General features: G+C 39.5%; 4 protein-coding genes across 10 annotated transcripts in view; 1 reads left to right on the top strand and 3 right to left on the bottom strand.

Annotated features, from left to right (window-relative positions):
* Window positions 1–30,111: 30,111 nt before the first annotated feature.
* Window positions 30,112–42,813, bottom strand: LOC115209710 (protein usf-like). 6 transcript variants are annotated; one of them, XM_029778202.2, is made up of 3 exons: window positions 42,658–42,813; window positions 32,342–32,663; window positions 30,112–30,880 (listed from the first exon to the last, which is right to left on the bottom strand). In XM_029778202.2, the coding sequence occupies exons 2-3, from the start codon at window positions 32,657–32,659 to the stop codon at window positions 30,515–30,517; spliced, it is 684 nt and encodes a 227-aa protein (XP_029634062.1). In that variant the 5' UTR covers window positions 32,660–32,663; window positions 42,658–42,813; the 3' UTR covers window positions 30,112–30,514. The 6 variants fall into 6 exon arrangements, with proteins under 6 accessions (XP_029634062.1, XP_029634061.1, XP_029634063.1 ...); XM_029778201.2 differs by lacking the exon at window positions 42,658–42,813 and adding an exon at window positions 42,320–42,478; XM_029778203.2 differs by lacking the exon at window positions 42,658–42,813 and adding an exon at window positions 39,823–40,037.
* A 17,522-nt stretch (window positions 42,814–60,335) lies between these two features.
* Window positions 60,336–76,979, bottom strand: LOC115209297 (phosducin-like protein 3). Of its 2 annotated transcripts, none has more exons than XM_036500882.1 (6): window positions 75,133–75,270; window positions 68,537–68,669; window positions 66,654–66,744; window positions 65,096–65,239; window positions 63,837–64,045; window positions 60,336–60,762 (listed from the first exon to the last, which is right to left on the bottom strand). In XM_036500882.1, exons 1-6 carry the CDS (start codon window positions 75,142–75,144, stop codon window positions 60,617–60,619), a joined length of 735 nt encoding a protein of 244 aa, XP_036356775.1. In that variant the 5' UTR covers window positions 75,145–75,270; the 3' UTR covers window positions 60,336–60,616. The 2 variants fall into 2 exon arrangements, with proteins under 2 accessions (XP_036356775.1, XP_029633494.1); XM_029777634.2 differs by lacking the exon at window positions 75,133–75,270 and adding an exon at window positions 76,823–76,979 and having other exon boundaries at window positions 60,617–60,762.
* LOC115209296 (nucleoporin NUP42-like) lies at window positions 75,168–105,116 on the top strand. The gene is made up of 8 exons (XM_036500881.1): window positions 75,168–75,268; window positions 82,758–82,950; window positions 90,261–90,355; window positions 91,257–91,333; window positions 94,136–94,222; window positions 96,896–96,945; window positions 102,528–102,553; window positions 103,713–105,116. Exons 1-8 carry the CDS (start codon window positions 75,241–75,243, stop codon window positions 104,435–104,437), a joined length of 1,281 nt encoding a protein of 426 aa, XP_036356774.1. The 5' UTR covers window positions 75,168–75,240; the 3' UTR covers window positions 104,438–105,116.
* Window positions 105,117–106,784: 1,668 nt separating this feature from the next.
* LOC115209311 (glutamate receptor 2) overlaps window positions 106,785–120,000 on the bottom strand; it is a 61,139-nt gene continuing 47,923 nt past the window's right edge. Inside the window, exons 3-6 of the mRNA XM_029777652.2 lie at window positions 119,018–119,047; window positions 113,019–113,216; window positions 109,884–110,238; window positions 106,785–107,622 (exon numbers count right to left, since the gene is read on the bottom strand). Coding sequence (XP_029633512.1) covers window positions 106,874–107,622; window positions 109,884–110,238; window positions 113,019–113,216; window positions 119,018–119,047 — 1,332 coding nt within the window. The 3' untranslated portion in view covers window positions 106,785–106,873. The remainder of the gene's footprint in view (window positions 107,623–109,883; window positions 110,239–113,018; window positions 113,217–119,017; window positions 119,048–120,000) is intronic.

The raw sequence follows: 120,000 nt of genomic DNA, 5'->3' as shown, positions 1-120,000 counted from the left end.
CTGATAGAATAAGCGCAAAGCTTAAAACTACCATTGGGGTACATTTACTCGACTGAAACTTTTAAGACGGTGCCCCAGCAGGGCCGCAGTAGAATGACTGAAACACGTAAACATGAACATGCAGGCGCATGCCTGGCTGTGGGATAATAAGCTTGCTTCCTAACGACATGGTCTCGGGTTCAACACCTCGGGCAAGTGTTTTCTAATATATCTTCAAGCCAGCCAAAACCACCTTTGCGAGTGGATTTGCTAGGTGGCAACTGAAGGAAGCTCATCATGTAGATATAAATATATATACATATGCATATATACATATATACATATATATATATATGTATGTATATGTATATATGTATATATATGTGCATATATGTATATGTATATATGTATATATATGCATATATGTATATATATATATATATGTATGCACGGTGGTATGAGATATTTAGAAATTTAATATGTCTGATATATATATGTATATATACATATACATATATACATATATATATATATATATGTATATATATATATATGTGTGTGGTGTGTGTGTGTGTGTGTGTGTGTGTGTGTGTGTGTATGTATGTATATACAGTAATCCATCGACTATCGCGGGTGTTACGTTCCAAAGCCCCCAAACACGCACAAGATAGGTGAAAATCTGCGAAGTAGAAACAGTACTGTATATTTTTTTAGTATTTTTATAATTGGTATATACTTATTTTATTATAAATACAAAACAACACAACGCAGGAATCGACGTAAGCTGAAATAATAAACCGCAGTATGTGAACCGCGATTGGTGAACCGCAATTGGTGAACCGCAATATGGCGAGGAATTACCTTGGGTAGGTGTTTTTTATTGTAGACTCAGGCTGGTCAAAACCTTGTGCGTGGTTTTGGTAGACGGAAATTGAAAGAAGCCGATCGAATATATATATATAATATATATATATATATATATATATATATATATATATAATATATATATATATATATATATATATATATATATAATATATATTATTTAGTATAGAATTTTTAGCACAATATTACTAATAAAGTCATTTTAATGTGTAGAAATTTTTAGTGCAACGTTAATAATAATATATTTAGATTTATATAATATCTTTCAGTATTAATTGAATTACTTTATGGATGTTCTATCTCTTAATTCTATATATATTTAACTAGCAGTATCGCCCGGCGTTGCTCGGGTTTGTAAGGGAAATAACTATATAAGCATTTTTAGAGAGTTATAGCCAAAAAATACCAAAAAAATGCATTTTTTTTTTTTAAATCGTTGACTCATCGTAGACATTTTTAGAGAGTTACTTCCCTTATATAATAGCGAAATAAATGCATTAAAATGGGAAAAAATGATGGTAAATTTTTTTTTTAAATCGTAGACTCATCGTAGAACCGCGCTAATACCCAGAAGGGCTCGATATGAATCACGACTATAAGATACCCGCTTTTGGTTAAACTGCACCGCAAAATGTGGGAGTAGTTAGGAATCTAAATCGTAGGAGACAGACACACAACTTGACTTTTATATATAAAGATATATCGTGAAATTTGATTTAGTATTACTAAATTGAGTTTGTTTTCCCATGTTGCCTTGGAATTTTATATTCCCTACTTTTAATAATTATATATGTGTGTGTGTGTGTATGTATGTATGTATTTATTTATGTGTGTGTGTGAGTGTGAGTGTGTTTGTGTTTGCCCCCCTCCCCATCACTGACTGACAACCGGTGTTGGTGTGTTTACGTCCCCGTAACTTAACGGTTCGGCCAAAGTAACCGATATAGTAAGTACCAGGCTTTAAAAAAAAGAGAGAGAGAAATAAGTGCTGAATTCGATTCGTTCAATTAAAATTTCTTCAAAGCGGTGCCCCAGTATGGCAGCAGTCTAATGATTGAATCATGTAAGAAATAAAAGGACATATACACACACATATATAATTAAGATTCAGTTGAATTAGGTAATTAAATTGGGGCAGAAACGCATACATACATTTAGAGAGTGATTCCGAAGTGTCTCTATCTTACAAGAAACTCTGGTTTATTTTTTCCTTTTTTATATAATAATTTGGGTTTAATGTATTAAATATATTAAATGTCTCTTTGCTATTTTGCAGTAAATATCAGTTGGTGTGTATGTGTGTATGTGTGTGTGTGTGTATGTGTACATAAGTATATTGTAATTTGCTTGAAGCAACATTTATCTCATATATGTGTGCGATGTGCGTACGTAAAAATAAAGTAAGGCAGTGATAGATAGATAGATAGATAGATAGATAGATAGATAGATAGATAGATAGATAGAGAGAGAGAAAGATAGATAAATAGATAGATAGATAGATAGATAGATAGAGAGAGAGAGAGAGAGAGAGAGAGAGAAAGATAGATAGATAGATAGATAGATAGATAGATAGATAGATAGATAGATAGATAGATAGATAGATAGATAGATAGATAGATAGATAGATAGATAGATAGATAGATAGATAGATAGATAGATAGATAGATAGATAGAGAGAGAGAGAGAGAGAGAGAGAAAGATAGATAGATAGATAGATAGATAGATAGATAGATAGATATTCCATCAGAAGGTCCATTTCTTTCTGTATTCGTTCTAAATATATTTCTCTTTCATCTTTTGAATGTGTTAAACCAAACGTTTCTTACTTCCTCGTGTAGTCTTGCTGATGCGCTGAGCTTCCAAAAGATGAGAATATTACAACTAAAACTTATTACTGTAGCAGATCGATAATTATTTCTTTCTGGTGTGTTTCGTTCAGTTTTTAGCATTAACCTAATGCCTCAATAATATTCCTGCCAAGCTCTTTCTTCCATTTACGTTGTACGGTTTGTGTTTATATATATATAGTGTGTGTGTGTGTGTGTGTGTGTGTGTGTGTGTGTGTGTGTGTGTGCGTGTGTGTGTGTGTGTATGTATGTATATATGTATGTATGTATATATATGTGTATGTATGTATATATGTATGTATGTATATAATGATGGCCGTCCACTTATGACCGAGGAAGACCATTGCTGACCTTCAGGAACATTGTGCGCTCTAAGACTAACATATTTTGCATTTGCGGCTCCGTTGGTGGCTAATAAGCCCTGCTCTTTACAATCATACTCGACTGCAAACATTGCAAACCAAGCTTTACCCATTCCCTACGCCAGCAGTGCGCTTTCGAACTGCCCGCTGAAATTCTTCATGAAGAATTCTTGCTCTTTCAAAGGTGTCGACCCCTTCCTTAACCTGCTTCCTCCACCTGTGGCGATGACAGGCATTGCTCTCCCACTCAGTCTCCTGCATTTCATAGGCTTTTAATGAGTACTAGCAGTATCGCCCGGCGTTGCTCAGGTTTGTAAGGGAAATAACTATAAAGCATTTTTAGAGAGTTATAGCCAAAAAATAGCAAAATAATGGAAAAAAATATGGTAAATTTTTTTTGATAGTTAAAAAGGGGGAGTTGCGTCCCTACACAGTTTGTGGTTTGTGTCCTGATTTCGACCCCATGTCGAATTTATCGATGTTTTTTTTCAGAACTGGGGGAACTTTTCAAAATTTTCGTGCGTTAGTTTTGAATTATGACATTAGGCTATGTGTGTGTCAAGTTTCATCAGAATCGGTTGAAAGCCGTGGTCAGGGTGAGGGTAAAGCAAACAGACACACAGAAAAACGCCAGACAAACTGCCGTTTATATAGAGAGAGATTTGCCACAGTCCTTAAATCGCAGCCTTGGTTGCTGCCGTGGTTTCTTTTCCACTAGCATGTTCCCCATATAGAATCTGTTTAGGGATTCTGATATCCTTCGTTCTGATAAGGTATCAGTCCAACGTAACCGATGCTTGAGCACTATTGCCCCAATACTCGAGATATCAGCTTTCCTAAAGACCAGTGTGTCTGGAGGTTTTAAGGTCCAGACAACGCTCAGAATGAGTCTCAGACATCTCTGATGGAAGCGTTTAAAGACCTTTACATGACGATTGTAAAGGGTCCACGTCTCACGTGAGTAAAGGAGCGATGTCAGTACACATGCACGGTACACAGCAATTTTTGTTTGCCTTGTGATGCCATGCTGGGACCAGTCACGAGACTCAAGAAACCGGAAGGAATCAGTTGCTCTCTGCAGCCTGAGAAATATTTCATTATCAAGGGAACAAGAACGGCTGAGTATGCTACCCAGGTAGACAAACTTGTCTACCACTTTCAATATTGTTCCTTTCACCAAGATAGCTGATTCCACATATAGATTCCCTAGTGCAGGATGGAACGTTACAACAGTTTGTCCAGGATAATGCTGAGTCCGAATGCCAAGCAAGAAGCAGAAATACGATTCATAAGTATTTACATGTCATCTACTGTATGAGTGACTAAGTCACAGTCATCTGCATAAAGGAGGTCACAAATAAGAGACTGGAAAACTTTTGAATTGACAGCAAATCGGCGCAGATTAAAGAGGTGGCCAGAAGATCGATATCTGACATATATTTCCAGAGAGCTAACCTTAGCAAAGACATGAGTAAAAACAACAGCAAAGTACAAAGAAAATGAAAGTTGGGGCAAGGATGTCACCCTACTTGACATCATTGTCTACAGGAATGGGTCTTGCCATGCCACCACCAACAATGACCCAAGCCTCCATCCCATCATGAAATGATTTAATTATAGATACAATGTGATCCGGACATCCAAGTTTGCCAACAATTTTCCATAGCAAGGCCCTATTCACAGTATGAAGGGCCTTGGTTAAATCAATGAATACCTGGACAAGATCCATATTCTACTCATAACATTTCTCCTGTATCTGTCTTGCTGTGAAAATCATATTCATTGTCCCTCTACCAGATCGGAAGACACATTGAGATTCAGATAGGACATATATATATATATGTATGTATGTATGTATGTATGTATGTATGTATGTGTATGTATGTATGCATGCATGCATGTATGTATGTATGTATGTATGTATGTATGTATGTATGTATGTATGTATGTATGTATATATATGTGTGTGTGTGTGTGTGTGTGTGTGTATGTGTGTGTGTATGTAAAAAACACAAACTGGGACAAGAACGCAAAACATTTAGAAGACGATACAAGAAACACGGACGGGGCATTTGAAGCCTTCAATCTTCAGTCAAGAACCGGATCATCCTCGCAATTTCGGCTGATTAATCTGGAGATTGCTCCTACCTGGCCAGCCCCAAAGGAAAATCTAAGCCAAGCGCATTAGATTCCTTGGAAGAAAGCTTCGAATCTATACAAAACAAGGACGGGAACGAATAAGAATACAAAAATACGTAAAAATAATAATGATAACACGAATAAGAATATATACATACATACATACATACATACATACATACATACATACATACATACATACATACATGCATACATACATACATACATACATACATACATACATACATACATACATACATACATACATACATATATATATATATATATAGGAATAAAAATTTATATATAAAGAACGTGAAATACACGAAGGGACGAACACGGAAAACAGACAAGTCATTCGAAGCCTTCAATCTTCAGTCAGAAACCGAATCATACATGGCAAATTTCGGCTGATAATTTTATATTTGCTCCAACTCGGCCAGCCCCAAGGAAAAAACTAAGCTGTGGGCATTAGATTTCTTGGTAGAAGGAAAGAATGAAAGAATGTAATGCAACAGAGACGATATAAATACAAGAATATATAATATAAATATCCTTGCAATTATTACGTTAAACTGTCGTATGTCCAAATTAGGCCAAATGCACCTTTTTTTTTTCAATATTCATGTTTGCTTGCAGTAGCCGTTCTTTTGATCAAACTATCGTATCTCCAGCTGCTTCAGATGCCAAAATATCAAAAACTCTCAAAGTGTAGTACAAACAGTTTTGCTATGGAATGGTAAAACTATTTTTACGTTTTCTGAAAAAGCAACGTTTTGGACACTTTTGCATAGCAAAAACGATATATATATATATATATATATATATATATGCACATACATACATACATACATACATGCATACATACATACATATATACATACATACATACATACATACATACATACATACATACATACATACATACATACATACATACATACATACATACAGGTTGATATCAGTAAATTCTGATTCCAACGAGATGCGAAAGACATGTTGATACGGCTTTGCTTATACTTTGAGGTCAATATCTTGAATATATGAATTTAAGACTAACCATTAGTAATCTACTGAGACTTTTATTCAGATATGTTCGTCGTTATCTCTCAGCTGAGAATTTTACGACGAGCAATGTATGCGTGTGTATGTGTATGTGTGCATGTAATAAATATTTAACCCTTTATTTAGTATTACCATCCTGTCAACGGGGTGGTGGGGCTCAGGCCATACAGTTCCATGGTATGATGTACGTAAGCTGTGTTGTAGACATTGGAATAGGGAAAACTATTACTCTGCATATCGATAAAAAATTATGAACAGTCTTAATCGATTTATCGATTTTCAAAGCTTATTGAGCTCTCACCGGCAGTGTTTACACACACAGACATATATAAAGATATATATATATATGTAAGTGTGTAAGCATATATGTGTGTGTGTGTGTGTGTGTGTGCGTGTGTATGTATGTATGTATGTATGTATGTATGTATATATGTGTGTGTGTGTATGTGTGTGTGTGTGTGTGTGTGTGCGTGTGCATACAGGGTTGGCCAAAAGTCACCTCACAGTAAATCACAGTAAACCATTTAATTCCAGGATTAAATCAAAAACTTGTTTGATATGAGACGTAGGAGTGGCTGTGAGGTAAGTTGCTTGTTTACCAACCACATGGTTCCGGGTTCAGTCCCACTGCGTAGCACCTTGTGCAAGTGTCTTCTACTATAGCCTGGGGCCGACCAAAGCCTTGTGAGTGGATTTGGTAGACGGAAACTGAAAGAAGCCCGCCGTATATATATATATATATATATATATATATATATATATATATATATATATATATATATATATATATATACATATGTGTGTGTATGTGTGTATGTTTGTTTGTCTGTGTTTGTCACCCCAACATCACTTGACAAGCGATGCTGGTGTGTTTGCGTCCCCGTAACTTAGCGGTTGCGCAAAATAGACTGTTGTCCATTGTTTCAAATACGTCTTAGCACTGTCGTAGAAGAGAGGGAAGGGACGATCATGACGATCATGATGGCGATGATGATGACGACGACGACGACGACGATGATGATGATGATGATGATGATGATGATGATGATGATGATGATGATGATGACGATGACGATGACGATGACGACGATGACGATGTTGATGATGCTGATGATGACGGTGATGACGATGTTGATGATGAACATGTGGAGAACGATGATGATGGTGGTGCTGATGATGATGATGATGATGATGATGATGATGATGATGATGATGATGATGATGATGATGATGATAATGACGATAATTTCGATGATGAAGCTGATGACGATAATATTAAAGATGATTGTAATGGCGATGACAATGTCGTTCTAATGAGTATCAGGGGTTAATTAAGACAATAAAACTACCTGAGCATTCGCTTTCCAAAACATTATCTCATTTATATTTCCTCATAAATTGTGATATCCTCACCTGACCCTGCTTTTGCAAGATGTTCCCTCTACTCTCCCTTATTCTTCCTCTTCGTGAATTAATCGTCATATTAAGCCCTTCCTGTTGCTATGACTCCACCACCACCACCACCATCTCCACCTCCTCCTGCTTCTCCTTCTCATCTTCATCATCATCATCATCATTATCGTTGACGTCACCGTTGGCGTCACCATCGTTATCGTCATCATCAACTTCCATCAACATCATCATCATCATCATCATCATCGATATATTCTTCCTCGTTATTATCCTCACCATCACCACTACTATCGTCATTATCACCATCATCAGCATCATCACCATTAGTAATATCCTAAAGATCGAAAATATGTTGATGATGATGATACTAATGTTAATTATAATCCCCATTACATTAGTTCTCTCTCTTTCTTTCTCTGTGTGTGTGTGTGTGTGTGTGGTGTGTGTGTGTGTGTGTTTGTGTGTGTGTGTGTGTGTGCGTGTGTGTAGCCGTCTCTTTCTACGTCACTCTCTTCCCCAAGTGCCTTCTATTTCACCGTTTTACCGTAGCTCATGTCTCTATTATAATATCCTGAATCAATCACACTTGAATTTACTGTACTTCCGGTCATGTGAGCAACCGGGCATCCGGCTTTCCATTCTAGAGTCATTCGTTGATTCCAACTGTCTGATTAACTAATTTCCAAAACCCAAATTTCATCAACGAGTAAATTATTGTTGAATAAATACAGTTCCTGTCATTGGCTTTCAAGCATAAGATTTAAAATCTTTGTCGTTGCTGTTGTTATTCGAGTCGGAATGACCTCTGGAGGCAAAATATACGATGTGTCCGAGATGCAAAAATGGCGGTGAAATTGCCCAATTATTTGCTCGACGACTAGAACACTACCTTATCAAACAGTTGTTGATGCATCTCAGGATTCGATCCCCTTGAACAAATTGCCGCCCTTCTTTTAGAAGGGAGGGGGTATGCCGTTTTCTTCAATTTGGTGGCTATCACGAAAGCGGTTGTGACACCCTTGAAACAGTCGTAGAGAGAGCGTAGGAGTGGCTGAGTGGTAAGTAGCTTGCTTACGAACCACATGGTACCGGGTTCAGTCCCACTGCGTGGCACCTTGGGCAAGTGTCTTCTGCTATAGCTGCGGGCCGACCAAAGCTTTGTGAGTGGATTTGGTAGACGGAAACTGAAAGAAGCCCGTCGACTATATGTGTATATATGTGTGTGTGTGTTTGTGTCTGTGTTTGTCCCCCCAGCATCGCTTGACAACCGATGCTGGTGTGCTTACATCCCCGTAACTTAGCGGTTCGGCAAAAGGGTCCGAAAGAATAAGTACTAGGCTTCCAAAGAATAAGTCCTGGGGTCGATTTGCTCGACTAAAGGCGGTGCTCCAGCATGGCCACAGTCAAATGACTGAAACAAGTAAAAGAATAAAAGAGTAAAAGAGAACTCTTTGTCTCCTACCAATCTCTCATCCACTTTAAGCATGATTTGAACCTGATGCGGAGGAGAAGAGAGGGAGGGCGGCTCAGCTCTCAAGTAAATTTTAGATAAGACGCATAAAAGTCACAAAATTATGACGTATGAGAAGACTAGTCATTAAATTTTACCCGGATGCTGAAGTCGAGTGCAGCAAGAGTCCCAGAGTACAAGTTACTCGGGGGCTTGAGTGGTCTTTTTTATTCATTGCTTCTCTTGGGGAATTGTTAAGTGTCTCGTCTAAATCGTTAGAATTTAATTTAATTCAAAGGTGAGAGTTCGTAGAATATCATATAAGTTCAATTGCTATGAGAAGGCGGCGAACTGGCAGAAACGTTAGCACGCCAGGCGAAACGCTTAGCAGTATTTCGTCCGCCGTTACGTTCTGAGTTCAAATTCTGCCGAGGTCGACTTTGTCTTTCATCCTTTTGGGGTCGATAATTTAAGTACCAGTAACGCACTGGGGTCGATGTAATCGACTTAATCCCTTTGTCTGTCCCTGTTTGTCCACTCTATGTTTAGCCTCTTGTGGGTAGTAAAGAAATAGGTATTTCGTCTGTCGTTACGTTCTGAGTTCAAATTCTGCCGAGGTCGACTTTGTCTTTCATCCTTTTGGGGTCGATAATTTAAGTACCAGTAACGCACTGGGGTCGATGTAATCGACTTAATCCCTTTGTCTGTCCCTGTTTGTCCACTCTATGTTTAGCCCCTTGAGGGTAGTAAAGAAATAGGTATTTCGTCTGTCGTTACGTTCTGAGTTCAAATTCTGCCGAGGTCGACTTTGCCTTTCATCCTTTCGGGGTCGATAAATAAAGTACTAGTTTCGCACTGGGGTCGATGTAATCGACTTAATCCTTTTGTCTGTCCTTGTTTGTCCTCTCTATGTTTAGCCTCTTGTGGGCAATAAAGAAATATATGAGAAGTGAAACGTCTGACATTTCGTACTACAACAGAGAGTAGAGCAAACTGAAGGTGTTGAATGGTTAGAGACATAAACGTTAGACTTTTCACTCATCAGAGCAATTGAACTTATTCATAATTCATGCGAATTTTCTTTCGCTTGAATCGCTTGTCAGTATAGAGAAGAGAAAAATATTGAGAAGGTCTGAAAGATAGTTGAGTTTAATGGCAAAATGACTATCATAAATCCCCATGCACACACACACACACACACATACATATATGAAATCTTCATAGAATCGAGGGGAAGAAACGAAATATGTACTATTGTATCACTAAGAAGACTCAGCGGGTGGAAAACTCCAGACAGAGAAGTGTCTAAGGATCTGTATTTCTACCAGCGAGAATGATAGGGATGTAGCTAACTCGGCGGACTTCGTTCGAATAAAAATGGGGTTTTCGCCGCTGTTTGCGTCTTTCACCGATGTACGTCGTCGATAGATGTGCTTGCTCATCCCTCTCCCACCTCTCTCTCTCTCCTCTCTTCTCTCTCTCTCTCTCTCTCTCTGCTGTGTGTGTGTGTGTGTGTGTGTGTTCATACATGTGTCTATGTCTGAAGGTTTCAATGGCTAATTCGACCATGGAAGTACACTGTTTGATCCACAGTTGGTCAGAGTGGATAGGTAGGTATAGAAGATGTCCGATAATTTCATTGAGAGCTATTACATCATATCAAATATATCACCAGTGATTTCGTCGCAAGGTCTAGTATTAATGTGGTGTGAGTCATTACATCGTCAACAAATTCGTCGCTATACTTTACTTTATCACTGAACGACATACAAAGCTTTTATTTGCACAGAAAATATATCATATTTCATTAGCAACGAAATAAACATTCAAAGATAACAAAAAAAAAATTATTAATTCAAAATTTACTCAAATATATACATGAAGAAAAAAAAAGTAACGTTACTTTTAAATATAAAATTTCGAAGAAAAATATAATCAGTAAAACGAATTATGCTATTTTGAATTGTAGGAAGTACAACAAAAGAAAAACATAAAATTATTCTATAAAAAAAGAATTACGAGCGATGTCAAATAATCCAGTATCTTTTTCCCCATTTTCATATCACCGATGATACGTTGAATTCTCGTTAATCTATCTTTATATCTCTTTTTATGATGTGGAATATCAGCACTGGTGATATAGTGTTCGATTATAACTTTCTTTCTTGATTATTCATTCTTCGAGGTTTATAAAAAATTTCCCCGATCGTATGATGGAATTTTTTTTCTAGCTTTGGAATTATTCTTCGTTGTTAATAAAATACGACATATTTACTATGTGAATAAAATATTTAAATAAAACTTAGTAATAATGCATTTTATTCAGTGGTTTAAAAGTATCACGGCGTATATATCGATGACGTGTACACACTGAACCGGCGACTACAACCAGAACAGATAAACCGGCAATACTATGTCGAGATTTCCACCAGTTGTCGATGAATCGACAGCAAGTACACATGTACATACATACAAATACGTATATATATATATATATATATATATATATATATATATATATATATATATATATAATATATATATATATATATATATATATATATATAGAGAGAGAGAGAGAGAGAGAGAGAGAGAGAGAGGGAGAGGAATAAGAAAATGGAAGGATCAATAGGTGGTTCATCAACTTTTGGACATTATATTATGTCAACTTATTTATTTATTTACTAAAATGAGAATTGAAAGAATATACATGCATGTATAACATATTATGCTTTACATAAAAAATATATTAATATATAAAGATACCAGTAATTATTGAAATATAACATACAAGAATATAAATTGGGAAAATAACTTACAGCTGTTTCAGCCGAGAGGTAAAAATACATCGTTCTACCTTTATTCTTCCAGTAGACTAAAGTAATAAATAGATGAAATTGTATTTATATATATATGTGTGTGTGTGTGTGTGTGTGTGTGTGTGTGTGTGTGTGTGTGTATACTCACACACAGTCATGGCCAGAATGGATGACTCACTACATGTTTTAACTTTCTAAGAGATCGAATATTTACGACGAAGATACTTTTTAATCAGTAAGAAATTGGCATTTTCCAAAATTACGATTTAATATTGTAAGAAATGAACATAAAACTTACAGAATCAGTATTTCGTGTGTAGTCCTTTGTTGCGAATCACGGCTTCAATTCTGTTGGACATTGATAAGCATAACTTTTTTGCACAAATCAGGTGTTGTCTCCATAGTCCAGACTTCTTTGATGGCATTTTGGAAATGCTAAAAGCGATGGATTGTGACAATTGATTAAGATTCTTTGTACTCCAGGATCATCGTTTCTTTCATTTTAGTGGGGCTCGATGAAATACTGTTGATGACTAATTTTATCATACTCTTCTACCCAAATATATATTCTTGAGGGATTTAAATCATATACATGAATATGTGTGAGAGAGAGAGTGTGTGTATGTGCATTTATATATACATGACTGTGTGCGTTTGTTTGTGAGTGTGTGTATGTGTGTGTGTGTGTGTGTGGTGTGTGTGTGTGTGTGTGTGTGTGTGTGTGTGTGTGTGTGTGTGTATTGATTTCAAATTTTGGCTCAAGGCCAATAAGCGCGAGGAAAAGAGCTAGTCATTACATCATTCCCAGTACTCAACTGGTACTTACTTTATCGACCCCGAAAGTATGGAAGGCAAAGTCGACCTTGGCAGAATTGGAGCTCGGAACGTAAAGCCGGACGAAATGCCGCAAAGCATGTTATCCTTCGTTTCTACTCTAGGCACAAGGCCCGAAATTTTGGGGGAGGGTGCCAATCGATTAGATCGACCTCAGTATGCAGCTGGTACTTAATTTATCGACCCCGAAAGGATGGAAGACAAAGTCGACCTTGATGGAATTGGAACTCGGCACGTAAAGCCGGACGAAATACCGCTAAGTATTCCGCCCTTCGTGCTAACGATTCTGCCAATTCGCCGCTTTAAGATACAGCGTGATATTGAGATATGATCTTCGACCCTTCAAATCGTAAATCCGATACCCTATCGACCTGGTTAAATACTGTCTTGAAGTCTGCACCCTCGTAAGATTCAAAATCAATATATTTGCAACTGTTGTTGTTGATATTTGTATGAATATGATATTCTCATTCAAAACCTGAGAAAAAGATGAAAATCTCTCTAAGATATATCTAACTTTATCCAGTTATCTAGTTCCCAATGGAAATGGAAAATAAGGAAATTGCATTTTTAAACACACTGGTGAACAAGAGATAGAAGAAGATTTGAATGAATAACTTTATCAAAAACGCAACGCTGATCTCTGTTTAGCTTTTAGCTCTAAACCAAGCGAAGCGTAACAAACATAATATTCAATTCTTCGGCAGAGCACAAAAAATTTGGAAACGAATAGATCAAGAGAAAATACGGAATCATGAAGCTGAAGCTGAAGATTAAGCATTTGGAAGAATTGTATTCTGGTGTATCTGAATACGTTAATGAACGGACTGAAAATAGCTTTGGAAACAACAGCCAAAGCAGCAACCGTAACAAACACAACCAAAACAAAAAAAATACAACAGCAATAACGAGAAAATAAAGAAGAAAAAAAACAAAAATTAACTTATAAATAAGATACGAAAGTATTTTGAATACTCATTTCTCACATAGACATACGGTCTCAACAGAATGTGAAGGTGAGACGACGATACAGTTGGTTAAGATCGATCCGCTCGCTACTCGACTCCGATCGTCACGAGGTTATAAATTTGTTAGGAAAGTATATAATCGATTCTTCTCGCTTGAGTTACCATTGTATTATTATTATTATTATTGTTATTATTATTGTTTTTGTTTTTACGTAAACATAAATCAATTTCTTATTCATAAATGTTTATTTCGTGTTTAGCGAAAGAGTGGATGAGAGTGGCAAGAATGTTGAGTTTGAATAAGTTTACCCGATGTAGTAAGGAAAGAAACGGGGAGAAGGCACTTATGAAGCCTAGGAAATGGCAGAGACATTCGGGCTTTTCGTGTGGGATTTCTCCAAAATTATATTTAGGTGGACTGGCCCACGGTTGAGAAATTTTTATATGTTGAATTTTTGTTAGCTTGCTTACCAACCACATGGTTCCGAGTTGAGTCCCAGTGGAACCTTGGGCAAGTATCTTCTACTATAGCCTCGAAACGACCAAAGCCTTGTGAATGGATTTGGTAAATGGAAACTGAAAGAAGCCCGTCGTATATATATATATATATATATATATATGTGTGTGTGTGTGTGTGTGTGTTTCTGTGTCTGTGTTTGTCCCCCCAACATCGCTTGACAACCGATGCTGGTGTGTTTATGTCCCCGTAACTTAGCAGTTCGGTAAAAGATCCCGATGGAATAAGTATTAGGCTTACAGAGAATGAGTCCTTGGGTCGATTCGCTCCACTGAAGGCGGTGCTCCAGCATTGTCACAGTCAAATGACTGAATAATAATAATAATAATAATAATAATAATAATAATAATAATAATAATAATAATAATAATAATAATTGCCCTGATGCAGTACCAGACAGTGGCTCTCATGGCTTCTGATCTTAACTGATTGGAAGTCTTATCAAATACATTGTTTTGTCTTGGTATAAAAGATGGGCTACAGCAAATATTCTGCTCAATACCACAGATTTGCTTGTCAGTTGTTTGACCTTAACCAGTTGAGCATGTCCCTTAGTGGCTGACGATATGTGCATCTCTGATCACGAGCAGAAGTAGTAGGGGAGCATCATAGCCATGTGTTGAGAGGGATTCTTTGGGGTTTGAATAATTCACCTCTGGAAACATGGGTGGTTCTTTCAACATCCTTAAACAACCCTTATTCAGGGACCTTTTGTTCGGGATGGGCTACTCAACCTGAAGAAAATTCTAACTGGGCCCCATCTGCAAGGTCATGTGCTGTTTATCTTGATATGAGATCACCATGTCGCGCACATATGGTTGTGATGCATGTGCCTGGTGTACCCTTATCAGACGGGTAGTCATGATGGGTATATTGGGCCTCGTATATTTTACCCCAGTGTCACTTTGATGGCATGCACTGCTCTCTCACTCAATAATAATATAATAATAATAATAATAATAATAATAATAATAATAATAATAATAATAATAATAATAATAATAATAATAATGATAATAATAATAATAGTAGTATTAATAATAATAATAATGCAATATTTATATGTGCGTGTGTGTATGTGTGTGTGTGTGTATCAACAATGGATTCCATTATAATGACATTACTTTCGTGAAATGATTGTAAGATGTATTAATTAACAATTTTTTAAACTGTTATGTTTCATATGTCTACATATATTTTTAATGCAATACTATTTCAGACATATATATCTTCGTGAGGATTTTTTTTTATATCAAATTTCATTCTATTATTTCAAAATACAGTATATATATAATCGCTCGTATTAATGTCTAAATACTTTATAGTATTAATATTTTTGACATTTTATACAAAGAGAACTCATTATGAATTCAGTGTATAATATTCAAACAGAATGTATTTAAATAATGATATGCATATATATATATAATATATATATATATATATAGTCGAAATTTATAGAAAAACAAAAGACGAAGACAGGTATATAAACAACATGCAGGTGTATTAGTTTGATTCCCGGGTAGGTGAGAAAGTCTTTTACGTTTCGAGCCTACGCTCTTCAACGGAAAGGATCACGGGGAAATAAACAGAGAGAGAATAAAAAAAACTTTGGGATTTAACGGACATACATTGGCAAGAAATCTTGAAATAAACTGAATAATGAAATATATACATAGATGTGTGTGTGTGTGTGCGTGTGCGTACGTACGTATATATATATATATATATATGTGTGTGTGTGTGTGTGTGTGTGTGTGTGTGTGTGTGTGTACTGATCATCTATAAGTTTTACTAATCGAGTAGAATGTACTTCACTGAGGAGGAGTAAAAACCCGAAACAAGTGTGTCGCTTACACGAATTGACTCTACAAATAAAACCTACGTATATCTGCAACGTCTTTGCCATTCAAAAGCATTAATTCGTCGGTTCAACCGGAACAGAGATATTTTCATATCATTGATTCATCTCAAAAGCTTTATCAGTTTCATTCTCCATCTCTGTTACAAAACACAGTTCGTTTGACTTGGTTGAATCAATTGTCGTCTCTTCTTTGTAAATTCGACTTCCTACTGATCGCCTGGTGGCGAGTTCGATCCTTCTGTTTCAGACAGTATTCCAGATCTCCAGTCTGGCGATATTTCTAAATATCGATAGTTCGATATTTTAATCGATAGTTCAAAATAATGTCTTTGTTATATTTATTTTAAAAAAACGCTTTGTTTTTGTCAGTGATCCTACATTGCAAACTGAAACAAATATGGAAGCATTGCGTCGGTTACGACGACGAGGGTTCCGGTTGATCCGAATCAACGGAACAGCCTGCTCGTGAAATTAACGTGTAAGTGGCTGAGCACTCCACAGACACGTGTACCCTTAACGTAGTTCTCGGGGATATTCAGCGTGACACAGAGAGTGACAAGGCCAGCCCTTTGAAATACAGGTACAACAGAAACAGGAAGTAAGAGTGAGAGAAAGTTGTGGTGAAAGAGTACAGCAGGGATCACCACCATCCCCTGCCGGAGCCTCGTGGAGCTTTTTTAGGTGTTGTCGCTCAATAAACATTCACAACGCCCGGTCTGGGAATCGAAACCGCGGCCCTACGACCGCGAGTCCGCTGCATTAACCACTGGGCCATTGCGTCTCCTGAAACAAATATATCGAAATATCGATGGTGGATATCCAGCATTAGACGAGGATGATTCAGTTGTTTGATCTGCTAAATTATCTGCTCCTGAGTTGAGATTTAAGTAACTGAACATTCCACACGCACAAGTACTCTTAATGTAACTTACAGGCAGAATCAGCGTGACGAAGCGTATGACAGAGTTGTACTTTTTGAATTACAGATACAATCCACATGATGGCCTTCTCTATAGATTCCGTATGCCCAATTCTAAAATAAATTGACATGAGATTTATCTTTTTTTTATTTTATAATACTTATTTCAGTCATTAGACTGCGGCCATGCTGGGGCACCGCCTTGAAGAATTTTTGTCCAACGTAACGACACCAGCACTTATTTTTATTCTTTTTTAAGCCTGGTACTTACTTAATCAGACTCTTTTGGAAACACACCAGCACCGGTTGCCAAACGGAGATAGAGAACAAACAAACACACACACACACACACTGAAAACAGATGGTGTACAAAACAAATAGATGTATTAGTATAACGCTCAGGAATATAAAAAGCCTTTTACGTTTCGAGCCTACGCTCTTCTACAGAAAGGGACACAGAAAAAAAAAACAAGGAGAGAAACAAGGGGAGAAAAAAAAAATGTGTGTAGTGGCTAACGATCTATCATGGCAGCGAACTTCTTTTAGATTCCACCTACCAGTTCCACTCTCAAGGCTTTGGTCGGACTGAGGCTATAGTAAAAGACACTTGGATAAGGTACCACGCAGTGGAACTGAACTCTAAACCATGTGGTTGCGAAGCAAGCTTGTGACCTCAAAGTCACGCCTGCGCCTGTTATTTATTCGTGATGTCACGCATCGGAATCGAAACTAAGACGTCGTGGCTGCGAAGCGTACTTCTTGACCATTCAGCCATTCTTCGCTTACATATTGAGGTATTTGCCAGGCGTAACCTATCGAAAGATACTTTAGTCACTTACGTTTTTGTTGTTGCTGTTTTTTAATCGGTTTTAAAAGTATCGTTTCATTAAGTACTAACATCATCTCTCTATATATAAACGGCAGTTTGTCTGTCTGCGTGTCTGTGTGTCTGTTAGGTTGTACCCTCACCCTGACCACGGCTTTCAACCGAGTCTGATGAAACTTGACACACACATAGCCCAATGTCATAATTCAAAACTAACGCAGCGAAAATTTTGAAAAGTTCCCCCAGTTCTGAAAAGAATCGATAAATTCGACATGGGGTCGAGAATCAGAAACACAAACCACAGACTGTCTAGGGGACGCAACTCGACCTTTTTAACTCAAAAAAATTTACCATCATTTTTTTTCCATTTTTTTGCTGTTTTTTGGCTATAACTCTCTAAAAATGCTTTATAGTTATTTCCCTTACAAACTCGAGCAACGCCGGGCGATACTGCTAGTTCGCCATACAATTACAACCTGGTCAATAATACTCGAGCGTTGAACTGCAAAAAGCTTTTGATATTTAATTGATCTGTCTGTCTGTTTCTCTCTCCCTCTCCCCCCTCTCTCTCTCTTTCTATCTCTCTCTCGATATATATATGGAGAGAGTGGAGTGGAGCAACGAAAAAAAGTGTCTCCCCCAAAGGCACATCGCACCACCATTAATTGAACTCTTGACCTTACGACCATGAGCCGAATATCCTAATCCCTAAGCCTCGAGCCTTCGCAGCTCAATGCATACAGATGCACAAAAACCACTGGCGCTCCGTCGGTTACGACGAAGAGTCTCCCGGTTGATCCAATCAACGGAACAGCCTGCACAGGAAATTAACGTGCAAGTGGCCCAGCACTCCACAGACACGCTTACTCTGAACGTAGCTCTCAGGGAGATTCAGCGTGACACAGGATGTAACAAAACTGGCCCTTTCAATTACTGGTACAAATCAATTTTGCCAGATGAGTGGACAGGAACAACGTGAAATATAATGTCTTGCTCAAGTTCTCAAACGCGCTGTCAGGAATCGAACTCGCGACTTTACAATCGCGAGCCGAATACCCTAATCATAAAGCTATACGCCTTCACAGCCCATTACGTACAGATTCACAAAAACACAAGCACATACACACACACGAAAGGGGCATTGGTATTAAACAAGTGTTAAGGCGGCGAGCTGGCAGAAACGTTAGCACGCCGGGCGAAATGCTTAGCAGTATTTCGTCTGCCGTTACGTTCGGAGTTCAAATTCCGCCGATGTCGACTTTGCCTTTCATCCTTTCGGGGTCGATAAATTAAGTACCAGTTACGCACTGGGGTCGATATAATCGACTTAATCCGTTTGTCTATCCTTGTTTGTCCTCTCTGTGTTTAGCCCCTTGTGGGTAGTAAAGAAATAGGTATTTCGTCTGTCTTTACTTTCTGAGTTCAAATTCCGCCAAGGTCGCGGGGTCGATTAAATAAGTACCAGTTATGCACTGGAGTCGATATAATTTGTCTGTCCTTGTTTGTCCCCTCTGTGTTTAGCCCCTTGTGGGTAGTAAAGAAACAGGTAATAAACAGGTGTACTGTGTTTGTGTTATCACATAGCAAACAAGCCTGGGATTTCTAGCCAAGCCAACCGATTGATCTCTACCAAACGCGGAGAACTTTCTCAGAATAATACTTCCATCGTGCAACAGATGATGTGATTGCCTTCTTGGCTGGAGGGCAGCTTTGACTTATTTCGTTAGAGAAACAACATTTGTTACGATATCCTATCGCTTAATACTGTTTCCAATTTACTTGGATCTTGAAAGAATATGATATGGAAATAGCTTTCAACTTTGCGACTGCTGTTTGTGCGATTATTGATGTATCAACGAGTTCACAAACGTTTGTGTGTCTGTGATTGTGTGAGTGTTTGTGAGGATGTTTGTGCGTGTGTGTTTGTTTTTCTCTGTGTGTTGTGTGTGTATAACCATAAATATATGCATGTATGAATTTGTGTACGTATGTGTGTGTAAATATGTGTGTGTATGTATGTACATGTGTATGTTTCTTATTTCTTTACTGCCCATAAGGGGCTACACACAGAGTTACAAACAAAGACAGACAAACGGATAAAGTCAATTATATCGACCTCAGTGCGTAACTGGTACTTATTTAATCGACCCCGCGACCTCGGCAGAATTTGAACTCAGAACGTAGCGGCAGATGAAATACCTATTTCTTTACTACCCACAAGGGGCTAAACACAGAGAGGACAAACAAGGACAGACAAATGGATTAAGTCGATTATATCGACCCCAGTGCGTAACTGGTACTTAATTTATCGACCCCGAAAGGATGAAAGGCAAAGTCGACCTCGGCGGAATTTGAACTCAGAACGTAACGGCAGACAAAATACTGCTAAGCATTTCGCCCGGCGTGCTAACGATTCTGCCAGCTCGCCGCATTTATGTATGTATATGTGTATGTAGAATGAGCAAGTGTGTGTGCATGCATATATGTATATAATTATATGTGAGAGATAGAAGACAAGAACAGAGATAGAGATAGAGAGTGAGTGTGTGTGTGAGAGAGAGAGAGACAGAAGAGGAAAGAGAGACAGAGACACAGAGAGAAAGAGAGGTAGAGACTGAGAAAAAGTGTGAGAAGCGTTATGAATTTGAATCAGTGTGTCTGTCAATCGACGTTTTGCTGGACTGCACAGCTCCACGTGTTGAAAAGGAATGATTGATAATATTTCAACTGTTAAATAGCAATCAATACTTTCACATAATTCTGTCATCTCTGACTTCAATAGCTTTACAACATATGTCAGGGATCTGTTTTAAAGGTCACGAGAAGGGATTAGTGTATATGTCGTCAGGTCGAAATAAGCTTATCCTTCTTTTTTGTTCGAGTTTGAAGTAGGTAGCGGATATGAAATTTATCTGTGAAACAGAAGTTGCAGTACTGGAACCCGCTTCTAAACGCTGGTGTTTTATCTTGAATTGACAATCTCATCTCAATCGAAGGAGAGGGGCTTTTTTCCGTCCGGATTGCGGATCCGTGGAATAAGCTGCCGGACGAGATAGTGAAGATGCCGACGACCGCTCGGTTCAAAGTCTCCCTTGACCACAAATGGCCTGAACTCTTTGCATGAACACCACCCTGTACATAACTCCATGTCCCCCTACATGGCCTTGCTTTTTGCTTTTTGAGCCAAAAAATTAACTTAATTTAACTTAACTTTTCTCTTTATCAGTATAAGAAATAGGATCACATGTGGTCGTATCGTATAGGAAATACGATCGCACATGGTTCTACTCTTAACGAATTATTACAAGCCATAAATACATACAATAACAATAGAACATAAGTGAATTGACAACGAATCTTCTGTTGGGAGATAAATATTATTTATTTTACATATTTTACGATCGCGTCAATGTTAGGAGTTCGTAAGCGTTAGCATGTTATTGTGTCTGTGTGTTCGTGAGGCATAAAAGGTACTGACTATAGAATTAACAATGGAATTTGGTTCACAGTTCCTATGGCGAAGGTGTAGGAATCTACTCGAGGTCGATACATGATGGTAGAGGCGAACGGCGAATATAGCAAGCCTTCAGTGATTGTATACATTAGCGTAGCAACAGGTAGTAGCAGAGACAATCGCATATCTCTAAGTTGAGCTGCAGGTGGCCTAAGTTAGTTCTTAGAAGAACTAGAACTAAAGACGAAAAGTGTCTGTGAACCCTCCTTTATATACTGTTTGAGTGACTCACCGAACTTCAGAAATGGAATCTTAAACAAAGGTTGTGATTGGTTGTTTCGAGACTGTGGCGCGAAATAAGTCGAGACAATTCGCGTCACGTGTCAACCAGTGGCGCGGACTACGTAGAGACCCTCGTGTCACATGTCAACCAGTGGCGCGGACAACGTAGAGACCCTCGTGTCACATGTCAACCAGTGGCGCGAACTACGTAGAGACCCTCGTGTCACATGTCAACCAGTGGCGCGAACTACGTAGAGACCCTCGTGTCACATGTCAACCAGTGGCGCGAACTACGCAGAGACCCTCGTGTAACATGTCAACCAGTGGCGCGGACTACGTAGAGACCCTCGTGGCACATGTCAACCAGTGGCGCGAACTACGTAGAGACCCTCGTGTCACATGTCAACCAGTGGCGCGAACTACGTAGAGACCCTCGTGTCACATGTCAACCAGTGGCGCGAACTACGTAGAGACCCTCGTGTCACATGTCAACCAGTGGCGCGAACTACGTAGAGACCCTCGTGTCACATGTCAACCAGTGGCGCGAACTACGTAGAGACCCTCGTGTCACATGTCAACCAGTGGCGCGGACTACGTAGAGACCCTCGTGTCACATGTCAACCAGTGGCGCGAACTACGTAGAGACCCTCGTGTCACATGTCAACCAGTGGCGCGGACTACGTAGAGACCCTCGTGTTACATGTCAACCAGTGGCGCGAACTACGTAGAGACCCTCGTGTCACATGTCAACCAGTGGCGCGAACTACGTAGAGACCCTCGTGTCACATGTCAACCAGTGGCGCGAACTACGTAGAGACCCTCGTGTCACATGTCAACCAGTGGCGCGAACTACGTAGAGACCCTCGTGTCACATGTCAACCAGTGGCGCGAACTACGTAGAGACCCACGTGTCACATGTCAACCAGTGGCGCGACTACGTAGAGACCCTCGTGTCACATGTCAACCAGTGGCGCGGACTACGTAGAGACCCTCGTGTCACATGTCACCAGTGGCGCGAACTACGTAGAGACCCTCGTGTCACATGTCAACCAGTGGCGCGAACTACGTAGAGACCCTCGTGTCACATGTCAACCAGTGGCGCGAACTACGTAGAGACCCTCGTGTCACATGTCAACCAGTGGCGCGAACTACGTAGAGACCCTCGTGTCACATGTCAACCAGTGGCGCGAACTACGTAGAGACCCTCGTGTCACATGTCAACCAGTGGCGCGAACTACGTAGAGACCCTCGTGTCACATGTCAACCAGTGGCGCGAACTACGTAGAGACCCTCGTGTCACATGTCAACCAGTGGCGCGAACTACGTAGAGACCCTCGTGTCACATGTCAACCAGTGGCGCGAACTACGTAGAGACCCTCGTGTCACATGTCAACCAGTGGCGCGAACTACGTAGAGACCCTCGTGTCACATGTCAACCAGTGGCGCGAACTACGTAGAGACCCTCATGTCACATGTCAACCAGTGGCGCGAACTACGTAGAGACCCTCGTGTCACATGTCAACCAGTGGCGCGAACTACATAGAGACCACTATAGTCATATTTCAAAATGGCTGAAAACAGCCACGCTACATCAGCAAGTATATTTAAGAAGTGATGCCCTACAGAAGGATCGAACCTGAAACTTAAAGCGAGCTTGTTAACATAGCTATACTTACGCCTCTGTGTGTGAGTTTGTGTGCCTGTATGTGCATGTATGTATACATACACACGCGCAAACTTATATCTGATATGCGCAATTGAAGCAGCATGTAATTACAAGTGGCTATAGGCGCAGGAGTGGCTGTGTGGTAAGTAGCTTGCTAACCAACCACATGGTTCCGGGTTCAATCCCACTGCGTGGCATCTTGGGCAAGTGTCTTCTGCTATAGCCCCGGGCCAACCAATGCCTTGTGAGTGGATTTGGTAGGCAGAAACTGAAAGAAGCCCGTCGTATATATGTATATATATATATATATATATATATATATATATATATATGTATGTGTGTGTCTGTGTGTCTATGTTTGTCCCCTAGCATTGCTTGACAACCGATGCTGGTGTGTTTACGTCCCCGTCACTTAGCGGTTCGGCAAAAGAGACCGATAGAATAAGTACTGGGATTACAAAGAATAAGTCCCGGGGTCGATTTGCTCAACTAAAGGCGGTGCTCCAGCATGGCCGCAGTCAAATGACTGAAACAAGTAAAAGAGTAAAAGAGAGAGAGCCATCTTTATATTAAACTAAATGTATGTACACTGTTGAAAGGTCAGGTACTGTAATATTTCTCCTGAGATAACATCTCTTATGGACTTACTGTGGTAAAAACCACAAAAAAATATTAGAGGGAAACGAAGATTCGTCCCAGCAACTTAATAGGGCCAACTGGCTTACGTAACATGGGCAATCGGCGGAAAATGTCAAGAACGCGCTATCTGGTGAGAAAAACATGGGCGCTCATACACTGTTAGCACCTCAAGAGAGGTAACTCTTTCTACAGTTTTCCTATGATGGCGCTGAGGATTTTGAGGCCTTGTCACATCAAGTGAAGCTTATCCCTATCTGTCTGTCCGTCATATCATCTATATATTACATATAGTTATTTTCTTGGCTGTTCAAGTGTGCGTGTGCTGTGTGTCTTTCAACATATAGACAACATAACACAGATTTTCAAAAAGAGATTTTCGAAATATATATGAGAATGTGCTTAAATTATAAGTTTAGTGAACTTGTATTTCTTATATTACTAGTTGTTATCCATCGCTAAGATGCCAGGTAACGATTTAGTCGAGACGAAATAGATACTTCAGCAAAAGCCTGATACAATGATAACATTGATCAGAATGCAGGACGTGTTGCCAGTCCCGCTTCTCCTCGGTTCAAAGATTTGATCAAAGTCGACTCCAGCATTGGGATTAACTTTGTGTAAGTATAAATGCTTGCATGCAAAACGCTGCTCCTCTGAATAGAAACCTTACTTGTCATTGTGGTTTTGTGGCATGAAGCAAAGCAGGCCTTGCGTCTACTCAAGAGAACACGTGGTATATGATCCACAAGAACTCAAGCAAACTGAGTCCTCACCTTGTTCCGTTTGTCAGCATAGAACATGATTAACGCTTTATTTTACTGACACCTCATTTGTCGTATACAAGAGAATCCATCGTATATAATATATATATATAATATTAATTAGAGACAAAACCACTATTATGCAAATCAAACAAAGAAAGACTTAATCCAATACATAAAAAATTTTATATAAATTATTTTATATAAATTAAATTAAGTTATCCACTACAATTGTTTCTTGTCACTTCTAAGGACATTCATCAGGTGGTTTTCAGACCTTCTATTCAATTTTAAGTTATGAAGTCTCTAATTAATATTATATAATATTTTACTATAAAATTGGATTCAATCCTAAATCTGATTTTTCCCTGTAAATTTGGATTTATTCCCTAATATTTATTATTATTAATATATATATATATACATATATATATATATATATATATATATATATATATATATATATATATTATATATATATATATATAAAATAATACGTTACAATTACTCAATAGTCAAGATAAAACTCTGAGTTTCAGATGCCGAAGTGGAAATCCGCAACACCATCTCTTCGGTTATCTGGCCTCTATTTACATAATATTGAGGTCTCTTTCTTTCTTTTGTTATCTTACCGTTTTTACCAATATATATAGATATATAGATATATAGATATAGATATATGGGTGTATGTGTGTCTGTATGCATAATACACTCTCACACACACACACATACACATACATACGGCGTGGTTGCGGAGCGGCGGCGGTGACCCGGTCGGCTCGGTCCGCGCGAGCCCGGCGGCGTCCGGGCCAGTTGGTTGGCGAACGCATACTGGAATCTCTTTAATAATCTCATAATAATCACTTTTATGGTTTTTATTACATTTATTCCTACCTCAGTTCATCTAATTGTATATATCTGCCGTTACCTTTCATAAAAAGCCTTTTCTTTTTTTATCTACAATGTGCATTTTCGTTGATTTTTCTTACTTTCCCCTTACACTTCAACGTGTAGTTTCTATTTTCTTTTTGCAACATATTTCTATTATATACATATGTATGTATATATATATATTACATTTCTGGCACAGATCAAGCGATCATCTGAAATATTCCTTATGGTGTCACTCTTACTTCAGTTGGCGGCAATGTAAAAGACCAAATAAAAATTGCTACAGAAGTTACTTCCCTTAGATCGACAACCGTACCAGCAAAATAAATTAGTTATACATGATTATTCTCCCTTAGAAAACAACCTAACCCGGTGAGAGAGACTTTCTAGGCAACTCCCTCTCAAATTTTCTGATGTGGGGTGCCGGCAATTTTTTTTTTTTTCCCCGATATGCCCGGCATCGGTAATATTTCTTAGTAATATTAACTTATTGCGGAAATAATATATATAATGAATATAATAAAAGTTGACAATTTTTTGACCTTAGATTTATTTTGTAAACAAATGAAAGAAGCCCGTCGTATATAATTTATTTTATTTATTTTATCTAGTTTCAGCTCACGAGCTGTGGCCATGCTGGGGCACCACCATTTGGTGTTGCTACATGATATTACTTCATGAATGCTTTTTAGCAATTGCCATTTGGTGCAGGAGAGAGTTCGATGCAGCTGCCCTCATCTGCACCTCCTGCCGTGAAGTTGGTTCATCTGGGACACCTGACAGGAAGAAATCCAGTTTTATTTTAAAGACATCTACATCCACCCCATGCAGGTCTCTCAGGTTCTTCGGGAGGATATTGAAGAGCTGTGGGCCTCTGGAGCCCAGGCTATCAAAGCATCTTGTCCGACATTTTGATGGCAAATTTGGAGTCCTTGGCACCATGCAGTGGCGCACAGTTCTAGCATTTGTGTAACTCTCGATGCCAAAGTTTGGGACAAGTCCTTCTACGATCTTCCAGATGTATATTATATACATAATATACATCTGGATGTATATTATATACATAATATATATGTATATACATGTATATAAATCCTGCGGTCGATTTGCTCGACTAAAGGCGGTGCTCCAGCATGGCCTCAGTCAAATGACTGAAACAAGTAAAAGAGTAAAAGAATAAATAATACAATGTTACATAAGCATTTTGAAGTATTTTATAATGTTTCATTTCTGGAAACTCGCCGCACACCGGCAGCTGAATTGACCTGCTAGAAATGGCAGCCAAATTCCCTTAAATCAGCTTTCTCATCCTACAATATGCTGTTATAACAACAAACTTTATCGTTACATATATATATAAGCAAAAAATCTGAAATTTGCAGGAAGTGGATTAACCCTTTCGATTTTGTGTCTACTTTTGTGTCTACTTTTTCGTGCTTGCATGGGTCAAACAAGAGTGCATTCAGACTGCTTCTACTGCTGAATGCCATCCCTTGCCTGTTTACAATCAAAGTAATAATGTCCCAGTCTATTGAACAACAACCCTGATATGTTTACTACAAATTCGCTTTTTTTTTAGTTTTGCTTACAAATATTGTGAAACATCAAGCTTGGACATGCTTTTGCCAAGGACTGAAAGTAAATGAGTCTGTGAGGTCATTATTCACAACCAGTGAACACATGTAAAGACAAGGGAAATATATACTCATACAAACATATACACATTATATATATATTTTTTCTCTTTACACTTGTTTCAGTCATTTGATTGCAGCCATAATGGAGCACTGCCTTTAGTCGAGCAAATCGACCCTAGGATTTATTCTTTGTAAGTCTAGTATTTATTCTATCAGTCACTTTTGCCGAACCGCTAAGTTACGGGGACATAAACACACCACCATCGGTTGTCAAGCGATATTGGGGGGACAAACACAGTCACAAACATATATACACACACACACCCACACACACTTGCCCGACGACCTTATGCAACACACCCTTCTATTTGCCGATGATGTCAGCCTGGTCGCTCCTCGCGGTGATATAGAGGATCTTCGTCGATGCCTCCACCAAGTTTGGAGATGGTCTAACGAATGGGACCTGTGTCTGAACGTGTCAAAGTGCTATCATCAGCCTGTTGGCTCTTCTCCTGCAACTCAACTTGATTTCGAGCCGGGTTGTCTGCTGCTGGAGAGGACGGACCAGGTAAAGGACCTGGGTATCTTGGTGGATTCTTCCTTTTCGCCTTCGGCCCAGTGCGTCCATGCTGCCAACAAAGCACGCGGAGTTCTGTTCTTGATTCGACGGTCATTCGGAATGCTCACAGCAGTCATATTCCTATCGGAGTACGGATTCAAGCCTCTTCTTATCTCCTCAAAGACATACAACATCTCGAAAGAGTCCAGAAGCTGGCTACCCGCATGGTTCTTGGTCTCAAGCATTTGTCTTATGAAGAAAGGCTGAAGACACTCGACCTTTATTCTCTAGAAAAACGACGACTCCGTGGTGATCTCATTCTTGCTCACAACATCATAAGCAGAAAGTGTAACCTCTCGAAAGAGCTGTTCTTCACTCCTGCTCCAGAACGTCGGCTGCGGGGTCACTCCGAAAAGCTCTATCTGCGACGATTTCATTTCAATCGAAGGAGAGGGGCTTTCTCCGTCCGGGTTGCGGTTCCGTGGAATAAGCTGCCGGACGAGATAGTGAAGATGCCGACGACCGCTCGGTTCAAAGTCTCCCTTGACCACAAATGGCCTGAATTCTTTACAGGAACACCACCCTGTACTTAACTCCATGTCCCCCTACATGGCCTTGCTTTTTGCTTTTTGAGCCAAAAGATTAACTAACTAACTAACTAACATACAACGGGCTTCTTTCAGTTTCCGTCTACCAAATCCACTCACAAGGCTTTGGTCGGCCCGAGGTGCCATGCAGTGGGAATGAACCCAGAACCGTATGGTTGGTAAGCAAGCTACTTACCACACACAGCCACTCCTATATATATATATATATATATATAGAGAGAGAGAGAGAGAGAGAGAGAGAGAGAGAGAGAGAGAGCAAGCAAGAGAGAGAGAGAGAGAGAGAGAGCAAGCAAGAGAGAGAGAGAGAGAGAGAGAGCAAGCAAGAGAGAGAGAAAGAGTGAGAGAGACCCATACCCATTTTAATGAAGTCATATGTGTGTGTGTGTGTGTGTGTGTGTATATATATATATATATATATACACACACACACTCATACATAACTGAAATTTTTTCAGTTTCTTTCTACCAAATCCATTCACATGGCTCTGATCAGCCCAAGATACTTGCCCGAGGTATCATGCAGTGGGATTGAACCTACAACCACATGTCTGGGAAGCAAGTATGTTAACCACACAGCCATGCCTGCACCAGAATCTCAGTAATTAAATAAGCACAATTCAAAATATAAATTGAAATACAACATCAAAAGAAAAGCAATTTTTAATTATTTATTTTTTTCAAATTTTATTGAATATTTGATATCTTATACAGAAAAGAAAGAATAAAGTTGTAAATTATTTCAAATCGAAAAATTAATATAATATTAATTAAACAGCACAGATCATTTCCCTATTTTTTTTTTTGCAAATATGGTTGATGAATCTTATTCGAAAATCCTTGCCACCAAAGTGTTTCAGAATGATACATAAAAGAGAACAACTTGGAAATGGGATCCAATTCTAAACAGGTTCCTCTTTTACATTTCACAATACAGCTTTCATATACATATATATATATATGTATGTATATATATATATATATATATATATATATATTATATATATATATCAAAGCAGTTTCATTCAAACTCTGAGTACCAAAGAATTTGAAGCAAACTATTTTTGTCTATACATGTAACTCTCAATAAATATGTTGAGTGCCCAACTTTCATTTATCTACTCATTCGTATGTGTGTGTGTGTATGTATATATATATATATATATAGGAAAACCTCTATAATTGGCTGATGAGTACTCAGCATGTTAAATCTGTTGTAATACTTACATTTAATAAAATGATGTAGTACGAAACAATCGTGCTTATTTTGAATATATATATATTATATACGAGCAAAATGCCCCCAATCCAATGGACAGTGCTGATGTAATTGCGTGTACAAATGCACGTTCCCACGACTTTATTGATCGCATTCTCACCTGGAATCGATTTTTGTAAATTTTTCAAGACTTATACACGCCCTGATACCATCGGTATCTACATATCAAATTTGAGCGCAATTGGATGGAGGATGCCCGAGATCCTAGAAGACACACACACACAGACAGACAGAATGGATTTTATATAATAGATATATGATGAAGATGGTGAAGGTAGTTTGCACATGTAACAGCATCACTTTGAGAATCATCACCATTTAATATCCATAATTCCATGCTAGCATCGGTTTGACAGAATACAATGGGTCCAGGGTCATCATGATCCAAGGGCTATTTTGCCATGGTTTCTATAGCTGGACGCCCTTCTAACACCAACCACTTTACAGTTTGTATTGGGTACTTTTCTTAAGCATCTGAGCAATCTGCTTATAACTGTTTTACCCAGCCCAGAACAGGTAATGTTATTCCCAAGGGCCAACAGTTCAACTTGATACAGAGCTCACAAATGCTTATTTTCAAGGATCCTTCAAAGTGCTCTCTGGAATTTTCCTTTTGTGGTATCTTGTCTAACATTTAAGAAAAATCTTGGATTTCAAAGGTCTACACATTTTGGAATTTTGCATAAAGAATTATCAACTATAATAATAATAAAAAAATATACATGCTAGTTTTAAAGAAAATAAAAGTATTATACTCTTAAGACCAATAATACTATCAACTTTTGATGAGCGAATTTAATTTCAGACTTTTGTATAAAATACCTGTGTATATGTTATTGTATATAATGCACATTTCATGCTTGTAAGTTCTCATTCATAAATTTAATTAAACGACCAAGGGCAAGGTCACATGATTCCTTGTGAAATCCTGGCGATGTAGTATTGGTAAACGCATGCCCAGCATCATAAACATGGAATTCATGTTTTACTTTAGCATTATCTAGCTTCTTGCGGACAGCCTCCTGTTCGACTGGAGATGAGAAACCAACCACGTTGTCGTTTTTACCAAAATGGCACTGCAGAGGAATCTTGATCTTCGTTACATCTGCAATAGCTTCACCAGGAATTCCATAAAAGGGTGCAGAAGCGTTGATTTCTGGTACACGGACAGCAGAAGCAAAGGCCAGGGCTCCACCCATGCAAAACCCAGTGACACCAATCTGCCAATCAAATAAAATTTGAATTAATTAATGCTGAAATTTTCATTAGAATTCTGCAAAAAAACAAATAAGGTTAAAATGGTCAGGTAAGGAGAAGCAGTTACAAAAAAATATGCAGTAAGTCATAACAGCCGGTGTTATCATCACTTTCATGTCCACACCTCTATGTTTGCATGGATCAGATGAAGTTTATTAAAGCAGATGTTCTTTAGACATCTTCCTGTTGCCAACCCTCACCAATTTCCAAGCAATGTAATATTTCACCAAAGTCAGACACATTCTTACAGAATATTGAAAATGTGGCATGTTCCGTGCCGGTGGCACGTAAAAGGCACCAACCGTTCGTGGCCGTTGCCAGCCTCCCCTGGCACATAAAAAGCACCATCCGTACATGGCCAATACTAGTGCCGCCTTGACTGGCTTCCATGTTGGTGGCACGTAAAAACCACCAACCAATCGTGGCTGTTGCCAGCCTCCCCTGGCACATAAAAAGCACCCACTACACTCACGGAGTGGTTGACGTTAGGAAGGGCATCCAGCTGAAGAAACTCTGCCAGATCAAGATTGGAGCCTGGTGCAGCCATCTGGTTCACCAGTCCTCAGTCAAATCGTCCAACCCATGCTAGCATGGAAAATGGACGGTAAACGATGATGATGATGATGATGAATGGACAATGCTTGTATGACAGTGACATTCTGTTACAACAATCATGCAATGTCTGGACAAGGAGATACAAGCACACACACACACACACACATATTACAGGTTTCTTTCAATTTCCATAAACCAAATTCATTCACAAGATTTGGTCAGCCAAGGGCTATAGTAGAAGACACTTGTCCAAAATGCAACACAGTTGAAACTGATGCCAAAACCGTATAGTTGGGAAACAAACTTCTTAGCAACACAACCATGCCAATTTTCTGTTCTTGACTACTTAAACCTTTCGTTACCATGTTTCAATACTTTGGGGTCTCATTTTCCAGCTAATTGTTTAAATTAATTTTGAAAATAACAAAGAATTTAGTAAAATGTAAAAAGCACCATTCAAGCATGGTCGTTACCAGCGTCGCCTTACTGGCATGCGAAAAAACATTTGAGTGAGGTCATTGCCAGTGCCGCTGGACTGGCTCCTGTGCAGGTGACACGTAAAAAACAACATTTGAGCATAGCCACTGCCAGTACCACCTGACTGGCCCTCATGCCAGTGGCACGTAAAAGCACCCACTACACTCTCGGAGTGGTTGGCATTAGGAAGGGCATCTAGCTGTAGAAACACACACGTCTTAAAAGGAAGGACCCATTAGACAATGTAGTCCTTGGTATAATAATTGATAGGTATACATCATATGCCTGTTCATAATGGATTGACCTAGGGTTAAACAACAGAGATTCTGTAGGGAATGGACAATGGTCATTCTCTTTGGATGAGACAGTAAAAAACAATAGACTTTGCTCACCTTCTTACATCCTAAATTAAGTAAGTACTTGGCACATCCCTGAATATCTTGAATGGCACCTTCCCAGTCAAGGTTGTTCATCAGATGACCAGCTTCCTCATTATCAGTTGCCAGCTTACCACGATACAGGTCAGGAACTAGGGTAACAAATGGCCCTCTTGAAGCTAAGTCAGCAGCTTCATCTTGAATTTGTTGGTTCATTCCCCACCATTCTTGGAGAACAATGAGGCCCCGTTTTGTCTTTGCTGGATCTCCAGTCAGCACTCCAGGGCAATCACCTTGCTTGTTCTCAGATGGGATTGTAACGTTTTTACTCATAGTGCTAATAAAAGTGGAAAAAGACGAAGAAAAAACTTCACATTAAATACACACACATATACATACTTATACATATACATACATATACATATACCTACACTTAAATGTACATACATATTTGCATGTATAAACATACACAAGAATCAATTATTATTATTATTGAGTGAGAGCAGTGCATGCCATCAAAGTGGCACTGGGGTACAATATATGAAGCCCAGTATACCCATCATGATTACCCGTCTGATAAGGGTAGACCAGGCACATGCATCACAACCATATGTGCGCAACATGGTGGTCTCATATTATGATAAACAGCTTATGACCTTGCAGATGGGGCCCAGTTAGAATTTTCTTCTGGTCGAGTAACCCATTCCACTCAAAAGGTCCCTGAATAAGGATTTATTATTATTAGATGCATTATATTATTCATATTAGATAATATATAACAGAGATATGAGAAAGTTATAAGAGGAGTAATGTTGTAATTTATAAAATCAATATATCTTAAAGTTATTTCAGTTATGTAAGAATGAAACTGCATATACATGAGGGACGAACACACAAACACACAAACACACATTTCCGCTCAAACATACTCATAGGTACGGGCTCATAACAAACACTATCCGATCGTGGCCGTGCCAGCCTCGTCTGGCACCTGTGTTGGTGGCACATAAAAAACACCATCCGAACATGGCTGTTCACCAGCCTCGTCTGGCACCTGTGTCGGTGGCACATAAAAAACACTATCCGAGCGTGGCCGTTCGCAGGCCTCGTCTGGCACCTGTGTCGGTGGCACATAAAAAGCACCATCCGAGCATGGCCGTTCACCAGCCTCGTCTGGCACCTGTGTCGTGGCACATAAAAATCCCCCACTACACTCACGGAGTGGTTGGCATTAGGAAGGGCATCCAGCTGTAGAAACACTGCCAGATCTGACTATCCTGGTGCAGCCTTCGGGCTTCCCAGACCCCAGTTGAACCATCCAACCCATGCTAGCATGGAAAGCAGACGTTAAACGATGATGATGATGATGATGATGAAATAATTTGGGAAAACAAATTTCCAAATCAATCAGGTGCAACCCTTCAGCGTTATATGCATCTCCATATCGTGCTTTGGGGTCTTATTTATCGTATATTTATATACTTATCTATAAATATACAAAGTATCTGATAAAATTCAATATTAATATATATATATATATACATTGTAATCTTCCAATACTGAAACACGTGTAGTTCCTTTATATTTAATACGCACCATCCAAGCGTAATCATTGCCAGAGCGGCTAACTGGCTTCAATGCCGGTGGCACGTAAAAGGGCACCGCACGTAAAAGGGCACCGCACGTAAAAGGGCACCATTCAAGCGTGATCGTTACCAGCGTCGCCTTAATGGTACCTGTGCCGGTGGCATGCGTAAAAAGATTCGAGCAAGGTCATTGCCAGTACCGCCTGACTGGCCCCCGTGCCAGTGGCACGTAAAAAGCACCCAATACACTCTCAGAGTGGTTGGCGTTAGGAAGGGCATCCAGCTGTAGAAACTCCGCCAGATCAAGATTGGAGCCTGGTGCAGCCATCTGGTTCGCCAGCCCTCAGTCAAAATTGTCCAACCCATGAAAAGCGGACGTTAAACGATGATGATGATGATGATTAACTAAAGTTGGATATAATTAACAAAGTATATTATATACCCTGCTGGTAATTTAGGTTATATCCTTTAAGTATTATTTCGTGATGTGCAAACTGATACCACAAGTTTACTGTCAGATATACTCATTAGATTATTTTTGTATTATCTGAAATAGAATACCCGCATATCGATTAATCCCCCAAAATTGAATTTTTATGTGTGTGTGTCTGTCTGTCTGTTTGTCCCCACCACCATTGGCTGACAACCGATGTTGGTGTGTTTGCATTTCCATAACTTAGCAGCTCAGCAAAACAACTGAAGAAGCATGGCGTTCACCATATATTTGATAACAGAAACTTGAAGTCCTGCAAAAGAGGGGGACAGAATAAGTAGTAAGCTTAAAAAATAGAATAAGTCCTGGGGTCGATTTCTTCAACTAATGACCGAAACAAGTAAAAAATAAAAAGAATATATATTTTATCTGAAGACACCCAGATTAGTAGTAAGAGTATTTGACTCACAGTCGTGTGGTTGTGAGTTCAATTCCCATCGGCACATTATGTCCTTGAGCAAGACACTTTATTTCATGTTGCTGCAGTCCACTCAGCTGGCAAAAGTGAATAGTACCTGTATTTCAAAGGGCCAGCCTTGTCACACTCTGTGTCATGCTAAATCTCCCTAAGAACTATGTTATGGATGTGTCTGTGTTATGTGCATGTCTGTGGAGTGCTCAGCCACTCACACATTAATTTCACAAGCAGGCTGTTCCATTGATCGGACCTCGTTGTTGTAACCAACGGAGTGTCATTCCTATATCTCATCTTCTATTTGTTTCACTCATTAGTCTTAAGTCATGCTGTGGCATTGCATTGAAGGACATTTTAATCGAATGAACCACCCCAGTATTTTCCAAGTCAACTCCACCACAGCGGTGAGTTGAATTGAACAGAGAAGTCAGGACAAGATAAAAATGTCAAAATCTATGTCAAGAGAACCGGTGGGTGATAGATAAGTATACCTCTTGACCTTTTTAGTTTTTTTTAAATTTTTGTACATCAAGAGGTTGTCTCTGTCCCATTGAGAATCACAGAGATACTTAAAATATCTGGAGGTGCAAGGTACAGTCTAATCACCCATATAGTTAATCAGGTTATTCAGGAAGGTGTCATCCCAATGACTGGTATAGCAACATTACCGTCAGCAGCTACAAGGTAAGGAGATAGCTTGGAAGTAATTACAGAGGCATCAAGTTGCTGGACCAGGTCGTGGAAGTTACAGAAAGAGCTAATTAACAGCCCAGTTAATTAGAAGCAAAATCAGATTAAATTAAATACAGTTTGGCTTTGTGCAAGGGAGAAGCACTATTGATGCTATCTTTATAGTCAGACAACTGCAGAAATATTTGGCCAGGAATAAACCAATGTACTCGGTGTTTGGGGTCACCAATTGTAACAGGATGAAAGGTCCATAACACTGGATGGGTGCAGCTCTCATCCTTTCCATTAAAATATTAATCGAAGGAAAGAGTTAAGACTTCCGATTAACTTCAACAGCATAAGTATTTTATTTCTGGATCCGCAATATATATACATTCTTCTTCAGGGCGAATGGACAGCCTAGGAGCTTGTTGCAGTAGTCAAGTGGAGTAAGCCAAATCCTGTCCGTTCAAGCATAGCGTAGCAACACCACGAGGTGGCAGCTTGAGAGAGCTGATAAAACACGTCTGTCCTATTCGGCTGTCAACGTCCGAGAGGCTGATACGAGGGAAATTTTGCTGCTGCTAGTTTTCTGCGCATGCGGGAACTTCCGGCAGGCCTCCCGGAAGAATCCAACTCTGCGCATGCATGCAGCAGATTTCCAAGATAGCGTCACTACAAAACCTTTGACAGAGTACCCCACTGTATGATGTGGTGGACTCTGAGGAAGCTAAGGGTAGACGAGTGGTTTGTGAAAGTCAGACAAGCCATGTACAGGGGATCTGTCAGAAAGGGGAGAGTAGCCATGAGTATAGTGATGAATTTAGTGTACAGGTATGTGTTCATCAGGGTTCAGTTCTCAGTCCCCTCCAATTCATTATTATCCTCCAGATCATAACAGAAAAATTCAGGGCTGGCTACCCTTGAGAACTGTTATATGCTTACGACCTTGCTCTTATAGCAGATTCTGTAACAGAGCTAGAAAATTCCAGGTGTGGAAGCAAAACCTGGAATCAAAGAGTCTTAAGGTTAACTTGGCAAAGATCAAGGTTCTAGTTGTTATATAATCATCACAACAAACATGAACAATCAACGTCGCCCATTGTCTCCCTTGATAAAAGGACTTTCACTTTGTTTCCCGCCAAAACAATTAACTTGTACAACAACGGCAGTCGAATAAAGTATCTTGTATCGTTAACACGTTGTTTCAGTCTCTCTCATTTTCTTAATCTTTCATACTAAGTACTCACTACTTCCTTTAATACTCAATACATTATATATATATAACAACAACACTAGTAAGCAAGAAAATGGAGAGAATTGTTCCTCTATTAGGTAAATGGGGCGATCTTATGATACTAGTCACACGACTGTCATAAACCACGTGTATTTATTTACATTTGTGAAGATCGTCGGTTTCAGTAAAAAAAAAATTGTGTTTTTACATATAGGTTTGCTGAGGAAGGGGGATCTTTTGAAGTTGGAGGGAAAGCGAAAGAGACAGAGAGAGCATGATTGTATGAGGGAAGTTCTTTTGAAGTTGGCGTGAAGCGAAAGAATTGATGTGCGTGCCTGTGTGTGAGTGTGTTTGTGTTTGATGGGGGTGTGCAAGACAAAAAGTGTGGTGTGTATGTGAAGTGCTTTTGTTAGTGTGTGTGTGAAGAGACAGAGAGAGTAATGTGTGTATTACTCTATGTATACATACATAACAACTTGCGTGCCCGAGGCTATAGTAGAAGACACTTGCCCAAGGTCTCACGCAGTGGGACTGAACCCAGAACCATGTGGTTGGTAAGCAAGCTACTTACCACACAGCCACTCCTATGCCTATGTATGTTTAACATTTTCATTCGTTGGAGTTTTCTTATAAAGGAGAAAACTTGTTTACTAAATAACCATATTAACCGTAGGAAAGAATTGCAGCCCCTCCCGCATCTATACATACATGTGTGTGTGTATATATATATATACATCCATCTATGTTTATTTATATATATGTTTATATGTGTGTGTCACTGAAGCCATTCATACATACTCTCTCTTTTTCTCTGTCAATCACTCACTACAAAAAGTGAATTTAAAAAATTTCAGTTATCTCTCTCTCTCACACACACACACACACATACCAGCAACATTACTCTCTTTGTCTCTTCACACACACTAACAAAAGAACTTCACATACACACCAACCTTCCGTCTCGCACACCCCCATCAAACACACACACACACACACGGCATGCCAACTTCAAAAGAACTTCCCTGATCCAATCGCACTCTCTCTGTCTCTCGCTTTAACGCCAACTTCAAAAGATCCCCTTCCCCCACCCAACATTTATAAAAAAAAATTAAAACTTTTTACGGAAGGCGACGATCTTCTCAAGAAACATAAACAATACAGGAGTGGCTGTGTGGTAAGTAGCTTGTTTACCAACCACATGGTCCCGGGTTCAGTCCCACTACGTGGCACCTTGGGCAAGTGTCTTCTATAGCCTCGAGCCGACCAAAGCCTTGTGAGTGGGATTTGGTAGACAGAAACTGAAAGAAGCCCGTCGCATATATGTATATATGTGTGTGCGTGTATGTTTGTGTGTCTGTGTTTGTCCCCCTAGCATTGCTTGACAACCGATGCTGGTGTGTTTATGTCCCCGTTACTTAGCGGTTCGACAAAAGAGACCGATAGAATAAGTACTGGGCTTACAAAAGAATAAGTCCCGGGTCGATTTGCTCGATTAAAGGTGGTGCTCCAGCATGGCCGCAGTCAAATGACTGAAACAAGTAAAAGAGTAAAAGAGAAAAGAGTAATACATTTGACATGTATATGGTACTCATATCGAAATTTTGCCGCATAGGCGATATAAAATTTGGCCAACGCACATGTCTGTTGCCTAGAAAGCTAACAAATGAATTCACCTATTTTCGACCGGTGAACAGTCTCTTCCACTTTAATCAAAGTCTGTTCACGGATGTGATCTGAAGCGAACTAGGTTTATAAATATTGATGTTCTGTTTCGAAGCTTAACCCGAGATTTCCGTTTCAATCATCGAGAAAGAATAAAATTTTCAAAAATAACAGCACATGTTAAAATGATAGTTTAGTAAATAAAGAGGCATTCACGTCCAGGACGACAGAAAGATGCAAAAATTTTCAGACTTTTTAAACAAAAAAGAAAAATTTTAAAGAAACAATTCTGGCATTAAATGTGAAATTGGTAGAACTTATTTAGCCTTGCCATCGCCGTAGTGATGCAGCGATCTTTCAGGGTTGTTTTAATAGGTTCCGGTGAACCTTGTAGTGTGCGACCAACTGAAGTATTTTGTGCCGCATTGAGGTTTCTTTTTTCTTTCTTTCCCACCACTTTTGTTTTCCTTTTGTAAAATACATCCCTTTTCATATTTTGAATAAAAATCATAATTCCTGTTGTGAGAAAAACTAATTAATACAAACGTATACATTTGTCGAGAAAAGGGGCATTTGTTTAATATCATGTGTGCATAATACAAACGATAATTACTTTTAAAGATTATGGGTTTTTTTTTTAACTTTTAAACTTATTCTATTGTATAAAACAAATCCTTTTTTAAAAATAACGGATTTTGAAAAAAATAACTGTAACCTTCGTAGGCAAAAAAATTTTACCAAAATTATTAAGTTATGTTCGTTAGATTTAAAGTTCTGACAGAGAAAGACCGCTAATAAGTACATTGATGATAAAACAAGTTCATTTATAAACTAATTAAAATTAAGTAACAAAAATGTGTCATATACTATTATAGCCTCGGGTCGACCAAAGGCTTGTGAGTGGATTTGGCAGACGGAAACTAAAAGAAGGCCCCCAAAAAATTGTAATTAAATCAAAACAGAGGAAAAACATAAAAAGAAACAGGCTAGATTTTGAAGTAGAAAAAGTTATACAGAAAGAAATAACCCCATGTATAAAAAAGCAGGCATTATTTAGCAAACTAGTAGGACTTACGTTTTTTGTAGACTTACAGAAAGTAAGAAAAATAGTTATGTGCTGGTAAAGACTAGCCTGGTAGAACACCCTTTACCTCTCTCTCTCTCTCTCTCCCCAGTTACCCAGATAATAAATATTGTACATGTGATAAGCAGCCTGCAGAGTGTGTGAGGGTGTGTATACATATGTATAACCTTCCAGACGAGAGTAAAAAAAATAATTCCATAGTTTTCGAATCTTTACGTAAAAGAAACGACCAGCGATAAAAATCGAAACAGGCCACAGAAACGACTTGCTATATTTACTCCAATAAATACAAATATGTCAACAATTTCACTTGAGTATCATTATTAGCATTATTAAATTGTGTTAATTACCGGTTTGTTGTGTGTTTTATAGAAGAAACAACACAACTAAGAACATTCGAAGACTCCACATGTGTAGTGAAAGTATAAATAATATTTTATGGGTTAAAGAGAGAGTCTGTGATTACGACTAATAATTTGTTAGAACGCTGGGCGAAATGCTTAGCGGTATTTCGGCTACCGCTACGTTGTGAGTTCAAATTCCGCCGAGGTCGACTTTGCCTTTCATCCTTTCGGGGTCGATAAATTAAGTACCAGTTACGCACTGGGTCGATGTAATCGACTTAATACCTATGTCTGCCCTTGTTTGTCCACTCTATGTTTAGCCCCTTGTGGGTAATAAAGAAATAGGTATTTCGGCTGCGTTACGTTCTGAGTTCAAATTCCGCTGAGGTCGACTTTGCCTCATCACTTCTGGGTTGATAAATTAAGTACCAGTTGGGTGCTCGATGTCCCCTTACCCCAAATTTCAGGCCTTCAGTAGAAAGGATTATTAAGACTAATAAAAGGCGGCGAGCTGGCAGAAACGTTAGCACGCCGGACGAAATGCTTAGCGGTATTTCGTCTGCCTTTACGTTGTGAGTTCAAATTCCGCCGAGGTCGACTTTGCCTTTCATCCTTTCGGCGTCGATTAAATATATACCAGTTACGCACTGGGGTCGATGTAAACGACTTAATACCTATGTCTGTCCTTGTTTGTCCCCTCTGTGTTTAGCCCCTTGTGGGTAATAAAGAAATAGAAATAGGTATTTCATCTGCGTTATGTTCTGAGTTCAAATTCCGCCGAGGTCGACTTTGCCTTTCATCCTTTCGGGGTCGATAAATTAAGTACCAGTTACGCACTGGGTCGATGTAATCGACTTAATACCTATGTCTGTCCTTGTTTGTCCTCTGTGTTTAGCCCCTTGTGGGTAATAAAGAAATAGAAATAGGTATTTCATCTGCGTTATGTTCTGAGTTCAAATTCCGCCGAGGTCGACTTTGCCTTTCATCCTTTCGGGGTCGATAAATTAAGTACCAGTTACGCACTGGGTCGATGTAATCGACTTAATACCTATGTCTGTCCTTGTTTGTCCGCTCTGTGTTTAGCCCCTTGTGGGTAATAAAGAAATAGGTATTTCGGCTACCGTTACGTTCTGAGTTCAAATTCTACCGAGGTCGACTTTGCCTCATCACTTCTGGGTCGATAAATTAAGTACCAGTTGGGTGCTGGAATCGATGTCTTCTTACCCCAAATTTCAGGCCTTCAGTAGAAAGGATTATTGAGACTAATAAATGCGAGGAGCTGGCAGAAACGTTAGTACGCCAGGCGAAATGCCTAGCGGTATTTCGTCTGCCGTTATGTTCTGAGTTCAAATTCCGCCGAGGTCGACTTTGCTTTTCATCCTTTCGGGGTCGATAAATTAAGTACCAGTTACGCACTGAGGTCGATGTAATCGACTTAATCCGTTTGTCTGTCCTTGTTTGTCCTCTGTGTTTAGCCCCTTGTGGGCAATAAAGAAATAGGTATTTCGTCTGTCTTAGTTCTGGGTTTAAATTCCGCCGAGGTCGACTTTGCCTTTCATCCTTTCGAGGTCGATAAATTAAGTACCAGTGAAACACTGGGGTCGATGTAATCGACTCATCCCCTCCCCCAAAATTGACTGCCCTTGTGGCAAAACTTGAAATCATTATTATTAACCCATACAGCACTGGGATTTACACTTACATAGCATGGGCTACTGATCACATTTTATGAAAATGAGACCACCATGCACAAATAAAAAACAAAAAAAAATAGTTAAAATATCTTCTTAGTATATAATAATGGCAAGTCATTAGTTGAACTATTAGTCCCCTTGCATTCCGGGGGGTATCGGAGCGTTTGAGTGACATTAGACCCCAACAAATGCCCATAAATTAAATGCTTCTATCTGGGTCGCGATCGTAGCCTGTCGACCTGTGCCTGACGACCACGATCATGGCCCGTCGCGCTTTATGTGTTAAGACTAACAAGGCAGGAAAAGCCGAAAACGGGAGGTTTGTGTATTCTCCACCTTCGCCGACCAGTAGAAGTAACATGATAGCAATTTACCGTTTTATAGTATATTTTATAAACAATAAAGTATGTATTCTTTTATTGGTTTCAGTCATTTGACGGCGGCCGTGCTGGGGCACCGCCTTTAGTCGAATAAATCGCCCCCAGGATTTATTCTTTGTAAGCCTAGTACTAATTCTATCGCTGTTTTTTGTCGAACCGCTAAGTTACGGGGACGTAAACACACCAACATCAGTTGTCGAGCGATGGTGGGGAGAACAAGCACAGACACACACAAAAATATATATACATATGACGGGCTTCTTTCAGTTTCCGTCTACCAAATCTACTCACAAGGCTTTGGTCGGCCCGAGGCTATAGTAGAAGACACTTGCCCAAGGTACCACGCAGTGGGACTGAACCCGGGACCATGTAGATTAAAGAGTATGTTATTTTCTTTCAATTGTTGGTAGTTTAATAAACCACACTTACCTAAGGCTCAAGTGTAAGAGAAGATCTCGTGTCTGGAAGTCTGTTACTTCTTCGTTTCAATGAATTGCTGAGATGCTGTATATTAAGATAATTAGCCAAACTAATTTACATTTAAGTGAAATACTGGCTTATATATTTGTAACAGATCTGCAACATGTGTAAATATAGCTACCGTTGTTTCTCCCTTCCCTTCTCTTTGTAAGATGACATGTATATGTATATATGTGTATATGCATATGTGACATATATATATATATATATATATATGTGACATATTTTGTGCGTGAGTATATGCTTATTTGCAAATTTAACAAGGTGAGGACAAAAATAGGTCAGACCTGTGAAGATTAAACCGGTCGGTTCTTAAGGAGTTTACATGTAAGCCGCCGTGATTTTCATTAGACTTCCTCTTCAGAAAGACCGCCAAGTTCGTGCTGAAAGTCCAGGGAGCGGGATAGGATTTTAGCAGACGGTCGTTGTTGATTCTGTTGTTGTTGTTGCTGCTGCTGCTGCTGTTGTTGTTGTTGTTGTTGTTTCTGCAGTTGCTACTGTTGTTGTTGCTGCTATCATGATGATGATGATGATGATGGAAGATTGGACAAACGTACATGTATTTATGTATGTATGTATGTATGTATGTATGTATGTATGTATTTATGTATTTATTTATGTATGTATGTATGTATGTATGTATGAATCATTATATACGTCTCTGTGCATGTATATATATAATATATAGACATACGTATACACAAACACACGCACACACACAGGCGTGTTGACTTAACAACCCTAACTGTTTGTTTTTATTGTCTTGTTCTCACCGTCCTGTTTTTGTTACCCACTTTCACCCTCCGCAAAAAATCCCAAATTTTATTTCATTTGCTTTGCGGGAAAAATTGTTTTAACGGAGTCGCGTCTTGTCCTTACCTTCGAAATACGGAGTAGATAAAACAGGGGACAACTGATGAAGGGAATGTTCTTTATGTTGCATGTCTCGTTTCTCTGTTTTTTCGTTGTTCGAAAAAAAGTTCGTTTTCTATGTTTTTTGTTTTTATGTTTTCGTTTCTCACTGTGTTCAACGTTTTTTTGATGTCCAGTACCCATGTATGCATGTATATATATACATATAGATGTAGGTATGTACATATATGTATGTATATATGCATATATTTATATATTTATATTATTATATAAACATTTTTTTTATTAAAGCTGCAAAAGTGTCACAATTGTTACTCAGAGCACTCGGACTGTAGTGATGAAAACTTGTGCTCGCCTCTGTATATATATAAACATGTGTGTGTGTGTGTGTGTGTGTGTGTGTGTGTGTGTGTGTGTGTACATACATACGTACATACATACATACATACATACATACATACTTTCTTAGATCTGGATATCATACTTTAAGCAGATATATTATCGAGCATGGTCCCTGTTCTGTTCCTGGCACTTCTGAAGTTGGCGTGCGGCAAAGATTATGTCGACTGTATACGGACGTCTCTGAAGCCACACCGACTCAAGTCTAGAGCCACAGTCCCATGAGACAACTAGTGCCCGACCTGCAGCAGATCCTTCCCATCACGAATAGGACTGATCAACCACAGCCGGACACACCGTACACCATCTTCTTCTACCATGTGATATCCTTGGTCATCGCTGACCACGACGGACGAACAAATAATAATAATATGGAAAGCCCGCTAATTGTTTTCGCCTGAAGATCGCAGTGGTGTGAAACTCGAGTCGTGAGATAAAAATCTAGTTTCATCCAAGTATATGCTCTGCAATGAGTATTGAACCTGTATTGAGCATTCCTTTCACATTTGTTCAACACATTTCAACGTCGTGCGCATGTGTGTGTGTACGGGGGAGGCTAAGAGGAATGTATTGCTAAGTGTTCGAGCCAACATGGGAGACTGCTAGAAATAGCTGCCGAAAATTTCGTCATATTACTACACCCTATAATGATGTTAAGAAACTGAAGGATGCATTAGATAATTCAGTCCCATATTTCCTAGATGATATAGATCTGGAGCTAAACGACAACCATTGGTATAAAATAAATCAATAAATGATTTCTCCATTAGAAAAGTAATTGCCTGCTTTCACAGGACGAAACAAGATCTTATTTTGCTCAAATACTGACTCTTAATATTGGTACAAGGTCAAATTTTTTTGTGAAAAGGTATAGTCAATTAAATCTGGTATAAAATAAATTAAAATATTTTTTATTTAACTGGTAAAGACTATTTGCCAACATAATGTGGCAGTCCTAGATGGGACGATTGTTACTGTTTAGCCCCAGGAATTGTCGTTTTCAGTTGGCTATACGACACAATATCTTTGTCCTTATATTTTCGAACAGGGGCGGTTAGCAGCCTCATCCAGCACAAAGCAACATCTGTGGACCAGTTTCTGGGTTATTGTTCTTTCTCAGCACAGAATATAAGTTTTTCTCAAAAATGCTAAGAGTAAAAGATGTTTTATATGACACATTCTACCAGTGTCCGAAGTTTGAAAGTGTTTAGTTACAAAAAATGATTTTTAAAAAATTACTTACCCCCTTAGTTATACTATTGCCTTCAATTCCACAAGCTTTCAAAACCCAATTTTTTCTGTTAATACGAATGGCGCATTTAGTACGGAACGCTAAAAAAAAACTTTACAGTATCAAACCAATTTCTTTGCAATATTTATTGCGACTCTTTACGTTCTGAACTCAAATCCTACCATACTCAACTTTATCGTTTATCCTCCAGATATCATAAAAATAAAATACCAGTTAAATAGAAACATTATTTGTGCTGGATGGGGTGCTGAGCTCCCCTGTTCGAAACATAAGGACACAGATATTGTGTCGTATAGCTAGATGGAAACGGCGTTTCCTGGGGCTAAGCAACTGTAACATTCGTCCCATCCATGACTGCCACATTATGTTGGCAAATAGTCTTTACTTTAAAGAACTGTTACTGAATATTTTTCTTTGAGCGATTTAGAAATAATAATGTTTCTATTTATTAGATCAGCAACCGTGTGTCACTTTGAAAATTATATATTTTCGAACGGGAATTCAGCAGCGCCGTCTAGCCAAGCGTAGCCATATTTCGTCTGCCGTTACGTTCTGAGTTCAAATTCCGCCGAGGTCGACTTTGCCTTTCATCCTTTCGGGGTCGATAAATTAAGTACCAGCTACGCACTGGAGTCGATGTAATCGACTTAATCCCTTTGTCTGTCTTTGTTTGTCCTCTCTGTGTTTAGCCCCTTGTGGGTAGTAAAGAAATAGGTATTTCGTCTGCCGGTACGTTCTGAGTTCAAATTCCGCCGAGGTCCTCTCTGTGTTTAGCCCCTTGTGAGTAGTAAAGAAATAGGTATTTCGTCTGCTGCTACGTTCTGAGTTCAAATTCCGCCGAGGTCGACTTTGCCTTTCATCCTTTCGGGGTCGCTAAATTAAGTACAAGTTATGCACTAGGGTCGATATAATCGACTTAATCCCTTTGTCTGTCTTTGTTTGTCTCCTCTGTGTGCAGCCCCTTGTGGGTAGTAAAGAAATAGGTATTTCGTCTGCCGGTACGTTCTGAGTTCAAATTCCGCCGAGATCCTCTCTGTGTTTAGCCCCTTGTGGGTAGTAAAGAAATAGGTATTTCGTCTGCCGGTACGTTCTGAGTTCAAATTCCGCCGAGGTCGACTTTGCCTTTCATCCTTTCGGGGTCGATAAATTAAGTACCAGTTACGCACTGGTTTCGATATAACCGACTTAATCCGTTTGTCTGTCCTTCTTTGTCTCCTCTGTGTGTAGCCCCTTGTGGGCAGTAAAGAAATAGGTAATATAGGCCATGCTGGAGCCTTATAGAGTTTAATTATTAGAGGAAGAAGGGTGTCTGTTAATAGGATTTAGGAATCATTGGTTTTCATTTACTCTTTTACTTGTTTCAGTCATTTGACTGCGGCCATGCTGGAGCACCGCCATTAGTCGAGCAAATCGACCCCTGAACTTATTCTTTGTAAGCCTAGTACTTATTCTATCGGTAGCTTTTTGCCGAGCCGCTATTTTACGGTGACATAAACACACCAGCATCGGTTGTCAAGCGATGTTGTTGTTGGGGGGGGGGACAAACACAGACATACAAATACACACATACATATACATATATGCGACGGGCTTCTTCCAGTTTCCATCTACCAAATCCACTCAGAAGGCTTTTGTCGGCCCGAGGCTATAGTAGAAGACACTTACCCAAGGTGCCACGCAGTGGGACTGAACCCGGAACCATGTGGTTCCTCAGCAAGCTACTTACCACTATTGTGGCTCTCCAATTTACTATTTTGTTGCGTGGACCCTACCCCAAATCTTGTGTGGATCCCCATAGAACATATGGAACCCGGTTGAAAACTACTGGACTAAGCAAGCTACTTACCACACAGCCACTCCTGGAAAGGTTAGAAAAGTAAAGACTTGTTATAGTCGTCAGAGATAAAGGAGAGACAAATCACATTAATGAAATTGTAGTAATAGCATTTTGGTGAGTAAATATTTCTATGTCAGTCAGATTATATTATCTGCATATGCAGCATGTGTGCTGACCCAGTTATGTGAACGGTTATCTAATATAAGCCATGTCGGAGTCTTTGTAGAGAGAGAGAGAGATGCAACAACTGATCAAGGCTGAAATGCTCTTTAGTTCTGAGGAAGAAATATATCCTTTTGAATTTAGTTTCTGCTGTGTTATGGATCTGGGATCTTTTCGGTTTGACCGGCAGTTTTTTAAAATAATTTCCACGTAACTAAACACTTTTACACTTCGTATACTAGTAGAATGTGTTTATAAAACATCTTTTTCTCTTGGTTTTATTGAGAAATGTTGTTTTTTTCTTCAATTTCGGCAATTTCAACCAATCAATGACGTCTATTGAGGTGAAAACATTTTGTGCCGTATGAATATGTCCCTCGTTTAAGAAACAGATTGGGTTTATTTACATTTTTGAAGAAAAAAAAGATACCCTTCCCCCCACCCCTAACCCTAACCCTAAAACAGATTGAAATGTAATAGATCGATACTAGGGTCATAATTATGGGTGACAATTTCATATGACACCGCTAGAAAAAACTGCCGTTCAAACCGAAAAGATCCGAAAAATATCCTTTTGAATTTAGTTTCTGCTGTGTTACAGATCTGTAGCCACAACGAAAGGAGCCTTGTATTATGTGCATACTTTGTTGATATGTATGTAGGCACGTAGCCTGGCGGGTAAGGTAAATGAGCTCGTGATTGTAAGGTTGTAGGTTTGATTTCTGAACTGGGCGGTGCACTGTGTCCTTGAATAAAGCAGCTCATCTCACGTTTCTCGAGTCTCTCCAGCTGAAAACGAGTAGCAGCCGGTTGTTAGTGTAGGAGCTTTACCGGTTTGAGATAAGTTCTTTAGACATGGGTGTGCACCTTTGCCGGTTTGTGCAAGATGTGAGAGGGACAGTTTCACTGTCCTGCACGCGATTGTGCAATGCCCCAAGGTGACTGAACTCTGGGCTTATGTCGAACACCTGCTGTCGCATTCGAGAAGAGTACAACTGTCGAGCGAATCTCTAATTAAGATAGTTCCGCCGACCTCCCTGAATAGGGAGGAGCGAGCCTGTTTTCTCTCGGTAGTTGCTATGGCGAAAGAAGTAGTATGGAAGACGAGAGTGAAAGGAATTGCAACAGGCATGTTTATCACCAGTCTCGAGCTAATCGACTTTTTCGTTTTCCACATGAAACGGAAAATAAGGCTGGAGAAGAAATGCCTGTCGCAAAGTGTGTTTCGTAAAAGATGGAAGTCTATAGCAAGTATGTTGCGAGTGAAAGAACCTGTTTAAACAAGAATATTTAAAAGGAGAAAGCAAAGTCTTTAGTGTGAGTATGTGGTTTGTGGGGTCGACCGCGTCCTCCGCTTCATATTTTGTTAATCACTCATTCTCATTTAATTGTATATGTTTTAATTGTTTGTTTATTCATACGTTTCGTCTCATTCGATACCCTGAACCCAATGTTTGTTTTGTCTGTCCTCGTATCGTCCCCTTTTTTCTAAACCTTATGTGAATAAAGAAAAGATCTTTTCGCTTTGAACGGCAGTTTTTAACATAATTTCTAGGTAACTAAAAAATGTTAAACTTCGTATACTCGTAGAATGTTTATAAGACATCTATTTCTCATGGCTTTATAGAGAAAATTCTATAGTTTGTAAGATATTTGTTGTCTTTTTCTTCAATTTCTGCAATTTCAACCAATCACTGACGTCTATTGAAGTAAAAAAAACATTCTGTGCCGTATGAATATGTCCCTCGTTTAAGAAACATATTGGGTTTATTTACATTTGTGAAGAAAAAAGATACCCTTCCCCCCCACCCCTAACCCTAAACCTAAAACAGATTGAAATGCAATAGATCGATACTATGGTCATAATTATGGCTGACAATTTCATATGACACCGCTAGAAAAAACTGCCGTTCAAACCGAAAAGATCCTAAAGAAATACTCTCCCTCTCCTTCCATCTGTCTCCGTTCGGCTGAACCAAGGATAGGAAGGACAAGAGGTTGTCTAAGTCTGCTCTCGACTTTGCAGATCCTAAAACCACGAGCAAAAACGTGATATATACATACATATAAACACACACACAATATAATATAATATTGTTGTGGTTCGGCTGGTACAGTACTTCTTGACCTACTTTGCTGGCTTGGCGACTAAAAGTCTGGAATAAAAAGTTATAGTCCTTTGTTCACGGAAGAGTGATGGCTTTTGGAGGGACCCCTACCCCTTTTGCCGGTCAAGAAAGGGTTAGGGAAACTACCTTATAATAAGGAGCTGGGAGTCTGTAGATCAGTTCCGGCCGGAGAGATTGAGAGGCAGTCGGTATTTGGTCGTCAGGGCGAGCGGTTGGATTTAGGAGCGGTATTTGGTATTCAGGGCAAGCAGGTTTAGCAAGTTGGAGTTAGCAGTACTGAGAGAGATGAGGTACAATATTGAGACATTGGCTATTCTAGTAGGAACTAAGGTACGTGAATTGTGTATTGATATGTGAAGAAAAAGAAAGAAAAAAGAATCGATGTAAAGAGACTGTTGAAAAGAAATGAGACAGTGAAAAGAGCAATGTGAACTGTGTAAAGACATTGTGTACAGAGTTGTTAAAAAGGAATTTAATGAACATTGAACTGTATAGGCCTTTAATGTCCTTTGAACTGTAACTTTAATGTGATTTGAAACAGAACTGTTGTCTCCGGACGTGTACTCTTGAAATGTTGTTGTTATTGAATTTGATGTGTTGTTACCGGACAGTTTAAATGCTTTGATCTGTGGTATACCTGTATGATGCATTGAGTTGTTACTTGCATGTCCTCTTTTAAATGCTTTGATGTATCTTGATATGTAATTGATGTTGTAACAATTGTAATAGTCATATAAACTAGTTGTTAACGTAGCCAATTGCCTTGCCTCTTTGTGTCTCTCTCGATTGCCTCTGTGCTGCTGCTGCTGTTGTTGTTGTATCTCTCTCTCCTCTCCGAGTTTCCGTGGCGAACTTATTCGCTGCATCGAACGGGCCTGTGTGAGGGATTCCGTAACAGCTTTCGTTCGACGGAGGTCTCCCCTCGTAACAATATATTTTCTATAAAAAATAAAAAGTTTTGAATGGTACAACAATGCACTACAATACAAAAAATGGACTATATACCTGTTGTAATTTAGTTATCCATAGAGCGATGATATTTCGAATACAATTCCTTCATCAGATATTCTTAGATGGAGTCGCTGCTATATTCGGTTTTCCAACGGCTCGATTATAGCAGCGACTCCATCTAAGAATATCTGAAGAAGGAATTGTATCCCGAAATATCATCGGACAATGGATAACTAAATTACAATAGGTATATAGTCCATTAATTGTATTATAGTGCATTGTTGTACCATTCAAAACTTTTTATTCTTTACAAACAATACACAACTCCTATATTTTCTGTTTTACTTAACAGTTTATATTTTGTACATGCTATACTTTTCGTTTTAAATACTGTTTATGTTTTTAATCTTTGTTTTCTATCACATACGAATTTTGTTTTGTGTATATTCAAGTGACGCTATTTTTTTTAACATTGTTGGCAGTCATATGAAGTAGTTCAAGCTTTTAGTGTGGAAACAATCAAGATATCTGAATAGGCAGCTGACGATTGGGTGTTCCTTCTTTATGTAGTATGTTTTTGTTCTTTGGTTGTTGAATTTGTTCATTGTTACTGTTCTTCGGGATTTCTTTGATGATTCTTCTAAATTTAGTGATTTTATTCTTTTTTTGGCAAAGGGGGGTTAGGATTTCGATAAGGAGCTATTTATGGTGGATAGTGGTTTTATATGAGGCTAACTTAGTTTGAGACTTTGTAGGGTTCAATAACAAATGCTTGACATACGTGTGCGTGTGCAGGAGCGCACCCGCGCTCGAGTGTGTACATATGTTTGTGCATACACGCACACAGAAACACATATATGAATACACACATACACATGCTGCTGCATCTGCTTAAATATGTGTGAGTATACGAATATATATATATATATGCATTTATGTATTACACACACACACACACACACACACAAACACACACATATATAATGTTTACATATGTGCATGTATATATATATATATATATATATTTAAGTACGTATATATGTATATTACGTGTGTATGTGTGTGTATACATGAAAGAAAATAAGGTTACCATGATTAAGAGAACCACTTCATGCAAAATATTTATTATATACACTGACAATAAAACAATAAAGTTAATAATGGCATGTATATGATGTAAGGGTATGAGAGAGAGGGAGCGAGAGAGAAGTAAGAGTAAGACAAAGAACAGTAGGAGATAGATAGATAGATAGATAGATAGATAGAGAGAGAGGTGGGGAGATATGTATAGACGCTAACTTAAAGAATGTCTGAGGAGAAAGATAATGTTGAGACGTAGAGTAGGAAAGATAAACAAGAGCAGAGAGTGAGACATGTAAATAAGGAAAAAGTGAGTGTAGTGTGTATATAAAAGTAATAAAAATAGAGTCTACCGACGAGCAATGTGACATGTAACTAATCTTTTAGATTAGAGAAAGCATCGGTGTTTAATTAATCTTCTGGACAATAATATAATACATGTTTTTTTAATAAATACTGTCAAGTCTTGTGACTGTTTTGTTCTTTTCTAATTTTAGTTTTAAATATTTTAACTATTTTTGTATTGAATTTGGTCCAGAGGAGGGTGTTATGCTCATGGCTTTTCCAGAACTTCCGAGACAGGGAGATTACCACAGTTAAAGTTTCTCTTTTAATTGCGTTAATCTTAAACTGCAATATATGTCCGTTCTTCTGGCCATCCATACATAAATACATCCCTAGATATACACACACGCACACGTACATCACACATCGTTTAATATACACAATTAAGAAAAGGGTTACTAATAGTTCCATACTTTAGTGATACAATAATTTGGCAGATTTATATAACATGTTATGTACCTTTAAGCAATCTTACAGGCTCAATGCTTAGAAATATCATGGCATGTTATATAAATCTGCCAAATTACCGTATCTCTAAAGCATGAAACTATTTTGTTAATCGTGTATATTAAATATTTATTTTTCTACTGTTTGGACAACTCTTTTGTCGATATAACGGTTATAAGCTAAATACAACCGCAGATGGCAGCAACGGCGGTCACCAGTCAAGTTTCTCACCTATATCATCATCATCACCACCACCACCACCATCATTTAACGTCCACTTTCCATGCTGGTATGGGTTGGACGGTTTGACTGAGGACTGGCAACCAAGGAGGCTGCACCAGGCTCCAATCTAATCTGGCTAGGTTTCTACAGCTGGATGCTCTTCCTAACGCCAACTACACCGAGAGTGTAGTGGGTGCTTTTTACGTGCCACCAGCACAGGAACCAGTCAGGCGGCACTGGCATCAACCACGCTCGAATGGTGTTTTTTACGTGCCACTGGTACGAGAGCCAGTCAGGCGGCACTGGCAACGACCATGCTCGAATGGTGTTTTTTACGTGCCACCGGCATGGGAGCCAGTCAGGCGTTACAGGCATTGGCCATGACAATGATTTCACTTGACTCAACAGGGTTGAGGGTTGTCTCCCATTTTTGTTAACAATTTGTCTGGCAACATTTAATTCTTCTCTATTTGTTCAGTAACCTTTCATATTTCTTGTTGCATTCACAAAAGAAATCCCTTTTTTAGCATCTCTTGTGGCTGTAATTAGTGTAGCAGCTGCAGCAGAGGTGGTTGCATCTCTTTCAAACTTTGCTTGGTTTTATTTTTCTCTTTCTTTACACTTGTAATCGTTCTTTGGAATTGTAGAAGGTGTTGCCATTGAATTATGGATTTATTGAACTGTCAAATGTTTTGAAGTTGCAAACAGTAAAAAAGTGTACAGCCATGGCCAAAAGTCTGGAACATTTTTTGAAAAATAAAAATTGTTACACCCAAGTACAATTCAATTCAAACATAACTTTGGGTATTTAATACAAAAATTCTAATATTCAGACCTATGTTCCAAACCTTTGGCCAAATAATAATATACTTTTTACTCTTTTACTTGTTTCAGTCATTTGACTGTGGCCATGCTGGAGCACCGCCTTTAGTCGAGCAAATCAACCCCAGGACTTATTCTTTGTAAGCCTAGTATTTATTCTATTGGTCTCTTTTGCCGAACCGCTAATTTACGGGGACGTAAACATACAAGCATCAGTTGTCAAGCGATGTTGGGGGGACAAACACAGACACACACACATATATAAATAAAAAGGGGTTTGCATGATTGTGTATAGAGGGATATATATTATTCAAAGGAATTCCAGCTGTCTGTTTTTTATGTTTTATTTATAATTCTTTATAATATTAATGTAGAATATAGAATATATAGTAAAAAAATATATTCTACATTAATATTATAAAGAATATAAATAAAACATAAAAAACAGAGTTGGAATTCCTTTGAATTATATATATATATATATATATATATATATATATATAGATAGATAGATATATACACACACACATGTATATATATATATATATATATATATATATATATAATATATATATATATACGACGGGCTTCTTTCAGTTTCCATCTACCAAATCCACTCACCAGGCTTTGGACGGCCTGAGGCTATAGTAGAAGACACTTGCCCAAAGTGCCATGCAGTGGGACTGAACCCGGAACCATGTGGTTGGTAAGCAAGCTACTTCCCACACAGCCACTCCTATACCTATATATTGCAAATTAAATATAACTTTGGGCATTCAATATAAAAATTCTAATTTTCAGACCTATGTTCCAAACTTTTGGCCACAACTGTATTACCTTCAGTTTTTATATTTCTGCTGGTGAGGTATTGATGTTATTTACTGTAGTCAAAGCTATCTCAGTATTCTCAAGCTTCTGAAACATGGAACGTATCCCATCATCGAACATTATATTTAATTCCTTTTCCGCCATGCTTTAAAATAATCATCATCATCGTTTAACGTCCGCTTTCCATGCTAGCATGGGTTGGACGGTTCAACTGGGGTCTGGCAAGCCCGAAGGCTGTACCAGGCCAGTCAGATCTGGCAGTGTTTCTACAGCTGGATGCCCTTCCTAACGCCAACCACTCCAAGAGTGTAGTGGGTGATTTTATGTGCCACCGACACAGGTGCCAGACGAGGTTGGCAGACGGCCACGCTCGGATGGTGTTTTTTATGTGCCACCGACACAGATGCCAGACGAGGCTGGCAGACGGCCACGCTCGGATGGTGTTTTTTATGTGCCACCGACACAGGTGCCAGACGAGGCTGGCGAACGACTACGATCGGATGGTGTTTGTTACGTGCCCACGGCACGGAGGCCAGTCGATGCGGTACTGGCTACGGTCCCGTTCGGATGGTTTTCTTATGTGCCACCGGCACTGGTACCACAAGGATACAAATTCCATTGATGTTCATCTATTTTGATTTGGTTTGACTTGATTCGATTTGACTTTGATTTGACTTTCACTTGCCTCAACAGGTCTTCACAAGTGTCACAAGCAGGAAGGTATGCACAGGTGGACTGACTACGTCCCAGGTAGGGGCCACGGGTTATGGCTTCACTAGTCTTGCCGGGTCTTCTCACGCACAGCATACTTCCATAGGTCTCGGTCTCTAGTCATTTCCATGGTGAGACCTAACGGTCGAAGGTCGTGCTTCACCACCTCGTCCCAGGTTTTCCTGGGTCTACCTCTTCCACGGGTTCCCTCAACTGCTAGGGATTGGCACTTTCTCACACACCTATCTTCATCCATTCTCGCCACATGACCATGCCAGCGCAATCGTCTCTCTTGCACGCAACAACTGATGCTTCTTAGGTACAACATTTCTCTCAGGGAACTAACGCTCTGTCGAGTAAGTACACTGACATTACACATCCATCGGAGCATACTGGCTTCATTCCTCATGAGCTTACGCATGTCCTCAGCAGTCACGGCCCATGTTTCACTGCCATGTAGCATGGCAGTTCGAACACATGCATCATACAGTCTACCCTTTACTCTGAGCGAGAGGCCTTTAGTCACCAGCAGAGGTAAGAGCTCCCTAAACTTTGCCCAGGCTATTCTTATTCTAGCAGTTACACTCTCAGTGCACCCACCCCCACTACTGACTTGGTCACCTAGATAACGGAAGCTATCAACTACTTTTTCCCCTTGGAAAGTGACGGAAGTTGTTTTCTGCAGATTTTCGGAGGTCAATGCTCCCGAGCATCTGCCACATACAAAATCTATCTTCCCAGTTAGCCTACCTTTGACATTGCTGCACCTCTTATGTGTCCATAGCTTACACTGGGTACATCTTATAGAGTTTCTACCTACACCTTTTCTACAGATCGAGCAGGGCCATCTTCCTGAGGACATTTGTGGATTGCCTACCTTTCTACTTATTAGTACTTTGGTTTTAGCTAGGTTGACTCTAAGGCCCCTCGATTCTAAACCCTCCTTCCACACCTGGAACTTCTCCTCCAGTTCTGATAGTGACTCAGCAATTAGAGCGAGGTCGTCAGCATAGAGGAGCTCCAAGGGGCAACCTGTCTTGAATTCCTGTTATTGCCTGGAGGACTATGATAAATAGGAGGGGGCTGAGTACTGAACCCTGGTGGATCCCAACCTCTACTTTGAATTCTTCTGTGTACATGTTGCCAACCCTAACCTTGCTTACGGCATCTCTGTACATGGCTTGCACAGCCCTCACCAGCCATTCATCTATCCCTAGTTTCCTCATTGACCACCAGATGAGGGATCGGGGAACCTTATCAAAGGCTTTCTCCATGTCAACGAAAGCCAGGTACAGGGGCTTATCTTTGGCTAGGTATTTCTCCTGCAGCTGCCTTACCAGGAATATAGCATCAGTGGTGCTTTTCCCTGGCACAAACCCAAACTGCATCTCATCTAAACTAACTCTCTAATTAGTTGGGCTATGACCCTCTCCGTAACCTTCATTACCTGATCCAACAGCTTGATACCTCTGTAATTATTTGTATCTAGGGCATCACCTTTACCTTTGTAGCAGTTGACTAGTATGCTGCTACACCAGTCATTGGGTATGACTCCTTCGTGTATCACCTGGTTGACTATACGGGTGACTAGGTTATAGCCGACACTGCCAGATATTTTGAGCATCTCTGCAGTAATTCCTGATGAGCCTGGGGCTTTCCCTGTCTTCATGCTTCTAATTGCCTTAGCTACCACGGAACTATCAACTCGGATAGCTGGTCCCTCTGTTGGGTCAACATTCGGCAGACTCTCTTTATCCCATTCATTTTCTTTATTCAGCAACCTTTCATAGTGGCATCTCCAAACCTCTCTCTTTGCATCCTCATTTAGCGCAAGTGAACCATCATCCATGCGAACACACTTCTCTCCTACCACATCACGATTCTCTCTCACACACTGTCTTGCAACACGAAATACCTCAAGTCTTTCATCCTCACGGCGCAGAACATTGGCAAATTTTTTCTTATCCGCTTCCCCTCTGGCTAAATAAACCCGTCTCCTAGCTTCCCTTCTGGCTGTCTGATACAATTCCCTGCTACCACCGTTCTTCCAGTCCTTCCAAGCCTGTCTCTTTTGTCTAATAGCCCTGTCAACCACATTGTTCCACCACCATGTTACTCTGGGTTGAGATGGTACTTTGCTCCATCCACAGATCTGGTCAGTGGCTGTCAGCAGATTGTCCCGTAGAAATCTCCAGTTGTCTTCCACATTAAGTGAAGCTATATCCCCTTCTATTTCGTCAAAGGCTTCGAGTAGTATGTCTCTAAATCTCTGTCCATTTGCAGGATCTTTAAGCTTCCAGACCCTTCTCCTCCAAGCAGGTCTTCTTCTGGGCAACCATTTAGCTCTGATCCTGAAGTCGCTAACTACTAATCTATGTTGAGGAGTGTATTCTTCGCCTGGAAAGGTTTTGGCATTTATAATCAGCCCTCTTTCCCTTTTTCTGGCAAGGATGTAGTCAATCTGGCTGGTGTGTCTGCCAGAACGGTAGGTGACTAGGTGAGAGGAGAGTTTCCTGAAGTTGGTATTGCAGACCATAAGGTCATTTGCATCGCAGAATTCCAGCAGCCTGGTTCCCTCCTCATTACAAGAGCTGAAACCGTAGCCTCCATGGACGCCATGGAAGCCCCCGACATGTCCATTGAAATCACCTGCCATGAAGAGAAGGTCACTGTCATTTGTCAACGAGGTAGTTCGCAATAGGGTGTCATAGAATTGGTCTTTTTGTCCTTCCGGTAGCCCTGGTTGAGGGGCATATGCCGAGATGATGGTAGCTGTCCTGTGGTGAAGGACTAATCTAATTTTAATTACTCTGTCACTTACTCTGACTACCTCGATTACCTTACCTACCCATTTCTCCGCAAGAAGTATACCCATTCCCCTGACCCCGTCAGTGTTCCCTGCCCAGAAAATCTTGTACCTGTGTTCCTTGCCTGTGAGGAGCCTAGCGGAACCTCCTCTCCACCTTACTTCCTGGATACAACATACATCCACACGTCTCCGTTCAAGCAGCTCTACAATCTCTCCAGACCTACATTTCAATGTGCCAACATTGAGTGTGCCAACTCTGAGGGTGTGGGAGGTGTGGGCATCTGAGACCCTGGGATGAGGGGCAGCCGTGTCATGTACCTGAAAAGAAAGCTTGCATTTGGCAGATTTCATATGGAAACACTAGACTACAACCTGCATACATTTCACAATTTTTTGCGCTATATGATCAGATAAACCCTACATAGGTGCTAGTGGGGGTGGGGGGTAGTTAAGTAAGACAGGGGTACAACTTCCGGTATTGGTGGAGGGGGTGGGAGGGCAAGAGAGAGAGAGAGAGAACGTAGAGGCAACTAGTTTGAATATTATATTTAGGGGAAAATAATTAGATAAATGAAAGAGAGCCAGAGAGAGAATGAAAATAAATAATAAATACGGTATGATATATGATACGAGGGGGCAATATTTTGAGGGATAATGGAATAAACAACGAAGATGGCACTGAAAGAAACGGTAAACTTTAAAAGAATGCATGAAGACGCCATGTTTTAGCGAAGGGAAACGAAAGGGGAACAGATCAAGGTATCTAAACAAACGCTTAAAAATATGAAAGTAGCAGTTGAAGTTTAAAGTCTTAGCTGGCCATTTTGAAAATCCGTGTTTTCTCTGGAGGCAAAGCGAGTGAATGAGAGAGAGAGACGATCGTCCACAGGCTTATAAGGGAATTAGGGATTTGTGTGTGTGTGGAGGGGGGGGCAGGAATACGAGGGGAGAGAGAGCGAGAGAGAGAACATAGAGGCAACTAGTTTGAATATTATATTTAGGGGAAAATAATTAGATAAATGAAAGAGAGCCAGAGAGAGAATGAAAATAAATAATAAATACGGTATGATATATGATACGAGGGGGCAATATTTTGAGGGATAATGGAATAAACAACGAAGATGGCACTGAAAGAAACGGTAAACTTTAAAATATTTGGAAAATATTGAAATATTTGCTTTTTCCTCATAGTTCAAAAATATTGATATGCACCCCTTGTAAAACAGCCGGTGAGAATGAACGTGGCCATTAACAGACCAGAAAGATTGAAAATATTCTTACAACTTTTGGAGCTCCAAGTTTCCGTTACTTCACAATATGGCGACAATAATAAGGGTAATGGTTTCAAATTTTGGTTCAAGGCCAGCAATTTCTGGGGAGAGGATAAGTCGATTAGATTGACCCCAGTATTCAACTGGTACTTATTTTATAGACCTTGAAAGGATGAAAAGCAAAGTTGACCCCAGTAGCATTTGAACTCAGAACACAGATAAGGATGAAAAGCCACTAAGCATTTTGCCAAGCGTGCTAATGATTCTGTCAGCTTGCCACCTCAATAATAATAATAATAATAATAAGAGCACTCAGAGAGTACAAACTTCCACCAAGGTAACACCAATGTCCTCTTAACGATTAGCCAAGGATGGTTTTTAAAATGAGAATATCTGAAATAAACTCAACTGCTCTCACAAACGAGAATACTAAAAATGAACCCAACCGCTCTCAAAAATTAAGTAAAGAAACAGAAAAAATAATCCAGAATCCTTGTTCAGTACTGGATCAATCCCAAAATATAATCAGTTTGTGCTAGTCATGAGGCCAAACATTCCTGAAAGTTTTATCTGAATTCATCCAGTGGTTCTTGAGATATCTTGTCCACAGACAAATAAACAAACATGACTGAAAACAATGCTTCCATCTTCGTTAAGGCAGAGGTAATAACAAGAGCACTCAGAGCGTGCAAACCTCTGCCAAGGCAACACCAATGTCCTCACAACGATTAGTCAGAGATGATTTTTAAAATGAGAATATCTGAAATAAACTAGACTGCACTCATAAACGAGAATACTACAAATGAACCCAACCGCTCTCAAAAAATAAGTAAAAGAACAAGAAAAATAATCTGGAATCCTTGTCCATTACCAGATCAATTCCAAAATCTAATCAGTTCATGCCAGTCACAAGACCAAACATCTCTGAAAGTTTCATCCGAATCCATCCAGCGGTTCTTGAAATATCTTGTCCATGGACAAACAAACACAACTAAAAACAATACCTCCACCTTCGCTAAGGCAGAGGAAATAAAACAAAAAGCACATTTTTTTCTTGGTAATATTTTATCTCAATTTTTCCAAGTTATCATTAAGACATTTTGACTCATATTTGGTTTCATATTAATTGTCTTTTTTGTCAGCATAAATTAAATTTTGTTCATATTTTTCTTTTTTTTAAATGCTAGCATAGTATGGTGCGACCACTTTACTTTTGTAACAGGTTGTTCTTATAATGTTAACTATGCACCAGTAGAGCATTGAGCGAAGTAAGGGTTCATGACCAGTTAGGCAGAGTTATGCGGTACCTTGCTTTGAAGCGTGGTCACAATAGCTCTGACAGCAGAGTTTGAAACAGCAACCCAGTAACTACTGTGATTTACCTTAAATAAATAAATTAATCATAAATATTAAATTTCTAAATATCTCATAGAGATATGTACGGTGGTGGAGCGATAGAATGGTTGTATACTGTCAACTTAACGTGACAGTCCCGTAAAGGGAATTACACCACCGCTGTTTGGCCCTAGGAAGCATCGCACACTTCCTGTCAACTTTGACACATTTCTTGTGTCCTTATATTTGTGAAGACGAGGTAAGCACCCCCTTGGCTGGTGGGGGTGCTTGCCTCCCCTTCACAAATATAAGGACACAAGAAATGTGTCAAAGCCGACAGGAAGCGTTCGATGCTTCCTAGGGCTAAACAGTGGTGGTGTAATTCCCATACAGGAAATAAATTAATGTTTTTGTACTAATATGAACTTTTATTGTTTTATATATTATATCTCAAAAAAATAATTTTTAGTATTACTGTTCGGATATTCTTTATAAATGTCAAGCACTCAGTCAACAGGTGAGAATGTTACTAGTTTTCCTCGGTACACAGACTGAGTCAAATAGAATCCGCTAGTCTTGGTCAAAGGAGATATGCGATCTCAACTGAAGCAAAGAGTAAATGAAGGTTGTTGAACTGTAGGGAAATTCTGGTAAATGGTTAAGTCCCAAAATGAGAGCAACAGGATCTTTCAGCTTGGAATAGGATACAGAGCCTGTAGGTGTTGATGTTCAGATGTTCTAGACTGTATTTGTTCACTTGGTGACAAGAAATCTTACCAATCGTCTTCGTCATCACTGTCGTCAGTGATTCTGCTACTCTTAACAGCCATGTCCATTACATCTCTTATTCCTTCTTTTTTAGGACAACATTCTAATGTAGTTTTAACTGCACCAACTTCAGAAAGCATCCATTCAAGATCTGGAAAGACAAATAAATAAAAATATATTAATAAAAAAAACAAAAAAACAAAACAAAAAACCCACACATGCACACAAACAACACACTGTCTTTGTCATCATTATTCAATCAATTAATGCACCCTTTTAAAGCCTAGCCAGGCTCATGGGCCCAGTTTCCCGGTTTCTATGGCGTATGTATTCCCCAGCTGGACGGGACAGCAGTCCATCGCATCGATACTCATTTTTGCCAGCTGATTGGACTGGAGCAACGTGAAATGAAGTGTTTTGCTCAAGAACACATACATACATATATACGATGGGCTTCTTTCAGTTTCCATCTACCAAATCCACTTACAAGGCTTTGGTCAGCCCGAGGCTATAGTAGAAGACACTTGGCCAAGGTGCCACGGAGTGGGACTGAACCCGGAACCATGTGGTTCGTAAGCAAGCTACTTACCACACAGCCGCTCCTATGTATATATATATATATATATATATACACACATATATACAAGGGGGTGCTGAAAAGTTCCTGACTTTGGGTAAAATAGAGGAAGATCATTTAATTATGATTTTATTCAACATATTCCCCTCTCAGATTCACACACTTATTGCAGTGGTCCTTCAGTTTTTCTAAGCCTTGTAAAAGAAACTTGGAAGGTTGGGCCTTCAACTAGGCCTTTCATGAGACCCTTAAAGCCAGAAACCTTTCAGTACCCTCTTGTATGTAATCACTTCTAACATATGCAACAAATTTTTGAAGGAGCATAAATTGACCCCAGTATTTAACGCCTACTTTATCTCACCAGATTAAGGGAGAAAGGAAGAAAGGTAAGATTGAAGGTGGCAGGTTGGACCCAGAATGTAAAAGAAAAAAAACAAAACCCCGCAAAAAGTTAAGCTGAATGTAATTTGGATTAAGTGTCTTTGTTCCGAAAGGTCATGAGAGGTCGTGACCTATAACACTTTCAAAGGTTGAAGGTTTTTAAAAAAATATTTTTGAATTGCTTATGAGAAAGAAAAATATACTTGGAGTTATTGTGTCGTGGTTTTTTAAGCACCTGAACAGCTTTGGTTATGTATCTGAGAGAGCAGACATAATCAAAAGTATTCCAGGTGTGATCATTCCATCTTCTACCTATGCCCAGAGAACCTTTAGTAGACATTTCCAGCAAGTCAAACGAATACATTGGCTTGACAAGTAAATCCTCTTTTAAGATGAAGAGAATGCAAAGGGAGGTAACTGCAAACTGTCCAATTCATTCTCATAACAGAAACATAACTGATTGATCCAGCATATTACTGGTACAAAGTGGCAGAGAGAGTAATTAGAGCACTGGATAAAATGACTTGTGGCATTTTTTCTGGTAACCAGTGATTTAAATTCGATTCTTATTTCTTTATTGCCCACAAGAGGCTAAACATAGAGGGGGCAAACAAGGATAGACAAAGGGATTAAGTCGATTACATCAAGCCCAGTGCGTAACTGGTACTTAATTAATCGACCCCCGAAAGGATGAAAGGCAAAGTCAACCTTGGCGGAATTTGAACTCAGAATGTAACGGCAGACGAAATACCTATTTCTTTATTACCCACAAGGGGCTAAACACAGAGAGGACAAACAAGGACAGACATGGGTATTAAGTCGATCACATTGACCCCAGAGAGTAACTGGTACTTAATTTATCGACCCTGAAAGGATGAAAGGCAAAGTTGACCTTGGCGGAATTTGAACTCAGAACGTAATGGCAGACGAAATACAGCTAAGCATTTCGACCGGCGTGCTAACACTTCTGCCAACTCGCCGCCTTTAAATTCAATTCTCGCCAAAGCTAATTTTGCCTTATATTCCTTTGAAGTTGATAAAGTACCACTCTAGAGTGGCAAAAGGGTAGAATTGTTACAGTGCAAGATAAGGCACCTTGGGGTAATCTGTGCAGCCATTCACATTTTAATGATAATGTCTATGATGACACTGGTGCCAAGCTGCACTGCACCTTGCATTTTCATTGGATAACATCAATGCTGTAAATAGGATAAACCTGCATACATGGACAACTGCTAGCCTTCTATCATAATCACCATCGTTTTAACGTCCACTTTTGCATGGGTTAGATGGAATTTGTTGAGGCAGGTTTCCTACAGCCTGATGCCCTTCCTGTTTTCACTATTTCCTGTAACCAGCCATGGACATATTTACATAGAAAACGGGAAATAAAGCACACCATTCATATAACAGTGGCACCTATTTACAACAATCACATGGTGTCAAGACAAAGAGATATCAACACACACACACATGCACACAACGGGTTTCTTTCAGTTTCAGTCTATCAAATCCACTCACAAAGCTGGACCATAGTAGAAGACCATGAAATGGTACTCAATCTATAACTATGTGGTTGGGAAGCAAACTTAACTACAGAGCCATGTTTATGCCTTTCAAAAGAGAGAGAAAAAAAGTAACAAAACAACAAAAACTGCCCAGGCCATTGTAGCAAAGAGGATCATTACACCTTTACATACAAAAGTCCTGGATTCGTGGTACATATTCACATGTCAAAATAGGAGCTAATAACCAAGCCTCCTCCTCATCATCATTTAACATCTGTTGTCCATGCTGGCATGGATTGGATGGCTTGACAAGAGCTGCACCAGACTCCAATCTGATTTGGCAAGGTTTCTATGGTTAGATGCCCTTCCTAATGCCAACCACTACAGAATGTGCTGGGTGCTTTTACGCAGCACTGCATGGACACGCTTATATGGCACTGCATGGACACTTTATGAGGCAGCACCAGTAGGGACTGATCTTAACACTTTTGCTGTGGAATATGGGTTTTCTTGAGTACAGCAAGGCACAAGGCATCTCAGTCCTTTATCATCTTGCCTGAAAGGCTCAGCATCCTGAGGTCATTCCTCAGTACTTCATCCCATGTCTTCACGGGATTCAGCCTCAGAAAGCAGGAGAGAAAATTGAATATTCTAAGCCATTTAGCATGCACCATTTTTTTTGGAGAGGTGGGGCAAATAACATGAAGTATAAACCAAGAAAATCCAAAAGAGTGTTTGGAGATTATAAGTGTTACTTACCATCAATTGTTAGTTTCATTCCACCAAAGGCAAATGGACCAACAAACTGCTTCTTTATATTTCCTTCGAAGTATACAAAGATGGTGGGTAAGTTTTTGTCGGGGTAATTTGGAATACAGACCGACGATATGCTCTTGATGAATTTCGTCTGTGGGAACTTACGTGCAAGGCCAGTTAGATGTTGGTTTATGAGCGTACACAATGGAATACTACAACAACAAGAACAAAAACAAATTATTGTAGAAAATTTTTGAAACAGCTGTAAAGATTTATGTGGGACTATATTTTTTCTTCATCAAATGTTCTTATGTAACATCTTTCATGCCATGTATAATTTACCTGCTCATCATTTCTCTCTCTCCCTCATATATATATATGTGTGTGTGTCCTATCACCACTTGACAAATGGTGCTGGTATGGTTACATCCCTGTAACTTAGCGGTTTGGCAAAAAAGACTAACAGAATAAGTACCAGGCTTACAAAAAATAAGTACTAGGGTTGATTCATTCTTCAAGGCGGTGCTCCAGCATGACCTCAGTCTAATGACTAACACTATCATCATCATCATTATTTAATGTCTGTCTTCCATGCAAGGGTAGGATGGTTGACATGAGCCAGCAAGGTAGAAGACTACCCTAGACTACTGTGTCTGTTTTAGCAGGGTGGACTCAGTGCTTTTTACGTAGCACTAGTACAGGCGGGGTTAGTTTTGGCGTGATTTTTAAACAATAAAATACAACCAAAAATAAAATTGGACAGCGGCTTCAGTCCCATTGCATGGCAAATGTCTTCTACTATAGTATCAGGATGACCAAAACCTTGTGAGTGGATTTGGTAGACAGAAACTGAAAGAAGCCTGTCGTATATATATATATATATATATATATATATGTGGGTGTATATGTTTGTCCCCCCAACATCGCTTGACAACTGATGCCATGACACTGCATCCTTTAAGGCCCTCATGCTTCCCGAAATCCGTCGAAACTACACCTGATTATATATACACTTTAGATGAGTTGTAGTGCACCTGAGCACTGTACACAATTATTATTATTATTATTATTATGTAACTTAGCGATTTGGCAAAAGAGACTGATAGAATAAGTACTAGGCTTACAAAAGAATAAGTCCTGGGGTTAATTTGCTTGACTAAAGGCAGTGCTCTAGCATGGACACAGTCAAATGACTGAAACAAGTAAAAGAGTAGAATAGTTGAATTTTCAGTAATACCTAAACAGACAGTTATTTTACTCACCCACATTTATAGACATGAAGGATGACCCACACTCCTTCGCCTGCTTTGTTAACTTCTGTAACATAATCTTCTTTGGAAATTTCTAAAACATCCCCATATTTTGCAGCCAGGTTGGCTGCTTTCATTTCTAACATGCGTTGCCGTCTGAAAGAGAGAAGGAACAAATAGGATAAAGATCATTAAATATGGGCACATTACATTTAGGCAATAGATGTAAACTGTCAAAAGTATTGCTTATTCATTATCATCATCATCATCATCGTTTAGCATCCATTTTCCGTGCTAGTATGGGTTAGGCGGTTTGACCGGGGTCCAGGAAACCAGGAGGCTGCACCAGGCTCCAGTCTGATCTGGCAGTGTTTCTACAGCTGGATGCCCTTCCTAATGCCAACCACTCCGTGAGTGTAGTGGGTGCTTTTTATGTGTGACCGGCACAGGTGCCAGGGGAGGCTGGCAGCGGCCACAATTGGTTGGTGCTTTTTATGTGCCACCGGCACGGAAGCCAGTCAAGGCGGTGCAGGCATTGGCCACGTTTAGATGGTGCTTTTTACGTGCCACCGGCACAGGTAACACAACTACAATTCCCATTTGATTTATATTTTAATGTTGATGTACTTGACTCAATAGGTCTCCTGAAGCACAGCAGGTCACTCTATGATCTAAGGTAAGCACAGCAGGTTGTTCTGCAATCCAAGGTACTTTGGATGGGCTGGGGCTGCTATGTGAAACTGGTGCAGGAAACAACCATGAACTCACATTGTATTGTTTAGAATTAACCATGCATTATCATGCAGCTTTGAAATTTTGATAATGTGATTGCTTAGTTTCGGAATAACAGTGTATGTGATAGGAGTAAGAGGCTGGATCTGGCCAGTTTGAGTATAAAACGAGCAGAATATTTGCGCCAAATATGGCCAGTTTAAATGCTAAAGGATTCATACCCCTACTTGGACTTTGGATACCTTTAGCCAAATCACTTGGTACTAAGCATGCAAGTATTGTAGTCTGAGAATAAATGCATTGCTTTCTAAAGCAGAAACTCATCAGTTATGGAGGTCTTGTAAAAAGAGCTATGGGCACTAGGTACAGGAGTGGCAGTGTGGTAAGTAGCTTGCTTACCAACCACATGGTTGCGGATTCAGTCTCACTGCGTGGTGCCTTGGGCCGACCAAAGCCTTGTGGGTGGATTTGGTACATGGAAACTGAAAGAAGCCTGTCGTATATATGTATATGTATATATATATATGTGTGTGTGTGTGTGTTTGTGTTTGTCCCCCCCAACATCGCTTGACAACTGATGCTGGTGTGTTTACATCCCCGTAACTTAGTGGTTCAGCAAAAGAGACCGATAGAATAAGTACTAGGCTTACAAAGAATAAGTCCTGGGGTCGATCTGCTCGACTAAATGTGGTGCTCCAGCATGGCCGCAATCAAATGACTGAAACAAGTAAAAGAGTAATATCCCAAAGTGCTCAGAACTGTGAATCTAGATGCCCATCCCCATAAGAGTTCCCACTGAGAAAACCTGTATTTAAATTCAGATAGAAACTGTACCAACCTGTATTCTTGAAATATTCGCTCTTCTTCTTCATCTATTTCATCTTCTTGTTCATCTAATTCATCAAGTGTTAATTCTTCTAGGGATTTGTCTGTATAACAATAATAATAATAATAATAATAATAACTATGATGATGATGATGATAATAATAATTCGTTTATTGGCCACAAGGGCTAACAAAAATCAATTAAAACATGTAGGGACAAATACAGGACGAAAGTTACAAAAGGGTTTTGTCTGGTTGAAAAAAAGTCCGTGTAAAAATGTGAAATAACAACGAAAATATAACAATTAAAACTCCCAATAGGGGGAGGCGCTTCGAAAGGTTACTCCTGGAAAAACCCATAAAAGCCACGGGTGCCTGGTCAAAAGAGGGGTAGAGAGCCCATTTCTCTTTTTATATTATCTTTTTATATCACAGGTGTATCCTCACTATTGTCATTGGAACATTGGGTTCAATACCACCCAATATGAAAAAAACATTTGAAAACTTTAGAAATACCCTACGATCTAGATGTATTGCAAAAGTTGGCATTACTTGGAACTGCACACATATTGCGTAAAGTACTGTCTGTCTGAGGGTCTTGTTGTGTGACTTGACAAACAAAACAAGCCACCCAGTAGACACAATATCTTCAATCAACAACCTCACGATATTGTATATAGTGTCATGTCTACTACTACTACTACTACAACAACAACAACACCACCACCAACAACAAATGCCCTGATGCAGTACCAGGCAGTGGCTCTCATGGCTTCTGATCTTAACTGATTGGAAGTGTTATCATGTACATTGTTTTGTCTTGGTATAAAAGATGGGCTACAGCAAATATTCTGCCCAATACCACAGATTTGCTTGTCAGTTGTTTGACCATAACCAGTTGACCATGTCCCTTAGTGGTTGACTATATGTATCTCGGATCATGAGCAGAAGTAGTGGGAGAGCATCCTATCCATGCGTTGAGAAGGATTCTTTGGGGTTTGAATAATTCACCTCTGGAAACATGGGTGTTTCGTTCTACATCCTTAAACAACCCTTATTCAGGGAACTTTTGAGTAGGATGGGCTCTTCGACCAGAAGAAAATTCTAACTGGGCCCCACCTGCAAGGTCATGTGCTGTTTATCTTGATATGAGATCACCATGTCGCGCACATATGGTTGTGATGCATGTGCCATGTGTACCCTTATCAGAAGGGTAGTCATGATGGGTATACTGGGCTTCATATATTTTTACCCCAGTGTCACTTTGATGGCATGCACTGCTCTCTCACTCACTCAATAATAATAATGATTTCAAATTTTGCCACAAGGGCAGTAATTTTGGGGCAGGGAATGAGTTGATTAAATTGGCCTCATTGTTCAACTAGTACTTATTTTATCGACCCCTGAAAGGATGAAAGGCAAAGTCGACTTCAGTGGAATTTGAACTCAGAATGCAGCAGCAGATGAAATACCGCTAAGCATTTCGCCCAGCATGCTAACGACTCTGCCAGCTTGCTGCCTTATATGATAACAACAACAACAATTTACTGGCACTTGAGCTGGTGGCACGTGAAAAAACATTTGAGTGAGGTCGTTGCCAGTGCCACTGGACTGGCTCCTGTGCAGGTGCCACATAAAAAGCACCATTTGAGCATAGCCGCTGCCAGTACTACCTGACTGACCCTCGCGCCGGTGGCACGTAAAAGCACCCATTGCCCTCTCAGAATGGTTGGCATTAGGAAGGGCATCCAGCTGTAGAAACTCTGCCAGATCAGATTGGAGTCTGGTGCAGCCATCTGGTTTGCCAGACCTCAGTCAAATCGTCCAACCCATGCTAGCATGGAAAGCGGACATTAAATGAATAATAATAATAATAATAATAATGAAATATCTTACCAGTTGTTTTTTCCTTAATGGTGCTTTCTACAAGTTTAATAATCTCATCTTCTGTGATTTCTTTCTCTTCTTTGGGTGGTAGAATACCTTTTGCCCGGAGAACATCGTTCCACTGAGTGTCTTCATTTGGGTCCTGTGGGGGAGATTTAAATAAGGTTTCTTCATTAAAAAACTCACAAAGAAATAATTCACACAATCTCTTGCCTGCCTCCTGGAGAAATTACTTCTTGACATTTGTGCAGAAACAAACAGTTTATGCTATACTCGAGTGTGGAAGGCTATGGAAGAATGAGGAATGGTATCGGCTGTATACGAGTGGATGTTGCTGGAAATGATGGCAAGTAGGTAGGTTAGTGTATAGAACGAAGAGTGTGGGAGACAAAATCAAACCTTGGGACACACCAGAGTTAATGGTATGGAGGTCAGATAGAGCTTCATTAGCACTGATCACGATAGGGCAGATTGAAGAGAAACCGCAAATCTATGAGATGGGTGAGGTTCTTAAGCTGGAAGTTTTGAGTACCAGACATGGTCCCTTTACAGTTCTATATTTAAGAGATGAGGAATTATGTACGTTATTTATATTCAACAGATATTTGTCCTCATCTTGTTTGTTGTTAATACGTTTCGGCTGATATACCCTCCAGCCTTCATCAGGTGTCTTGGGGAAATTTTGAACCTGGGTTCTCATTCCTAAGGTATTTTTCGATATTATTATTATTAATATTGTTATTGTTCAGGTCACTGCTTGGAATTGAACTCGGATTCTTGGGGTTAGTAGCCTGCGCTTTTAACTACTATGTCACATGCCCGTGTGCTGGCCCACGGGCATATGGCATAGTGGTTAAGAGCGCAGGCTACTAACCCCAAGATTCCGTGTTCAATTCCAGATAGTGACCTGAATAATAATAATATCAAAATTACCTTAGGAATGAGAACCCAGGTTGGAAATTTCCCCAAGACACCTGATGAAGGCTGGAGGGTATATCAGCTGAAACATTGTATTAACAACAAACAAGATCATCATTATCATCATCATCATTTAGCGTCCGTTTTCCATGCTAGCATGGGTTGGACGGTTCAACTGGGGTCTGTGAAGCCAGAAGGCTGCATCAGGCCCAGTCTGATCTGGCAGTGTTTCTACGGCTGGATGCCCTTCCTAACGCCAACCACTCCGCGAGTGTAGTGGGTGCTTTTTACGTGCCACCCGCACAGGAGCCAGACGGAGCGGGCAAACGGCCACGAACGGATGGCGCTTTTATGTGCCACTGGCACGGAGGCCAGACGGGGCGGCACTGGCAACGGCCACGATCGGATGGTTCGCTTACTCGTCACCGGCACTGGTATCACAGCCGCAATTTCCACTGATGTTGATCGACTTCAATTTTGGTTCTGATTTCTGATATCTGATTTGATTTGGTTTGATTTGATTTTGATTTTCACTTGTCACAACGGGTCTTCACAAGTGGAGTTTTGTGTCCCAAGAAGGAAAGGTATGTATAAGTCGACTGGCTACATACCAGGTAGAGGCCACAGGTTATGGTCTCACTAGTCTTGCCGGGTCTTCTCACGCACAGCATACTTCCATAGGTCTCGGTCTCTAGTCATTTCCTTGGTGAGACCTAAAGTGCGAAGGTCATGCTTCACCACCTCGTCCCAGGTTTTCCTGGGTCTACCTCTTCCACAGGTTCCCTTAACTGCTAGGGTGTGGCACTTTTGCACACAACTATCTTCAGCCATTCTCGTCACATGACCATACCAGCGCAAAAGTCTCTCTTGCACACCACAACTGATACTTCTTAGGTCCAACTTTTCTCTCAAGGTACTTACACTCTGTCGATTATGAACACTGACATTACACATCCATTGGAGCATACTGGCTTCATTTCTTGCGAGCTTATGCATATCCTCAGCAGTCACGGCCCATGTTTCACTACCATGTAGCATGGCTGTACGTACACATGCATCATACAGTCTGCCTTTTACTCTGAGCGAGAGGCCTTTTGTCACCAGCAGGGGTAAGAGCTCTCTAAACTTTACCCAGGCTATTCTTACTCTAGCAGTTACACTTTCAGCACACCCACCCCCGCTACTGACTTGGTCACCTAGGTAGCGGAAGCTATCAACTACTTCTAGTTTGTCTCCCTGGAACGTGGTGGAAGTTGGTCTCTGCACATTTCCAGTGTTTATTGCTCCTGAGCATCTGCCACAGACAAAAACTATTTTCCTAGTTAGCCTTCCTTTGACATTGCTGCACCTCTTATGTGTCCATAGCTTACACTTGGTGCACCTTATAGTTTCTACCTACACCTTTTTTACAGATCGAGCAGGGCCATCTACCTGAAGTCGTTTGTGATTGGTCTACCTTCCTACTTATTAGGACTTTGGTTTTGGCTAGGTTGATTCTAAGGCCCTTCGATTCTAATCCTTGCTTCCACACCTGAAACTTCTCCTCCAGTTCTGATAGTGACTCAGCAATTAGAGCAAGGTCATCAGCATAGAGGAGCTCCCAGGGGCATCCTGTCTTGAATTCCACCGTTATTGCCTGGAGGACTATGATAAATAGGAGGGGACTGAAGACTGAACCTTGGTGGACCCCAACCTCTACCCGGAATTCTTCACTGTACTCATTGCCAACCCTTACCTTACTAGCAGCGTCTCTGTACATGGCTCGCACAGCTCTCCCTAACCATTCATCTATCCCTAGTTTCCTCATTGACCACCAGATAAGGGATCGGGGGACCCTGTCGAAGGCTTTCTCCATGTCAACAAAAGCCAGGTACAGGGGCTTAGAGGACAAATATCCATCAAATGTAAATAATGTACTGTCCTTTTAGTTGTCATGAAACAGGAAAGTGGTTGACTGATTTTTTTCTTTTTCTTTATGGTACTGAGAGTGTTAAGGTGCATAGCTCAGTGGTTAGAGTGTTGGCCTTCAAATTGTGAGGTTGTGAGTTCCATTTCTGGACAGGCTGTGTGTGGTGTTCTTGAGCAAAATTTATGTTAATTAATGTTCCAAACAGTAGCTTAATAACAATGAAGTTATTTTACAAAATTCTTCATCATCATCATCATCGTTTAATGCCCGCTTTCCATGCTAGCATGGGTTGGACGATTTGACCGAGGTCTGGTGAATCAGACTCCAATCTGATCTGGCAGAGTTTCTACAGCTGGATGCCCTTCCTAACACCAACCACTCCGAGAGTGTAGTGGGTGCTTTTACGTGCCACCAGCACGAGGGGCCAGTTAGGTGGTACTGGCAACGGCCAAGCTCAAATGGTGCTTTTTATGTGCCACCTGCACAGGAGCCAGTCCAGCGGCACTGGCAATGACTTCACTCAAATGATTTTTCATGTGCTTCCAGCACAAGTGCCAGTAAGGCGATGCAGATACGATGGCGACACAGAATTCTATAAATTAATAGGAACAAAAAAGATGTATTTCAACAGAAATATGGTAACAAAAGGGATAAAACAAGAAACACCTGACCTTCTGGAAATGTTACCCGCATTAGAGACAGGGTTTCTCTCTCCTCTGCTTGTAACAACTGAATCCATAGCTAAGCTCTTTGCGAGTTTATCTTTTTATTTTCCCTGGCTATAAATAAGAGTAAAGTTGCTATGCCAATTATCATAGTAACCCTGTGCTACAGAAATGACAGGTTGTTATTCCTGGTAAGAATTAGCATAGAAAACTACATCAGTTCCCCAAATTTGAAAACAATTAGAACAGAATAAAAAAAAAATAGAAAACCGTGACAGCAACAAAAAGGATTCCAAGCATGTGGAAATACCTTTGTTGAAACTGGACACATAGGATGAACTAAAATACCTAAGGATGTATGTGAGTATGAGTGTGGAGTGCTGAAATTTTAACCCTTTTGACAACACTATCACCTGCATACTTAAAAAAGGTATAAGATATCAAGACCTCAAATAACCTGATTTAAGTTTTAATCAGACCATGGTTTAGTAGGAAGTAAATTGAATTTACTATAGTTTAGGATTTCTGAGTTAAACATTGCTGGTTTTGACTCTGAAAAAAATTATTATTTTCAAAATAGGTGCAGGAGCGGTGGGTGTGTGGTAAGTAGCTTGCTTACCAACCACATGGTTCCGGGTTCAGTCCCACTGCATGGCACCTTGGTCAAGTGTCTTCTTCTATAGCCTCAGGCCGACCAAAGCTTTGTGAGTGGATTTGGTAGACGGAAACTGAAACTTAAGGTGGCGAGCTGGCAGAAACGTTAGCATGCTGGGCGAAATGCTTAGCAGTATTTCGTCTTCCATAACGTTCTGAGTTCAAATTCCGCTGAGGTTGACTTTCCCTTTCATCTTTTTGGGGTCGATAAATTAAGTAACAGTTATGCACTGGGGTTGATGTAATTGACTTAATCCCTTTGTCTGTCCTCTCTATGTTTAGCCTCTTGTGGATAATAAAGAAATAGAAAACTGAAAGAAACCCGTCATATATATGTGTATGTATATATATTTATATATATATATACTCCTGTGCAGGTGGCATGTAAAAAAACACCATTTGAGTGTGGCCGTTTTCAGTACTGCTTGACTGGCCCTTGTGCCAGTGGCATGTAAAATCACCCACTACACTCTTGGAGTGGTTGGCATTAGGAAGGGCATCCAGCTGTAGAAAATCTGCCAGATCAGATTGGAGTCTGGTACAGCCATCTGGTTCACCAGTCCTCAGTCAAATTGTCCAACCCATGCTAGCATGGAAAGCGGATGTTAAACGATGATGATAATGATGATGATGTATGTGTGTGTATATGTTTGTGTCTGTGTTTGTCCTCCCAACATTGCTTGACAACCAATGCTGGTGTGTTTATGTCCCCTTAGCGGTTTGACAAAGGGGACCAATAGAATAAGTAGTAAGCTTACAAAGAATTAGTCCTGGGGTCGATTTGCTCGACTAAAGGCAGTGCTCCAGCATGGCTGCAGTCAAATGTCTGAAACAAGTAAAAGAGTAAAATTGTGCTGGTGCCATGCAATAAGCACTCGTGCCAATGCTATGTAAAAAGCACCCAGTACACTCTATAAAGTGGTTTGCATTAGGAAGGGCATCCAGCTGTAAAAAGCAGACAATTGTCAAGTGGGCAAAAGCAGACAAGTGGCAACTGGGCAGCTATCTGGTTTGTCAGCTCCTGTCAAACCGTCCAACCCATGCCAGCTTGGAAAATGTTTCTTTGTTTCTTTTGTTGCCCTACTTTTGTCATGTGAAACCATGCAACTGACAGTAACTTCCTCATTTTTGATTTCATTTATTTTTTTAACTATCTACCTGGTTCAGATGCAAAAATTTAAATCAGTCATTATATTGCGGCCATACTGGGGCACTTCTTTGAAGAATCTTTTGTCAAAAGTTTGGCATTTGTTCTATCGTTTATTTTGCTGAACCGCTAGGTTACAGATACATAAATGCACCAGCATCGGTTGTCAAGTGATGGTGACACACACAAATGGCAGGCTTCTTTTAGTTTCCCACTATCAAACCCACTCACAAAGCTTTGGTCAGCTCGAGGCTATAGTAGAAGACACTTGCCCAAGGTGCCCAGAACCATGTGGTTGGAAAGCAAACTTCCTACTACACAGCCACACAAAACAAAATCACAACTTCAATTTTATTTTTCTTATGGAAATGTGTACTTTTGAAATTCCACAGACACATATATCTTATTGTAGTGGACGTAAAGAATGTGGACTGCACCCCACTTTGGTTTATTTAAAAAAATTTTTTATTTACAGAATCCCCCATTTCTGGAGTGCGGAAATTCTGATTCTCCAAAAAAAAAAAAAGCATTTAAAAATTTTAATTCTCCACCAATTCTTCAATTTTCTCTTTTTTCAGAAATGTTTTTTTTTTTTTTTTTTTCCGAAATACGTAGAAAAATACGGGGATTATGATTCTGAAAAAAAAATTTGTAAAATTTTAATTTAACCCCCCCCCCCAACCCTAACACTAACCCTAAAACTAACAATTATGGGGAGGATAAAAATTTTTAAATGCCGTTTTTTTTTGGCAGAATCAGAATCTCCGTACTCGAAAATAGGGAGATTCCTTAAAAAAAACACAACAAAAAAAAAGAGGTGGGGGGGGGGGATGTGGTCCACATTCTTTACGTCCGCCTCTTGAATTCTTTCGAATCCTTAGAGCAGTGGTTCTTAATCCGGACAGTAGCGACCCTTAGCAGAGGAGTGTTTTCCACAGGAAAAAAAAAAAAAAAAACTTCGTCGGGATTAGAATATAAAAAGTATGTTGTGTTATCAGTAGAAAATGTGATCAACAATGTAACATAGGCAGTACAAAAAATTACAATGAGACACGTGCTGAACGGGATAGTATAAGAAAACCACTACAAAAGTCAGAATCTGTTTGATAATTGCTCACCCCACACCGTGTTTGTTTTATTTTGCAAAATAAACGAAGAGGGCGTTTGTAAACCGTTATACTGCGAAAAACGTTAAGTTACGAAAGGCGAAAAGCCAGAGCACGAGAGGGGCGACAGTTAGAGATGACAGCAGTGAAATTTGACACATAAAGCGAAATTTAAACAATATTAGGGGTTAATTCCAGGCCTCAACCTTTTCGGACATCCTGTCGTTTTTCCTTTGATGTTATATTTACTACGGATTCTGAGTTTAAATCGAATGCAATGAAGAGTACACGAAACTATTCAAACTCTAAACGCCATGCAACTGAAGGGCTTTTCCTTATATGGTAAGAGCCCAACTCCGAACGATTGTTTAGAGTCGACACACTTGTAGCTCTGTAGTTTTATTAACAAGAAGACAAGATGAGATAATAAGTGACTAGTACTATAATTACTGCTAAAAAAACAAAAAACAAAAAATTCCCCAAAACTTTTCGATGTCGAAAAGCGTCGTTTCCCCTCCCCCCCGTTAAGACTTGATTTTATGCATTTAGTGTAATTACCATTATAATTTTAAGAATATTCTATTTATAATTTCTAATGCAAAAATTAGCTTAATACCTTTACTGTCTCTCATATCAAACAAATTATGTACGTTTTATCGTAAGCCGTAAAAAGAAAAAAAAATCTGACAAATATAACATTGCGATTGTGAAGTGTCAGCTTCCTTCACTACCAAACTATTAATCGTAAGATTTTCAGAATATTCAAAGCAACAAAACACTCCTAAACAGCAGCGAGAGAGCGAGAGGGGTCCTTTATAAATTATACTTAAATGTATGAATATAGAGAATTTTCGATTAGTGTTGAATACAAGTGGGGAATTAATCGGTTTATTTGCCTGGGGTTGTAAACTATTTGTTGGATTGTTTAAGCCTGTAAAAGCTAATACACCAGTATTAGGAATAAAATTTATAAATTACAAAAGTAAACAGAGAAGAATAATGTAAAAATGTGTAAGAAAAAGCACACACAGTCCCTCAATCAGATAGATTAATTTCTACTCTAGGCACAAGGTCCGAAATTTTTGGGGAGGGGGCAGTCGATCAGATCGAACCAGTACACAACTGGTACTTAATTTATCGACCCCGAAGGCAATCAGACACAGATTGTCAGATTTAGTGAAGGACAGTGGTGGTTGAACGGCGTGTTTTAACGTTTATTTTTTATCCATAGGAAAAATAATAGTTTTGGTACATGTTTTCCGAATGCCAGTAGAATGACTATTCAAAAGACTATCCTTGATTCAACATAGGCACGTTATATTCAATGCTGGCCTATCCTTAAATTGGTTACAATTTACAAAACTCTGATGGCATGAAAACTGACAGATCAAAGGTTTTACGGGTAGATTTACGAGTTATTACAGGTCTAGAATCAAAATGGTTTTCTGCTAGTATTGTGTAACTTAATAGCTACGATCTGAGTGCCATTAATTCATATGATTCATTATAGTATATAATGAATCCTTGGCTGATTAAAAATTAACTTTTGTCTTATCTAGGAGATAAAAGACATTTACGAGGTAGTTCCCGAGGTGAATTTTCCGAGTCCTCTCCCCCAACATCCCTTTCGCGAGTGCGCATTTTTTAAGGTTTTTTTTTCATGTTCGTTTAGAGCAAGTTGTTTTACACCTATTACACTATTTTTCTTTTGTTTCTTTGCTCAGGTCAAACGAACAATTTCTTGTATTCCTCCCCCACCACATAAGGCTAGCAATAGTTACTCCATAACACCATCAAGTTAGTAGCGTCAACCGGTAATCGTTCGGATACTCTCTATATATATATATACAAATGTGAAACTATTTAATAGAAAAAAAAGATGAAGCTTAGACTTACTTGCATTATAGCCACGCGGTCTCAAAGACTTTCACTTATGACACACCTTACAGAGAGAGACCTAATAAAGCGCTTTCAATTTATTTCTCGGTGCGCTACCAGAAGGGGGAGATAACTCTAAAGACTTCCGTTAATCACTTTCAAATCACATCATAACAGACACTTGCAATCTAATAACTTTCCTTTAAGCCTTTATGTATATATATCATAAGAGTATTTATACATTTAATACATTTATACATTCGGACATCCTCTCGGGGTCATGAAATGAAACAAGATACTGTATAATCTTACTTAACCTAAAATAACAGATAATTAAGATTTCTGCTGAAGTAGAAGTAAAAGAGAAAAGTAAAAGTAGTTAAATATGGTTGTTTGTAAGTATTTTCTGCAAGGAAATTGCCGTTATGGTTATAAATGCTGGTTTGAACATACAAAAGGCGGCGGTGGCGGTGGCGGAGGCGGTGGCGGCGGCGGCAATAACAGTAAGTCAAATCAATTTCTTTACGTTGTTTACGTTTACCTTCAACTTGACTTTCGTCGCATGTTTATTCCTCTTTTGGGGGGAAATGTCGGTCGGCGATCTTTCGTCTCTAGTAGACCTTTCCGTCGATTACACAACATACTGTCTGTCTCCCACATCCCATCAAACACACACACACACACACACACACATGTACATCAATGCTCCCATGCACGGTAACTTCAAAAGAACTTCCCTCGTCATACAATCGCTTTCTCTTAGTCTCTTTCGCTCTCATTACTTCAAAAGTTCTCGCAAGCCCATATGTAAAAAAAAAAACAACTTTTTTACGGAAATCGACGGAAAGGTCTACTACAAACGAAAGATTGCCGAAATGGCGCTGCTTTCATTATATCTCCCATCAAGTTCTGCGTAAAATCTGTGTGCGTCTTGAATGAATATATACTACGTATTTTTTTTTTAAACAAACCCGTTCCAGATAAATTTTCGAATGTGACCGAACAACGTAAAAGTTTTCATTTTGTTTTCTCTGTTGAGACTCTGGTGAAAATGATCAAACTAAGTTGAAATTAGATGAAGAAATACTTAATTGCGTCGGTCAAAATACTTCTTTAGTTTCACTTTTTATTTTCCTAACGTTCTTATAATAGCCATCTCTTCATTTCGTGTCAGCTTTGAAATTTCTTTTTAAAAATTTAGTTTATTAAGCTCAGTAAGTAAAAGCTAGTGTTTTTGCTTACTTCGTTGTGTAAGACGTTTCATACCATATTCACATCGTCGTATTATATATATATATATATATATATAGATAGATAACATGTAATTGTATATTTCGTTCTTTGAACCAAAAATGAAAGTAATATGTATATAAATTATTAAGGTGGCTTATTCGCAATTTACAACCAAGACACGAGTATAGACGTGACTAACACCCTTAATCATCATAGTGATGCCTATACTTATATACGTTGTCAATATTTGTGTCTGTGGCATATAACTGGGTAGAATGTTACCCTTTGGTTTTGCCTCGAATATTGACGTATCTTCAGATATTCTGGTGGTTATATTCCACGCGAAATCGACGTATCATTCTGAGCAGTTACATACCATAATCGTAATATATTAAAAAATATACCCGCTCTATTTCTTATATTGAGTATGTTTTTGTTTCTGACTTATGGACAACTCACGCTCTCTCTCTCTCACACCCCCCATATATATATATCTTCTTGTTTCGGTCATTTGCCGCCATGCGGGAGCACCACCTTTTGTCGAAGAAATTCGACCCCAGGACTTATTCTCTGTGAGCCTGCTACTTGTTCTATCGGTCTGTTTTGGTCGAACCGCTAGGTTACGGGGACGTAAACACACCAGCATCAGTTGTCAAGCGATCGTGGGGGAGACAAACATATACACACGCATACATATATACGACGGGCTTCTTTCAGTTTCTGTCTACCAAATCCACTCACAAGGCTTTGGTCGACCTGAGGCTATAGAAGACACTTGCCCAAGGTGCCACGAAGTGAGACTGAGCCTGGACCATGTGGTTAGGAAGCAAGTTTCTTACCACACTATATATATAGGGTGCGTATGATATTTGAGGACAAATTTATGTTTATAAAAAGAACATATAAAAACGGATAACTTTATTTATCAAAAAATGCTATGAAGATAAAAAATAAACCTTTTCTATAATGTTATTTAATAAAGCCACCTTCAGCTTTAACAGCTGCTTCTATATGAGATCTAAATCATCTACATGCTCGAATCAAATGGTCCTGGTTCATTTGGACATTACTCTGGCTATGGCAGCTTTCAAAGAATCTTTGGTGTTATGGACGTGTTCATTGACCTCTCTATCAACAATGCTCCACATGTAATACTCCAATGGATTGCAATCTGGGTAACTAGGAAGCCAAATGTTAGGGGTTATGTGATCATGAAAATTTTCAGCCATCCATTCCTGTGTTACTAGAGCCATGTGTGATAGTGCAGAGTCTTACTGAAACACATATAGTATTCCATTGCATACACTGTCTATTTCCAGGACCTCAGTGTAGGCAGCAGAGTTAACTCTGAGGCCATGTGGAAAGCAGTAAGGAGGCATCACATGTTCTTCATTGCTGACAACCCCCAAAACCAGGACAGTTGCAGGAAATTTTGTATGCAAAACACTTGGAACTTCAGAAGGGTCTGCACATAACCATCATTTCTTCATTTTGGTTGAAGTTTTACTTGTTTGAGAAAAACCAAATAAAATCTTGACCTTTCCTCATCATCTTTTTGGACAACATTTCTGACTGTTCCCTCTGATACATAGAGATCTTTTGCAATTGACTTCATGGACTTTCTGGGATTGTAATCAATAGTCTGTTGAACTTGCTGGATAAATTCAGGTATTCTAATGATCTCAGAGTGTTTAGAATGCTTTTTATGCTTTGATACTGGGTATATATTTCCATCTTCAGTTTCTAGCTCTTTACAAACTCTGTAGACAAAAGACCTGGCAACTTTTAAAAATTGAGATATTTCTAAATTGCTATGCTCAGCCTTTATAACCACAATAACAGCATGCCTCTTCATTTTTTGAGTAAGCTGAGGGTCTGCCATTAATTATTTTGTGAAATTGAGATTATACAGAGTTAGCAGAATATGCAGCAATGACCCCAAAAAAGGTATGTCCTCAAATACCTTATGCACCCTATATATGTGTGTGTATATATATATATATATAGGGAGAGTTCATGAAAAAAGCAAAAGACGAAGACAGGTGGTGTACAAAACAAACAGATGTATTAGTATCATGCTCAAGAATAGAAAAAGTCTTTTACGTTTCGAGCCTACGCTCTTCTACAGAAAGGGACACAGAAAAAACAAGGAGAGAAAAAAATGTGTGTAGTGGGTAACGATCTATCATGGTGATATATATATATATATATATATATATATATATATATATAATGTGAAAATGGAGTTTGTGTGTGTGCATGCGTATGTTCTTTATGCATTCGAAAACTGAGTTGCTGATTTTGATGTATGGAGTATCAAAAGATTCAGTAATGTTTCGGCTTCCAAATAAACTTTTTCATTTACATATTTCCTGCATTATCTTAACAACCAGCTTTAGTCATTTGAAAAACACTGCACTACAACGATCAAGTTTCATTAGGAAGTGAAAATAGTTTCACATTTTCAATTTGAACTAAAATTAAAAAGTATTGCATTACAAGAGTGACAATGTGTGAATAATGAAAGTAATGTTTCCCCGAACTAGTCACATCTGTACTATAATAAAAAAGGCTGCTTATCCATCCATCCATCCATCCATCCACCCACCCACCCATCCATTCATTCATTCAAGAAAAAAAAGAAATCAGAAAGGTCGGTTTCGGGATGGGGTGGTGACTGTGCGCCAGGTCCGTCTTTGAGTTAAACTGTGAATATTGATGTCTTAGTTATAAAGGTTGAAATATAGACTCTTCTTTCTTCTCCCTTTTATTTTGGCATTTTCTTTCACTATATTTTTTAATATGATGTTATCGTGTAAGAATTGTGTTTTGGTGATAAAGTATAAACATAGCGGATCTTTACCTTTTGATTTACAGATTTTAAAAATAATTTTTTGTAACTAAACATTTTCAAATTTCGAACACTGGTAGAATGTGTCATATAAAACATGTTTTACTCTTAGTACTTTTGAGAAAAACTTTTATTTACAAATGAATTTCACGTTAAAGTAGTCCTATTTCGGTAATTTCAACCAATCAATAATGTGTATTCAGCTGAATAAAATTACTGCCGTTGTTTGTCAACAAGAACTTCCGGTGGTGTATTTTTTGTTTGTCACTGTTATTTATGACAACCCTAACCCTAAAACCAGTACAAACGCACGAACAATGTCATAAGCAACAGTGACAAATGAAAAATACACCGCCGATAGATGTTTCTGTTTACCAAATCTACTCACAAGGCTCTGGTCGGCCCGAGGCTATAGTAAATGACATTTGCCCCAGGTGCCATGGAGTGGGACTGAACTTGGTTTTAAAAAAAAATGAAAAAAGAAATTATATTTCAGTTAACATTAAGGTGGCAAGCCAGACAAAATTCTAGGGGTACTTTTTGTCCTGTCTTTACATTCTGAATTCAAACCCTTTCAGAGTTAACAAAATAAGTACTAGCTGAGCACTGGGGTTGAAGCAACTGACTAGCTCCCCTCTTTGCAAATTTTAGGCCTTGTGCTTAAAATAGGATATTTCTGTCAACATCCCCTGTCGTTTAATTGGTCCCTTTTATGGGTTCTAGCTATTGAGCTGTGGTCCTGTAGGAGTACCTCTATTAAATATGATAGCCCACTGGGTCTTGAACCCATGTCTTGTTATTAATGGTACAGGGTGGGGCAGAGAGGATGGACGTTTTGGAAAAATTCACGAAATCATTAATTTTAGCAGCAAATAAAATTTATTGACATTAATGAATTCAAATTGAATTAGCATTTGTCAAAATCAAGTGTGGAAAACAACATCCATCATTTGGTGTCCGTTTTCATTGATGCATTTCTGAAGGCATTCTTGGAAGTTGGCCCTCCACACTCTCCAGCATTGCTCTGTGCATAGCCCCATGGTTTCACCTGTTGCCCAATGACCAATTTCTATGGGTGGAAATGCAGGTCTTCATGCAAAATACACCTTACTGATTGATTTCCAATGCCAAGTTCAATGGAATGCCTCAGGGTCGAGCAATTCAGACTCCGTATCAAAGCTTGTCTGATGTGTAACTGTTGCAGGCAAACGCACGATGCTCTATCATCATCCACAACAGGCTTCACCTGAAAATCAAAAAAAAGGATGCTAGGACACCATGGACCAAATGGTACCTGTTAGACATATATCCCTTCCTCTGAGGCTGAGTAATAGCCATTTCAAAAACATCTCTCTGCCTCACCCTGTATGTGCTGTAGTTATAATTACTACATACTACATAGGCGCAGGAGTGGCTGTGTGCTAAATAGCTTGCTAACCAACCACATGGTTCCGGGTTCAGTCCCACTGCGTGGCATCTTGGGCAAGTGTCTTCTGCTATAGCCCTGGGCCGACCAATGCCTTGTGAGTGGATTTGGTAGACGGAAACTGAAAGAAGCCTGTCGTATATATGTATATATATATATACATGTATGTGTGTGTGTTTGTGTGTCTGTGTTTGTTCCCCTAGCATTGCTTGACAACCGATGCTGGTGTGTTTACGTCCCCGTCACTTAGCGGTTCGGCAAAAAGTGACCGATAGAATAAGTACTGGGCTTACAAAAAGAATAAGTCCCGGGGTCGAGTTGCTCGACTAAAGACGGTGCTCCAGCATGGCCGCAGTCAAATGACTGAAACAAGTAAAAGAGAAAAGAGTAAAGGGAATACTGTTATGTTTTTTAATTATTTAAATTGTTTTTTTCTTCTATAGGTCAAAGGCAGCTTAATTTTGATAATTATGAAAGCAGAGAAGCCAGAGGAAATGTGTTCCAATCCAATAATCGCCAGCAGATGCAACCACAGCAACAGAACAAATTCAAATGGGTTGCCCCACACTTGTCAACTGGTTCCGAAGCTGCACCCCAGATGCAGCAGCAGCAGCAGCAGTCACCACAAGAGATTATGTAAGTTCTTTGTATTTCTGGTTGTTTGCTGCAATCATGATATTTGTTTTAAATGTGGAGGCGCAATGGCCCAGTGGTTAGGGCAGCGGACTCGCGGTCATAGGATCGCGGTTTCGATTCCCAGACCGGGCATTGTGAGTGTTTATTGAGCAAAAACTCCTAAAAAGCTCCACGAGGCTCCGGCAGAGGATGGTGGTGATCCCTGCTGTACTCTTTCACCACAACTTTCTCTCACTCTTACTTCCTGTTTCTGTTGTACCTGTATTTCAAGGGGCCGGCCTTGTCACTCTCTGTGTCACGCTGAATATCCCCGAGAACTACGTTAAGGGTGCACGTGTCTGTGGAGTGCTCAGCCACTTACACGTTAATTTCACGAGCAGGCTGTTCCGTTGATTCGGATCAACCGGAACCCTCATCGTCGTAACCGACGGAGTGCTTCCATCATTTGTTTTAAAGTGTGAACAAAGTGTAGGTAAGTAGCTTGCTAACGAACCACATGGTTCTGGGTTCAGTCCCACTGTGTGGCACCTTGGGCAAGTGTCTTCTACTATAGCCTCGGGCCGACCAAAGCCTTGTGAGTGGATTTGGTAGACGGAAACTGAAAGAAGCCCGTCATATATATGTATATATGTATGTTTATGTGTCTGTTTTTGTCCCCCCAACATCCCTTGACAACTGATGCTGGTGTGTTTACGTCCCCATAACTTAGTGGTTCGGCAAAAGAGACCGATAGAATAAGTCCTGGGGTCGATTTGCTTGACTAAAAGCGGTGCTCCCGCATGGCCACAGTCAAATGACTGAAACAAGTAAAAGAGTAAAGCCTTTTTTTTATAGTTTTTTTTTATAGAGGAGAAGGAAGAAATGAGCTGCTGCTATTCATCATCATCATCATCGTTTAATGTCCATGTTCCATGGGCTGGACGGTTTGATAGGAGCTGGCCAGCTGGGGCGCTATATGGACTGTAATTGTCTGTTGTGGCATGCTTTGTATAGCTGGATGCCCCTCCTAATGCCAACCACTTCACAGACTTTACACAGTGTGCTGATTGCTATTTACCTGCTACCAGCACAGGCATGTTTACACAGCACTGACACAGGTGCATTTTATGTGGCCCTGGCACCTATAAGAGACAAGCCTGTATGCATGGATTACAGTAATTTTACTTAGTTGGACATGTCTTCATCATCATCATCATCATCGTTTAACGTCTGTTTTCCATGCAAGCATGGGTTGGAGGTTCGACTGGGATCTGGGAAGTCAGGAGGCTGCACCAGGCTCCAGTCTGATCTGGAAAAGTTTCTACAGATGGATGCCCTTCCTAACGCTAACCACTCCGTGAGTTTAGTGGGTTATTTTACGTGCCACCTGCATGAGGGCCAGTTTGGCGGTACTGGTTATGGCCACACTCGAAATGGTGTTTCTTTACTTGCCACCTGCACAGGAGTCAGTCCAGCGGCACTGGCGACGACCTCGTTTGAATGTTTTTTTTCACGTGCCAGTAAGGCGACGCTGGTAACGATCATGCTGAAAAGGTGCTTTTTACGTGCCCACCGCACAGAAGCCAGACAGCTGCTCTGGCAGTGATCCCGCTCGGATGGAGCTGTCAGCGCTCCACTGGCACGGGTGCCAGTCATCGAATTTGGTTCAATTTCGATTTCACTTGCCCCAACAGGTCTTTGCAAGCAGAGTTTAGTGTCCAATGAAGGGAGGTTGGCATGGGTGCCAGTCGTAGCAAATCGCCACAACTCCTGGTCCCTTGTCATTTCTTCGGTGAGGCCCAGCGTCTGAAGATCCTTTCTTACCACTTTGTCCCATGTCTTCCTGGGTCTACCCCTTTTACAGGTTCCCTTCACAATTAGAGCTCGGCAATTCTATGCAGCTGTCCTCATGCAATGATTTACTCTTTACTTGTTTCAGTCATTTGACTGTGGCCATGCTGGAGCACCGCCTTTTAGTCGAGCAAATCGACCCCAGGACTTATTCTTTGTAAGCCTAGTACTTATTCTGTTGGTCTCTTTTGCCGAACCGCTAAGTTACAGGGACATAAACACACCAGCATTGGTTGTCAAGCGATGTTGGGGGGACGGACACATAAACATACACACACACACACACACACACACACACACATATATATATATATATATTTACCAACCACATGGTTCCGGGTTCAGTCCCACAGCGTGGCACCTTGGGCAAGTGTCTTCTGCTATAGCCTAGGGCCAACCGAAGCCTTGTGAGTGGATTTGGTAGATGGAAATTGAAAGAACCCTGTTGTATATATGTGTGTGTGTGTATATATATATATATATATATATATATATATATTTACAACAGACTTCTTTCAATTTCCGTTTACCAAATCCACTCACAAGGCTTTGGTCGGCCTGAGGCTATAGCAGAAGACACTTGCCGAAGGTGCCATGCTGTGGGACTGAACCCGGAACCATGTGGTTGGTAAGCAAGCTACTTACCTCTCAGCCACTCCTGCGCCCATTTATGTCAAATTTTATTTCTATGCCAGATTGGTCAAGGCCTGGGTTTATAAAAAAAAGCCCAAGAATAAGAGGAGTGGAAAAGGGTTGGTTACTAAACACACAGGCGCCCTAATTGCAGAAGTGACTGTAATCCTTCCTCCTCATCTTCATTTAACGTCTGTGTTCCATGCTAGCATGGGTGGGACGGTACCACAAGAGCTGGCCAGACCAAAGCTTGCACCAGACTTCTGTGACTGTTTTGGCAGGTTTTTACAGCTGGATGCCCTACCTAATGCCAACTATTCAGCAGTGGACTTAGTGCGTTTTATGTGGCACAAGCATAAGTGAGGTCAGTTTTGGGAAGGTTTTTACAGCTGGATGCCCTTCCTCATACCAACCACTCAGCAGAGTAGATTGAGTGTTTTTAAGTGGCGCCTGCACTGACAGGGTTACCAAGTACCTTGCAAGACAAAAACTTTTAAGAGGCATTGGAGGAGGTAATGATGAAAAGGTTATAGTGAGGCAAATTAATTTCAATTTAGAATTGAAAATATCTTATGTGTTCAGTATTCCAGGAGCTCATTGCTTCACTCTGAACCTCCACAACTGTTGCTGCTATATGTATGATAATATTTTTTTCTTTAAGGCGGCAAGCTGGCAGAATCGTTAGTATGCCGGGCGAAATGCTTAGCCCTATTTCGTCTGCTGTTACGTTCTGAGTTCAAATTCCGCCGAGATCGACTTTGCCTTTCATCCTTTCGGGGTCGATTAAATAAAGTACCAGTTTCGCACTGGGGTCGATATAATCGACTTAATCCGTTTGTTTTTCCTTGTTTGTCCTCTCTGTGTTTAGCCCCTTGTGGGTAGTAAAGAAATAGGTATTTCGTATGTCTTTACGCTTTGAGTTCAAATTCCAAGGTCGAATTTGCGTTTCATCCTCTCGGGGTCGATAAATTAAGTACCAGTTGCTTACTGGGATCGATCTAATCGACTGGCCTCCTTTCCCCCAAAAATTTCCGTCCTTGTGTCTAGAGTAGAAAAGAATATTTTTTTCTTTATTTATTTAAGAAACAACTCCTTTTATTGGAATATAACACGTATGTATATGACATGAATGACAGGCATTGATATCTTCAATTCTTCTTGTACGGCTTTCAGGTGACTGCAACCATGTTAGAGGTGTTACCTCTGTGTGTTTTTTTTTTAATCAATTTATATCGATCAAATATTTCAGTGTTTTTCATCGTTCACTTAAAAATAAAATGGAGAAAACAATGTAAATGTTGGTGTATGGGGAGATAACTTTGGTTTTACCCCGACGCAAATCTCTCTCTATATAAAGCTGAAGTTGTCTGTGTATGGCAGGTTTGGTAGCCTTCAACTAACACTATCTCCTTCGAGAACCTGCGACGTAAGTTGACCAAAATTGAGAGTATGATATAAGAAGGCTTTGCTCTTCCTTCCGTAGAAGAAAAAATTCAAACCAGACCATGTTAACACCAAAAATTATTTACATAAAAAATGTATTTTTTCTATGAAAATCCCTATTTTTTACGATTTTTTGACTGCTGTGTCGCCATTTTTCGGTGTATTTCAACCAGAAAAATGTTCACTTAAAGAGAATAACAAGCTACATAATGCAAATTTTTTACTTTTCAAAAATTCCCATTCTAAAGGATCGAAACAAACCCGAGCAACACCGGGCGATACTGCTAATATGATTATAAATGTGTGTGAAAATGTATGCACGCATGTAAATACATATACATGTTATTTATGTAAAGTGTAACTCTGCTGAGCCGTTGTGGTTAGGTATCTACATGTACTTGGAATACCTAATGCTGAGTTTCAATTAATTACAATTGTGAAACATACTTGTGCTTACCTTAATTTTTCACTATATATATATATATATATATTATATATATATATATATATATTAAAAAAAAAATTTAAATAATAATAAAAAATATATATATATATATATAATATATATATATTAAAAAAAAAATTTAAATAATAATAAAAAATATATATATATATATATATATTTAAAAATTTATAAGTATAAATTATTAATTTAAATAATTTAAAAAATTTTAACTTTAATTTAAATATTTTAAATTTTGAATTTTATATTTTATATATTTTTTATTAATCTTATTTCTATGTATTGGTTTATGGTTTTCACTGTTTGATTTGCCTAATAGTGGTTTTATCTCTAGAAAGTGTCTTCTACTATAGCCTCAGGTCGACTAAAGCCTTGTGAGTGGATTTGGTAGACGAAAACTGAAAGCAATGTTTCTATAGCTGAATGTCCTTCCTAACACAAACCACTCCGAGAATATAGTGGGTGCCTTTTAGGGGCCACTGGCATGGAAGCCAGTCAGTTGTCCTTGGTATCGATCATGTTTAGATAGTACTTTTTACATGCCACCAGCACGGGAGCCAGTCAAAGAGAATTGGCATCGACCATGTTTGGATGATGCTTTTTACGTGCCACAAGCACAGGAGCCAGTCAGGCATCCCTGATCCCTGATATCGATCATGTTCAGATATTGCTTTTTACATGCCACCAGCATGGGAGCCAATCAGGGGGCACTGGCATCAACCACGTTCAGATGGTGTTTTTTATGTCATTAAAACAATATAGGTGCAGGGCATGGCTGTGTGGTTAGGAATCTCATTTTGCGACCATGCGGTTTTGAGTTCAGTCCCAGCATGCAGCAAACTCAACAAGCGCTTTCTACAATAGCCCTAGTCTGTCCAGTTCCCTTGTGAATGAATCTAGTAGACAGAGACTTCGGAAGCCTTTGTGTGTGTGTGTGTGTGAAGGTGTCTAGCCTAGTGGTTAGGGTGTTGTACTCATGAGTGTAAGACTGGTTTCAATTACCAGGCCAGTCAGTGCATTGTGTGCATTGTGTTTTTGGGCCAAAACACTTTGTTTCATGTTGTTCCAGACACTTTAAAAGGAAATGTAAAACAATTGAATTTTTATGTTTAGAAATATGATTGAAGTGCAAAGTGGGTCAGCTCCACACTTGTACAGAGGAAGCTTACTAAGTTTGAGGAATATAAGGAAATGTAACAATAGGTGCAGGCTTGGCTGAGTGGTTAAGAGGTTTGCTTCCCAACTACATGGCTTCAGGTTCAATCCCATTACATGGCAAGTGTTTTCTACTATAACCTTAGACCCACTAAAGCCTTGGGAAGGGATTTGGTAAATGGAAACTGAAGAAAGCCTGTTATGTGTGTGTATATATATATATATATAATATATATATATATATATACCATCCGAATCGTGGCCGAAGCCAGTGCCGCCTCGACTGGCTTCCGTGCAGGTGGCATGTAAAATGCATCAATCCGACCGTGGCCGATGCCAGCCTCGCCTGGCTCCAGTGCAGGTGGCATGTAAAAAGCACCCACTACACTCACGGAGTGGTTGGCGTTAGGAAGGGCATCCAGCTGTAGAAACATTGCTAGATAAGACCGGAGCCTGGTGCAGCCTCCTTGTTTCCCAGATCCCCGGTCGAACCATCCAACCCATGCTAGCATGGAGAACGGACATTAAACGATGATGATATATATATACACACACTAACAGTATAGCCCAGCGTTGCTTGGGTTTGTTGTTAAAACAGCAGACTTTGATGTCGCATTAACAAAATTTTGACATAGTTTCAATCTATGAATAAAAGTATAGTGTGGTGATGCTCGAATTTGCTCTGAATGTGCTGCAAATGTGTAATGCCGACTTCAATTGTTGTTATTGTTAGTTAATATTCCTTCTATTAACATTACGGAGAAAAAAATTACCCGTAGATTTAAAGCAAAGTGAAGCTCATGTTTCGAACTGCACTGAAAATCTATTAAGAAGTTAACACTGCAACAGTATTCATTAAGAAAAAGTACAGGAAAATCCGTTGTTCGCTCAAAACCAATGACATCACAAAAAATTCTTTTCAACCCTTTTGAATTGGAATTTTTGAAAAGTAAAAATTTTGCATTATGTAGCTTGTTATTCTCTTAAAGTAAACATTTTTCTGGTTGAAATACACTGAAAAATGGCGACACAGCAGTAAAAAAATCGTAAAAAATAGGGATTTTCATAGAAAAAAAAGCACCTTTTTGATGTAAATAATTTTTTGTCTTAACATGGTCCGATTTGAATTTTTTCTTCTACGGAATGAAGAGCAAGCCTTCTGTCATACTCTCGATTTTGGAGGAGATAGTGTTAGTTCAAGGCTACAAAACCTGCCACACACACACACAGAGACAACTTCAGCTTTATAAATATATATATATATATATATATATATATATATCTGTGTGTATGTGTATCACTAAGAATTTTCAGAAAATATTCCTCATAGATAGTACACACACGCACACACAGATATATACAGACATATGTGGAGGCGCAATGGCCGAGTGGTTAGGGCAGCAGACTCGCGGTCGTAGGATCACAGTTTCGATTCCCAGACTGGGCGTTTATTGAGCGAAAACACCTAAAGCTCCACGAGGCTCCGGCAGGGTGTGGTGACGACCACTGCTGTACTCTTTCATCACATCTTTCTCTCACTCTTTCTTCAGTTTCTCTTGTACCTGTATTTCAAAGGGCCAGCCTTGTGACACTCTGTGTCATGCTGAATCCCCCCCCCGAGAATTACATTAAGGGTACACGTGTCTGTGGAGTACTCAGCCACTTGCACGTTAATTTCACGAGCAGGCTGTTCCGTTGATTGGATCATCAGCTGGCCGTCTCTTGTCGATAATGTTTAAACCATCACATGTTTCAAATGCTATCTTTCTCTTCATTTCTATTCCAGTTCAACTTTGTCTCGAGAAATTTCAAATTGGGAAGTTGGCAAAATGTGGCTGTTATCATGTATTAGTTTTGGCAAGTCAGGACCTTCCATTCCAGGTGAGTAAAAGAACTCGTTAAAGATAACACTTTTTGTTCTGCTTGAAGTATAGGCCATTCTGTTAGCTAGGGTTGTTGTGGTGAAGGAAGTACAAAGCAAGCATCCCGTATTGCTATGCAATTAGCAATTGTCCTGAAGCAATTGGAATTGGTCAGCTCTGGACTATAGTAAAAGACATGTGACAACTTGGACAAGTGGCTTCTATTATATCCCCAGGCCTACTAAAATGTTGTGAGTGGGTTTTTTAGAGCAAAAACTTAAAGAAGCTTGTCCTCTGTGTGTGTGTCTCATCATCATCATTTCATGTGTTTTCCATGCTGGCATGGGTTGGATAGTTTGACCAGAGCTGATAAGGCCAGGGCCCACACCAGGCCAGGTTTCAACAGCTGGGATGCCCTTCCTAATGCCAACCACTCTATAGAGTGTATTGGGTGCTTCTAACGTGGAACCAACATCATCATCATCATCATTTAACGTCCGTTTTCCATGCTAGCATGGGTTGGACGATTTGACTGAGGACTGGCGAACCAGATGGCTGCACCAGGCTCCAATCTTGATCCGGCAGAGTTTCTACAGCTGGATGTCCTTCCTAACGCCAACCACTCCATGAGTGTAGTGGGTGCTTTTACGTGCCACCGGCACAAGGGCCAGTCAAGCGGTACTAGCAATGGCCATGCTCAAATGGTGTTTGTTTTTGTGCCACCTGCACATTGTTAGGTGCATATTTTGTTATAAAAGGAAAATGTTGCTATCTATTTTATTCAAGGTAGGCATTGCTTACCTTGCCTACCTAGGTGGCACATCCCTGGTAATGACGCATACCTTAATTTTTGCAATCACTCCACCACAATAGTAATTATGTTAATACATTTCCATTTCTACATTGTCTCTTTTGATTAGGAATGGTCGACATGTCCCCCGATGAGTTACGGTGTGAAGCTTATAATGCATTGAAGAATGAACAGTTTCAAAACTACGTAAGTCAAAAGGTTTCATTTAAGCTGGACCCTGTACCACCATACTTAATGTTGTTATCATGTGTATTAACCTGCTTGTATGGGTTTTGCCTTTTTTCTTGTGTGTGTATTTTCTTTGGTTCTTTTACTTGTTTCAGCCATTTGACTGCATCCATGCTGCAGTCAAATGAATCGACTCCAGGACTTATTCTTTGTCAGCCTAGTATTTGTTCTATTGGTCCTCTTTGCTGAATCTCTAAGTTACGGGGACATAAACACACCAACAATATATATATATTTATATATATCATCATCATCGTTTAGCGTCCGCTTTCCATGCTAGCATGGGTTGGACGGTTCAACTGGGGTCTGGGAAGCCAGAAGGCTGCACCAGTCCCAGTTTGGTCTGGCAATGTTTCTACGGCTGGATGCCCTTCCTAACGCCAACCACTCCATGAGTGTAGTGGGTGCTTTTTACGTGCCACCGGCATATATATATATATATATATATATATATATATATATATATATATATATATATATATATATATAAATATTGGCCCTCGTGCTGGTGGCATGTAAAAGCACCATTCAAGTGTGATCGATGCCAGTACTGCCTAACTGGCCCTCAGGCTGGTGGCATGTAAAAGCACCCACTACACACTTGGAGTGGTTGGCGTTAGGAAGAGCATCAAGCTGTAGAAACTCTGCCAGATCAGATTGGAGCCTGGTTCGCCAAACCTCAGTCAAATCGTCCAACCCATGCTGGCATGGAAAGCGGACATTAATCGATGATGATGATATATATATTTATATCTATGTGTCTATATCTATACACACACACACACAAACACACAACTGGCTTCTTTCAGTTTCTATCTACCAAATCCACTCACAAGGCTTTGGTCAGTCAGAGGCTATAGTAGAAGACACTTGCCCAAGGTGCCACGCAGTGGAACTGAAATTTATATACATACATATATATCTCATCATCATTTAATGCCTGCTTTCCATGCTGGCATGGGTTGGATGGTTGACTGGAACTGGTAAGCTGGAGTGCTGCACCAGGCCCCAGTCTGCTTTGGCATGATTTCTTGGGCTAGATGTCCTTCCTAATGCCAACCACTCCAAGAGTGTAATGAGTGCTTTTTACATGCCACCAGCATGAGTGCCATTTGCATGACACCGGCAACGGCCTCAACTACAATTTCATGGGTGCCATTAACGACACTCGTAATAGCCATGACTATTGTCCCACTTGGCTTGGCAAGTCTTCTCAAGCACAGCATATCGCCAAAGGTCTTAGTCACTTGTCATTGTCACTGTGAGATATATATATATATCATCATCATCATCATCATCATTTAACGTCCGCTTTCCATGCTAGCATGGGTTGGACGGTTCAACTGGGGTCTGGGGAGCCCGAAGACTGCACCAGGCCAGTCAGATCTGGCAGTGTTTCTACAGCTGGATGCCCTTCCTAACGCCAACTAGTTTTGTAAAATAAAACTGCAGCACTTATCAACAGTGTAGTCCTTTTCTTATTTCTTTTTTCATACTTCTTTATTTCTTATTTCTTTACTGCCCTCAAGGGGCTACAGACAGAGGGGACAAACAAGGACAGACAAACGGATCAAGTCGATTACATCGACCCCAGTGCGTAACTGGTACTTATTTAATCGACCCCGAAAGGATAAAAGGCAAAGTCGACCTCGGCGGAATTTGAACTCAGAACGTAGCAGCAGACGAAATACCTACTTCTTTACTACCCACAAGAGGCTAAATACAGAGGGGACAAACAAGGACAGACAAACGGATCAAGTCAATTACATCAACCCCAGTGCGTAACTGGTACTTATTTAATCGACCCCAAAAGGATAAAAGGCAAAGTTGACCTCGGCAGAATTTGAACTCAGAATGTAGCGGCAGACAAAATACCGCTAAGCATTTCACCTGGCGTGCTAATGTTTCTGCCAGCTTGCCGCCTTATAGTAGTCCCTTTCTGAAGCCCCACACTTTGTCCAGAGACATTTCCATTTGATGGAAGCATTCCTGGAACTCCTTTTTTGATATAGCATGCAGCTGCCTCATTGCATTCTCTCGGATTTCCTTGAGGTCTTGAAATCTTGTTTTGGTCTTCCACTGCCAAGACTGAGGATTAGTTTTGGGGTCATAGCCATAGACCCATGATTCATCACCTGTTATGACCATTTTCAAAAGATTTTCTCTTCGCTACACAATCAAAGAGATCCTGCTATTGTAAACTTTGAACAGTTTCGTATTTAATTTACCTTTTCCCAAAGTCATCAGGTGGATTACATGCAGTTTACTTCATCTTACTAATAATAACTCTGAGCACCTTTTCAAACTCCATCTGTCTAACATCCTTGGACATGTTTACCGAGTCAGAAAACAGCACAGCTCCCATGACTTTCGGAAACATTTTTTCACACTAAGAGTTGCTGAAGTATGGAACAAACTGCTGGCATCAGTTGTTAGTTGCCGGAGCACTGCATCCTTCAAAACTTCCATGCTTCCTGAGATTCGCCAACACTACACCTGATTTTCTCCTCTCCATACACACGCAAACATGTATCTGACTCATACACTGTTCACTTCCCAGACATTTGTACATTACTGCATATGCTTTATATGCACTTTTGACAAGTTGTGGTGCACCTGAGCACTGTATACAATAATTTCATAATTATTATTATTATTTAGTAAGTATTTAGTAACTTGCACTGACCATCACTAATTAATATATCTTTCATATCTCCTTATTTTTATACTTCAATATGTAACTATTCAATTCTTCACTAGGTTTTGAAAGTGCAGCAGATGCACAATGACTATAGTGCAAAACGGCAGGAATTGAAGAACCCTTCAGCACAGCTCAAAGATAAATTGGTAAGTTACCATTTTTAATTTTTTTATGTTGGTAATGAAGGCAAAGATGATATTTGCTTTCCATAAAACTATAAAGCACAGACACAGCTGTATGTGCTATTGAAGTTTGCTTCACAACCACAGGGCTTTGAATTTGGTTCCCCTGCATGACACCATTTTAGTAAGAGTCTTTTACTAGCTGTGGGTTATCCAATGCCATGTGAGTGGAATTGGTAGAATGGGAATTGCAAGGAAGCTTGTGTGTGTGTGTGTGTGTGTTTGTACACACAAATTAAAACAAATGAAAAGGCAAACTGTTTGGCAAGACTTAACAAGGACATTTAATTCAGATATATAGTAATTTTAATCTGTACCTGCCTGCTCAAGGAGAAGCCACTGTTAGCCACTTCAGAAAAGCAGTCTCAACATCACATGTTTAACTGCAATTCAAACCAGAGTTTTAGTGGCATACCAAATTGAGCAGTCAGTGCATACCTATTAGTTTGAGCCACCTGATGAAAACTCCTCGTATACTTTACATACATAGATACATACATACATCATCATCATCATGTACGAGTTGGCAGTGAGCTCCTTAAGAAGCACTCTCTTCCTGATACAGCCCCAAAACAGTCTGGATGGAAAGCACTCAGCATACAAAAAAAGACAATGCATGTGTATGTTGCCTGGAAGCTTGAAGAAGACAGTAGACTTGACATGAAGCACAACCTCTCTTGGACACAAGACCACTACATCACATCACACTTTGAAGGCTTTGCGTTTGCAATTCAGGAACAGGAGATTGCCACAAAGCACCTGGTGAACAAGGGAGATGGTGATGTTCTAATCCCAAGGTGCAACTGCATGTGTGGGCTATGTCATGTTTCTGTGGAAGACATCACACATGATTAGCATCTGTCCTAAAATGTTGTCATGGTACTACCTCCCTATGTGGCATGATGTTGCTAAAACAATTTACAATACCATCCACGAAGAAAGACAGTCTTGAAATAAACTTAGAAAATCCCTCTGTTATGGAATATATTCATAAACACCAACTCAAGGAATACTGGTGGAATATTCTCATCAAAACTTCTGTCAAATGTAAATGTAACACGCCGAATAGTGTTGTTTGAGACAGAGGGGCAAAGGTATGTTCCATCATAGAGGTCAGCTGCCCTGCAGATATAAATATATCTTTGAAAATAATTGAGAAAGAGGATATCTATGGACAACTGCTTCGAAACCTCCAGCTTCTATATCCAGACTATGAATTTATTATTCATTCCAATAATAATTGGAGCACTAGGTTTTGTTAGTAAATGCTTAAAGGAAAATCTGGATTAACTGGGATTTTCAGAAAGAGAAATCAACTGGCTAATTTGTACAAGTGCAATCTATGAATGGAGCAGTAAAAATATGCAAGACTTTTCTCAAGTTCCAAAGATGGAGCCTTGTATCTTTGTTGGAAACTGGCACCCTCCTCAATGGAAGATTTGTAATAATTAAAAAATAGAAGAGTGAGAGAGAGACACACACATATACACACATACTTACATGCAAACATATGTACTGTTCTGTGATGGTAAGGTCAACAAAAAAAGTACTCCATATGGTGAGAGATAAATAGTATTTAATAGACACAATACATGTTTTTATGTGTTAGTAATATATTCTTGTGCTGAGAACATGCTAAAATGTTGTGTATCCTGTGGGTACATAAATTCTTTTGCAAAAAATCTGCACAGTTAAAATATTTTGATTCACCTGTCCACAAGTTTTGAAGATAATCAAACCAAATTTTCAGCATTTTGAGCCACTCACCCATTGAGTATTTCTGCCAAATTTGGTGAAAATCCGTTCTGCTGTTTTCTAGTAATTTTGCAAACACACAGACACAAAGATGAGTGATTACAATATCCTGCTTTCACTTATGTGCACAAGATAATAATAATAATAATAATAATAATAATAATAATATGTAATTGGAATTAATAAATGATATAAATAAAGAAGCTAGTTTTTGTCAAGATGAATTAGAAATAAGATTATTCATCTTGATTGAATACAGATGGGGGGTAATCAGAAGTGGAACGGAGTTCTTCTTAATTTAATTAGTAAGGAAATAAAATATGAAATGTGACATTTCATTTTATGACCAGAATTATTTTTGTGAAGACATCTATTTGTTGTTCACTGAAATATTTTTGTTTGGTTGATAAGTGATTAATGAATAATTTATTTGCTACTTTGTGTTATGGTGCAGTAAAGTCTATCCATCCTTTACCTGTGTCTCTTCTTTTCTCTCTCTCTCTCTCTCTCGCACACATACACACTCAATTTACAGGCATCCTTGCAATACACACACAGGTATGGCCACACACACACACAGATATGGCCACACACACACAGATATGGACACACACACACACATGGAGATACACATGACGACAGACGGAGACACACACACACAGACATGGAGAGACACACACACGGAGACACACTCACACACTGAGACACACACAAACATGGAGACACACACACACACACATGGAAAGACACACACACACACGGTGACACACACACACACACACACACCAAGATAATAACAGACATTAAGTGGAATCTATTAAATATGCCTGTATATAGATAACAGCTTAATTAAATTTATATGCCTTTATTCTCCCTTTGCAGATCCAGTTTATAGAATCAAACAGAAGACAGTCCTTGGCCCCCGTCAGCAGGTAAGCGATTTCTTGTTTCAGTGTGAAATGCCGTTGGTCTTTCTCTATCACTTTCTGCTATCTTTTACTTGTTACAGTCATTGGACTATGGCCATGCTGGGGTACCACCTGGAAAGGTTTAGTCAAACGAAATGACCTCTGGTCTATGTTTTTTCTTTCTTTTTCTTTTTTTTTTTTTTAAAGTCTGGTACTTATTTCTTTTAGTATCTTTTGCCAAACTGCTAAGTTAATGGAACTTAAACAAACCATCACTGGTTGTCAAGCAGATGGTGTGTGTGACTGACACAAAGCCACACACATAGGCAGTGATGGTTTGTTTAAGTGCAGGCTTGGCTGTGTGGTAGGACCCATGGTTCCTGGTTCAGTCCCATTGCATGGCACCTTGAGCTAATGTCTTCTATAGTCTTCGGCTGACCAAAGCCTCGTGAATGGATTTGGTAGATAGAAACTGAAAGAAGCCTGTTGTATATATATATGTGGTGTGTGTGTATGTTTGTGTGTCTGTGTTTGTCCCCCCAACATCACTTGGCAACCGATGATGGTGTGTTTACATCCCCGTAACTTAGCAGTTCAGCAAAAGAGACCGATAGAATAAGTACCAGGCTTACAAAGAATAAGTCCTGGGGTCGATTTGCTAGACTAAAAAGCGGCGCTCCAGCATGGCCACAGTCAAATGACTGAAACGAGTAAAAGAGAGAAAGAGAGAGTTCTATGTATGAGAGTTTTATGTATAACATAAAATATTTTTTACATTCTACTGTTGTTCTATTGCCATTTATTAATGAGTATTATAAATTTTATAGGTAGAATATTTTTCTGGGAACGAATTACAATTTCTAACATTGCTATTATAGGAAATTATTGCTCTGCTTTATGAGTCTTTGCTTTACAAGCAATCTCTGGCAATGAATTAACTTATATATTGAGGCATTACTGTATAAGGGATCACATCAAATTTGCATCTACTCTATACAGTCTATCATTATTCCTACCCCTTCACCATTCCACACGGTATTGACATCCCTCACTCTCTCTTACCATTTATCTACTTCTATTACTTCCACTCACTCTTTCTCATTTTCTACCATTCTCTTCATCCCAATGATTCTGTTTCTACTATCGCACACCTGCTCTCTTCTCCCACCCATCCTTTCTGTTATTGCTGTCTCTTCTGGTCACCTCCTCAGCCATAGAATCCTGACTAAACAAATACATTATACAGTGATGTAGGAGTGGCTGTGTGGTAAGTAGCTTGCTTACCAACCACATGGTTCTGGGTTCAGTCCCACTACATGGCACCTTAGGCAAGTGTTTTCTACTATAGCCTCGGGCCGACCAAAGCCTTGTGAGTGGATTTGGTAGACGGAAACTGAAAGAAGCCCGTCGTATATATATATATATATATATATATATATATATCATCATCATCATCATCATCATTTAACGTCCGCTTTCCATGCTAGCATGGGTTGGACGGTTCAACTGGGGTCTGGGGAGCCCGAAAGCTGCACCAGTCCAGTCAGATCTGGCAGTGTTTCTACAGCTGGATGCCCTTCCTAACACCAACCACTCCGAGAGTGTAGTGGGTGATTTTATGTGCCACCGACACAGGTGCCAGACGAGGCTGGCAAACGGCCACGCTCGGATGGTGTTTTTATGTGCCCCGACACAGGTGCCAGACGAGGCTGGCAGACGGCCACGCTCGGATGGTGTTTTTATGTGCCACCGACACAGGTGCCAGATGAGGCTGGCAAACGGCCACGATCGGATGGTGCTTGTTACGTGCCCACAGCACGGAGGCCAGTCGATGCGGTACTGGCTACGGCCACGTTCGGTGGATGGTTTTATTGTGTGCCACGTGCCACCGGCACTGGTACCACAAAGATACAAATTCCATTGATGTTCATCTATTTTGATTTGTTTTGATTTTGATTTTCACTTGCCTCAACAGGTCTTCACAAGTGTCACAAGAAGGAAGGTATGCACAGGTGGACTGACTACGTCCCAGGTAGGGGCCATGGGTTATGGCCTGACTAGTCTGGCCGGGTCTTCGGATGGTGTTTTTATGTGCCACCGACACAGGTGCTAGATGAGGCTGGCGAACGGCCACGATCGGATGGTGTTTGTCATGTGCCCACCGCACTGACTACAGGACTGATGGATTTCTTGTGTGCCACAGGCACTGGTACCACAAGATACAAATTCCATTGATGTTCATCTATTTTGTCTATTTTGATTTGATTTGATTTGATTTGATTTGATTTTGATTTTCACTTGCCTCAACCGGTCTTCACAAGTGTCACAAGAAGGAAGGTATGCACAGGTGGACTGACTAGTCTTGCCGGGTCTTCGGAAGGTGTTTTTATGTGCCACCGACACAGGTGCCAGATGAGGCTGGCGAATGGCCATGATCGGATGGTGTTTGTTACGTGCCCACAGCACGGAGGCCGGTCGATGTGGAACTGGCTACGGCCACGTTCGGATGGTTCTCTTGTGTGCCACCGGCACTGGTACCACAAAGATACAGATTCCATTGATGTCATCTCTATTTTGATTTGTTTTGATTTTGATTTTCACTTGCCTCAACAGGTCTTCACAAGTGTCACAAGAAGGAAGGTATGCACAGGTGGACTGACTACGTCCCAGGTAGGGGCCATGGGTTATGGCCTGACTAGTCTTGCCGGGTCTTCGGATGGTGTTTTTATGTGCCACCGACACAGGTGCTAGATGAGGCTGGCGAACGGCCACGATCGGATGGTGTTTGTCATGTGCCCACAGCACGGAGGCCAGTCGATGCGGTACTGGCTATGGCCACTTTCGGGTGCCCACAGTACGGAGGCCAGTCGAGCGTGCGGTACTGGCTACGGCCACTTTCGGATGGTTTTCTCTTGTGTGCCACCGGCACTGGTACCACAAAGATACAAATTCCATTGATGTTCATCTATTTTGATTGTTTTGATTTGATTTTGATTTTGATTTTCACTTGCCTCAACAGGCCTTCACAAGTATCACAAGGAGGAAGGTATGCACAGGTGGACGACTACGTCCCAGGTAGGGGCCATGGTTTATGGCCTGACTAGTCTTGCCGGGTCTTCGGATGGTGTTTTTATGTGCCACCGACACCGGTGCTAGTGAGGCTGGCGAACGGCCACGACCGGATGGTTGTTTGTTATGTGCCCACAGCACGATGGCCAGTGATGCGGTACTGACTACGGCCATGTTCGGATGGATTCTTGTGTGCCACCGGCACTGGTACCACAAGCAGGTTGGTACTGACTACTTATGTGCCACCGACACAGGTGCTAGATGAGGCTGGCGAACGGCAACGGACCGGATGGTGTTGTTATGTGCCCACAGCACGATGGCCAGTGATGCGGTATTGGTACTGACTACGGCCACGTTCGGATGGATTCTTGTGTGCCACCGGCACTTGGTACCACAAGCGGTACTGACTACGGCCACGTTCGGTGGGATTCTTGTGTGCCACCGGCACTGGTACCACAAAGATACAAATTCCATTGATGTCATCTATTTTGATTTGTTTTGATTTTCACTTGCCTCAACAGGTCTTCACAAGTGTCACAAGAAGGAAGTATGTACAGGTGACTGACTACGTCCCAGGTAGGGCCCACGGGTTATGGACCTGACTAGTCTTGCCGGGTCTTCGGATGGTGTTTTTATGTGCCACTATGTTCCCACAGCACGGAGGCCAGTCGAGAGGTACGGTACTGGCTACGGCCACGTTCGGATGGTTTCTTGTGTGCCAAAGGCACTGGTACCACAAAGATACAAATTCCATTGATGTTCATCTATTTTGATTGATTTTCACTTGCCTCAGCAGGTCTTCACAAGTGTCACAAGAGGAAGGTATGCACAGGTGGATCGACTACGTCCCAGGTAGGGGCCACGGATATGGCCTGACTAGTCTGCCGGGTCCTCTCATGCACAGCACACTTCCATAGGACTCGGTCTTCAGTCATTTCCTTGGTGAGACCTAAAGTTCGAAGGTCGTGCTTCACCACCTCGTCCCAGGTTTTCCTGGGTCTACCTCTCCACAGGTTCCCTCAACTGCTAGGGTGTAGCACTTTTGCACACAACTATCTCAGCCATTCTCGTCACATGACCATACCAGCGCAGCCGTCTCTCTTGCACACCACAACTGACACTTCTTAGGTTCAACTTTTCTCTCAAAGTACTTACACTCTGACGATTATGAAACAACTGACATTACACATCCATCGGAGCATACTGGCTTCATTCTTGCAAGCTTACGCATATCCTCAGCTGTCACGGCCCATGTTTCACTACCATGTAGCATGGCTGTACGTACACACGCATCATATAGTCTGCCTTTACTCTAGCGAGAGGCCTTTTGTCACCAGCAGGGGTAAGAGCTCTCTAAACTTTGCCCAGGCTATTCTTACTCTAGCAGTTACACTTTCAGCACACCCACCCCCGCTACTGACTTGGTCTCCTAGGTAGCGGAAGCTATCAACTACTATAATATATATATGTATATATATATGTATATGTTTGTGTGCCTGTGTTTGTCCCCCCTTACATCACTTGACAACTGATGCTGGTGTGTTTATGTCCCCATAACTTAGCGGTTCGGCAAAAGAGACTGATAGAATAAGTACTAGGCTTACAAAGAATAAGTCCTGGGGTCGATTTGCTCGACTAAAAGGCAGTGCTCCAGCATGGCCGCAATCAAAGGACTGAAACGAGTAAAAGAGTAAAAGAGAGGTGAGGACTTTTTGTTTCTTACGAGGTACAAAGCAACCCCACTAATGTTGGTGCAACTCTAAATCCACTGAAGGGCATTTTGTAAAGTAGTTGTCAAGCTAGCAGTGACCTGGGGTGAAGAAGTCTCATTAGTTTTGTTGAGAACATGGCAAATTCCCTTGTACTGGACCCATTATGAAATGTACCAAATACATTCTGTGAAGTTGAGAAGATCCCTCAGTCGTATCAAAGACACAACAATCTGTTTAGTGCTGGATCCATGATAAAATGTATCCAGTAACATAATGGTCGGCATTACGAAGAACACTCAGCTGTAGAAACTAAGCCAATAATTGAAATGTGTGAGCATGATTTGGTTCCTCAGCACATCTTGGAGAATGGTAACTCTGAATAAAAACCTATTTCTTTACTACCCACAAGGGGTTAAACACAGAGGGGACAAACAAGGACAGACAAATGGATTAAGTCGATTACATCGACCCCAGTGTGTAACTGGTACTTAATTTATTGACCCTGAAAGGATGAAAGGCAAAGTCAAGCTTGGTGGAATTTGAACTCAGAACGTAACGGCAGACGAAATACTGCTAAGCATTTCACCCGGCATGCTAACGTTTCTGCCAGCTCACTGCCTTCAACTCTGAATAAAATTCGTCTAGGACTGGGCTGACCCATTCACCCCATGCCAGCATGAAAAACAGATATAAAACAATGATGATGATAATCCCCATCCCACATGTACCTTGTGCATGGTTGAGAAGCAGTTCTGATGTATATTTCCTTTCTTTCATGTTTTGTAATTAAGAACTGTTTTATTTTATTATATCTTTATGTTTCAGTCCCTCAAGTCCAGCTCAGTCTTCAGGTAAGCAATAATATATTTATTACGTTGTGCCATTTTTTTTTTGTATATGATAGTCTATTTTTTTTTTTTTTTTAAATATGATAGTCTTATTTTTTATTTTAGTAAGATAACTTTGGCAGTTATATATATATATATGGAGTAGATAATATCTGGGCATTTATTATCTACTCCATTCCTTAACTCCTGTATCTCATTCACATACCTGGCAACCCTGGTTGCCTACTGTGAAATATGAAACAATTTTTTTCAGCTTATTGTACTTCGATACAGGAAAGTTCACAGCCTTCCACCTCAGTAAACCACTAGTGTTCCTGAAAGTTCCTTCCATGTTCCACTCCTTTCAATGATGGCTTTGTTTTTTCATACCTCCATTCAAGAACATAACTCTAATATATCAAGGTTAATGAAACCAGTTATATTATCCCCTCTTCAACAATTAACCTGCATCCTTTGGCACTTAAACTGGCCATATCCAGCTCAAACATTCTAGTTCTTTTATGTTGAAATTGGACAGATCTGGTTTCTCGTACCTACCCCCATAATGTCAGTTATAAAAATATATGATCACATCATCAAAATTTCAATGCTATAAGATAATATATAGTTGTAGGAGTGGCTCTGTGTTAAGTAGCTTGCTTATGAACCTCATGGTTCCAGGTTCAGTCCCATTGCGTGGCATCTTGGGTAAGTGTCTTCTACTATAGCCTCGGGCCGACCAAAGCCTTGTGAGTGGATTTGGTAGACGGAAACTGAAAGAAGCCCATCGTATATATGTATATATATATATGTCTATGTGTGTGTGTATGTGTTTGTGTGTCTGTGTTTGTCCCCCTAACATCGCCTGACAACCGATGCTGGTTTGTTTACGTCCCTGTAACTTAGTGGTTCGGCAAAAGAGACCGATAGAATAAGTACTTGGCTTACAAAGAATAAGTGCTGGGGTCGAATTGCTCGACTAAAGGCGGTGCTCCAGCATGGCTACAGTCAAATGACTGAAACAAGTAAAAGAGTATATAATTAATTCAAAACAATGTGAATAAATAAGCTTTATTTTTGGCCGAATAATTTGTATGCTAACGAGTTAAGGTAAAAAAAAAAAAAAAAAAAATCTCAACCCAATCAAGATTAATGAATTTTCCTTCATTTTGTTTTATTTCAGCCTTTGGATCTTCAAATGCTTTCGGACAGTCTTTAAGTTTTGTGTCTGGAGCATCAAAGGTGTTTGGACAGCAGGAGAGCGGTTCCACTCCTTTCCAGAGTCAGGGCAGTGCATTTGGTGGCAACAGTTCAGGGAACATGATGTGCAATTATGCAAATGTGCCAAATCAAGGAAATAATACATTTGGGAACGTCAGCAGTGTATTTGGAGGCGTGCAGACAGCAGCTTCGCCATTACAAAATACATTTGGGAATTCTTCAACTTTAAATACTGTGCAACCGATAGGTGCAAACTCCCAAATGAGTGTCTTTGGTAATTCGGCCCCTTCGCTGAATCAAAATACTTCATTTGGGTCTGTTTTTGGAAATTCATCATTGTCGTCTAATGTTAGCGCTAGCAGCGGGGCTGGTCTTTTTGGTAAACCTGGTCTTGCTCCTGCTCCTGCTCCTTCTCAGCAAAGTTCTGTATTTGGGCAGCAACCGGTGCAGCAGTCTTCTGTGTTTGGATCAGCCATGCCATCAGGTATGACCGGGTCTGTTTTCGATCAAGTCCCTTCTGTTGGTTCGTCAGTTTTCACTCCCCAGTCTCCACCATCACTGGAATCCTTGACAATCTATACACCATTTGAAGATCTCACCCCTCCTGAACTAGAACAATATCAAGCTCAGAAATTTATTCTAGGGAAAATTCCAACTCGACCTCCTCCGAAAGAGCTTTGTTTTTAATCATATATTAATTTAAGCAGTGAGTGCCATATGGTGGATTAGCAAAAGATGTTATTTCAAGACCACAACAGGGTTTCAATCTCTAGTTAGAGAGAGAGAGAGAGAGCCATTTCTCTTTTAGCATTTATTTAATCTTCTTATGCACATGGAAAAGGTATGAACATCACAACATCATTTTCCTTCCTGGAAATCAAAAGATTAAAAGAAACAAACATCTATTTCAAACAGAAATAACTTCATGACTGGTTGATTTGGTAATTCTGCTTTGTTTACTGGTTGCAATAACAATATCACTACAATTAAAAATACAGTTCTAAATTATGCATTATCTCGTTAACCAATCCTTTTATTATAAACTCACATAAAACTTAAATAACTCATATAAAACTTAAATACCTGTGGATAGAAACAACAGTATTTTACTACAGAAGTGGTGAGTGCAGTAAAGTTGTGGAAAACCAGTTTCTGCTGTCAGATCGACAATTCTGGAACTTATTTCTTTTAATTCCTGGTTCTTACAACCATTTCATGTAATTTACATTGTTATTGCCTTTTGAAAAGGTATGACTGGTGTGCACTTATGTTTCTTTACTCTGATACACATGACTCAAAAAAAAAAAAAATAATAATAATAAAACTATGAGAATTTACTAAAACAAATAACTAAATTAGCAATTAGCGACAGTAGCAGTATTTCTAACAATTTATTAATTAGCACATCCATAAGAAATTGGATGTGTTGTCTAGATTGCCTTAAACTGCTGCTAATGGTATCTCTGGATGTTAATAGCAGTTTTTGGTGATTTACACAACACATCTAATTTAATGCGGATGTGCTAATTGATAAAAAAAAATATATGTAATTATAATATCAAAATCTGGGATCATTTTCTTAAAGATCTTTTCTCACTGAACAAATATGACTTGTTCTTTTAAAGTGTGTTATAAATCTAATATGCAGTTTTGCATGCATATGTATATCTATGTATGTGTGTCTGTGCTTATATATGTACAAGTTTGTATGTATATATATATATATTATATGTATGTATATATATATATATATATATATATATATATAATTATAGTATGGATGTATATATGTATATACTTTTATGTGTATACTTGTATGTATATACATGCATGTACATATGCATGTACATATATGTACTTGTATTATATGTATATTTACATATAATTTATATGTACATATACATTATATATACATATATAAATAATTATATAATTATTATTAATAATTATATATTATATATTTATATATACATATGCATTATATGTATATTTACATATAATGTGTAGACATCAATTTGTGTATGTGTTTATATATGAGCATGTGTGTGTGTGTGTGTATATATATATATATATACACATACACAATATATAACGAATGTATTTATATGTATAGATATATGTATCTCTATGTATAAATTAATTGTGTGAATATTTCTGCATTTATATATATGTATTTAAATATGTATATATTTGTGTATATCTATGTATATAAATGTGGGTGTGTATAACATATTTATATTTATATATAATAAATAACTGATGCATTTACAGTGTTTTGTTTCAATTCTATACTTCACAATGGAATATGTCTATAGTTTTTTTTTTAGGTGATGCTTCTCTTTGGCCAATTCCCAAGAAGAAGGTCAGATGGAAGGCCACTCTTTTTCTTCAAAGACAATCTGAAGTGATGCAACATCAGAATGCAGGACCTGGTGCCAATCCTGATTTTCCTCGGTTCAAAGATTAGCAAAGTCGACTCCAACTTTGGGACCATAAGTTTGTCTAAGAAGGAATTGGACCCTTTCATGTATGGGGACACCCACTATCACTGTTTATGTCTCTGTCACATTGTGGTTGGGAAAAAGAGACTTAGTACGAGACTTAAAAAAAAAAACCGGAGTTGACTCATGGAGTGGTTGGCGTTAGGAAGGGCATCCAGCCGTAGAAACATTGCCAGATCAGACTGGGCCTGGTGCAGCCGTCTGGCTTCCCAGACCCCAGTTGCACCGTCCAACCCATGCTAGCATGGAAAACGGACGCTAAACAATGATGATGATGATGTATTCGACTAAAACCCTCTAAGGCAGTGCTCCAGCCTAGGCACAGTCCAATAACTAAAACAAGTAAAGGATTAAAATTTATGATTCATTTCAAAAACAATAAACAAACAAACAAAAAATCTAAATGCAGACGAAATTTTATTTCAAGAAATAGACTTTAAAAAAATAATAAAAAAACCCCAGAAAAGTAAAAAAAAGAGTCACTCCGAAACTGCAGATTAGAAAATATCAAATATTATTTTTTTTTGTTTTTGTTTAACTAAAAATCTTAATTAATAGTTGTCTTTCACTTTTTAATTAATGTAGTTTTCTGTAATTATTTTCTTTTAATTGAAGCATTTCATTAAATGCTTCCGGTAACGCTGTATTTTCGTCGGGTCACGAGTCCTTCAATTCCTGCTACAATAGAACCGAGTATCACACCAATTGCCAACATTATGAGAACTCCCGAAAAACTTCCGAGTGTCACCGAATAAAACGATTCCCTCGCTGGTTTTTGTAAAACATTGTCAAAACTGGCGCATTGGTCTTTCCACCAAATATTTTTAAGTTCATTTAGGCGGCCGCTCTCTCGCATTTCTTGGATTGCTTGGTTGAAAGCGCCGACGCGGTTAGATCCTCTTTTGAAGCCGAAAGCAAAGTATCTTTCATATGCTAATGGGTCCAAAATGAGCATGAGATCGCATGGCTTTCGATTGGCAAGATACATAGCCGAAGGTGATTCCATTATGAAAGCATATGGTTCTTCAAACGATTTGCGAATTCTATCAACTCCGTCATTAATGGAGCTGTGAAAAGAATTGCGGTTTTTGATATTGGTGTAGATATTTCTCATGAAGCCTACGTTACTGTTTGCAAAGGATGCGCTTGTCGATCCACCCTCTATCATTCCATATTTTATGACGTTCTGATTGGACAACTCCTGGAGGTCACCTACTACAGGCATACTGGACCAATGAGCGTCCCACTGGGAGATGATGCGCAAATAATTCGTCAAACTCGCTGTATATGTCATGAGAAATAATGCGCAGAATACCCACCAGAAGAAAACAATAATTCTGGCGCCGACCGAGCGAGGCGTTCTTTCATATCCTGTTAAAAATAAACAAATAAATACCGACAGTTTGAATTTGTAAAAAAATATATTTTAATTTCATATAAATACGGGAAATATATAGTCAAGACTATTGAAAAGGTTGCAAGGCGCAACGAAAAGTTTAGGAAAATAAAAATAAGAAGTGGAAATTTTACAGGTGGGTGTGTTAAATTATAAGGCACAAAAAGAAAATGACCCTCCCCAGACAACAGAATATGCTTCAACACACGAACTCATATAAAGAATCTTGTAAACCATATATGGGAAATAAATAGTCAAGACTATTGAAAAGGTTGCAAGGCGCAACGAAGATTTTAGGAAAATAAAAATAAGAAGTAAGTGGAAATTTTACCGGTGAGTGTGTTAAATTATAAGGCACAAAAAGAAAATGACCCTCCCCAGACACAACAGAATATGCTTCAACACACGAACTCACATAAAGAATCTTGCAAACCATATATGGGAAATAGATAGTCAAGACTATTGAAAAGGTTGCAAGGTGCAACGAAAATTTTAGGACAATAAAAATAAGAATAAGAAATAAGTGGAAATTTTACCGGTGAGTGTATTAAATTATAAGGCACAAAAAGAAAATGACTCTCCCCAGACACAACAGAAAATGCTTCAACACACGAACTCATATAAAGAATCTTGCAAACCAAATCCAAAAACGAAATTATAAAAAGAAAATAAGCTAAGGGAGATAACTGAAGTTGATTAAGTATATGGGTCTGGAAAGATAAGTTGAGTGATTCACAGAATGGCATACGTGAAAAATAATCTGAAGATCTTTTCGGTTTGACCGGCAGTTTAAAATAATTTCCACGTAACTAAACACTTTTAAACTTCGTATACTGGTAGAATGTGTTTATAAAACATCTTTTTCTCTTGGCTTTATTGAGAAAATTCTATAGTTTGTAAGATATTTGTTGTTTTTTTTCTTCAATTTCTGCAATTTCAACTAATCAATGACGTATGTTGAGGTGAAAACATTCTGTGCCATATGAATATGTCCCTCGTTTAAGAAACAGATTGGGTTTATTTACATCTGTGAAGAAAAAAAGATACCCTTCCCCCCACCCCTAACCCTAACTAACCCTAACCCTAAAACAGATTGAAATGCAATAGATCGATACTAGGGTCATAATTATGGGTGACAATTTCATATGACACCGCTAGAAAAAACTGCCTTTCAAACCGAAAAGATCCTAATCTGAGTTCAAACACATTTCTTTCATATGTTATATGTCAAAATGCAAATTCTTTTCACTTTAGTGTTTTTGACTGTATTTAAGTTCGATTTTCATATGTTCGTAATTCGCTACGATCTCTTTAAAGTAAGCAAAATCAAAGTGATTTAGTTGAAGAAATCGACCCCAGGACTTATTCTTTGTAAGCCTAGTACATATTCTATTGGCCTCTTGCTGAATTGCTAAGTTACGGGGATGTAAACATACCAACATCGGTTGTCAAGCGATGACGGGGTGACAAACACACACACACACACACATATATATATATGCGACGGGCTTCATTCAGTTTCCGTCTACCAAATTCACTCACAAGGCTTTGGTCAGCCCGAGGCTATAAAAGAAGAGACTTGCCCATGGTGCCATGCTGTGGGACTGAACCCGTAACCATGTGGTTCATAAGCAAGCTTCTTACCATTCAGCCGTGCCTGTGCCTATATATCTCTCTCTATATAAACGGCAGTTTGTCTGTGTGTGTTTCTGTGTGTCTGTTTGCTTGTACCCTCACTCTGACCACGGCTTTCAACCGATTCTGATGAAACTTGACACACACATAGCCCAATGTCATAATTCAAAACTAACGCAGCGAAAATTTTGAAAAGTTCCCCCAGTTCTGAAAAAATCGATAAATTCGACATGGGGTCGAGAATCAGAAACACAAACCACAGACTGTCTAGGGGACGCAACTCGACCTTTTTTAACTCTCAAAAAAAATTTACCATAATTTTTTTCCCATTTGTTTTCCTATTTTTTGGCTATAACTCTCTAAAAATGCTTTATAGTTATTTCCCTTACAAACCTGAGCAACGCCGGGCGATACTGCTAGTGTATATATAAATAAAGAACTTCTCTCATTTAAAACAATTTTTGTTTTGTAAAGTTTAATGTTTTATTAGGCTTTGGCGGGGGGGGGTCATCTATTGAAGGCAGTGCTCCAGCGTGGCCGCAACCAATGACTAAAGCGAGTAAAAGATTTAAAGATAAAAAAGGTATTAGATTATACGTACCTTGCCAAACGAGGCAGCTTGCAACAAACCAAAAACTGTTCAGACACGTGAACGACTCTCTTTCTCTGAAAGTCGCGTCTTTGTGGATGGCCATTTTCCGCCATTCGATGGGGCTGAAGTAGCAGATGACATAGAGAGCAATGGCAGTTGCCAGCATCCCGATGAAGGTGTGCAGCCAAACACTAGAAGACATGGGTACAAAAAGCCTCATAAATCGATCCACAAACCCGACTTGGTCGTTCTTTGGCTTACGGAGTAAAATGGCCGGGCTTGCTTTTTGAAATGGTGCAGAAAAATCAATGACCTTCTGACGAGCGGCTGTCACAGTGAGGGGAGCTGCGGCAATATCTGCCACCTAAAACAAATTTTTAAAAAAAATAAATAAAAATAAAGATTACAAAATATAAAGAAACAAAATTCATTCCTTCGCTTTTTTTTTTCCAGTAGTAACTTTTATGAATATAACAATTAGGTCTCTCCCTCGCTCCTCCCCTTCTTTTCTTCTTTTCTTTCTTTCTTTCTTTCTTTCTTTCTTTCTTTCTTTCCATCCTTCTTTATTTCTTTCTTTCTTTTTTCTTCCTTCCTTTCTTTCTTTCTTTCTTTCTTTCTTTTCTTTCCATCCTTCTTTATTTCTTCTTTCTTTTTTCTTCCTTCCTTCCTTTCTTCTTTCTCTCTTTCTTCTCTCTATATCTCTCTTCTCTCTCTCTTCTCTCTCTCTCTCTCTCTTTCTTTCTTTTTCTTTCTTTATTTCTTTCTTTCTTTTTTCTTTCTTTCTTTCTTTTTCTTTCTTCCTTCCTTCCTCCTTCCTTCCTTCCTCCTTCCTTCCTTCCTTCCTTCCTTCCTTCCTTCCTTCCTTCCTTCTTTCTTTATTTCTTTCTTTCTTCTTTCTTTCTTTCTTCTTTCTTTCTTTCTTCTTTCTTTCTTTCTTTTTTCTTTCTTTCTTTCTCTTTCTTTTTTCTTCTTTCTTTCTTTCTTCTTCTTTCCTTTCTTTCTTTCTTTCTTTTTTCCTTTCCTCTTAATTCCTTCCTTTTTTCTTTCTTTCTTTCTCACTTTCTTCCTTCCTTCCTTCTTCTTTCTTCTTCTTTCCTTTCTTTCTTTCTTTTTTCTTTCTTTCTTCCTTCCTTTCTTTTTATCTTTCTTCTTTCTTTCTGTCTGTCTGTCTGTCTGTCTGTCTCTCTCTCTCTCACACACACACACACACATTCATATAATACACACATATGCACAAGAAGATAACAATACGTTCCGGGTTCTATCCACAGGTCGTACGATAGTTTAAGTTTAATTACTGCATTACAATTATGAAATGATTCGAATAACGAGAACAGTTTGAGACGGGTCGCGGTTGAACAAGATACGGAACGATACGATTAAACTGCTTATTAACCAATATATACATTTGCACACACACACACACGACAGGTTTCTTTCAGTTTCCGTCGACCAAATCCACTCATATATGTATTTGTATATATGTATATATTTGTATGCATTTGTGTGTGTGTGTGTGTGTGTGTGTGTGTGGTGCATCTGTCTGTCTGTCTGTCTCGTCTCTGTCCTCTCTTGTCGTCTGTCTGTCTGTCTGTCTGTCTTCTCTCTCTCTCTCTCTCTCTCTCTCTCTCTCCTCTATATCTATATATATATATTATATTCATATATATGAAAAAACAAGTCAAAAATAGAAAATGCTAAAATAATTTTATAGTGAACCATTTCAGTACGGTTTCGGTCATTTTGAGACCTTTTCAACTGTAACGATTAAATAATTAAATTTAGAAAAATTAGAAGAAAAGTTTTTTTAAAGGAATATTTCTATAGTAGTGTTCGGATATAAGTGGCATTCTGCCTTCTCTGACTCCTTGTTTGCACTTGTGTGTTCGAGGTCGTTGTGAGTTCTTGGTAGGGTAGGAGAAGAAGAAGGCTGATGTGGAGAGGGGGTGGGAGTGGAAAAATCTGGGAGTGCCCTGATGGTCGTATTTTGAATGGTCAGTGGCGGCCAGCAGTCGCAGTCCAATTCAGGAATTGTTTATGGAATTTGCGTAGGCGTTATACAAAAGACATTAGTGACAAGGTTAAGGGGAGAAGGAGAAGAAGAAGAAGAAGATGACGATGTTGATGATGATGATGATGATGATGATGTGGTGGTGATGATGATGACGACGATGATGATGATAATGATGATGAGAAGAAGAAGAGGAAGAAGAAGAAAAAAAACAGAGAAGGGAGAATATGAATGGGTGAAAGTATAGCTGTGATGGGGCTGATTAGTAATGGATTCTATGGAATGTAATATTTGTGTGGTATATATTTCTTTTATTCTAAAGTTGAGGTATATTAATGTTTGTCGTAGACCCGTTAAGAAGGGGCCTGTATTTTGTAATAAAGAGATTTTCTTACTTATTCGTTGTCTCGGGTTGTATCGTCCCTAAATTGGTTAGAGGGGGAAAATCCGAAGCTTGGTGTTTTTTTGTTTGGCGCAAGTATCTATGTGTTGGCTAAAAGCTATTTTTCTGTTTTGGGGAATTTTTATATATATATATTACATGTGGAGGCGCAATGGCCCAGTGGTTAGGGCAGCGGACTCGCGGTCGCAGGATCGCGGTTTCGATTCCGGGCGTTGTGAGTGTTTATTGAGCAAAAACACCTAAAAGCTCCACGAGTCTCCGGCAGGGGATGGTGGTGATCCCTGCTGTACTCTTTCACCACTCTTTTTCCCACTCTTTCTTCGGTTGGCCTACTCGATTAGCCAGCGGGGTGGCGTCATTCGAAGGTTAAAACAATGCGAACGCATTGTGACCAGCGATGTGTAACAACATCTGATGGTCTGGTCGGTCACGTGATATATATATTACATATAAGCATTGTCTGTAATGACAATTGTACACACACAGCTCCCCAGCTCACACACAAAGCAAGTTTCAATCTGATTTGTTATGGCTTCTACAGCTGGATGCCCTTCCCTAGCGCCAATCACTCACTCCGAGCTTTTTACGTGCCACCGGTACGTACAGAACATATTTTTACTTAGGTAATCTATGAAAGGAGACAATGCATGGTGCAAAATTTCATTATCTGAAGTGACCATGAGGTGACCATGTGAATTTAAAGCGTTGCCATAAATGTTTTGCAATTTACCTCGTTTATGATTTCTCCGACCATTCCTGACCAGTTTCCGCCTTTTGAAATTGCTCCATATTTTCCGTCACGAACCATTTGAATCTTGTATTTAAAGCCATTCATTTTGGCAATGTCGTCCAAGATATCAACAATGAATCCACTGTAGGTCTCTTCTCCGGTTGTTTCATTGACAGTGTGGAGAACAAAGGGGGGAGACTGAAAATCATAAGAATAAAAGATGTATTAAAAGTAGACAAGAGCACTCAGAAAGTACAAACCTCCACCAAGGCAACACCAACGTCCTCTCAATGATTAGCCAGAGATGATTTTTAAAATGAGAATATCTGAAATAAACTCGACTGCTCTCACAAACGAGAATATTAAAAATAAACCCAACCGCTCTAAAAAATTAAGTAAAAAAAAAAAAAAACAGGAAAAATAATCCAGAATCCTTGTCTGGTACCGGATCGATCTCCAAATCTAATCAATTCGTGCCAGTGACGAGGCCAAACATCCCTGAAAGTTTCATCCGAATCCATCCAGCGGTTCTTGAAATATATTCTCGGACAAACAAACAAACAAACAAACACGACTAAAAACAATACCTCCACCTTCGCTAAGGAGAAGGTAATAAAAGTAAGGTGGCGAGCTGGCAGAATGGTTAGCACGCCGAGCAAAAAACTTAGTGGCGTTTCGACCGTCCTTACTATCTGAGTTCAAATTCCGCTCAGGTCGACTTTGCCTTTCACCCTCTCAGAGTCGATAAAACAAAGAATCGTTCATGAACTGTGGTCGATATAATTGACTTACCCCTCCCTGACATTGCCATCCTTGTACCAAAATTTGCAAATGATATTTTATTAAACCCTGTGTAGTTACCTAGGAGACGCAATGAAATGGAACTAGATAACACAGTAACCCCTTCTGAAATATGGAGCAACAGAAGCTTGACGAATTAATAAATAAATGTTCCTTCTCGAGCCATGCCAGGCTCATAAGGGCCAGTTTCCCGGTTTCAGTGGCGTAGAAATTCCCTACCTGGACGGGGCACCGGTCCGCCTCAGCGTTACTCATTTTTGCCACCTGAGTGGACTGGAGCAACTTGAAATGAAGTGTTTTGCTCAAGAACACAATGCATCGCCTGGTCCAGGAATCGAAACCACAACCTTCCGATCATGAGTTCACCACCCTAGCCACTAAACTACGCACCTCCACTTGACGATTCATTAAAAAATACACGTGGAAGATCAGAGTGAGGATTTTAATAATGATAAAAAAATATTAGATCAGATTGTAATGCATTATCATAATCATTGGTAAAGTGGCGAGCTGGCAGAATCGTTAGCACGCCAGGCGAAATGTTTAGCAGTATTTCGCCCGTAGCTAAGTTCTGGGTTCAAATCCTGCCGAGGTCAACTTTGCCTTTTATCCTTTCATGGTCAATAAATTAAGTACCAGTTAAGCACTGGGGTCGATGTAATCGACAAGTCCCTCCCCCAAATTTCAGGCCTTGTACCTATAATAGAAAGGTGGTGAGCTGGCAGAATCGTTACCATGCCGGACAAAATGTTTAATGACATTTCGTCTGTCTTTACATTCAGAGTTCAAATTCCACCGAGGTCGACTTTGCTTTTCGTCGACCACTGGGGTCGCTGGAATCGACTTAACCCTCCTCCAAAATTGCTGGCCTTGTGTCAAAATTTAAAGCCAATTGTAGATAAATGTATATTGTATATAATAATGGTTTCAAATTTTGGTATAATTCCAGCGTGGAGACTCAATGGCCCAGTGGTTAGGGCAGCGGACTTGCGGTTTCGATTCCCAGACCAGGCGTTGTGAGTGTTTATTGAACGAAAACACCTAAAGCGCCACGAAGTTCCGGTAGGGGGTGGTGGCGAACCCTTCTGTACTTTTTCACCACAACTTTCTCTCACACTTTCTTCCTGTTTCTGTTGTACCTGTATTTCAAAGGGTCAGCTTTCTCACTCTGTGTGACGCTGAATCTCCCCATATATATACATATATATATATATATGTATGTATATGTGTGTGTGGTGTGTGTGTGTGTGTGTGTGTGTGTGGAGGCGCAATGGCCCAGTGGTTAGGGCAGCGGACTCGTGCTCGTAGGATCGCGGTTTCGATTCCCAGACCGGGCGTTGTGAGTGTTTATTGAGCGAAAACACCTAAAAAAGCTCCACGAGGCTCTGGCAGGGGGTGGTGATCCCTGCTGTACTCTTTCACCACTCTTTCTCTGACTCTTTCTTCTGTTGGCCTGTTCGCTTAGCCAGCGGGGTGGCGTCATTCGAAGGCTAAAACAATGCGAATGCATTGTGACCAGCGATGTGTAACAACATCTGATGGTCTGGTCGGTCACGTGATGGTGATATATATATCTTATATCTATATATATATATATATATATATATATATATATATATATAATATATATATATATATATATATATAATATATGATCTATATATATATGTATATATAGGAAAGATGGTTTGAAAATCAGAGGTCTTTTAAAGATGTTCATTGACTGGATCAGTTTCACTTACACACACACATAAAAACGTGCACAGAGACACAAAATCCAAAAACCACTGAACCATGACAGACTAGCCCCGAAATAAGAAAATCCTTTTGATTACCCAAGCCACTCCCTCATCAATCAACCTCCCACACTATTTCTAAGAAGAGCAAACATTTCTCATACACACAATACAAGACATGAGATGATGGATATAAAGGTTGGCCATTCCCCTAAAATTCTGTATAAATATGATTCTTCTGTATATATGTTTCAATACAACCATGATTCTTGATGAAATTAAAATAATTATAAATTTATTTTACTACCTATTTTGAAAACTTTCATACTCTCTCTTTTACTCTTTTACTTGTTTCAGTCATTTGACTGCGGCCATGCTGGAGCACCGCCTTTTTTTAGTCGAGCAAATCGACCCCGGGACTTATTCTTTGTAAGCCCAGTACTTATTCTAACGGTCCCTTTTGCCGAACCGCTAAGTTACGGGGACGTAAACACACCAGCATCGGTTGTCAAGCAATGCTAGGGGGACAAACACAGACACACAAACACACATACATACATATATATATATATATATATATATATATATATATATATATATAATCTAATATATATATATATATATATATACGAGAAAGAAGCAACAAGAATGGATTAGTTTTTAGTACAATTGTTTCATACAAAGACAGGCTTTATTACAAGTTGCAAAAATTGCAGCAGATAAAAGTGTCCCGTACTCATCAGCTAAAATACATTTGAGTTCTCTAGACATCTTAGTGGGTGAGGTTATACTCATGAGATATTGGAGATAGTTCCATTAGAGGCAGATATAGGTTGTGTAAACAGTTTTCCAAAGTTCTTAATGATGATGCACAGTCTTATCACAGATTTTCAAAAAACTTATTAGTTCGAAGAGAAGATGAATATCCATAGGTAGATTTAAATTTCCAGAGATATGAAGAGGAGATGCACAGACTTATCACAGATTTTAAAAACTTATTCAAGTAAATTCATTGGAATTACTTGAATCTTAATTGCTTTGATTATATATATAATATAATATATATATATATATATATATATATATATATATACATATATACGACAGGCTTCTTTTAGTTTCGTCTACCAAATCCACTCACAAGGCATTGGTCGGCCCGGGGCTATAGCAGAAGGACACTTGCCCAAGATGCCACGCAGTGGGACTGAACTCGGAACCATGTGGTGGTTAGCAAGCTACTTACCACACAGCCACTCATGTAGACTGTTTAAACAAAAAGCCCCTCTTCACATTTTCTTATCATTGTCGAAGACTCTATTTTCTAACATTTTCTTATCATTATCAAAGACTATATTATATTTTAATATAATTATGATAACCATTTTTTAACACAACAAAACTTTACATTCTACTTTTGATAATCTTTTTTAAAAAGAGTGAAACTGGTCAAGTCAATAAACATCTCTAAAAGACCCCTGCATTTTCAAATCCTCTAGCTTGCTTAACAACTACGTGGTTCCGGGTTCAGCCCCACTGCATGGCACCTTGGGCAAGTTTCTTCTACTATAGCCTCGGGCAGACCAAAGCTTTGTGAGTGGATTTGGTAGGCGGAAACTGAAAGAAGCCCGTCGTATATATATATATGTGTGTGTGTGAGTGTGTGTGTGTGTGTGGGTGTGTGTGTGTGTATATGTGTGTGTGTGTTTGTGTATCTGTGTTTGTACCCCCCTCCCAACATCGCTTGACAACCGATGCTGGTGTGTTTATATCTCCGTAACTTAGCGGTTCGGCAAAAGAAACGATAGAATAAGTACTAGGCTTACAAAGAATAAGTCCTGGGGTCGATTTTCTCGCCTAAAGGCGGTGCTCCAGCATGGCCGCAGTCAAATGACTGAAACAAATAAATGAGTAAAAGAGTATGTGTGTGTGTGTGTGCGTATGTGTGTGTATAAAACTATCATGACTGACTGTGTTATAAATACCTACATTAGTAGAAGTAAGAGCTAGGCGCTTTAATACTGCAGCCAAAGCCCATAATTGTATATATATATATATATATATATATATATACATATGTAGTGATGCTACTGTGTAGGGTTCAGCGCGCATGCGCAGAATGGGACTACTTCCGGGTGGCCACCGGAAGTCATCCCCATGCGCATGTGCGGGAAACGTTCCCTTACCCGCCAAACTCAAATCTTTCTCTCTGGCAAGCCAGCTCATCGCGATCGGACGTACATTTAACAGGCTCTGACAACCTCACCGACATAGCCGCCAACGACCATCAACAAACTAACAAGAAGCTGTACATCAGAGGCTGTCCTTCTCCCATCAGACACACGTACGACATCGCAATAAATAAACGAACTGCTGTCTTTTACCTATAACCTGACTTCGTCTGTATTGTCTTATAAAAATTGTATGTAACCAGATCGGATATCGACACCCTTTCAGTGAATCGATAACAGATCCTTCGTTACACATACTTACGGGGACCGTAATCGCCCGAAAAGCAGCGGTCGATCTTCGTCCGGGAACAGCCGAGTGGGGCCGATCAAATGAAGCGGCTACGGTAAAAAAAAAAAAAGCCAAAACTGATCGATCAGTCTGGGAATATCTCGACCGCTGCTTTTCAGACGATTACAGTCACTGTCAGCATGTATGTATATAATTATTGGCTGCATTGGCTGCAGCATTAGAGCGTTTAGCTCTTATTTCTAGCAATGTAGGTGTTTCTAACACCCTCAGTCATGTTTACTGATGGTTATAGTTTTCCCTTTTGGTGCGCATTGCTTACAGCTGTATACATTAATAAGTTACAACTTTCATTTGTCATCTTAGAAGGCATAGACTAAAAGTCAGAAATGCTATCGACAAGAAGAAAGCAATCGTCTATGAAGAAGAAACAATATAAATAAATACACGGCACCTTATACAAGCTTGTCCAACCGTTACACTTTTTAGAAGCATGAAACTAATAGTAGCTTGAGTTCAAATCCTGTGTATATTAGATAGTATTTGTCTCATTATGTGGAGGCGATTGGCTTAGTGGTTAGGGTGTCAGCATCATGATCGTAAGATTGTGGTTTCGATTCCTAGACCGGGCGATGCGTTGTGTTCTTGAGCAAAGCACTTCATTTCACGTTGCTCCAGTCCACTCAGCTGGCAAAAATGAGTAACGATTCGATGAACCGGCGTCCTGTCCAGCTGGGGAGAACACATATGCCACAGAAACCGGGAAACCGGGCCCACGAGCCTGGCTAGGGTTGAAAAGGGCGCATTTATTATTTATTTGTCTCATTGAAAGAAATACTTATTTTGTTAATCTTACCAATAACAGAACGGTACCTTGGGCAAGGTACCACGCAATGGGGCTGACCCCGACACCACTGTGGTTGCAAATAATAATTAAAACGATTCAGACGAAGGAAAATAATAAAGAAAGAAAAGTGTATAACTTACGTGAATGGAGGTAACTGTATAAGTTTTGTTCTGAAATAAATGAAGAAAATAAACCGTCAAGAAAAACATATATATATATAAAGAAAGATCAAAGATATTAACAAAATATTATTGAAGATAAGATATTTGGTTATATTACATTGCTAGCTCAAAAGCCACCTTCTGTGTGGACTTTTAGACTAGCTCCTACGGAGGGTTAATTGGGCCTGTAGCCCCAAATTAAAGAGAGCTAAATAGCACGATTACAATGTGTCTATAATGACTACCGTAAATTCTCGAGTATAGTCCATCCTTGAGTATAATACGCAGGGGATTTTTAGGGGTCTGTACCTCTGAAAAACCTAAACCTTGTGTATAATACGCACCCCTTCTCTAACCTGAGTCAAGGAGGTCTATATAACGTCCTTGGTTTGTAAAACTGTATACGCTAACGTCCTTTATTATTATTGTATATATAACATGGTGCAAACGTGTAGCTTTTTTGTGCATTTTGTTTGCAGAAATAAAGAAATAACTAATATCAGTAATAACGTTTAAAAAATTTTGCTTATTGCAAGTTATGGATGATTCTTTTATGACTTCATTGCTTTCAGGCTTAGCTTAAGGTATTTTCGCGCCCGACATCACAAAATGCATCTGAATAAACATTGCCGGACAGCAAATAGAGACTTGGACATTGTTTAGAAAATATCTTTCATTTTTAACCTCGTATATAGTACGCACTAGGGATTTTGATCTTTAAATTTTGGGAAAAAAATGCGGATTATACTCGAGGATTTACGGTATATGCCCTGGTGGTGTTTGATCAGAGGTTAAGGACGGATGAGAATTAATTCTGTAATGCAATTATTCTATTGTTCCAGTCCCAAGTTGAATTCCAACTGTTGGCTAATTTGTCCCAAAGTTCTTATCTCGACGTAAAATTAACGAAGCGAATGTCATTTATCTGCCCCTTGATCTCTGACATCATCTGACAAACGTCA

This window comes from Octopus sinensis, linkage group LG3 (genome assembly GCF_006345805.1).
Source record: "Octopus sinensis linkage group LG3, ASM634580v1, whole genome shotgun sequence".
Classification (NCBI taxonomy): domain Eukaryota; kingdom Metazoa; phylum Mollusca; class Cephalopoda; order Octopoda; family Octopodidae; genus Octopus; species Octopus sinensis.
This window is presented reverse-complemented; position numbering and strand designations above follow the sequence as displayed.

Bases quoted from the DNA above. Each gene is read 5' to 3' on its own strand.
- LOC115209297 (XM_036500882.1), bottom strand. The intron at 66,745-68,536 runs GTAAGATATTTC...ATTGTTATACAG, and splicing joins CATTAAGGAAAAAACAACTG to ACAAATCCCTAGAAGAATTA. The intron at 60,763-63,836 runs GTAAGTAACACT...TTGTCTTTCCAG, and splicing joins AATGAAACTAACAATTGATG to ATCTTGAATGGATGCTTTCT.
- LOC115209710 (XM_029778202.2), bottom strand. From the start codon at position 32,659: ATGAGTAAAAACGTTACAATCCCATCTGAGAACAAGCAAGGTGATTGC. The intron at 30,881-32,341 runs GTGAGCAAAGTC...TTTGATTGGCAG, and splicing joins TTAATTTAGGATGTAAGAAG to ATTGGTGTCACTGGGTTTTG.
- LOC115209296 (XM_036500881.1), top strand. From the start codon at position 75,241: ATGCAACTGAAGGGCTTTTCCTTATATG. The intron at 82,951-90,260 runs GTAAGTTCTTTG...TTTCTATTCCAG, and splicing joins CAGTCACCACAAGAGATTAT to TTCAACTTTGTCTCGAGAAA. The intron at 94,223-96,895 runs GTAAGTTACCAT...CTCCCTTTGCAG, and splicing joins CACAGCTCAAAGATAAATTG to ATCCAGTTTATAGAATCAAA.